The sequence below is a fragment of the Capsicum annuum genome, chromosome 1 (genome assembly GCF_002878395.1).
Source record: "Capsicum annuum cultivar UCD-10X-F1 chromosome 1, UCD10Xv1.1, whole genome shotgun sequence".
Taxonomy (NCBI): Eukaryota; Viridiplantae; Streptophyta; class Magnoliopsida; order Solanales; family Solanaceae; genus Capsicum; species Capsicum annuum.
In genome coordinates, this window is record NC_061111.1 from 196,399,428 (window position 1) to 196,538,642 (window position 139,215).

Here is a 139,215-nt window from a genome sequence, read left to right on the forward strand (position 1 = left end):
GGTAACATGTTCCTTGAAACAAGCATCTTGAATATCCCATAAGCTGATGGGTATTCGTAAAAAGATCGGGATCTCCAATATCCCACAAAAAATCATGGGATATTCATAAAAAGATCATCCTATATTTGAGAATAAGCCACTAACGGCCCTCGAATTACGGAGAAAATCAAGAGAGAAAAATCAAGGGAGGAACAGATTTGTAACCACAATCGTTTATCAATAAAATATTCTTGTTTCTTCATATTTTTGTTTGTGGTTAAAATTTATTTTCCATGAATTTAAATTATGTTGCATTCAGACGTATATGAAAATTAATTTTTTTTCGTTAGAATTTTGTTGTCACTGACAATCTTGATTAGTTTCTCTAATCTATTAGTATATTCCAAACAATTTCTTCCTTTATACTTCTTATTCGTTATTATAAAAGTGATTTATCTTCCTCTACCCTTCAAAATATTGTGTTTGTAGGTGGTTTGACTTGGGAGACTCATAGGAAACCTAAAAGCTTGGGCAAAAATATTACTAAAAATAATTTTAGCGAAATCATACGAGGTTACTATTGCTCATGTTAAGAGTAAAACGATTTATTTCTATCTTTATGGGATAACATCAATAAGGTAGCAGTATATAATTCATTCATCTGTACTTATTTATTATAGCTATAAAGCTAAGCATTGTTAGATTTCTCAAAGATGGTATATAGTTATTTAATAATTTTTTCTTTTAATTAGATAGTGATTTTGTAAATTATATAATTAAACAACGAAAGTGAGCAAAGGGATGGTTCATCACGATTCATGTGCTTCATGCATAAAATTAAGGTAGTTTTAAATTATATAATTTTTGTTCTTGTCTTTTATCATATTTCTGTGGGTATATATATTTCAAAGTTGCATGGTAGGTAACTAATTCTATGGTTTTACAAAAATTAGCCTATTGTCGCTAATTAACTGAAAAAATTTTGCAAAACAGGTTCATTATTAGGCTGATAGTACTGCTCACTGATATTGTAAACGTTTTTTGATTCATCGAATGAGACTTAGAAACGTAAAACCTTTAACTTTCTCCTCTTTTTTAAAAAGAATTTAAAGTTATGAAACGTGATATTTATCATGATTAATATGGATAATTCAAAATAATTAACATTTAAAAAGAAAAAGTAAGCTTATTTGAGGTAGGAAGAATTCAGAGACAAACATTAAGGAATAAAAAGTTAAGAAGAAAAAAGGAACAATAGTAAGAAAAAAAAATATAAGGAAAGGAAATAAATTAGATAACAAAAATATAATTGAATGGACAAATGTTACCTCTTGCGTTGCTATTTAGTTAAAATATTTATGCATGAAATTTACACTGAGATAAAATATTTACTGATAAGTCACACATACACAAACACATGTAAATATTTATATTTGTAAGTTAACAATTTATGTAATAATTGATTATTATAATCATATTCATGAAATTTTTCTGTTATTTTATCTTTATTAAATTTATAATAATTTAATTTTCTGTTAAACTTATTTATAACCGCGCGAAGAGCGGACTACTTCATTAGTCAACAACAACAACAACAACAAACCCAGTGTATTCCCACCTAGTGGGGTCTGGGGGGGTAAGATGTACGCAGTCCATACCTCTACCTCTGATGAAGTAGAAAGGCTGTTTCCGATAGAACCCCGGCTCAATGCAAGGACTACTTCATTAGTATTTTAATAAAATTCATTAGTATAAGAAATCCACAACACTAATAATTAGCTATTTTTCAAGTCATAAAGATGAAACTGTTTTTATAAAAAAAAAAAAAAAAGTTTGGAGCAAATTTTGAAAATGATAAATTTTCTAAAAGTAAAAGGAGAATTAGAAAATTGGGTTAGAGTTGTTTCTCAAATTCTAAAATCTAACTCTAAATTGAATTTGAAAATAATTTAATTAATAAATAATGATTTCAAAAAAAAGTATTCAATAAAAATGTAAATAAGTCTTTAGTTGTTGAGCTATCACTAGCATAACTTTTGTACAAGTTACATATATCTAAATAATTTTTGGAGCTAATTATTCTTTATCTCAATTTTTTTTAAAATTAAAAATTTCTAATTTAGTTTATACGGATACATCATAGTCTTCTGGATACGTCATTTCATTTTACATGGATATATCACATTCTTTCTGATACATCACTTAATTTTATGTGGATATATCACATTCTTCCAAATATATCACTTAATTTTAAAGGATACATCACATTTTTTCGAATACATCACTTAATTTTATACGGATACATCATATTCTTTAGTGATATATCTGAGCTTTTAAATAACAGCAGAGATTTATAGAATTATTTAAAAGTATTGAAATTTTAAATAGTTGTGGTAAGTTAAGTTGTGGTAAGATGTAATTTTTTCATTTCTCACTTTTTGTTAAATTTAGCACTCATTTAATAATTCTCTTAGTAGGAGTTTGGACATATGATTTCTTGTTTGAGATATGAAATCATGAAATAAAACTAGCATTTGGTCATGGCATATTATCTCATGATTTTATATCATGACATAAAATTTCAAATCCTCCAAAAGAATATGATTTGAAAATATCAAATCATGATTTGAGGTTTTCAAATACAAAAATTAACCCACAAGTTTATATTTTATAAAAGAAACTCCACCATTTGTATTTACCGACCATTTATTTCATGTGTAAATAAAATTTATAATAAATGTTAATACTTTTACCGATCGTTAAATCATTATATCTCATTTAATCATTACACTCACTAACATATAGCGTGTTTGGTCATGAGTAATATTTTTTTTTTTGTATAATCTTTTCATTTTATTAAAAAATAACGTTTGCCATAAAAACTCCAAATACAACTTGAAGTTCTATTTGAAAAAGTGACTTCTTTTCACTTTTTTCTAATTTCAACTTCATCATTATAGTTTAAAAAAAACTCCAAAAAGATGTGACCAAACACAACTCCGGCTCCAACTCCAACTATTTTTTTTTAATTTTCATGGTCAAACGCCTACAAAATTTATTATTACTTCAAATCAACTCCTACTTTATCATTTATTATTGATCAAATTTTGTTAGGATTTTTTTCTTGGTTTTTTTTTTATCAAAAATGAGTTTTAATTTTCTATTGAAGGAAAGTTCTTACTATCATAATTGCTTTAACTTTTCTTGAAAGGAAAATATAATTCTTTTTCATATTTGGCTAACCTCTTTTTTGAAGGAAAGATTGAGTACTATATAAATTGAGTATCCTTCTTCTTATTCTACAACACAATAACATTCATAATGCAGTCGTTTAAGAGTCTTGTTTAGGAGAATATTTTTTCTCAATTGATTTATTTTTTCTTTAATGTTAGTTTTCATATGTAGGACAACTGATCAAATCATATCAATAATATTATATTTTAGTATACTTTCATTGTCATCTGAATTATCGTCGTCTTGTTTTGCAAATTTTAAACTTCTATATGAGACCCTCTCAATTTCAAAATTCAATTAGTGGTATCACAGTCTACAGTTCAATGATTCAATGGTTGAACAAGGTCGAAGACATGTTTAAGGCAGTTCAAATCAATTTGCAACAAATTTGATGATAATGAAGATTTTTATCCAATTGCATGTGGAGAAGAAGCTTCAATCGTATTTTCAACAGTAATGTTGTTGCATCTTTAAGAATAAAAATTAAATATTATTTTTAATTTATTTTTAATCATAATATTTTAAATCTTATTTTTAACCATGCCAAGCATCAGTGATGGAGATTATGTGAAGAAGGAAGATTATACACGTGAAGAAGGTGGATCAAATTATGTAAAGAAAAGCAAGCCAAAAAGGAAGATTTGTTAGTGATTTTGCCTAATTTTCTTACTAAAATTGAGTTTTAATTTTCTATTGAAGGAAAATCAAAGACTACCATAATTTTTTTTACTTTTCGTAATAGAAAAATATAATTCTCTTTTATATTTGACTAACCTCTTTTTTGGAGAAATTTTTTTGTACTTTAATAAACTGTATCCCGAACCATGATGGCCCGAGAGACCCCTTAGCATGAAATCATAAGCATAACTCATATGAAATAAAGTGTGGAAGATAGACTGAAAACATGGTAGTCCCAAAACTAAAATTAAAACTTCATAACATCAAGCCATAAGAAAATCCAAATCCAATCTAAAACAATCTACGAAGCCTCTACTGAACTGAACATACTAGTCTGTCTAAACCGGTACAAGGCCTCCGGCCGAACCGTAAAATTAAAAATGGAACAACACATGGGAAAGATGCCTTCCTATGTGAGGGAGTCCCACCAACTCTGAATATCTAAAAATAATCTACTGATTTGCGAAATCATGAAACTGTGCCTTAGAACCTGAAATATAGGGGGTCAATACTCGAAAGTAATGGTATATAGAACAATCCAAAAATAACATGTACTTCATGTAAAGTAAGTGAGAGCATTGTGAAAATACTGTATTATAATATATATATATATACACACACACACATACACACGCATATATAAACACATGGACATAATTCAAGATCTTCAAAACGTTCTTGTAAATCATGAACTCAACTCTTTGCTGTACTTCTGAGCTAGATGGTACACTCTACAATTCTGATTATCCACAGGCTATATGGGTCAGCTCTTGACTCGGCAGTCAATCCCCCAATTCGAGTTTGCCGCAAGGATTGTAGTACGTAATAAGCACAAAGTATGTCTCCTTGCTGACATACGGTGTCATGAAAAAGAATATGCCTCCTTATTGACATATGTTTTTATAATAAGTCCACATCGGCAAAATACGGTTTTGGGCTATGAGTTATCTGAACTCATGCCTTCTTCGGATAACCATCTAACTCTTTTAAAGCCCAATTTTAGCCTTTTAAAACATGCATCTTACTGAAATCATGATTTGAAATCTGAAAAGTCTGTAGTCTGTTCTGTTCTGAGTCTGTCATGGCATTAATCTTATTTGGTATCATCATACCAAGACTTGCAAGTCATATAAGCCATATCATATTATGTCTTAGTTTTTTCTTTCAAAAACAGGTTATTGGACCACTAAACATATAATCAATATAAGAGAGTTCTTATTTCAAAACACGTAAATCTCATTTAAAATACTCCTTTTTTAGTACCTTAACATATTGTGGTCATCTTTTTCATCAAACACATGCAATTTCTCCATTAGGACACAAAAGCATTTATAACATAATAAAACACCCTCTCATTGGGTTATAATGCAATTCAAATCCACAATTGATAGTGAAACATTTAAACTCAAGCTTTTAACCATTCGTATAAACAACCACAACACGTTAAGACAATGAATTTCATAACAAGAGAGAAAATTTCATAAATCATGCTCTCATATAACTTCTCAAAACTCATAACATTTATACACTTTAACATAATTCAAGTTTAGGAAAAAACCCCATAGTTTAAACAAGATTTCATCATAAAACGGGATTTCCAATGCATGTTCTTTAATAATTTCAAAACTCATAATACGTATATACATATATACTCTAAGGGGTCGTTTGGTGTGTAGTATTAAAACATATAGTCCCGAGATAAAATAATAGTCCTGGGATAATTTTTTTGATGCTATGTTTGGTTGTCAAATTCGGGATAACTTATCCCGGGATTAACAAATAGTACTGAAATAAGTTATCCCCACCTAGGGGGTGTATAAATAATCCCATCATATTTTAACTTGGGATAAAGTCATAAAATGCAAAATTAACCTCCAAATTCTTTAATTATCACTTTTCATATATATATATATATATATATATATATATATATATATATATATATAAGTGTGAAGACCCTTAAAAAAAGTGATTTGAACTTTTTGTCCTTCATTAAAAAACTCTCTTTTAGACAAAATTATCTTTTCACTATTTTCTTCAATTTATTATTTAATTATTTTTATCATATTAACTAGACTCCTAAAATATATGAAACTCCTAAAATATATTGAAGGAGAATCAATTAATATTTTTCTTTTTACTGATCAATTAGAAAAATACTCATAAAATAGAACTCTATTGAGAAAATACTTCTATAAATATATCAAAAACTAAAATAATAAATTATAAAAAATTCTTTATTTTAGGAAAAGTCATTTCTTTCTTAACGAAAACTAAAAACATTACTAAATAATAATGACAACCTACTTTTATTAAGTGAGCCAACTCCTTTTTTGAGGAAAACAAACGAAAAAATAAAAAACATTACCATAAATAAAAATTTAAAAAGAGCGTACCTCTATTAATTCTAGTTCTGTTATGAAATGTAAAGTAAAAAACAACAAGAACAAATAGCGAGAGAAGAGGGAAACTTCTTTATTTCTCTTGATGGATGAGAGATCATAAGATTGAGAATACAATGAATAAAATCACTCTATTTAAAGGGAAAATTTACTCCTAGTCTGAGTAAAAGACACATGCTTCAAATCCTAATAGATATCAAAGTAGATTTTGATAGATATTGATAGACATTCACTATAATGTAAATACATTTATAACACTCCCCCTTGAATGTCTAATTAGTAGATAATGTGCCTCGTTAAAACTTTACTAGAAAAAATCCAGTGGAAAAAAAATCTAGTGAAGGAAAAAGAGTACACATCTTTAACAATACGCATATAGGCTGCCTCATTAAAAACCCAGTAGGACAAAACCTCATAAGGAAAAAAGAGTACAACGCGTATTAAATCCCTCTAATGAGATCATCCTTGAACCTTTGCATCCCGATCTTGTGCACCATCTTCTTGAAGTTGTAATTGGAGAAGACTTGGTGAATAAATTATCCACATTGTCACTTGAACGAATTTGTTGCTCGTTAATATCACCATTCTTTTGTAGCTCATATATGTAGAAAAACTTTGATGAAGTGTGCTTCGTTCCATCTCCTTTTATGAATCCTCCATTATGGTGTGCTATGCATGCTGCATTATCTCTGTATAAAACTGTGGGTACATTGTCACATTTTAAACCATATTTTTCTCGAATGAGATGTATCATGGACCTCAACTATACACATTCTCGGCTTGCTTCATGAATAGCTATTATCTCAGAATAGTTCGATGAAGTGGCTACGATAGACTGCTTTGTATATCTTCAAGATATGACAGTATCCCCACATGTGAACACATATCTTATTTGAGATCGAGCTTTATACGGGTCAGATAAGTACCCAGTATCAGCATAACCAACAAGATTAAGATTGCAGGATTTTGAATAAAATCATGTGTTTGATCTCATTTCGATGTCTCCTAATATGAGCAGAACTATATCTTGCTAACAAATTAACTGAAAAGGCTATATCAGGCCTTGTAGTATTTGCAAGAAACGTTAGTACACCAATTGGACTAAGATATGGTACTTCAGGACCAATCCAATTCGGTATGTTTCGCATTTCAGCAAATAATCTTATTGCTTTTGAAAACTCTCCAAGAGTTTTAATGATTTTCAAGCTATAAGCTTATACAATATAATGATTCTAAATAAGTTTCCTAGAAACTTTTATATGCTTCAAACATTTTGAATCCTTGGAAAGTTTCATATGAATTTTGTCAAGTGACAATATTCAACATGTCATATGTGACATCTTCAAGTGTCTGGACTGCAAATCAAATAAGTTTTACACTTACCAAGATGCATCCTTTCATGTCACTTGATAAATATTTCTACGTCAGCATGCTTAAATTAATGTAGAATTAAGATCCGCGTAATTTTTTACAATATTGTCAATATTGTATCAAAGATATTGATGATATATCATTTTGTATCGGTTCACAAAGTGACATAACATTTTGAGATCTCATCACTTCATTATTTTCAGGTACCTGAACCTCTCAAAAGGTTTTATGAAGTGTTATTTCGTAGACATTGCCTTCCAATTATGATTATTTGCTCCTTATCCTTTTCAAGGATTATTTTATTTGGAACCGATTGGTCTACCACGTTTCACGCATGCATAGACTTTGTCCTTCATGTACACAAAATAGGAGCACTTGTAGCTTAAATATGAAATGCTTTCGGCATTTGACTTGAATTATCTTTTGAATGAGGATCTGGTGATAATTCTAACATATTTCATAGCTTTTTCATAATCCCCCCTTTATGTTAGGAAAACTAACATACATCTTCTATCTTCTTTGAGGAATCTATCTTTGTGCATCATGGTATATTCATTAATCGTATACCGCACATCAAAACTATTAGATGGAATAGTTGGTTCATGACCTTGAACCAATTGAGGGGGAAAAAATAATCATAATTTATTAGTCTAATGCATACAAGTGTTATTGTATGCAACATATCATATTTCAGACCAACACATGAAGCTTTGTTCTCATTAGCAATGGTTTAGCTATTTATCGAAGGCATTCAATGCTAAACCATCATCATCAAGATAACTTTCTTGATTGCACATTCTGAAAATTATGTTTTTAACTCAATTTTATTGAGCAATCACCTTTATGAATGTCAAACTGCAGGTTGACAATGAATGTACATGTGATCATCTTATTGATGCATCTTTTCAACATATCACATGATAGGTGAACGATCCATATTCACCTTTTATATTTTCTAGATTTAAAGAATTCAATCCCAACATTAGTTGGTCCAACCAACTTATCATGAGAACAAGCGACATAAACAATTCTCGAAGAATCTTCTAGTTTTTCAATACATGTCTAATATTCAATATGCACATCTTTGAGATGTCACAATCGTTCATATCAATTTATGAACTTTTATTATAGTAAACTCCAAGTTTACCATGACATGTACTTTTTTCTTTAGTAAATTTCAGATTTACTATTACATGAATAAATTTCAGATTTACTACTTTAGAAGTAGATTTCGAAATAACTCTTCTCAGTTATTCTGCCTCATTCAGAGGTGAGTTGTGATACCACACAATTAAGTGCACGTTTGCATTAAAAGGCTTCTCATTCCTCAGGAATAAAATATAATCATGTCTTAAGCGTATCAAATTATGATAGCTACTATAAAAGTAAATTGAGGCATACATATGATTTATTGCTACCACATTCAATTCAGGGAATAGAGCAGATCAATGGGATATATTTCATGACTTTTCATCAAATACCTATTATTTTGTCTTAGCCATCAGAATATCATCAATACATGCATTGAGATCTAATCTCAACGTCTTATCCATATAAAGGCATCTTAGGCATAAATTGATGGGACTTGAACCCAACATATTATCATCTCTTTTGATAATATTGTTCTTGAGGATTTAAAGCACAAATGGTTTCAAACCAATTATTTTTCCTCAAGTCCAACAATACTTATATTATTAGTAGCAAAAGATAAATAACATAAGAAATTACTAACCTTGAAATCCTTAAGATTTATAATCTCACCTTGTTTGGCATAATCTCACCTTGTTTGATAGAGTCTCATGCTGATAACGTGTTATGAAATATAAAGTAAAGAACAACAAGAACAAATAAAGAGAGAACAGGGAGACTTCTTTATTTCTCTTGATGGATGAGAGATCATAAGATTGAGAATATAATGAACAAAAATCCTTTATTTAAAGGAGAAATTTACTCCTAGTTTAAGTAAAAGACAAATGCTTCAAATCCTAATAGATATCAAAGTAGATCTCAGTAGATATTCACTATAATGTAAATACATTTATAACAACTTCTGATTTCTTACCATATATTTTAAAAGTGTATATTAATTGTAATACCTCTTTCAATATATTTTAGGCCTTCTTAATCTTTTTTAATTATTAAATATTAAATAATAAGTTATTTAAGAAAAATAATAAAATGATCACACAGCACTAACCTAAAAAATAAAATATTTGCTTTGTAAAAGTCCACCTACCCTTTTGTATTAAAAAATAAGTACAATTTAGGAGTTTTAACCAATTTTATGTAAAATAATTCCACATTTTTTACAAAATATTTAGAACTTTGTGAAAAAATATGATTGATGCTCATCTTACTTGATTCAGTTGCATGTATAGATTGATGGATGCTTAATTTTCTAATCGTCAACTTCTTCACTATTTTTGTCAATATAATAGAATCCAACGCGTGTGTGTATATATATCTTCTTTGTTTTCATTTAAGTCGTTCTTTAGTGTCAAAATTTTCGCTAAGAGAAAAATTATTTTCATCAAAACTGAAGCTTTGTGATCACTATTATATTATTTTGTTGTAGTTTATAGGTCGTACATGAATTTACAGGTGGTAGATGAATATTGGTCAGCTTTGAGGAATTTTTTTAGTTAAATGTTAGGTTTAATTGTATTATTTTTATATCTCTATTTTGAGAATTATTTTTTAATGTAGAGGTAAAGTTTAGTTGTATTATTTTGATACCTCTATTATCGTATTATTTTGTTAAAGTTTACAGGTGGTAGATGAGTGTCAGGCGGCTTTGAGAAAATTTTTGTGTAAAGGTTAGATTTAATTATATTGTTTTGATGTTTTTATCATCGTATTATTTTGTTGCAGTTTACAGGTGGTAGATAAATGTCGATCGACTTTGAAATTTTTTTTTGGTGAAGGTTAGGTTTAATTAAATAAATTCTCCAAAAGATGTTGAATTTAATTAGTTTCTTCATCTTTATTATTTAAACAAATATCCTATTTACTATAACGTTTGAACTCAATAAAGTGAGGTACACGATCGAGGCGCGTACACCTAATCTAGTATATATATATAAAACTTTACTACTATATATAAGAGAGAAAGCGGATTTCGATAGTCCTTACATTAATTTTTTTTGACAATTTTATCCCTAATTTATATTTTATTACTCTACAAATTTTCGCTCATTTTGATAAATTTGAACAATTATATGGGCTATATAAACACACACACACACACACACACACACACACACACACACACATATATATATATATATATATATATTACTTTACTACTATATATAAGAGAGAATACGGGATTTCGATAGTCTTTACATTATTTTTTTTTGATAATTTTATTCCTAATTTAAATTTTAATTACTCTACAAATTTTCGTTCATTTTGGTAAATTTGAATAATTATATGGACTTAACTATTTATACAATCAAATTCAAAATTGATCCAAGGGTTTATTGTCTTTGTATTTTGTAATTATTAATCTTACTTCAAATTTTTATTTTTTCTAATAAATTTATCTTGGACAAGTAATTGAAGTATCTTTACATTCCCTTTCTAACTTAGTACATTCTTAATTATTTAATAAAAAATTATTTTTTATATATAGTTAAACATGTTTGAAAATTTATTTTTTTGAAAAAATACAATTCAATTTTCCAAATATTAATAACACTAAATAATGTAAGTTGAGTGTAATTCTTTTTCACATTTTTTGATGTCGTCATCTTTTTTTTTTTTTAAATGGGATTATTAACATTTTATAGAATTTAGGACAAAATAAGTAATTTAACATGAAATATTAAGCTAAATAAGGCGAAGGGTATTTTTGTAAACAAACTATCTATTATTAGAAAGGATGTAATGCCTATCATTTTTAGTACCACAAACCAAACAATCACTAAAAATAATACCATGATAACTTATCTCAGGATAATTAATCCCAGCATAACTTGTTTCCCAACTAGCCAACAAAACGATCCCTAAGGCTTGTAAAAACGTTAAATCTTACGCCCATGAGATTTAGAATAGTCCCACATACCTTGATGATGATGAAAATGTAGAGTAACTTGACCCTTAGGGCTTAATATCCTCAACTCTAGATAGTTCCTCTTCTCTTGCTCAAGGAAAGATGATTTGGGGATTTTAGAGAGGTAAAATAATCGATGTTATGTCGTGAAATGAATAGAAATAGGTTAATATAGTGTTTAGGGGTTGTTCATAAGTGAAAAGACTTCAATACCTTCCTCACAAGTCAACAAACCCAAAAATTGACGAATTTCGAGCATCAATGCGTCGTGGAGGGTAAACTCTGCGATAAGCTTCGCATCGCTCCTATATCGCGGACCCTTATTGTCTCTTCACGAAAATGCCCATAAATTTTCACTCGGATATCAGATTGAGGCGAATCAGATGCGTTGGAAAGAGGAAATATTTATCTATAATTTTGTGGGTCTTGAGCCCTAAAATTCCACATATTCCATAAGTTATACACGTTCAAAGTTGACCCTGGTAGAATTGAATTTCAAAATTTGATCGATAATGAAAGTTCTTGACTCCACTATAATCTAAGTATTTACTACGAACTTTCTTCCCATCAAAGGCACTTTTCACACTAGGATGATGATCATGACAGTTATATTTATATAGAAAATAATTGGATTCAAGCTTACACATGTAAAAACAACGGTTTGAATTCTAGCCCAAAAATGCGGGGTGTTACATAGAGCTTATGAGTTTACATATACAAGCTACAAGCAATATATACACACACACGTCAAGTGTACATGCCTTGCACGTGTATATTGTGTTAATCAATAAAAATGAATATAAAAAATCAATTATTATGCGTACATAATTATTGTCTGAGCAATTTATTAATTGTTAAATTATTCATTATCTACTTTTTATCTGAGTTGTGATCATAAAAGATATTATTTATTTAATTACAAAAATATTACTTAACAAAATGATACATTAATTTTTGAATGCTAAGTGTAAAGGAAAAGATTGAAGTTGAATAAGCAGGAGTTGAATAGTTAATTGGTTATTGTTTACTAATAGGTGGAATATACACATAGGCCCCTGAATTTATTGGATTTTTTCATATTGACACCTTATTAGTTCATGTTCCTATTAAACTCTTGAATTTCATAAAAATGTTCTATTATAAACACACTCAGTGGAAGACCTTACTCTATTTCATTTATAATCTTTTTGTTTCTTATCTTTTTCAAGATCTATTGACAACCATCATCTCCGGCTCTTTCACCATCACCGACAACTTCAACAAGAAAATAATTTTTCACTAAAACGTATTTGTTTTTTCTCTTTTTTTTAAAAAATAAAAAATTCCACAACTAATACTCCTCCTCGCCATTGTCAAATTAATGTAAGTAGGAAGACTGTCGTAGCAACACCATCGTCACATCACAATTGTCAGTAACTTACCCATTATTTTTATCGCCGTAAACTTTCTTGCCAAAATTCAATCCCACTCCCACCGATTTGACTCAAATAACATTTTAGACATATGTTGGTGGAGTAATTCTTTAATCGTCTAATTATTGTGAACTTTGTAATATGTAATTCTTTAAACACATCAATCATATTTTTGAACTTTGAGAAACTTGTTGTTTATTTAAGAATAAGAATTTAAAGAAAAAGAACTAAGCATAATTGCTAATTCTCATCGTCGCTGTATTCTTTCAAATCAATTTATATAATTTATAAATCTCTTAATTTTGAAATTACATTCTCAGACAATCGGGCTTCTCATATTTCACAACAAAATAATGGCAAACCACAATATAACATATGTAATATTATTAGAGAGAAAAAAAAGGGGAGAATAAGTACAATTATAAACATAGCTCAAAGAATATTTATCCCCACACAATATAACCTAATTATGGTAGAAATAAGAAATGATAATTGCAGATATAATATCTAGGTGCATCAACTACAATACATTTAATTCAATCACTAAAAGTTTAAATAAGATAAGAAAAAAACTTACGGATAGAAGGACACTGAACAAAAAGAAAACACGGATATGCTCAGTTGATGGTACTCCTCTTTCGAGCAACATAGGTGTCTAATTTAGATATGAATGTAGTCATGTTTTAAATTGGTTGAGTTTTATATATTCACAGAAGATGCAAATTTACCTTAACTACCACAATTCTGACGTTAGTGTTGGTGACATGTTGATCCGTTGAATCTTTCTTCTAGTACCATTCTATTCTCATTAATTTGCCCTCAGCCGGCGACAATATAAAACTCAACTGCATTGAATTTTTTTATTTTTTTTTAATTCTTCAAAATCAAATGTCTACATTTTACATAGGGTTGCAAACCCACAAACAAAAAGAAAGCACAAAAACATAAATACATTTATGTATAAATTAAAGAGCCCTAGGGCCCGTTATGATCAATTGTTAATGAAGATAAAATGAATATCCAATTTGAGCATAAAAGTGGTTTAATGAAGATAGCGAAACTCCTAGTCCTATTCCTTACCTCCATAGGCAATTGTTGAGTCATGTATAAGAGTACGTGGTTTATTGTCTTTTTTTTTACGTACCATCAATTGATCTCATCCTTTGAGTATATATATATATATATATATATATATATATATATAAAAAGAGAGATTGAGAGATCAATAGATTGAGAGAGAGAGAAGAGAGGGTTTCGACATGCCTGCTTCAGTAGGCTGCTTGCTCCGTAATTTTACTGTATCACCCCTAATTAATTATTATAAGTTATTTATATATTATAAAATTAATAATATTTAATTAAAAAAAGAAAATAGACATTTCTGAAATGTTTGCTTCATCTGCTTCAACCGTAATTTTACTATATGTCTCTTAATTATTTATTATAAGTTATTTACGTATTGAAAATTTAATAATATCTAATCCGTTATTTTATTATATCACCCTAATTAATTATTACAATTCATTTATGTATTAAAAAATAAATAATATTTAATTTAAAAAATATAATAAACATTTATGACACATCTGCTTCAGCTGCTTCAACCGTGATTTTACCATATCACCCCTAATTAATTATTATCAGTCATTTATATATTAGAAAATTAATAATATTTAATAAAATAAAAAAATTAGATATTTATGACATGTCTGTTTCAGCTGCTTCAACAGTAATTTTGCTATATCACTCCTAATTAATTATTATAAGTCATCTAAGTATTAAAAAATTAATAATATTTAATAAAAAAGATAAAATATACATAAGATGATAAATTAACTTTTGATGTTTTAAATTAACTTGACGTCTTATATGAGACTCACTTTAAAAAATTTCTCAAATATTTTTTATATATTTTGTTATATCACTTCTAATTAGTTGTTGTAAGTCATTTGTATCTGATTCGTTGCTTCAACTGTGAATTTATAATATCACACTCTAATTAATTTTTATGGTCTTGTAAGCATTGTGCCACTTAAATAGACATTTGTGATTGATTACCTCACTTATAAAGGATGAGAATTAGGCATCAGATCGACATGTTTGTTTGTGTTGCCTACTTATATATTTTTTTTATATTTATTTATTCTAATTTACTTTTTAATTTGCTATATATTTAAGAATTACATAAAAGTATTATAAATCATAACAATTAACAACTTAAAATAATTAAAAAGACATAAAAAAAATTAATTGGCTCTCTAAATTTTATTACTGTTACATAAATTGGAACAGAAGAAAAAGTACTATAAATTATAATAATTATAGTTAATAATTTAAAATATTTAGCTAACTCTTAAAATTGTATCAATACCACATAAACTGAGACAAAAGGTGTAACATATATTATTTAAAAACTACATAAAAATAGGAAAAATTAACCGGATTAGCCACTATTGGGTTTTTATTACCACTTAAAGCCTAATTTGTAACTAATTATAATTCATAGCCCCCTCTTGCCTATTAATTATTCCTAATTACAATTAATATCCTTTCTCATGTATTTTCTCTCTTTTTTTATTTTCTAAATTCTCTTTTTTTTTTTTCAATTTTTTTCATCCGCTTTTTTTTTGTTACTTTCTCTTTATTTTTTATTTTTCTTTTTTATTCATTTTTTTTTTCTTTTTTTCCTTTTCATTTTTCTCCTTTTTTTTGTATTTTTTTCTCCTTTATTTTTTCTCCTTCCCTTTCTCTCATTTTTCTCCTTTTTTTTCTTTTCAATTTCTCTCCTTCTTTTCATTTGTACGAACTAATAAACACAAATACAAATGCCAACTATAAAATACAAATGCGAACTATAACATACAAATATAAGTGCGAACTATAAAATACAAATTTAAATGCGAACTATAACATATAAATACAAGTGTGAACTATAAAATACAAATACAAATGCGAACTATAACATATAAATACAAGTGTGAACTATCATTTGTATTTTTTAATTATTGAAAAGGAACACTGATTTTCTTTCTACGAATACTTGTTTGTATTTATTGATACTAGTTGTATTTATTTATACAAATAAATACAACTCAAATTTTTATACAAATACATATTGTATTTGTATTTATAAAATCATTTATTTCATTTGTTTGTCATTGTATTTCTATCAAGTGATATTTCTTTATTTACAAATATGAATGATAATTTTGATATACAAATACAAAATGGTACATTTGTATCAAATGATACATAATATATATTTTGGAATCACGAAAATACAATTAATGCACCTACTTGTTTGTATACAAATAGAAATGATAAATTGTACATAGTCACGACTAAATACAATATGCAATCAACTTACAAATACAAATACAAACTAATTTCTTAAAAATAAAAAGGTAATGAAGAAAATAGAATACAAATACAAGGATAATCCAAATATAATCTAAATAAACAAACACAATAAAAACATAATATAAATAGTCCAATATAATATGCAATCAATTATAAAATACAAATACAAAATAGTTCTTTAAAATACAAGTGTGAATTATATAAAATATAAATGATGGCACAAACTAACAAACACAAATACAAGTGTGAACTATTAAATACAAATATAAATGCGAACTATAAAATATAAATACAAGTGCGAACTTTAAAATACAAATACAAATACAGTTGTATCAATAAATACAAAAATATAAATGACGGTGTGACTACAAATACGATAAATAATTATTGATTTTACGTTATCATCCATGACTTGCGCTCGACTAGTCATATTTTTCGAAAATACAAAAAATATAAAATAGAACAAAAAAATAATAAAGAAAATAGGTACAAAAAATAAAAAAATATCAAAGAAGAAAGAGAAATATAAGTTAGAGATTAAAGAGAGCAAAAAAAACAAAAGGAAAGAAACGAAAAAAATAAAAGTAGAAAAAATAGAAAAAAGAAGAAAAAAAATGGGAAAAACACAAAAGATAAAATATATATATATAAAAAAGATAATGGTAGTGTTAGGAAAGAAAATATTCAGTTCAATGAGATAAGCGTGATTAAGATTTTTTTCTTTTTAAAAATATTGAATTCCATTTTGACGTGACTAAATAGGGACTGTATCCATATTTTATATGAATACATACTATCTGTAAAACCGAATACAATGGACATAAATCGAATACAACGGCTATAAATGGTAATTATGTAAAATGTGGCTATGAAAGGTGGGTTTTATGGCAAAATGCTGCTATTTTTGAAAGATTCCCAAAAAAATATTACAAATCACAATAATTAACCTAAAAATATTTTTCATGTTGGGCCCGTGCTAGCATGAGCTCTATTACCTCTAGTGATTATGATAGGAGCTAGTTTGTTGTTCGAAAAAATTCCTTACCCTTAATAAAATAAAATAAATATCCATTCACGCATTTTTATTCTTCATCATTGATGTTTGAGTTGAATAAAAATTGTCATTAGTTTCTTAATGTCAAGGATCCTTGTGATTGGAATAAAAGGTAACTTAATTTATTTGTTGAATCATTTTACAAATTATTGTTTTAAATATTTCGGCACATTAAAATGGGATACACTTGCAATATCATTTTAATTATCATAAAATTATCTCTCGTTTTATTTTTTTAACTTTGATTTTCAAGAAGTGGTGTGTCATAAATATTTGACCCTGCTTATTAAGTGTTCTTTAAAATATTCAATATATTTAACTTGTTTTTAAGACTTTTGCTCAACACTAATCAAATTTCCATCTAATTTATTTTTACAAATAAAATTAAATCTAACCTTTATCTAAAAAAAATTCTTAAAGCTAACAACATTAATCTATTTCCTGTAAACTGCAACAAAATAATACGATAAAGAGATATCAAAACAATACAATTAAACTTAAATTTTACACACAAAATTCCTCAAAGCCAATCGACATTCATCAACTACCTGTAAACTAGCACAAAAAAATAAACTAATAAAGATACTAAGACAATACAATTAAACCTAACCTTTACCTAAAGAAATTCCTAAAAGCCAACTGACATTTATCTACCATTTGTAGATTAAAATAAAACAATAAGATAATAAAGGTATCAAAACAATACAATTAAACCTAACCTTTACACAAGAAATCCATTAATGCCAATTGACATTCATCTGCACCTGTAAACTACGATAAAACAATACAATAATGATTACAAAACTTCGATTTTGATGAAAATAATTCTTGTTTGGGCGAAAACTTTAACCCTACAGAATGACTTGAATAAAAACAAATAAGACATATATATACACAGTTACACACATGTTGAATTCTATCTTGACAAAAACAGTGAAGAAGTTGATGGTTGAAATAAATACAACTTTAAGTTCAAATTCAAATTAAATTAAGCTTTACGAGTTGAGATAAAACTAAAACTCTATAACCATAAAGGAAGTTATAATCAAATTAAATTAAAAATTATTGAGGCTCGAATGTGTTATTAGTTGTTGTAAAATAGTATCACGTGTAAACAAAATATCTTATCAAAGGGAAGACCCCAAAATGTTTTTTTTTTTTTAATTATTATTATTATTATTATTATTATTATTATTATTATTATTATTATTATTATTATTATTATAGTTGAGAGAAAGATAAAGAGTTGGAATAATAAAATCTTAAATTCAAATTCAAATTAAATTATGATAAGCACTATGAGTTGAGATAAAACTAAAACTCTATAACCACGATCATTTCTTTGGACTAAGAAAGTATGCTTTCTCATGACTTCACTCTTGAATTCTCTCCTAAGGGATGGACATAATACTTGATTCCTCATTATAGTTGGTCATTTAAAGTTGGTTTTTGTGAGCTTATTGGGGTGATTAATACTTGTTGGAATAATTAGATTGTCATGGGTGCCTTGTTTCACTAGTTTGATTCATGATACTCTCTTAAATGAAGCTAGTGCACCATGTACTTGATAAATGTCCATTAAAAATTTTCTTGCTTATTTTGTGTGGTGGGTGGTCAATATAATAGTATGAACACCTTGAATATGTTTGGAGATGATGTGATGAGATGAGCTTTCTCTCTTGTGCTCTTATTCTCTTTTTCCAAGTTCTTGGTTGGTATGCCCACTAGTGTTTGTTGAAATGACAATAAGAGAGGAATGTGTTGTATGCTTGTAATGGTCAATGTGACTTTCCTTAGGGCATGGTGTGGTCATTTTTTATGCATCATTTTGAGTCCAATTGAACCTAATAATGAAATAGTTGGTAGTCATTGGTTGAGAGAGAAATACGACATCCATGGTTCTTGTTGGTCACTAAGCCTAACCGGGAAACATGAATGTTTGGCCTTGCCCTATGATAGATTGGATGACATCATTCTTAAGGGTATTGATCATTCTTGTTTCCATTGAAGTTCAAAGATGCCCTATGAGCTAGTTTTGACAAATGTGAAAAATGTGAGACAATGTCGTGCCTAAATGATTAAGTATTGTAATAAATGAAACCCATGGACTCTAGTGATGAGTTACCTTGCATCCTATTTTCTTTTCTTGTCTTTATTTTCTTTCTTAACTTGCAAAATTCCAAAAACATGTTTTACCTTTTGTCTTTTGTTTTGGTTTAATTTTGTTTCTTTCACATAGGTATGTCTCCAAGGAAAAACTTGCCACGAGAAGCTAGAAAGGGTAATGCCTCGAATAAAGGCAAGGCAAAAGCTATGTTCGGAAGGGGTAAAGCACCGGTAATAATATATCCACCAATGTAGACATGCAACTGAATCAAGTTAGATGAGCATCAATCATATTCTTACAATAGGCAAACTGATTTATTCCTCCCAAGAAGACTCTTCAAGAATTCTTGTTGCTTATTCTTATAATAAGTTGGTTGGACCAACTAATGTTGGGATTAGATTGTAACGACTCATTTCATCATTACTAAATTTTTCGTAACAAATTCATTCCTCAATATTAACTTGTGTTCAAAATAATCAATATTTTATTTATTAGGTCACCTCAAACTTTCCAACGAAGATTTTAGCCTTCGAATGTGTCTAGATAGACTCAAGTCCGAAGAATTTAATTATTCATAAGTGATAATATCAATACCTTAGTTTGAAATTTCTTTAGGTGTGAATTAAGGTCGTACAATATCCCTAACACAAATTTAAGTATAAAACTTTCTTTTCGATATAGTTTCGATATGGGTTTCTATTAGGGCTAACTTTAATCGATCATATCTCTTAGAATATATGGATTTATGAAACCCAACACCTATCAAATCAAAAATCTCTGAGTCGCCTTTCCAACTCAACAAACCATTCCTCAATCCGAATTCGGAGTAAAAAGTTATGAATGTTTTACTGAGCACTGTCCGGGCTAAAACAGGATTTCGCTGTAGCGAAAATTCTGATGATATTTAAATCAGCTTCAGTAGTATTTTAGGTCTAAAAATTCTAAATTTCATTTCCTAACCCTAGAGAGGTGATTTCCTAAAGCTTAAGGTGAAATTTCTTCGTTGAGATAAGTTTTTTTCATTATTTTCTTTGTGTTTTAATCCTTTAACATCTTAGAATCCTTAGAAGACCTTTAATGGTGAAATTCTTTTTGAAAATACTCATGGGTGTTTTTACTATGACCTATAGCTGATTCTAAACTATAAATTAAAGATTCCTAACATGAATTTCATAAACTAGATTATGAATTTGATGGTTAGGAACCTTGAATTCCGTAAAGATGAGACATTTAGCATAAAAACTCCATTGATGGAGATGAGTTAAGCTTGAAAGAGCTAATTAATGGCTAACTGACATTGGGGAATGATATAAACCTTGAATTAAGGGTAAAATTAGTGGGTTTGAATCCCCAAGATATTTGTTTAAAGAGTAAATATTTAATTACTCTTATAATTGCTTGATTTTTAGATGATTGATTGTTCCAAGGCATGAAAGAAAGGAAAGAACATCCTTGTTGCAGCTTACTTCTTCCAAAAGCTTAGCGTCTAGGTAGACTAGGTTTAATGAGTAGAAGATTGTGTTATTTTATATTTCCATAATTTAGAATTGATGGGAGAAAGCATGTCTAGTCCTGCGGGCATGGAGTTGAGATGGATAAAGACACGAGTACTTAACTTTAATTTCAAAAATTATATTATTGATTGATTAATTTTTTATATTATGTGTTATGTGCCCGAAAGGAGATTGTTGTAAATGTAGTATATGAACATGATTTTTTTAGTTGTTCTAGTGATGAACCTAGTTGAGTTGTAATGGTATTAGATTGTATGTATTGTGCAAAAATATGATGAGGAGAATTATGCTAAGATCGAATATTGATGAGCATAGTAATATCTAAAGTATAGATGACTTAAATTAGTGTGACAATTGTATTATGTGGAAAGCGGTAGAGGATAATGATACGCATGAATGTGCTAGTTATAGGTGGTGATGTTAGAACCCAAGTTGCGGTATTTAAGAAGATAATGATATTTTTAATAATTAATGAGTAATTAAGGCCCCAATAGTGACTTGTATGTGTAACAATTAAATTGTGATTTATTTTATGATATTCTTATTTTGATATTGATAAAAATGCTATATCTATTGGATGCCCATGAGAGGCTAAATTGGCGATAATGATGACTTATTGAATTGTGCCTATGAGTGGCTTGTTTGGTAATGGTAACTCCTTAAATTAATGCTACGAATAGTTGTTGATTGGTATTCTCACATGCTTGAAATTATTGATTCTTGGATTGTTGATGTGTGTATAAATGATTATTAAATATTTACTTGATGGAATTGTCTTATGACTTTAAGTGTACTTGTAAGCTCGGTACATCGTTGTATGCTGTGAGGTTATGTAAATTTGATATTGATAATACTTGTTTATGTTGGATCGGGTACCACGCCGGTATGGATATGTATATGTTGGATCGGGTACCATGCCGGTACGGCTATGTATATGTTGGATCAGGTACCACATCGGTACAGCTATGTATATGTTGGATCGGGTACCACGCCGGTACGGATATGTATATGTTGGATCAGGCACCACGCCAGTACGGATATATATATATTGGATCGGGTACCACACCGGTACGAATATGTATATATTGGATCGGGTACCACGCCGATACGAATATGTATATGTTGAATCGGGTACCACGCTGGTACGGGTATGTATATGTTGGATCGGGTACCACACCGGTACGGATATGTATATGTTGGATCGGGTACCACACCGATACGGTACATGAACATAGATTGTTCCCTGCAGGTCATGACTATTTGGGCAAAAATAAGTCCCATAACATGCGTTTACATATTTGTGTTGAGTCTGTGGATGTTTACAGTATGGTTGTTACTCTTGATGGTTATGTGGCTTGTTTGTGAGCACTGTTTGATTTGTTATTGTTGTATTTTTAATTAATTGGGTATTTAATTGTGTGATATCTATTTGAAAAAGTGAAACTTGTGCTTACTTATATGTTGGTTGAGTTGCTTCATTTATACGTGTTTTAATGGTAGCTTACCCGAATGACTAGTTATCATTTTTTGTATATTATAATAGAGCATTTGGTTGTTAGCTCGAGAATTTAGTGTGTGTTGTCTATAATTACGAATTTGTTCATGTGAATATGAGTAATGAAAAAGCTAAGGTGAATAAAGAGGAATAGTGTTGTATTAGCGTTGGATTGTAGTTGAATGTGTGAATTAATGAGGCTAGAGTATGTTAGTAGAGAATATAATATTGATGGAGTTGGAAGATTAGTGGTATGTTGTAACTTATATAGGTAAAGTAATAATATTATTAAAACCTTAGTTGAATCATATTTCATTCAGGATGTCATGATTAATTTTCCTTAATTCTATTTTATGATTATATGGACTAATACGGTCGGCCGATAATGTCTACCAGTACGTGTGGTTGTACTGACCCTGCTCTTCTACATTTCTTCTTGGAGTGTAGACTGGATGCAGGTTAGTTGCAGTTACTAGATGGATGATGATATTCCGCACCAACTTCTGCACTTTCTTACTGGAAGATGTTAGAGTCTTTGTATAATTTATTTTATTGTCGGTCTATGTTGTAGTAGATAGTTCTTGTACATGTCTGACCAAGTCTTGGGATAGTAAAGGACATTTGTAAGAAGTTTTTGAAAAAGTTTACTTATTAATATTTAATTTACGTTATTATATTTAATCTAGTATTTTCTTAAAAACAAAAGTCTTCTGCATATTTTAGTTGGGTCATAAGGGTTCTCCTAACTACTTAGAATAGTGTAGGTGCCCGCACGGTCCATTAGTCTGGGTCGTGACATAGATCTCCTAAATTTGGAAAGTATAAAAGGTGAATATGAGCTAGTTTACCTATCCTGTGATATGGTAAAAGATGCATCAATAAGATGATCACATGTACATTTATTGTCAACCTATAGTTTGACATTTATAAAGTTGCTTGCTCAATAAAATTAAGTTAAGAGCATAATTTTCAGATCGTGCAATTACGACAATTCATCTTGATAATGCTAGTTTGACATTGAATGTTTGATATAGCCTTTTCGGTCAATTTGTTAGCAAAGTATAGTTCTGCTCCTACTAGAAGACATTGGAATGAGATTAAACACATACTACGGTACCTAAAAGGGACTACCGATATGTACTTATTTTATTCTAAAGATTGCAATTCCAATCTTGTTGGTTATGCTGATGAGGATATTTATCTGACCCACATAAAGCTCGATCTCAAACAGGCTATGTGTTCATATGTGGGGTTACTACCATATCTTGGAGATCTACAAAGCATTCTATCTTAGCGACTTCATCGACCCATGCTGAGATAATAGCTATTCATGAAGCTAGCCGAGAGTGTGTGTGGTTGAGGTCCATGATACATCTCATTAGAGAAAAAAATGTGGTTTGAAATGTGACAAAGTACTCATAATTTTATATGAAGATAATGCAACATGCATAGCACAACTTAAGGGAGAATTCATAAAAGGAGATAGAACAACGCATATTTTGCCAAAACTTTTTTATACACATGAGCTCCAAATGAATGGTGATATTAGCGTGCAAAAGATTTGTTCAAGTGAGAATGTGGTTGATTTATTCACCAAATCTCTTTTAAGAAGATGATGCACAAGATCGGAATGCAAAGGTTCAAGGATGTTCTCATTAGGGGAGTTAATACGTATTGTACTCTTTTTCCTTACAAAGTTTTGTCCCACTGAATTTTCCTTGTAAGATTTTTAATGAGGCGACCTATATATGTATTATTAGAAATGTGTACTCTTTTTTCTTCACTAGATATTTTTTTTCATTGAATTTTTTTCTAGTAAGATTTTAACGATGCATATTATCAACCAATTAGATATTCACGGGGGAGTTATAAATGTATGATCATATATAGTGAATGTCTATTTATAGAAAAGTTAGAAACTCTAATTTTGGGGACAAAGTTAGCTATATCCTATAAATGAACCTCAAGAATTCCTCATGGAAAATAAACAAGTGTCCTCTCTTCTCTCTCCATTTTGCTTCTTCTCTACTTTATATTTCATAACAGTTAAACTATTTTAAAATATTAAAAAATAAAAAAATAAAATAAACAATTTTCATAAATACCGATAGTTTGAACCATAATTACAAAATTTTTTGACATTTATCATATTTACAGAAAATTTCTTCTTTTATACTCACCTAATAATACATAAATGTGTAAGGATACATTTGCTAAAGATACATTTTTCTCGAAAAAAAAAGATTTTAAAATCGCCAAGTAACTAAATTAGTACTATTTAAGGAGCTATTAACGAAATAATGATTGAAATACGACTGTTTCATCCTTAAAAACAAAAACGGAATTCAGAATTCAAATTTCTTATACATAATCAAGTTAATTCTTGCGAATTCTTTCAAAATTTACCATCTCTATTTTTTCACTTTTTTGAATTTTATAGCTTAATCACAATGAACATTTCATACCCTGTAAACATTAAAAATTGTAACAAAAAAAATTATAGATGTAATTATTAACTGGATGTTCATAACATTGAAAATTGTAACACGTAATGTATAACACAGTGTAACATAGGATATGTATCCTTGAAAAAAAAGATACATAAATGTTATGTATCTTTTCTTTATGTATGTATCTGAAAATTATTTGATGTGACCTGATATATAAATGATATATATCTTTTCAATATTTATATATCTGAGACGACAACGATGAGATTTGATACTTAAATAAAATATATCTTTTTCTCATGCAAATTAATTCATATGGTTATGGTGTGATCTGATACATAAATGTCATGTATCATAATGAACAAATCAACCATTGATCCATAATTAATTAAGAAATTTGGAATACAATCTGTCATTTCAAATTATCAAAAGCACAATAGAACTGATGATACTTTTTGACATACCTTTAGTAGAGGCCCTCATGATGTATCCTCTTTAGATTTTGTTTTTGAAGATGACGCCATCAATTCGTTTTCTCTCTCAATTCTCCTCACTGTCTTTCATGGTGTGAGTGCATCCCCCTTTTTTTTTTTCACTGTTTTGCCTCTGTTTCCCTCTTCTCCTCCCGTTTTCTCTTTTCTCTGTCTGTTTTCTCCTACTCTTTCTCCGTGTATCTCCTGTCTGTGTATATGTGTGTATTTCTATAGCTGGATCTATGTATTCTCTATATTTGTGCATTGAATATGTGAGTATATAGCTATAGAATCTTGTAATTGTAGATTAAAAATAAGATGACTTCGGTTCAAAAAATTTTAAAACTGTTGTAATTCAGCCTATTTTTTAGCTCAGTATTATCTCTAAAAATCATATTTGGTGGGTTGTGCATTATTATAGCCGATTATTGTGTGTTGTGGTATGTATCGAAAAAGAAGAGAGAAAAATTGCTTTAAGAGATTTTTTGTAATTATTTTGGAAGGGAGGGAATTTGTATACATAAGATAAGCAAAGTTGTGTATTTATATTATGTTGGTGAAATTGCAATAAAATTACAACTGAAAATTACAAGTGAAGAAAAAAGGAAAGAATGTATTCTTCTTTTTTGGCTGAGGCGCATATCTCGCTCTCTTTAAGAAGATTCAAGTCCACTGTAGCAAAATATTTCACCGGTTCAACAGTAATCTTCAAGCCCACTGTAGCAAAATATTTCACCGGTTCAACAGTAATCTTCTTGACTTGTCCCCTCCAAGATACAATAGCCTTCTCACAAAGAATAACTCAACAACTCTGGACAAGAGTTGAGTTCAAAGCTCCACAAAAAGAACACCTCCCTTCAACTAATAAACTCTCTTTTTTTACTAACTTTTTAGTGAACTCTATATTGTCTTGTGTATTTTCAAAACCATGTAAGACCGCCTCTATTTATAGTAGAGGAAGTCTTCCATGCAATGAATAGGAAGAAGTAAATGGGATAATAAAGATGAAATATCAACGGCTTAGAGATTTCAAGAGTTACAAGAGTTACACGAGTTACACCTCATGAAGAATAGAATAATGAAGGAATAAAGAGTGGAAGTTACATAAAATTTTTATCCATATTCTACCATCACTAATTATTACGTTTAATGGATCATAAATCACCAATGAAAAGGGAGTTGTGGAAGCTGAAAATGCAGCCATGTACCGTGTGAAAAAATGCTAAATAATGACATTAAAATGAAGATAACAACCATGAAAGTGTAACAGCAACACTAATGCACTATAATGCTGCATTGCTTTCAAGAATCATGCATTATAATAATATTAAATAATAATATTAAAATACAACATCATATTATTTTTTCAAAAATTTAACTCTCAAGTAATATGGCGTAATTTTTTAAACTGAAGATCCAGTCGATGCACGTTAGTTAACAGATCAGAATGCATGGTGAAGCTATGGTTTTAGATCTAAGTAGCTATTATATTTAAACAGTATAGTTGTGTTTAATTAATAAAGTTGATTTTTTCATAATTTCAGTGACTTCCCCCTACTTTCTTTTAAGAGTAAATTGTACTTTGCCCCTATCTTTTGGCTTTGGAGATAATACCCTTTTTACATTTGATTATTAAGAATGACGTGTATTAAAATAAATGCTCTCACAAAATATGAGATTTTGATTTCTATATAATTCTATTGCTTAAACTTTTTTAAAAAATATTATTACAAAAATGCATGCTATAATTCATACTAACTGAGGTCATTTTTGATATTTTAAATAAAATCGCAGGGATTTATTATCCCATTCAAAAGATGACGGGATGTTGTTTCCTACACCCAAAAGACTGAGGGAGTTTATGAGAATTTATTCTTCTAACTAAACATGAAAATTAGTAAAGGAGCACAGGAAGAGGAAGAAGAGCATGATAAAAAGGCTTGTGTTAGGATTGAGATGAACTCAGTACTCGCTCTAGTTCATACTTTCTCCATCTCATATTACTTGATATATTTATTAAAAAAAATATTTTAAAATAGGTGACATATTTAAAAAAATCAAGAGATAATTGAACATTTTTTTTTTAACTTTATCCATAGTAATATTTAGTGGAAGTAATTAACTCCAATAGGTAATGATAATATTTAATGTGAATTTAATTGGGTTATATTAGTCAATTTGCACCTCTTTTTAATTTCTCTTTAAGAATTGTGTAAAAGGCAAACATGTCAAGTAATATGAGACGGAGAGAGTAATAATTTCATAATAATTTAATTTGTGTGTCATTTTTTAATGTTCAAAATAATTTAATTGTTCAATCTTCAAGAAAGTTGTTGAAAATTTCTTCCATTTTTGTCTTTCATTTATAAGTATTTTGTAGTTGATAAATTCAAGAAACTTAATTGCTCATATTTATAATTTTAGTTTAACTTTAAAAGAGTAAAGTAATGTTCAATTTATGTCCTAATTTCTTTTTCTTAATGAGTGTGTTGCCTCGTTAATGTGGAATAAAAAGAGTAGTGTGTAAGCCACTTTTAATACTACTTATTCTAGTTGTTAATCTAGGTTAAATAAAAAATCTACTTCCTCCGTTTCATTTTATTCGTCCTAAATTTTCTAATTTGGTGTCCCATTTTATTTGTCTTTTTTTAATTATCAAGACAAGACAATTTTTTTCCTATTATACCCTTAGTGTAATTGCTTACTCATTGTTATTAGCATTCTTAAAAAATGTTGCAAAGAGGAGTATCATTAAGAGTACACCATTAAGAATATAAATGGTGCTTATTGAAACTAACAACAAGACACAATTAAGAGGGGCAAAATGGTAACGTTACATTACCAATCATTATTTTCTTAATAGCTGTGTCATCCTAATTTGGAACGGGTAATAATTGGGGGAATCTCTACTAATTAATTAAAGAGGTGCTCATCATCTAGACTTAATCCTACTCGTTTTCTTGAATAAAATTGATTCAACTTGGTAAAATTAGCTTAATTAAAGACAAGTTGTTAATTAGATGGGGAGAAATATGGGGAAAAGAGAGGCCTATAAATTCACGGGCCTTCACGAAGTAAAAAATCATCATTGCAATAATAACACATTGTACTGTTGTCATGGCTAATTATGCTTTCTATTTCACTCTGGTGCTTTTGGTGATGTCTGGTAAATGATCTTTTTCTGTACGACACACTCTTTTTGTATATATATATCCTTTGTTTTAGTTCATGTATTTTACCTTTTCTTTTAATCTACAGCAAAAATAATTAGATATGAGTGTAATCTCAAAAGTGAAGTCTAAATCTTCTTTTATATAGTCTATTTAGACCCTTTTTAATCTATTTAAAGAAAATATTACTTTTTAATAGTTTTTAAATTTCAATGTTTTCGCATGACATGTTTAAAATCACAAGATTTAAAGAAAAGTTTAATACGCACAATATACATATTTTTAGTTTAAAACCAGAAGATTCAAAGACCCCCTTGATTTTTTAAACTCTGTGTCAGTCAACTCTAAAGCACATAAAATCAAATAGATAAATCATATCTCTATATGTAGGTTTATATTGTATAGACAGATATATATGTGATATCTTTTACAACATTCTAATAATATAAGTATAACATATTGATTCTGACACTATTTTTTGTTTTTATGAATTATAGTTTATTTGGCTAGTTCTCCAAACGTGAAAGTACTTGCTATGAGAGACTTGGCAGAACTCAAATCAAACTTAATTGGCAAAAGCTTGAAGAGTGGTTGTGGTGGATATTGTCGACAGAACAGTGACTGCTATAATATATACTGCAAATATTGTTACTATGATGTCATTCGTCATACCTACGGCTGCGGCTAAAGATATATATCCTGGCCAACACAATATGATCAATTATGTCTGTTTTTCTTTTCCAATTTCAGCTTTCTTTTCTTTTAATTGAAAAATAAAATGGCTAGTTCTACTTCTAACTAGCTAGATCGATCAGGATCACATTATCGAATGTAACATCAAAATAGTTATGGAATCTTAATAGCTTAGTTGATTAGTTACGTGAACTCCCACCTTATTGGTGAGGGTTCAATTCCCCACATTATTATAATCCCCTCCCCCAGTTTTTTTTTTTTTAAAATAAAATAAAAAAAACATCAAAATGGTTTGTGTTGTTGGCTTACAAATGCTTTTGCAGTATTTGTACTTTCAAAGTTAAATGTAACTTCATCACTTTGCTTATCAAGATCTTGGCTTCCTCCTAATTACTATCCTTCCATCTTAATTTATGTGACAATGTTTGATCATGCATGAAGTATAAGAATACTTTGTTATGGTTTTCAAATTGCGCTCCTTATGAAAGTCACTTTTATGCACTTTTAGTTGACTTTTTTTCACTATAAAATGTTAAATGAGATTCAAAAAAATAAAATAGAAATGATACTATTAAATAATTATTAAATATAAAAATATGAAATTAAATAATTACAAAAGAATAGAGCATCACGTCAAGAGCGGATCTAACATTCGGGATTGAGGTTTTAGGAAATCCTATAGCAAGGTTGTTGGTTGGCCCAAAAGGGCCTTTACACGTGATGTTGACTTGGGATATCCAGATTTGACTCCTCCTGAGTGGCCCTTTTTAACTTTTTGTTTTAGTAACTAATTTAGATGTACGCTCCTCGTGTACTTCACTTTAATGAATTCAAAAGTTTCATTAAAATAGGATATTTATTTAATTAATAAAGATTAATATAATAATTAAATTCAATATCTTTTGGATATGTAAAGATGAAGAATTTATTTAATTAAATTTAATTTTTACCAAAAATATTTCTTAAAGTCGATCGACATTCATCTTCCATCTTTAAAAATAAAACAATAAGATAATAAAAATATCAAAATAATACAATTAAACCTGACCTTTACACTAAAATTTCTTCAAAACCAACCGACATTCATCTATAATCTGTAAACTACAGTAAAACAATACAATAATAATCACAAAACTTCGATTTTGATGAAAATAATTCTTGTCTGAGCAAAAATTTTGATCCTAAAGAATGACTTAAATGAATAAACTACCACAAAATAATAAATTAATAGAGATATTAAGACAATATAATTAAAGCTAACTTTTACCTAAAAAAAACCTGACAAACATTCACCTACTATCTGTAAATTAAAATAAAACAATAAGATAATAAAGATATCAAAACAATACAATTAAACCTGACTTTTACACAAAAAAATTCTTCAAAACCAACTTACATTCATCTACAATTTGTAAATTACAACAAAACAGTAATACTATGATCACAAAACTTCGATTTTGATGAAAATAATTCTTCTCTGAACAAAAATTTTTACCCTAAAGAATGACTTTAATGAAAACAAAAAACACGTTGATCACAAACACACGTTGAATTCTATTATGTTGACAAAAAACAATAAAGAAGTTAAGGGTTAGAAAATCAAGCATCCACCAATCTAGACATACAACCGAATCAAGTTAGATGAACATCAATCTTCTCCCAATAGGTAAATCGATTTCTCTAATTTAACGTGCATTTCAATATTTATAGAAGTATTTTCTTAATATAGTCCTATTTTAGGAGTATTTTTCTAATTAACCAGTATAAAAAAATTATTAATAGATTCTCCTTCCATACATTTTAGGAATTCCATATATTTTTGGAGTTTAGTTAATATAAATAAAAAATAATTAAATAATAAATTGAAAAAAATAGTGAAAAAATAATTTTATTAGTTTTTTAATAAAGTACAAAAAGTTCAAATAACTTTTCTAAAGATCTTCGCACTTGTAATATATATATATATATATATATATACTAGTCTAACCTCACATGTCTTCGCACGTGTAACATTTGATTATTTAAAATTAAAATTAAAAAAAATAGTGAAAATTTTTTTTTATTAGTTTTTTTAATAAAAGACAAAAAGTTCAAATAACTTCTCAAAAGATATTCGCACTTGTAATATATACTAGTTTAACCTCACATGCCTTCGCATATATAATATTTGATTATTTAAAATTAAATAATTTTGTTTATTGCAAAAATTTTAAATAAAATATAAAAGTTCAAATCACTTTTCAAAAATCTTTCACAGTTTAATATGTTGCTGAAGTATTCACACGAGGGAAAAACAGTGCATCTAATCCTAACCAAACTGGACCACAAAGGGCATAGACAATGAATTTCATTAGAAACCAGAAAAGCAAAATGATCAGTCTTTCTTCTGAACTTACAACAATATACAATTCACCATGTTGCTGCAATCCTTGGCATTGCCATCACGAAATCAATAACAATTTAGCTTGGTCTTATATATTAACAATCATCCTTATCTCCAAATTGCCTGAACTTTGTTACCTTGCTTAAATTGTGTTTTTTCATGTCCAGTAAAACTGAACATATGGATTATCCCTGCAACTTAGGAAGCCGCACAACTCTTAAGTAGGATGACCCTTTGTGATAAAATCACTAATTCAGGAAATTCAGTCACAGACAGGAGAGCTCTACATGGATCAGAAGAAACCTTAAAGTAGGAAACCTCTTGATGCCCTCCTCATCCATCCAAAATCCTCATAGAATGGCACTAATCACGTCTGCAAAAGAGAGCACCTAACATCTTTGGAATCTAGTAATTGCCCTTTACCTATACAACAAATAGTCTAGCCGTGACTCTACTAACCTCATACCTATGAAGTGCTGGCACCTTCCTTCGGATGTGCCTCAGATAATTCAGACTGAGAAGCCCAAGTCCTCAAAAAATCTTCAGCTATCTGTCTATCAATCAAAATATACAAAATCCAATGCAGATTATCAGCCTGTCGTGCAATCTGATTTACATCCATCATGTCTGCATCTGCTGCCCGTAAAAAATAGTGGCGGAGCAATTGCAGACATGCATTCAAGCTGAATACAGTGACTCCTTCCTCAAGTCATTATGAGATGAATTCTCATGCAACATTTTCAATACTAAGCCTTTCATCTCTCGCCTTGCCTTCTCATCCTTCCCTTCAAGAACCACATGCAGTAGCTTAAGAAGCACTTCCTCATTTCCATTTCCACTCTTTGTTCCAGATGTAACATCAAAAGATACTCTCCTTAAAACTTCCCCAACACCTACCCCTTCAAGACGAAGCTCAGACAATTGATCTATTGAGCTACAGACAAAAGAAACTATCATGAAAAGAATTAATTGAGCTAGCAACAGGCACCCCCTACAAGGCTAAAATTAAAACTATCAGGAAACACACCAGAATTAAAAAGGCAGCAACGACTATAATTTGACATAAAACAGAGAGGGTCTACGTACTGGTAGGTGTAAACACCTCTAGTTGTACACGACAACATTAACATAGCATGTTTATACTAAATGACAAAAATATTTACAGTCAACATAATAAGCCATCTAACACAACCAGCAACCACAAGCTATGCTCATACTCTCCAAAGTTGTAACAAAAATGTTATGCACATGAAATGAGATAGCCACTTTTGACGGATTGATTTTGTTTTGTCAATACAACTCAAGAAGTTATCAAAAGGAAGATACTATTTTTTTCAAAGAACCACTCTGCTATAGCAAAGGATACTGAACACAACAACCCAGAAAACAACACAAGAAAAACTTCCAATATGATCAAGAAAAGTTGCAGCACACCAACTCAAAAACAACATAAAATTAGAGAAAATTTTCACAACCGATCCAACTAAAAAAAAGTAAAGAGAACTTTACTTACTGCCGTGGGAGAAGCCATTGAAGGAGAATCAAAGAGCCCCACAAATTATTTCAGTATCGTTCCTTTTTTCATTATCATATACGCCTTCAAAGCACTCATTATTTGATTGTGAGAATTCATTATTTGAGCCAAGTTTTCTCGACATTGGAACGAACAAGAACCTCCACTACTTGAAGCACTTGTACCACCAAAATGAGGTCTATCTTATTTAAACACTCTACTAGGAACAACTCCTAATCCCAAGCATCTCACCCATCTAGAGTGGTCTGGCCCTAGCACCTTACTAATGACATCATTTGAAAAAACTTGAGACTCATCTATGGTGCTTTGACTCAAAGTTGACTCAATTTTTTCCTACATATGGAAAATTTATTGTCAAAATAAATTAATAATAGAAATTCATTTGGCATACCGCGGTTGATTGCTCGATAAGAGTCTATGGCACATAAGTATAACTCACACATATTTCTTTTGCCGCTTCATTAACATATACTCCATCTTGACTCTTATGAGTAGTAATGTACATTTGTGCTCGTCCAGGCCATTGTCCAGTTTCGTCCATCTATAAATTTAAAAACATAATAAAAATAATTTACTACTTAGGAATAATTACATTCTATGTTAATTCATTCACTATTTCAGCCCTTCTTGTAGCATTGGCTTTGGAGCCAACAGTGTGTGGAATTGTCTGTTTATTTCGATTTATCGGTTCCTTTGACGCGTTTTCATATAAAAATATATTTAAACCTCAATTAGAAAAAATAATTATACAACTATAAAGAAATTCATTTACATAAATACCTTTGTTAATTCTTTAAAATTGTATTCAATAAAAGAAATCTATTGATCTGGTGGGATCCCATCCGGCACCTTATCCATAATCTGAGATTTACTTTTAAGTGGATCATCAACTTCATTTCACATGTTAATCTTATTTGCAGCCCATTTTTTTCCAATAGATAAAGAAACATGTCATCGAGCAACTGATTCGACTATGTCAAAGAAGAATTTGGGCTTCAAAATAAAAATATTGCTTAGCTTTTCTACTACATGTAAATATAAAATTCAAATACAAAATTAACCAGTGGTATAGTCATCAAAATTTAGAGCTTATACCTTTATAGTATGTTCGAAGATGCGGTTGAAGTATGTCATAGGTAAAATCGACCATTTCTCAAAGTTGATTTGAAATAAAGAGCAATCACACGCTAAAATTTCACAAAAACGCGAAAGTAGGCTACGTGCTTCCCCAAATGGTTCTTCATAAACTTCAAAATTAACCACGATACGTTCTTCACCTGTTAAATTCAGTACTTCCTTAGCTTTCACTTTGAATTTCTTGACATTATTTCTTGAATCTGCTATAAGAAAAGAGATTGGGTGAGGCTATGAGAGATATTACAATGGCCTAGAAAGGTCTGTTGAATATGTATTGATAGTTAAAGTATTTACCTATTTCAACTACATCCCAATGCGTATTTGATTCATATCTAGAATATTTTCGGGGTGCGCCCTGATTTGTTAGAGATGGTTATGATGAGTCCTAATTTGTTGGAGTCGAATGTGATGTAGAATGAACTGATCGAGATGGCTGTGATAAGTCCTAATTTGTCAGACGCATATATGATGTAGAGTGAACTAATCGAGATGACTGTGGTGAGTCTCGACCAATCGAATATCGATGTGGTGAGTCCCGACCAATAGAACATGGCTGTGATGAGTCCCGACCAAGACATAGCTGTGATGAGTCCTGACCAACAGAAGATGGTTGTGATGAGTCCCGACAACAAGCAATGGCTGTGATGAGTCCTGACCAACAAGATGGTTGTGATGAGTCCCGACCAACATGCGATGGTTGTGATGACTCCCGACTAACAAGAGATGGTTGTGATGAATCCTGACCAACCGGAGATGGATGCGATGTCAAGTGAACTGACAGAGATAGTTGTGATCCAGGGAAAACTGTCAGACCTGATGTGGAGTGTCCTGATCTATAGGAGCTAGATGAGATGCTAAATAAACTAGATGCTAAATAAACTAGTTGAGATAGTTGTGGTGCATGCTGAATTAGCGGAGACAGATTTTTTTTGTCCAGAAAAGAAGGTGCTGATTTAGTACCTTGTGATGTAGATACCGACGGACTTAGTTTTTGCTTTTTCTGCAACCGCTTGAACCTTGGCATATCTACAGTAAACAATGTAGTGTTTAGTAATATGACATCTGGGAAGTTACACCTCACATTAGTAACACTATAACACAACTACAATAGACTTCACTAAAGCACATTAATCAAATGATTATAAGCAACAGTTACAATATTTGGCTTTTGACTACAATTATATCTGGTCTGTGACACCATAAAGAAGTTTTATTGCCACTCACATATTTCAATTCCCTCAAGCTCTTGGCCCTCAAGGAACTAACCACTGCCATCTTTCAGAATTCAGGAACAATTCGTGAACTATAAGCTTTGGAAGTTATAAAAGTTTCTCTATTTCGCAAAACTTTAGAAACATGAAATACAAAAGAAAATTGTGAAATGAAAGATAAAATATAAATTAGATAAAGATTCCAATAAGATAAAATAATTTTTGCTCCACAGATAACCAGTTTCCAATGTTTATATTTTGTTTCACACAAATCTGAACTCTTTTGACATAATTGTTTCCTTAGGGTAATGAGAATGTGGCACGGCACGTGCATTTATTGAACTCCACCCTATCTGTTGTATACTTGAGAACTACCGGAGGGAGGATGGAGTTGAGATTCCTAAAGTTCTAAGGCCATACATGGGTGGAAAGACATTCATGCCTATCTAGGTCCCTCCAGCAACAGAAGCTAAAGGAAAGAAGGCATGCTAATCTTTCCAATCTTGTACACTTAAAATTTACATTGTGAAAAGAACTGAGCATGTATGCTCTTAATTATAAAAAACCTGAGGAGGAACAAGGGAAAAGAAGATAGGAAAGCTAATTTTGAATTCTTGAAGTGTAACAATCGAATTAGAAAAATAGTTTATTTTAGTGGGGTCATTGACATAGAAAAGCAGATTGCTATCTCCCACTTGAAGTCATTTTTTACAAGATTTTACTTAGGATGCAGTTATAACTCAAAAACTTGATGAATAATTACCAATGCACTTGGTAATTTCGAGTGCATTACATAAAACAACTCAACTATTCAATAATATCTATGCATTACATCCTTATGCATTGGCAGCAAGACAATAACATCAAGCATTATATCCTTATGCACTGGCAGCATGACCAACTATTGATTTTCCTTTAAATCTGCTCCCACAGGTAATTTCATTTTGTACATTAGCACATTGGAAATTACCTGTGGGAGAATATTTGAAGGAAAATCAGTAGTCGGTCATAGTTTGAAATACTAATGCTTGTACTGTCGCAAATCTCTTTAGGAACCAAGAAAAAGAATGGCTCCTGCACAAGCATTGCAGGGAAAACTAAAGAGAAGAAGATAGAGAAGGAAAACTAACTAGCGAGATGATTACTTGTGCTTGGTTCCATTGAAGACCAAAGAGCATCAAATTGACTACCACAGATATGCAGCAGCCATATAATCAAGGAACCTAATACTTCCTCTCTCAATGGTTAACCCATAAAAACACATGCATCGACTTTAATTATAAGAACTATTTTGCAACCCACCCATCATAGAATAAAAGAGCATAACATATTTTGTGAACAGTACAATCAAGACCCCCAATCGAGAAATCCACTTTGTTACCTGGATCCCAAAGAAGTTTCTGTGAACAGTGCAATCAAGACCTCCAATCAATTCCTGTCCTCCAGTTTTTTGTCCTAGATAAGAAATCATATAACATACCAAAACATCCTTTGATTAAACACTAAGAATGGAGAAACTAAACAAATGTATCTGCCTAATCAAAACGAGAAAACCTCTCTGTTACCTGGCTCCCAAAGAAGTTTCCGTGAACAGTACAATCAAGATCCCCAATCAGTTCCTGTCCTCCAATTTTTTGCCCTAAGCTAAGAAACCACATAACATATCAGAAGATCCTTTCATGATTAAACACTAAGAATGGAGAAACAAAACAAATTTATCAAGAATTATATAAAGAACAAAGATAACTTTCTTAGCCAAAAAATAGAAAGTCTTGAAAAAAAAACACTAATCAAGTGAGAAAAACAAAGTGCCAAAGGAAACTAAAAAATAATGATATATCTATTCAGTCATATGCTCCTCTATTGCAATTTGGACATTCTCATAATTAACATAAAAAATTATCTAAATTCTTGTTGTTGGTATGGCTCATTCTCATATATTTCCTCTTCATCAACCTCTCTCATGTCAAACAAATCTCTTGGTTTTAGATGTACAACTACACTTCATTCTTTATTATTTTTATCATCAACATAGTAGACCATATTTGCTTGTGATGCTTCGATATATCGGTCATCATCCACAGGATCACCGATATGAATCAATTTAGAAAAGTTGACACAATTAAACTTTCAAGTATCTATTTTGAATCCTCTCTTTCGAGTAGTGTCAGCCCATTGAAATTTAAAAAGAATAATCCTAAATTGACCATAATAATTAAGCTCAATAATATCTTTCAACTTTCTAGAATATGGCAGGTTTATTTGTGTTGCATGTCTATCTGCACTAGATGCGACACAAGAAGTGTTAGAGACAAGAAAAACTCCACTATCTTGAGTTTTTAATCCTTGTTCTCTATATAAAATTCAAAATTTGAAGCGCTAAATCTTCTTGCATCTCGGGCTGGACCTTGTGCTAAGAACTTCATCTCATCAAAGATAGTATCTGCTATATTCGGATTCATAATCTAAATATATAAAACTCTTATATCAGAAATTATAAATTGATATAATAAAGTTATATGAAAAAAATTCTAATATCATTCATTCACTCGCTTAGGAAACCAATAAGGGAACTCTTTACTAACTCTTCTCTCTGCCTCTGTTGCTGAAACTCTTCGGCCTCTTATACTTCTTTTGATGTAATCTCTAAATTCACTATAAAGGCACTATAATTAGCAATTTTAATCCAATTGCTCAAAAATTATCTTACAAATCAAATAAATATAGATTTCTTACTCAATAAATAGCTTCACGACTGCACAATTATGTAACACATATCGATGAGCTTGTGTTTTCTCCAAATGAGTCAGTGATTCTGTTATGAAGACTACAACATGCGTACCATGTTGCGGGAACATACTTGACTTTTCAGAAGCCTCATTTTGGCTTGGTTCATCATTTACACGCTTAGGTCGATTTAACCTTGACTCAATTTCCTCAAAATAAAGAGAATAAAGAGTAAGAGCCTCTTCAACTATGTAACCTTCAGCTATGGAACCTTCTGCTTGTGATTTTTTCCCTACAAGGGACTTGAAAAGGCCCAAAAATCTATATCTAAAAATATTAATGTGTAAGATGAAGCATTTATGTTGAAATACTACTGCAAAATCAACTAAAATGATTTTGAATAATGAATATTTTACCTTTCAACAGAATACATCCAGCGAGTGATTCCAAGCTAGCACACAAATTATCTGAAAGAGTTATGACAATGAGTGATTCCAATTTTCTGAAAATAAAGCCCCCTTTTTCAGAAGTGTTCTGAACAGAAAGTAAAGTCTCATTTTTCAGGAAGGTCCTGAGCAGAAAACAATGTCCCATTTTCCAGGAGGGTCCTGAATATAAAGTAAATTTCCATTTTCCAGGAGGGTCCTGACCATAAAGTAAATTTTCATTTTCTAAGAGGCTGCTGAACGTAAAGTAAATTCCCCATTTTCTAGGATGGTCCTGAACATAAAGTAAATTTCTATTTTTCAGGAGGTTCCTGAACATAAAGTAAATTCCCATTTTTCGGGAGATTCCTGAACTTAAGTCAATTCCCATTTTTCATGAGGGCCCTGAACTGAAGTAAATTCTCATTTTTCAGGAGGGTCCTAAACATAAAGTAAATTTCCATTTTCCAGAAAGGTCCTGAACTGAAGTAAATTCCCCATTTTTCAGGAGGGTCGTGAACATAAAATAAATTTCCATTTTCCAGGAGAGTCCTAAACTGAAGTAAACTCTCATTTTTTAGGAGGGTCCTGAACATAAAGTAAATTCCCATTTTCCAGGAGGGTCCTGAACTGAAGTAAATTTTCATTTTTCAGGATGGTCCTGAATATAAAGTTAATTCCCATTTTCCAGGAGGGTCATGAACATAAAGTAAATTCCTATTTTCCAGAAGGGTCCTGAACATAAATTAAATTCTCATTCTCTGGGAGGGTCTTAAACGTAAAGTAAATTTCCATTCTCTGGGAGGGTCCTGAACATAAAGTAATGTCCCAAATAATAGGTTAAATTTTATTTTGCACCAGTTTATCATCAAAACCTTTTACGGGTGTCAAACCCAATCACAACCACTTGCAACAATGTACAATGCAAAGATGAATCAAGATTCTGATCAACAAATGCACCTCTTGAGGGTAAAATGGAAGGATTGAGACCAAACCGTCTATCTCGTTAGAGTGAAAGTGCAAGATCCTTGCTAAAAGTACATATTTTAGGATTAACAACTCAAATTAGGAAGTGCACCTCCTAGTCATGAGACATAATGACCCAAATTAGAGAATGCGTCTTTTAGGGGTACAAAATGATAAGTTTTACCATAATTGTGAGACCAAACGTGTACAACAATACTGCTCTTGCATTTGCAGAAATAATGAATTACACCTTTGGATATTTCCGTTTTGAAGCCTTTGATTTGAAGGTAACAACTGTTCCTATTTCATACAAAGAAAACTTGCGAGTTTAAAACAGGGAGGTTGGCTTGCGGCTTTGGATTTTGAGGTGATTTGTCTTGAACTTGTTCCGTTAATTTTGCTTTCAACTAATGTCATATCACTATCTTGCTGCACCATTGACCCAAACTTAGACCATTTAAAGTGACTCAGAATTAAGCACAGTAGCTCTATTTTGCTATGTCTCTCCGATAAATCTTTCGAACCTTGGATTTCCTTGATTCTACAAACTTCTTTTTGACAAAACTTTATGCTTGTCTTTTTTTTTACTTATAATCATGTTTCTTTCATGTTCTGACCTTTTGTCTTGCTTTGTGCAATTGAAGAAGTTGGTAGCAAGTTTTGAAATCTTTTCTCACTTGTTTTGACATGGACTTGACTCAATGATACAAGAAAAATGACTTTCAATTTGAATAACTGACACAAGGAAAAAAAATAAAAATATAAAGAAGAAAAAACAGACAATGAATGTCCCCATTAAAACAGAAAAAAATAAAATTTATCTGAAAGTGATAGTCAACTCTAATGATTATGACATGCATTTTAGATTTAGCTGTCTAATCTTTCAATTCAATTTTACCAGTTGTTGTTGAGTTAATGACCCTGAAATTAAGTTACTTTCTTAGGACGATTCACATTCAGAGACCTCATTCAGCTAGTGACGCCTTGAAGGGTTTTCGCCAACAAGCCTGTCTCATTTTCTTTCTCTTATCTCACCATTGCACTATATTTTCCGTAAGGGTTTTCACCAATGAGACTTTCATATTTTTATTTCTCTCAACTCGTAGTCATCTTATGGTGCCTGTAAGGGTTTTCACTGATAAGACTCTCATTTTTATCTCTCTTAACTTACTATCGTCTTACGCTGTTCATGAGATTTTTCACCAATAAGACTCTCTTATTTTTATTTCTCTCTTGATTCATTATGCTGAAGAAGACAAGTAGTTCCCAAAATACATTATTATATGGATTGCATGCTTAGCCTTATCATTCTCAAAGTTGATCTGAAAATCTTTCTTTGGTTGTAACTTGGCTTTTGGATAAGGTTAGAAAGAAAGAATGACATAAGGCCCAAATGACACTTGAAGTAGGGTGTGACTTACAACTTTTGTAATCGACTCAAATAATGAAGCTTAAATTATGTCCCAATTTCTATTGACTGGGCAACTCTAAATTATTTATTTGGTTGGACTGAGCCCAGAGTAGGGCAGCCTACGTATCTCACTCCCGAGAGAGGAGAATCAGGTTACACATAGTCATGAAAACTTGTTCTTTTGCTTAATTATGATTTCTCTTTTTTTTTCATTGACTCTTTTCTCTTGTCGACTTTTCTGATTTTATTTTGCTTGACATTCTTTTTTTTTTCTCTTTTTTTCTTTCTTTTTTTTGAAACTTTTCAGACTTTATTCTTTTGCTCAAAATTTTCTTTTGAGTTTTGTTGACTCTATCTTGATTCCAAAAGAGAGGTATGAAACAAAATAACACTAAAGCTCAAATGAGGTAAATAAAGGATGACACAATATTTGAATAGCAGAATGAAATGCCTTCGTCATGTCAATCCTTGAAAATGCAAGTATACATCATGCAATATAAAGTAAAAGATGAAGATCATTTGTGACACTCTAACAACACTAACTTTAACTGAGCATGTGTGCCACTTCTTGTTCTACACTTGTCAAACATACAACTCTACCTTTGGTGTACATCCCTTACCTAGAATGACCCATGTTTTCATAGAGCTGATTGTCTTCCTGTTTCTCTTGATATAGGGATCATGCATTCACTATTTGACCTAATTGAGCTATGCTTTTCAATTGATGACCAAGTTATTCTTATGATTCTTGCTATAATTTTTAAAGGAGGCTTCAAGTTGGTCACCAAATGTATCACACTCTACCTATTTTATCTGATGCTCTTTTCTATATGAAACATTCTGATCCAAAGTTCATGCTTAAATTAAATTTTAAGATCTAGCTGAAATTCAGCCAGCATGTCATATCACTAGAACCAACATAAAATATATTGTGTGAAGAAGACAAACAAACGACTTAAAATAAGATAAAATGACAAGGGACACCACATCTCATTGAAAAAAAAATTGAAGAGTTTAAATAAATACTACAGAGAAACAAAACAAGATAGATTTCGAACTACAACCCTAAAATAATTCAAAAAATAGAAAAGAACACAAAACAAATTACCAAAAATCCTTTCAAGTAAGGAGATGAGTGACTTCCCAATTGTTGAGCATGACATCTTGGCCATTAATTTTCACATCATCATGACTAGATCTTTCACCACTATCAGACACATTCCGTATAAAATTATCCTTTGATTTCCTTCTTTTTACAAACTTCGAACTCGGTTGAAACTTGGACTTAGAAGTTTCTTGCTAGATATATGGGGGCAGAGGACGATGTTGAGGAACCGGTGCATGCCATTGTGGATAAGAATATGAATGAGTATATCACTGTGCATTATTCAAAGGATATTGAGGAAGTGGAATGAAATATCTTGGATTTTGCAAAGAGGAATCTTGTTGCAGGTGATTATATGGATCTAATGTATAGGCTCGGGGTCGAGGCTCATGGTATGACCATCTCAAGCCCCGTTGTGTCCCCGACATAACAATCAATATGGTAAATTTACACTGAAGAGCTAGAGAGTGAGTGATGAAAGCATTGGGATACTTTTGGCTTATAGTGAATTCTGTGGCATGTTGTGGTGCATCAACAACAGTAGGAAACTGACTTTGCAATTGTGATGGAAATCTTAAGGTATTTGCAGGGTCAATAGTGGGAAATGGAGGAGGAGGTAGCTCATTGGCCCAAGCTCGATACATTTCCATCATTTGTTGCCTTAATCTCACAATCTCTTGCTTTAAATTCTCATTTTTCTGACTCTTTATTTGATCCATGATGTCACTCACTATATCCTTGTTGGACACAACTTACCCTTCCTTAGATTTGGTGTGATATGGAAGACCAACCAGAATGTCACAAACCAACCATCTTAAACTAACTGAATAAGAAATAACAAAGGCGTTAGAATGTAATACTTATCCAAAACTTTTTCTCTTTTTCTTGAAAAGATCACCGAACCCAAGAAGGGCGTCTACGTATCTCACTACCGAGAGAAGAGAATCAAGTGTGCGTAGTTCGTAAAGTTTTGGCACAACACGGCCAATCAAAGTCTCTTTCTTTTTTTTTCTTGAAACTTTAAGAAGAAAAGAAAACAACAAATTGTCAAAAGAATTGATGAAATATTTTTTTGAATTTTTCAGCTTTAAAATCCTATACAAAATGAAACCAATAATTACCAAAGGAAATCTTTTTGAGTTTTCGATTTTGAATTTCATACGAAGATGAAACTTGAACCTATTAAAGAAAAATCTTTTTTTTTGTAGTTTTCTTTTACAGATATATATGAGACACCTACTCCAAATGAAGAGTGAAGAAAAATTCTTTTTTGAATTTTTTAAATAAGATAACCGAACCCACGAAGGACTGCCTACATATCTCACTCCCGAATGAGGAGAATCAGGTGTGCGTAGTTCATCCAGATAGGTTAATTAAGGATAAAATAACAAACTGAACCTTAACTTGAGGTGCACGGCCAAAGATGGATGATGAAAAACATAAATAAAATCTCTTTTGAGTTTTCAATCTGACACTTCACATAAAAATGACACTAACAACTATGAAAGAAAAATATTTTTGATATTTTCATTATATGAAATGTACAAACCTTCTACCATATTTTTTGAATTTTTCCTTTATAAAAGCTCCTATTGAAAAAAAATCTTTTTGACAATTTTGAATTAAGAATGCTTGCTAAAGGAAACCAAAGTAAAATCTTTTTTGTGCTTTTGATTTTTTGGAAAATGAATGCAAAATGTAAAAAAATCTTTTTGAATTTTTGATTGTGGAAAACAAACGCCATAAAGAACTCCTACGAACTATGAACTCTTTTCTTCAACTCAATTTTTCTTTTCTTCTTTTTTCTTTTTTTCACACTTTTCTTTGCTTACACACTTTCCTTTAATTCTACCACATGTTTTCCCCAAATCAGTCCGTTAAATGATCCTGTTACCCTAAAAGATGCAACAATTTGCACGTAGGGATGCTATAGGGGTGAGTCTCCCACAAAGGACAAAGTGGGTCCTGCTAGGTCTCAACATAATGCAGATAAGCATGACCTAAAGGCTGACCTAGGCTGGGGTCCACTAACAAGGTTGTTCGAAGGTGTATATGGTCGATAGTGGCTACGACTGCTTTCCACCTACTCCATACATCTAATGGTTTCCCATCCTAAAATAAGAGTGACTCAACTAGAGTTCGTTTACACAACTTGTACTCCGGGACTTGTTGGGAAAGAATTAACTCAGGTTAATGCATATGATGCCAAATAGAAAGCGGTAACATATAAAGAAAGATTGTAAACAAAGAGCACGTAGGCATCCAACAATGATAAAAATAATAACAAAAATAATAACACAAACAAAATGTTTATACACCCATTGTGTCACACTAAGTCGATACAACTCAAAAAAATAAGCTCGAATTTTGAAAAAATCTCCAGCAGAGTCGCCAGAGATGTCACACTCCCTTTATACCAAAAAGAATATTGATTTTATGTTTGAAAGGGTTTTTATTGTTAAGTGACAAAAGATGAAAAATTTATTTCGAAAAGAATTTTTTATAATTATACTTAGAGTTACCACTTGGAATAAATCGGGAGTACCAAGTCACCTTTGGAAAAGTTTTTTCAAAATGATTTGACTTTCAGAACTAGTTCACGAATAGAGATTCCGGTTAAGGAATTCCGTTGACCGAGGGAAAGGAGTTAGGCACCCCTTGGTCTCGTGGTTCGACCGTGGTCGCTTCATGGAGTATATTGGCTAGTATGGTCTTATGAAGAGTATAAACCAACAAAACAAACAAACAAAACCAAACAGAAATTCAAAACAAAATAATGTACAGTCTGAATTATACAATCCAAAAATAGAAAAATGCCAAAAATGTAAATTTAATTCTAAACTAGCCCTAGACTAAGCTCCACCCGATGTTCCAAGTCTTGATCGCGAACATCCTTCGCGTACATAATACCTCGAGACATTCCCCCGTGAATAAATACAATTTCCTTGGAGCATTCCCCGGTGAAAATGAATACAATTTCAATATTTTGCAACAAAATCATTCAACAAACATTCAATCGCCCAACAATATTGATTCCTAAAGTTTGCATACCCAACTAAGATTTTCCTATTTATTTCGGACTAAAACATGATACTATCGGGTTTGACAAACATCAATACTCATTCCAATTCAAACTTTCAATAATAAATCAAATATATTCACATTCACGTTTCAAGATCCATACCTCCCCGAATTCTATTCTTAATCAATGATTAACTAATTTTGATGTAAAATCAAGAAATTAAGCCATAATAATTATAAAAGCTCAAATACACTTCAAACACACCACTAATCACATCATCAACCACATTGAAATAATAAAAGAATAAGTAGAGTTGAGAATTGGACCTCACAAGATCGAATTTTCATTGATAATAGTGCGATAATAAAACCCAACCTCGAAAAAACAACGAACTAGACCAACTTGATATCTAAAAAGACACAACCGAACAGATTTGAATGCAAATCCACAAAGAAAAATGAATCCCGAGACAACGATCCAAAATTCAAGCGAAATACAATCACCATCCCAAATCTAGATAAATTTTGGGAAGAAAACGGTACTGGTGAGCCGTCTGCCGGCAGGTCTTGCCGAAACGGCTATGGACGGCGACGACAGTGTTTACCAATGGTGAATCTGGCACATTTACAGCAAGAAACTTGCTGACAACCGTCAAATTCGTTCGTTTCTCTCTCTCTGTGCACTCCCTTCCTTTTTTTACTTCTCTCTCGATCTCTCCTCTCTCCGTCACATCCCTCCTTTCTCTCTATTTTTCCTTCACCGGTTTTTCTATCTCTCTTCGTTCATCTCTCTTTCCTCTCTCTCATTTCTCATTTGTGTGTGAATGTATTTTTTTGTCAATCAAAGTGGAGGATTATTGGGATAAGAAAATGGAAACCCGTGTGTGTTTCTCCGTAGGTGAGTGTGTGCAGAGAATTATGTGTGTGTAGTGTATTATTTAAAAGGTAATGTAGTGTGTTAGGTCAGTGTTATATGTATATGTTATGTGTGTACAGTGAGTCTATGGGATCGGGGTAGGGGTAAGAACATGGGTATGGTGTGTAGGGGTAGTTTGGTGGAGTGGTTAGGATTAGGTTGTTATTTTTTATTTTGTGGAAAAATTATCAACTAAAAGGGGTGCATGGTAAGGTAGGGTAAATGGGTAAATTTAGCTTTTGGGAGGGATAAAATTACGTGTCTACACCATGTTCTAAAAGTTGTCTTTGGTATGTCCTCCAATCTAATTTTCAACTGATAATAACCCGACCATAAATTACTTTTTGAGAACACAAATGCACCCTATAACTGGTCAAACAAATCATTTATGAGAGGCAAAGGGTATTTATTTCTGATAGTGACCTTATTCAATTGTCTATAATCAATGCATATCCTCAAACTACCATCCTTCTCTTTTTTAAAAAAAAAAGGACTAGAGCACCCCAAGGTAAAGTACTTGGACGAACAAAACCCTTCACAAATAGCTCCTACAATTGAGTTTTGAGCTCTCTCAACTCTCCAAATCCATTCTATAGGGAGGAATAGATGTAGGGAGCATACCCGACTCTAAGTCAATACCAAAATCAATATCTCTATCTATAGGCATACTCATTAAGACTAAAGGAAACACATCCTTAAATTCGTAAACTACCAAAACTGACTCTATTGAAAGGGACCCCACACTCACATCTTGGAGATGACCTAAAAATGATGAGAACCCTTTACCTACTAACCTTATGGCCTAGGAAAATGATATAATTTTCGTCAATCTAGTCTTATACACTCCTTTCCACTCTTGAATTAACTAATCTCTCTTTAATATTCAATAAGAAAGTATTGCACCAATTTAGTTGAAGGGAAATTATCGTGCATAATGAAGGTGTGCTCTGCATTGAACATTCACTTAGTAAAACAATAAATTTTACTCCAGAGTCAGTTGTGGTGTCAGACTTGAACTATGACTGCTTAAGGAAAATATAGTATCACTGCTGACACAAGCTTTAATAGTCAGCACATTATCGCCATGTGCCATCCCGACTTTTCACAAGTGTTTTTGAGACTAAGCTCGATTCTCATAGGAAACGGCCTACTTCCATACTCACATAGGTGAAATTTGTTAAGGTTGGTCCAGTAATTTTGATACCTCACTCATACGAGATACAAAATTTCATTGAGAGTTCTAGACTAACCTTCACAAATCATTATAGGAACAAAATGCACTCACACCATAGGGAGGGATAAAATGATAGTGCATTACACAACAAGTCATCATATGATACGTTTTTCTCATTGAACTTGGTTATAGGATCTCTAATCTCCAGGTTAGGTTTCCTCATTTGTGACTCAGATTTTTTAGCTTCAATTCCTTCCCCCTCGACATGTCTCAGACCCTTTATCTTTCTAAGGCCATGTATAGTTCATCTACAAGATAATCACATAATTTGGCATAATCAATGTTAGTGGTACCACTTGTCAAATATAATATTACAATATTATTTTATTCTCCCGAGTCTAAATTTACTGTTATAGTAACAGCTTCAAACTGTATCAATAATATTGGTGCTATCATAATAACTCAAACTAGAGAAATTAATTTCTCGAAATAAAGTGATTGATTAATTCACTTTTTCATTAGTTGAACCTAAAATAATTTATTCAATATCCCCGATAGAATAAGCAAATAATAATTTGCTTTTTCGATTCAACAAATAGTTCCAATTTTTTTTTTTCATTTTGCATCAAAAACACTTTTAAGTACAACAAAATTTATTTTAATAAAATAAGCCACAACTTTTTTTTAAGTAAATATACTTGATTTTCTTGTATAACCTGTTTAAGTACTTTTACTCAATTTCAGGCCAAGTGCAATTAGTCACATATCTCATATTTTATTAGGCTAGCAAACTTTTTTCTTATTTGTCACATCACTTTCACATATTTGTATAAAAGGAGTTGAATGACTCTTACAATCAACAAAATTGTATTTCACAATTTTTCTCACCATAATTTGACATATCAAAGAAAAGTTCATCACATGATTTAGGTATTTTTTCTTTCTACAATAAAATTTATCTCACCTAAATATTTAATGTTAAATAACTATTCAACATTTCTTATCCTTTCTTTGATAACATGTTAGAACCAAATTTAAAGACTTCAAGACATATGCAAATTAATAATGACTTGTGATTTATTCCAACAATAATTATGTACTTGTAACACTTTTTAACTCATTCTCAAAAGTGTACATGTCACAGTTTATGATGATTTTTCTCATTTCATTAGCCCCCACTATTTCAAAAATTCAATAATTATTTTTTATTTTATACAACAAGTGTCAAGTCTTATGTATTAATTCTAATATCATATTTTATACTTAATGTAGCAAATCTCAGTCATATGATTAAAGATCTAAACTTTAAAATGTATTGAATTTTTTTTATTTATATGAATAAGTTATACATAATTATCTTGCAAGATAATTTGGCTCCTTGAAAAATATTATCAAGTAGTTAATATATTTGGTGTATTAATTTTTTATAATTCATAATTCGAATAAATATCAATCTACTTACTATACATAATTAAAATATATTAATATTGGGCCCATGCTGACACGGGCCATAATCCTCCTCTAGTAGTACATAGATGTGAAGAAAGAACAGAGAGGAGAGAGAGATTTGAAATAAGTTTTACAAAATCAAATAAATTAATGTAGGAGTAGGAGAAGTCTTTATTTGCCTAAAATAACTCCCTAAAAATAGGCCAATATCATCCATCAGGAAATTTTAACCGGTAAGAAAAATTATTTATATGTAAATTATAATATTTTGTAAATAAAAATTAGGTTTTATAAATATAAAATAGTACTAGTTTAGGTGTACGCACCTCGTGCGTGTGCCTCACTTTATTGAGTTCAAACGTTACACTAAATAGGATCTTTGTTTAAATAATAAAAATGAATACTTTAATTAAATTCAAAATCTTTTAGAGAATTAATTAGATGAGCATCAATCATATTTTCCAATAAATAAAACAGTTTCTTCTCCAGTTTAACGTGTATTTCAATATTTATAAAAGTATTTCCTTAACAGAGTTCTATTTTAGAAGTATTTTTTTTATCATTTTTTAGGAGTATTTTTCTAACTGATCTGTACAAAGAAAAATATTAATTGATTCTCCTTCTATATATTTTAGGAATCTATATATTTTAGGAGTTTAGTTAATATAATAACAATAATTAAATAATAAATTAAATAAAATAGTGAAAAGACAATTTTTTCTAAAGGAGAGTCTCTTAATGAAGGACAAAAAGTTCAAATCACTACTCTAAGGGTCTTCACACATTTAATATATTATAGATAGATATAGATATAGATATAGATTATAAATATAGATATTTATGTCTTGTAATATAAGATCTTAAATAGTATATATATGTGATTTTTCCTATAAAAAAAGACAAAATAAATAATCTTAGTAGTTGAAGTAATTATCTTGTTATATTATAAAAAGGATTATCTAAATTTTCATCTTGTTGGTGAAAGTTCAATTTTCTATCCTCCCTTATTTTTTCTTCCCTACACCAAAATTTAGTAAAATGAAAGATTTGGTGTCAATAATAAAGTCATACCTATTGTGTCTTCAAAGAATTGAATGAATTCAAAAATAAAATATTTGGAATTAAATATAAATACCCGAAAGACAAAAATAATATAATTGTGCTAGAAACAGTGAATTATTCAACCTCCACAAACTCATTTTTGAGACTTTTTACTTTTAAAATAATATTACTTTAACTGCACGTGTAATCTTTGATTATTTAAAATTAAATTTAATAATATTACTACATTGATGAGCATAATAACATAACACAACTACTTGCATGTAACACTCCGTACTTAATTACGTGCATTAGCCATTGTTATATGTGTTGGAGTATATGTATTGATCCTAAGTTAGGTATATATGAGTTTAAGTATGAGTATTGATTATTTTGAGATGGTTTCAAGTGTATAGTTTGATTATATGTGTATAGGAATCGACTTTATTTATACCGAAATTTGCCCGTCGATGGTTCCATACGAAGGTTATTTAATAAGCTTTCCAACGATATAAAGATTTCACAAAATGGATAAGTTTCGGATATAATCGAGCACGTTCGAAACTATAAAACGGTGGCCGGGATGTTGTGAACAGTAAATGTGCAGGAAAATTTCCTGCACACAAACTACTGAGGCCTACCAGTTTTTTGGGTCAACTTTGAACGATCATAACTCCCTCAATATAATGAACTGGGAGAGCTACCACCTATCAAAAGAAAGATCTTTGAGTCTTCTTTCCAATGCAATTGGTTTCATCCAAATCCAACATCTAAGTAAGGAGTTATACTCAGTTTACTTCAGCCTCTCAAAACAGTTTTTTAGGGTCAACTTCAAACGATCATAACTCCTTGTACAGGAATAACTGGGTGGCCTACTTTATATTAAATGAAAGCCCTTTGAATTATCTTTCCAACGATATCAATTTCACCCAAAATCCGATATCGGAGCAAAGAGTTATGGCCGATTTACTTTAGCCTATCAAAACAGTCCACCATGGATAAATTCGGATTTACTTAAATTTTTAAGGGCAATATGATCATTTTCCATCACCTCATGGACGAAAATTGGTCATTATATACATATAATTAGTCTCATATCCATCAATTATCATCAAATTATTGAAAATAAGAAACCCTAGCCTAATTTCAACTCCAATTATCTTGTGATTCAACCGTAGAAAATCCAAATTGATTCCGTAGTTGTGTTCACCGTCTCGAGGGCTTTGAGAAGCACCCCTTATTTGTGCCAACAGGACTTCGAAATCAAAAGGGCCATTTTATGGTAAGGATGTAAATTATGTTGGTGTTATTTATATGGATATGTATGTATATATATATATATATATGCATGTGAGCATAAGAAGTATGTTATTTGATTGTTGTTGAAAGATGATTGGAAAATGATGTTGGATTATGTTGAATTGTGAAGGAATTTGGTGTGATGATGTGGTATTGATGATGTGGTATTGAAATGATGATTATATATATATATACACACATAAACCTATTGTTCAAGTTGGTTTTTGGAATGTTTTGCAAATATTGGTAGTATGAAATTATGGAAGAGAATTGTGGTGTTGGGTTGCTAATACTAGATGCCAAACATTTCATTGTAAATAAGTGATTTGTAAAGGCGGAAAGTTGTGTTGAATTGGTATCCGAATCTACAACGAGGTATGTAAAGCATACTCTAACAATGTTCTTTGGCATGAAAACACCAATGTTCCATCAAGTAAGATTCCGAGGTTGTCCAAAAACATGTATTGTTCTACGTTGCCAACGAAGTTGTTTCCATTCTATAAAGTGTCAAAATGTTTCATTGATATACCAAAAGGCTCCTATTTCATTGTTGTGATATTGATGATTCTGAAACACATTGTTGATGTACCAATGAGTCTTTATTACATCATTATTGTATTGAAGGTCTATTACTTGGTTCCTATTGATGTATCATTGTTTCAAAGTATCAAAAATGTGGTGGCGACCGAAATAACAATCTCAAAGATTAATTGAACTAAGTGATGGGAGTTCTCTCTTATCGGGTGGTATCCCAGGGGCATAAGCCTAGCATGGGTCGATCCCTATTTATGTGTTTATGGGTGGTATCCCAGGGGCATAAGCCTAGCATGGGTCGATCCCAGTTGATATGTATTGGAGGCAGCCTAATGGTCACAGTACAGTACAGTAATGATTACAAAGACGATAAGAACGAAGGTAAAGTGATTGAATAAATACAATGTACAGGTTGTCACAAGTTCTAGTAAGTGTAGTCCACTCCTATTACGACTTATTCACTTGTTTCTGATTTCTATTGAGCTCCTATATCTTATGTGATTATCTACAGCTTTACATACTCAGTACATATTTCGTACTGACGTCCCCCACGGGGACCTGCATTTCATGCTGCAGGCACAGGTGCTTCAGCTCATTCACAGCATAGATAGGAGTCAGGTCATACAGCTGTTGTTGGTGAGCTCCAGTTTGCTTCGGAGCTTTCCGAGTCGGTCCCGTATGTTTTGTTATTGTACAGGAGTCATGTGTGGGCGGGGGTTTGTCCCGACCCTAGTTATGTCATGTATATCCTAGAGGCTTTGTAGACATAAGGAAGGGTAAAGTCATGAAAGTTTATATAGTGATGTTATATTTGTATATGTGGTGGTCCCGACGGCTACGTAATATATATATATATATTTGTGCGTGTTGTGCTGATACAGGTAATTAGACCCTTCTATATGCAACGAAGTGCTGTCCAAATTTTTGGTGACATATAAGTGAAAGTACAGGTTTTTGAACGGGTTCTCCCGGGCCTTCTCGACTTCGGGTGCCAGTCCGGCCCGATGAGATTTTGGGGCGTGACATTGCAACAAATTAAAAATAGCACAAAGAATTATAGTAAGTAAAAGATGACAACCTGAGCACCAAGATTTTTAAGTTAATGAATTTTAACAGATAGATAACAAATTTTTGACTAAAAGAAGAGATAATTATTTCAAGAAAAAAAAAATACCTAATAAAATATTTATTTATCTTAATCTCCGTTATATGTCTGACACAAAAACTCTTGTTATATTTGGCGTTGAGTCTATGAACTATTGGAAAACTCATAAATAGCAAATTAATCGACATAAAGTGTGGTGTGATGATTATTGAAGTTTCTCCATCCTTAATAAGATATCTCAAATTCTCCAACTTTAATGTATGAAAAGAATTTTTTTGTTGCTTAATACTTAGAATTAATTAGAAAAAAGAAGACCTTGATATGTGTGTAGTCATGATAAAAAAATTACATTCTAAGGTTTCTATAGGACAAACAACCAAACGAAAATCAATATCATGATTCACCTCTGTCACTTTTTTTTTGGCAACACACACAAAAATACTTGTACAAAGTTTATGTTGAAGTACATGCAAAATTGCACAGATGTTTGTCCCTTGCAAAAAGGTCATGAAGAAAAAAGTTGCCAAAGTAAAACACCAAACCAATCAATCACAAACCAACGTGAACATAATTTTTTTTGAATATCAAGTTTTATCAACTTTAAATTTTAAATACTAAACATTATGATTTCTTGTATAATTCAAATAATGTTATCTTCTTATCGTATATTTTAATACTTCTTAATAATTCATTTTCTTAATACGGAAAAAAAACATACCAACATCAATTTACCATAGATTTTACTTTTGTCATATATTTTAGGACTCTTTAATTTTTCAATAATTAATCAATAATTGAAGAAAAATAAGTAAAAATACAATTTATCTATTGCGAATTCTTTTAGTGAAGGGTAAAAAGCTCAAACAATATTTTTAAGGTACTTCACACTTTTAATATAGTACTAGTTTAACCGCACGTGCCTAGCATGTGCAATCTTTGATTTTTTAAATTAGACGATTTTATCTATTGCGAAGATTTTTAATAAAGTGCAAAAAGTTCAAATCACTTCTCAAAGATCCTTCACACTTTAATATAACTAGTTTAGGTGTACGCGACTTGCGCGTGTACCTCACTTTAATGAGTTTAAACATTACACTAAATAAGATATTTATTTAAATAATAAAGATAAATATAATAATTAAATTTAATATGTTTTGAGTATGTAAAGATGGAGAATTTATTTATTAAACCTAACCTTTACCAAAAATATTTTTAAAAGTCGATCGACATTCATCTTCCATTTGTAAATTGCAACAAAACAATACAATGATAGAGACATCAAAATAATACAATTAAATCTAATTTTTACACACAAAATTTTTCTCAAAGTCATTCGACACTCATCTACCACCTGTAAACAATAACAAAATAATACGATAATAGAGATATCAAAATAATACAACTAAACCTAACCTTTACATAAAAAAATTCCTCAAAGCCCAACAACATCTATCTATCACTTGTAAACTGCAACAAAATAATACGATAAAAGTGATATCAAAACAATACAATTAAACTTAAATTTTACGCATAAAAATTTATCAAAGCTGATCAAGATTCATCTACGAACTGTAAGCTATCACAAAATAACAAACTAATAGAAATATTACGATAATACAACTAAACCTAACCTTTACTTAATAAAAGTTTTCAAAACCGACCCACATTCATCTAGCATCTGTAAATTAAAATAAAATAATAAGATAATAAAGATATCAAAACAGTACAATTAAACTTAACCTTTACACAAGAAATTCTTCAAAGACAACTGACATTTATCTACGACCTGTAAACTATATAAAAATGATATAATAGTGATCCCAAAGCTTCGATTTTGATCCAACTTAATTCTTATCTGAGCGAAAATTTTGACCATAAAGAATGATTTTGAATGAAAACAAAGAAGATATATATATACATATGTTGAATTCTTTTATGCTAACAAAAACAGTGAAGAAGTTGAGGGTTAGAAAATCAAGCATCCACCAATCTAGACATGCAATCGAATCAAGTTAGATGAACATCAATCATATTCTCCCAATAGACAAACCGGTTTGTTCTCTAGTTTAACGCACATCTCAATATTCATAGAAGTATTTCCTTAATAAAGTCCTATTTTAGAAATATTTTTTTAATTGAACAGTAGAAAGGAAGATATTAATTAATTCTCCTACCATATATTTTAAGAGTCTCATATATTTTAGGAAGTCAAATAGAAAGGAAAATATTAATTAATTCTCCCACCATATATTTTAGGAGTCCCATATATTTTAGAAAAGTCTAATAAAAAGAAAAATATTAATTAATTCTCCTACCATATATTTTAGGAGTCCTATATATTTTAGAAAGTCTAGTTAATATAATAAAAAATAATTGAATAGTAAATTAAAAAAATATAGTGAAAAAATAATTTTGTCTAAAGAAAAATCTTTTAATGAAGAATAAATCACTTTTCTAAGGGTCTTCACACTTTTAATATATTATATAAATATAGATAATGTAAACATAACATATATTTTATTGTAAGCACATATATATTTACCATTAGAAGTTTCAAGTGGTTAATGGATCGTTACTTTTGCATTTGTCATACAGTACCTCTTTTCCTTGCCGTCAGAGGCTAAGAGAGACATATCGATTTGAACCATATTTGTAGTAAGATTATTATTATTTATATTTTTTATATTAAAATATTTTTTATTTTAAAATTAAATGTTTAGAAAATCTTTGATTACTTACTTAAATTTTTTACAAATTTTGTACTTCGTATATTTTTCTTATTCTCATACTTTCATCTTTATTTCTAGAATTTTTAAATCTTCTTAAAATCAATTTTAGTTGATTAAAATTCTTAAACAAATGAAAAAGCTATTAGTTGTTATTAATTTTGATGACTTTTAATTAAAAAAAATTACTATAAATGTTTAATTAATTTTCAACTCTTAAATATTAGAAAAATAGTGAAAAAATAATTTTGTGTAAAATAGAATTTCAAACAATATTTTTAAGATCATTCACACTTTTAATATAATATTAGTTTAACTGCATGTGTCTCGCACGTGCAACGTTTGATCATTTAAAATTAAATAATTTTATTTATTGCGGAGATTTTATGAAGTGTAAAAGTTTAAATCACTTTTCAAAGACTCTTCACAATTTAATATAATAACGTAAACATGTCACGACCCAATTTCTCAAGTCGTGATGCCGCCTACTTTAACCCACCAGTAGGCAAGCCAAGCCATAGTCCGGAATGATAGGTAACGGGCTAACAGGCAGAGACCAAATAAAAGATAACGTATAATCATAACAACCACAATAATAAGTGAAAAATAAGAAGGGAACATATATATTATATCAAAATGAGAGGAGGAAAAAGGACCAATTATACAAATGAATCCCTTCAAGTCCTGATAAGGTCAGTACTAAAGTCACTACTAACAGGTACCCAGAGTACTAGACAAAAATCTAAAATGTACACAATGTACACAAACAGTCTCGAGTGCAAAAGACTAACTAGAGTAGATAGAGGAGGATCAACCTCGAACGACAGTAAGCTCACCCTGCTCTGAATGAGTACTGGAAGGTAGAAACTACGTTAACGCTGACTGCTAGTACCCGAATCTGCATCAAAAAAAGATGCAGAAGTGTAGTATGAGTACCAAAACAACGGGTACTCAGTAGGCATCATCGGCCGACTGAGCTCAATACAGAAAAGGTATAACTACAATGCAAGGGCGTAATCTGAGTCATCAGTAAATAGGGATGGAAAGGTAAACAACTACCAAGCTACGTAACGGCTGTAAAGGAATAAACTTAAGCAATACAGAAAAATAAATAATGCAGTAATAACATACAAATCAAACATAACCTAACTGGGCCCCCATAAGACTGCTAGGCACACTGAAGAAGACAATTAACCCAACCATACCCCCATAAGCCGGTGGGACACACAAGTAATAAAAATAAACATAAATAAACTGTAACTGCGCTGATCCCAATAAATAATGATAGTCATCTAGATGTGCACCGGACTCGAACCGATACCAATGGGTAGTAAGGAGAGTCTAGACACCGGACTCGAACTGGTAGTAATGGATAATAACAAAAGGACACGTGCCGGATTCGAATCGGACATACACTACAAAAAAAATCGCGTTTAGAAAAAGACCGATAACGTTGCTAATCAACAGAAATCCATCGCTAAATTTATTTAGAAATGGATCAGCGACAAAATATTATTCGTTGCTATATTGCGCGTTGCTAACCATTTAGCAATGGAAAAATAAAATCCGTTGCTAGATTTGAAACGGTATAGAGACGTCCTATATCCGTTGCTATATTTTAGCAACAAATATATTCGTTGTTATATTTATAAGTGTCGTTACTAATTTCATGTTGTATTTCATCATTTTGATCATTTCCTGACCAAATATTTCATTGCTAGTCTGTCGCTAAAAATTCCCAATTTTTGTGACAAAAAATATTTTCCTCAATCCGTTGCAAATGTTTTAGTTTGGCAATGAGTAATTTTGTCGCTAAATCTGTCGTCATTACTTTTCTTTCAATATCTTTTTATTTGTATTTTAAATATTAATAGAATATTATAAAATTCTTATAATACCCAATATTTATATAAAAAAAGCCACATATATATAGATAGCAAAATCTTCTTATAATATCCAACATGCATATAAAAGAACCCATATATATAGATAGAAAAAGTCTAAACATCCTCAATACCAAACATAGCAGCATCTAAACACCTAAGTATGTCCAAAACATCCTCAATACCTACATCCATCAAGTGTAATTTTTTGTTGCACAGTTTTAAACGTTTCAACAAAATAGACCATCAAAAACCAACAAAATAGACTATCAAAAATCAATGCACTGATCATCAAAAGTATCACAACTGATCAAGATCATTGCAATCATCATTTAAGGAATCAAGATCGTCCAAAGAAGTAGCCGGAGGTGTGACAAATGATCATGAAGAAACCCACTTCTGTACCTCTTCAATGACAATAGAAAAAAATTAATTGTTAAGTACGGGAATCAATCGCTTCACAAACTCATCCAAATCCGAATCTACAGCTGGTACCGATTCATGTGAAGCTGAAGATGAAGTCTTTTCACAAGAAATACATAGAGTTTGGCCGTAGTAGCCTTTGGCTTCAGATCCAAGACCAAATACTCTTCGCTTTTTTTCTCCTCCGGCAGCTTGGTAATATGCTTCAATTTGATCAATAACAGATTCTAATAATGTTTTTTCTCATAATATTTCTTTAAATCTTTTCTGTACTAGTGGAATTCAAATTATAACGGATTGTACTTACAAATGATTAGATACCAAAAAGTACTTTAAACTAAAAAATGAGAATTAAGTAAACTACTACATTAAGATTTAATTTTACATGGACGATTCGGGAATGTTCATCAACGCAAAATTTTTCATCATGACCATGTGTGTGAACATGCAAATGTAACTCACTTGGTGTCGGATCTCAACCCATTTCAGCAGCCTGTAAAAAAGAAGTGTTGAGCATTGTACTAGAACAAAACTGCTGGAACATTTCAGGTAAGCCAGAAATGTTTGTAAAGTCATAATTCAAGTGGAACGTAGTTGTTCATCAGGTAAATATTATTAGTTGCGTGGTCAGAACTATGTTATCCAATTTACATTGTTCTTACTAAGCAATGACTGGAAAGAGATAGCTGAATTTCTGTAACACCCCGTATTCAAGTACATATATTAGCGTATTCAAGTACGTGTATTGGTCTTATTTATATGGAATTAGTTTAATTTTATTTTATTTATACCGAAATTTGCCCGTCGATAGTTCCATACGAAGGTTATTGAATAAGCTTTCCAACAATATAAAGATTTTCAAAAACGGATAGGTTTCGGATATAATCGAGCATGTTCGAAACTATAAAATGGTGACCGGGATATTGGGAATAGTAAATGTGCAGGAAAATTTCCTGCACACAAACTACTGAGGTCAACCATTTTCTTGTGCATAGTTGGATTATGTTGAATTGTGAAGGAATTTGGTGTGATGGTGTGGTATTGAAATGATGATTATATATATATATATATACACATAAACCGATTGTTCAAGTTGGTTTTTGGAATGCTTTGCAAATATTAGTTGTATGGAATTATGGAAGAGAATTGTGGTGTTGGGTTGCTAATACTAGATGCCAAACATTTCATTGTAGATAAGTGATTTGTAAAGACGGGAAGTTATGTTGAATTGGTGTCCTAATCTACAACGAGGTATGTAAAGCATACTCTAACGATGTTCTTTGGCATGAAAACACCAATGTTCCATCAAGTAAGATTCCGAGGTTGTCCAAAAACATGTATTGTTCTACATTACCAACGAAGTTGTTTCCATTCTATAAAGTGTCAAAATGTTTCATTGATATACCGAAAGGCTCCTATTTCATTGTTGTGATATTGATGATTCCGAAACACATTGTTGATGTACCAATGAGTCTTTATTACATCGTTATTGTATAGAAAGTCTATTACTTGGTTCCTATTGATGTATCATTATTCCAAAGGTACTATATTGGCATGAACACTAATGTAATAATCTCAAAAGCTTTTGAACAAAGTTATTGGAAAGATCTCTTATGTGTGTTACTTGATATACGTGTGGGTGGTAGCTCAGGGGCTTAAGCCTAGCATGGCCGATCCCGATATTTGATATGATTATAGTTGATATGTACTAGGGGCAGCCTAATGGTCACAGTACGGTACAGTATTGATTATTGTTAGGTGGTTGGAGGTTCGGGAGGAGGAGGTAATGGCGAATGATAATTGTAAAGAATAAAATGAACGAATGTATACCGTTCCACAAATGTGTTTGAATTCAAGAACCCAATTCAGATTAATGAGAATGTACATGATCCTAAAAGTGTTTATGAAGTATGGTTCACTTCTATTATGATTTATTCACTTGCGTCTGATTTTCTTGATCCCCCATATCACATATGATTATTTACAGCTTTACATACTCAGTACATATTTCGTACTGACGTCCCTCACGGGGGACCTGCATTTCATGTTGCAGGCACAGGTGCTTCAGCTCATTCACAGCATAGATAGGAGCCAGGTCATACAGCTATTGTTGGTGAGCTCCAGTTTGTTTCGGAGCTTTCCGAGTCGGTCCCTTATGTTTTGTTATTGTACAGGAGTCATGTGTGGGCAGGGGTTTGTCCCAACCCTAGTTATGTCATGTATATCCTAGAGGCTTTGTAGACATAAGGAAGGGTAAAGTCATGAAAGTTTATATAGTGATGTTATATTTGTATATGTGGTGGCCCCGACGGCCAAGTATTATATATATATATATTTGTGCGTGTTGTGCTGATACAGGTAATTAGATCCTTCTATATGCAACGAAGTGCTGTCCAAATTTTTGGTGACATGTAAGTGAAAGTACAGGTATTTGAACGGGTTCTCCCGGGCCTTCTCGGCTTCGGGTGCCAGTCCGGCCCGATGGGATTTTGGGGCGTGACAATTTCATTGCATCAAAATTACTGAGAACATTTGCTAATAATGAACATTTGAAAATTTCCAGTCAGATTCCAGTATGAAGGTTATATAAGATGAAAACCAATCACATAAAATGGACAAGTAATTTCCAGAATCATAAGGTCTTGATTCTACCTAATACATCTCGAAGAACATGTAAATATACAAATCCTCAGTAATATACCACTCTGCGACATATAAGCACAGTTTACATTACAATTTTTTTGGTTACAAGACAACAACAGAACATAACATACTAAATACAACACAAGAGACAAAAATAGTGAGAAGTGATCAACATTTGAGATAAACAGTAAACAGAAACGCAACAATAGCATAAAGTTGAACTAAGTTTAGACTGTCTCACAATAAATTACAGTTTAATACTTGAAATATATACTTATAAGTCTCTTTCGGTACTCTCCAATTGAGATAGATCCTCCCGTGTGAGATCCAGTAGCGACTTCTTTGCCTCCACGATGATTCTGTGCATTTATTTTAGACTTTTCAACACACTTTGGATCTTCCCAAAGTCGCTGCCAGCTTTCCCAGACATCTTCATGTATAAAATTTTGCCTAATCCCTTTCTCTTTGATTTTAGCAATGAAATTTCTATACACAGTTGCTGCTTTACTCTGCCAGTGTTTCTTTACTACAGCATCAGTAATGGAAGAATCTCAATAGAAGTGTTTCTGAAATAAATTTCCAAGATAACACATTAATATAGTATTTATAAAAATGAGTACACTTTACAAAATCAATTATGATGAAGATGTATACCTTGAATTCCCCAAAATAGCCATATTTTATGTCACATGAGACACATTTTCAATTGACTCTATTGTGATCAAGTTCACTTTTGAAAGACTCGTGTATCCTATTGGAGCATGCTTTAGAAGGTTGCAATTTGTATCAATGTGAAGACATTTTTTTAGAGGTTACTATAAATAAAAAATAATATATAATAATAATAGACAAGAAATGGACTAACCCTGCAGAAGTTATAGTAACAAGGGTCCGCACATGGCTCCGACTGGAATTACTTTCTCCATTTGTGTTGCTACGAGATATGTCCTCACCTACTTGGTTGGTTTGTGAAAACGTACCTACAGTTATTGGGTTGATCTGATTTGGAGTAGTAGGAAATATACTACCATGATTAGAAGTTGGAGCACCTATGCCACCAGCTGTTTGTGGCGCAACTGTAGGAGTGGCAATAGTAGGTATGTTTGCAGTACGAACAGGCATATTAGTCCTAGCTGCTGACTTACCCGCACACCCTATGATTCCTCGACTTGTACCTCTTCCTCGATGCATATCTATTAAAAAAATTATACTTGTTAAAGTGGAAAGAAGATGCAAATTTTGCACAAAAAGTCACAACATCATATAATATTCTAATTTTGAAATCCTATCCAACAAAATACCTAACAGCAACATACCTCACTGACATTCTGGAATCCCATGTAACATTGGAATACTCACAACAAGAACCAAGAACAGATCAAGAACCACCAACATAATAAGAACCACCAAAATACTCAAAACAAGAACCACCAACAGATCAAGAATCACCAACAGAACCACCAAAATACAACAAAATACTCCCATTATAATTCTTCCCATAAGAACTCCTCCCAAATGAAGAACCAACAATAGAACAAAAACCACCAACAGAATCACCAAAATACTCATAACAAGAACCACCAACAGATCATGAACTACCAACAGAACCACCAAAATGCTACAGAATACTCACATTGTAATTCTGTCCACAAGAACTCTCAAATGAAGAACCAACAACAGATTATCAACCAAAAAAATATATATATATATATATATGTGTGTAGACAGAAAGCAGACCAGAAGTTGATTATGTTCAGCCATTTTCAAGGATGAAGTCGATTGGTTAAGATGCTCACCTATTTAGTTCCTTAGAGTAGATGTACCTTCTCTTGTTCTGTTGATCTGATTTAGAGCATTCAGAGATAATTCAGGAGTTGTATGGTTGCTACCATCACCAGAAGTTTGAACCATTGATCTAATTTGAGGAATCAATGGTTGAACTTGATTTGTATTATTTTGACCAGCTATGACACAGCTTGAGAAGTAACAATAGCAGGAGTGGGAACAGTAGGTACGTTTGCAGTAACATCATTATTACTCCTAACTGCAGACTTTCCTCTACGCCTTATGCTTCTGCGACCTCGACCTCTAGCCATATCTATAAAAAACAGTATTAGTTAAAGTGGAAATAATATGCAAACTTAATAATACCAAGAGAAGCAAACAACAATATATAGATAAGGTATTAGAAAATGTAAAAGCATAGTTGTAGCCTAAAAAAATGAATGAGAAATGAAAGAGTCAAAAATTGAGAAGTAGAGCATAAAACCAGTTGAAGCAACAAGTTTTGTGTAAACAACAAGACAAAGAAAATGATACTAGTTCGACAAAATGGCTGCTCACAAAATAAAAATAAGATACAATAGCATATTTTTTATCAAGCACTAATTGCTATCTGTGTCTTCTTCCAAATCTTTCTCTTCATCTTCCTCAGTTTCCTCAGTTTCATACTCTTCTTCTGTAGCATCCTCTTGGTTGTCATGATGTTCTTGTAATAAACCATCATCAGTGACTTCATCCATTTCAATTAAGCCAACATTTGCATCATGTAAGTGTATGCTTTCATCTGTGGCAACATTCATGTCTATCTCGTAGACTTGAACTTCTTCAACTTGAAATGAAATATTTAGTTCTGTAGCTGTCTCAATTTCCTCATCGGGTAATTCAACAACATTTCGAGGTTTGATCTTCAATACAGCTACCCAATCATCCTTGTCCTTTTTCTTGCTAGGATAAGACACATAATACACTTGATATGCTTGTATTGCCAGAATAAAAGGTTCATATTTTTTATATCGGCGATGATGGTTAATATCAACCAATTTATACTGATTATGCACCAACATCCATAGTTGGGTCAAACCATTCACATTTGAATAGTACAGTTTGTTTAAAGGTGTTTTGCGGTATTCCACTTCTATAATCTCTTTTATCCGCCCGTAGAAATTACCAAAAGTTGGATCTGAAATACAAACTCCACTGTTCATTATTGATCTTGCGCTACCATGAAAATTCGTATGAAACTTGTATCCATTAACAAAATACACCGAATGACATGTAGCGCCTATCAATGGTCCACGAGCAAGACTACATAGAAATTCATTCTCAATATGATTGAGCCGGACCTATTTAGAAGATTATAAAATTTAGTTCAATTTCATAAGTTAATTTAAGTGCATAATTGTATAAAAGATCTTAATTTTTGAAGCCTTACATATTTCTTGAACCATATAGAGAAATTTTCTTCAAGGCTCTCATTTATTTGATCCTGAGAGATATTTGGAAATTCTTCTTGCAAACGTTTCACAAACATACTTCATTTAAAGAAAAAAGATTTTAATTTCAAGTCATGATTTATGAATATGCTTATAAAATTAAGTTGATACAACTAACTTTGTTACCTCACATATGGCTCAACCTCTTCACAGTTTAGAAAAATGTAAGTTTGGGCAGTGTTGATTTACTAAAGAGTTAGATTTCACTTTTTTTATTCTCCCCATAATCGTCCGGGATGGGTGAATATTGATAAATTTTCTTCAACTTCTTCCACAATACCACCATCATCATTTCGATCCACATTATGATTGCGTGTCATGACATATGATTCAAAATAATGATAAAATAATAGTGTTGACTCTGTCATCAAGTAAGCTTCACATATAGAATCCTCAACACTTGCTTTATTCCCAATCATTCTTTTAAGACTTCCAAGATACCTAAATAGAAAAATGGATAAACCATCATATTTGAAAAGTATATAACAACATTATTCTCACAAGTTAAACTTGAATTTTTGCATTACTTTTCAAAAGGATACATCCATCGATATTGTACAAGTCCAGAAATCTTTACTTCATATGGAAGGTGCACAGACAGATGTTCTATTGAGTCAAAGAACCCAGGAGGAAAAATACATTCTAACTTGCACAAGATTTGTGAAATATCTCCCTGTAATCTCTCCATTTCATCTACTCGGGGAGTAGTCGATGTAAGATCTTTAAAGAATAAGCTCAATTCTGTAAGTGCCTGCCATACATTATTTGAAAGTAGTTCACGAAAAGCAATAGGCATCAATCGTTGCATGAACATATGACAATCATGACTCTTCGTGCCAAATAACCTTTTCGCAGATGTGTCTGGGCATCTACCCAAATTTGAAACATACCCATCTGGAAATTTTAAACCTTTCACCCAATTAAACAAGATTGTGTTTGCTTCCTTGTCTATTGTATATACAGCTTTGGGATATTTTCCAGAAGCATCCTTTGCCAATTGAGGTCGATCACAGTAATTGACCATATCTAGACGAGCTTATGGATTGTCTTTGGTTTTTTTTATCAATATTGAGGACCGTATTAAATACATTATCAAAGAAGTTTTTCTCAATATGCATGACATCGAGGTTATGTCGAATCATGTTAGAACTCCAATAAGGTAAATCCCAAAAGATGCTTCGCTTTTTTCATTCACTAGAACTACATATTCGTTGATTAACTTCTTCTGTATCTAACTCTGTTACTTTTCTTATCTCCAAATCACAAATTTGATTCAATAACTCTTCTCCGGTTCTGTAGGGTGGTGGTGATCTTTTGACAGTTCGACCTTTATGAAAAATTTTACGATCTCTCCTAAATGGATGATATTGGTCAAGAAACATTCTATGACAGTCAAACTATGATGTTTTCCGATCATGTTGTAATCTAAAGGATTGTGTTTCCTCCATACAATAAGGACAAACAAACTTACCTGCAGTACTCCATCCTGATAACATAGAATGTGCTGGAAAGTCACTGATTGTCCACATCAAAGCTGCCCTTAATTGAAAATTTTATTTTTTTGGAGATATCAAATTCTTCTACACCTGTCTCCCACAACAAAGTCAATTCCTTTATTAGAGGCTGCAGATAAACATCAACTTTATGTTAGGGATTATTTGGCCTAGGAACAATGACAGTTAAGAACATATAAACCTCTTTCATGCACATCCCTGGAGGTAAATTGTATGGAGTGACAATTACTGGTCATGATGAATATTTTCTCCCAGACTGACTGAATGGTTGGAAACCATCAGTACATAACCGCAACCTAACATTTTTTGGTTCATCGGCAAAAAAAGGATAGACTTTCATTGAAGTTCTTCCAAGCTTCAGAGTCTGATGGATGACGCATTACTCCATCCTCTTTTATATGTTCATGATACCATGTCATGTCAGCTGCTGTAGTATGGGATGCATATAATCTCTTCAATCTAGGAATCAAAGAAAAATAATAGATCCTTTTGTAAGGGACTAATTTCTTTTTACGAGAGCCAACTCGACGCTTATACCTCTCTTTGCCACAAAATTTACAAGAGGTAAGATGTTCATAGTCTTCCCAATACAATATACAACCCGATTCACAACAATCAATCTTTTCAACCGGTAAACCTAAGCTACGCACTACCTTCTTAGTCTGATAATAACTATCAACTAATAGGTTATCTTCCGGTAAAGACTCTTTAAACAATTGCATCATTTGGTTAAAACCCCTCTGTGACATTATTTTCCATCTTAATATTTAATATTCGAGAGATTACTGCAAGTTAAGAGAGGGAAGAACCGGGATATAATTTTGCATCAGCAGAGTGCAACAATTCATAAAATTTTTGTTACTCTAAATTAGGCTCCTCCTCCATCGAAGCTTCATGTTCCTCCTTAATTGAAGGTTCATACAGATGAGATGGTCCGGATTCAATATTGTTGTAACCATGGTTAAAGTTGGGACCAGCAGCATCCAAAATCATTTGTCGATATGGATTATCATATCCCAATTAAAGTTGAGCACCATTGATCAAATCGTTACCGAAAAAAATCTCACCTATCAGATCTGCTTCCCCTTGATGTTTCCAAACAAAATAGTCCTTAACAAATCCACCATGAAGAAGGTGATATCTAACCGTTTCAACATCCTTGCATTTAATGTTGCGACATTTTTTACATGGACATCTAATGTTGTTACGACTCATGCAATTTTGTTGAGAACATGCAAAGAGGATAAAGTTATTCACACCAGTGATGAATCTAGAGTTTATAGCCCCTCGGCCATCCAACCTATCATACTTCCATCCACTCTCTAGATTATTCATATTCCTATTAATGTCGACATAAACAACGTAGTTAGAGTTTTATATTTTAGTAATGCATACATCTAGGATTACCACTAAAGTGAAGAAATAATTAAATATCTTAATAAACTGGAATATATCTTTCAATTTTTACAAGAAAATAGAATATATCAGTCATTTTTCTTCTAAATAAACAAGAAATCACAAACACAACATATCATTCATTGTCCTTCTTAATAAGTGTTAGCGAAAAAGTTTAATTACATACAAAACTGAAACTTCTGTCATTACAATCATAAGGCGTGAGGCAAAGCTCCCGACAACAAGATTAAAACATCAAATTTCAGCAAAGTACATACCTAAAATCTGAACATTAAACAAAGCCTAAAAATAAGTTGCAACTTTGTTAGCAAAAATAAACAAATAAAGTCTACAACTTTAACACAAAGTTACATCACAAAAGTTAATCGGATTTAAAGCAAATCCTCAATCGGTAAGTAAAAGAAAATAGAGACAGTTTCACGAATAATGAAGAACACAAACGGTAATAGAGAAACATATGAAAAACTAATCAAAAATCATTTAAAAGGGAAAATGTTATTGTGCCAGATATATGCTAGCTCACTTTCTGGCACTTGCTGGTATCCTTAGTGGATCTCTCTGAAAACCCAAAATATAACATCACAATCAGATTAAGAAAAAACAACAACATATTCCAAATGTGATCCCACAAATGAAATATTTGGAAGGATAAAGGCTAAACAGTCAACACAACAAAACAGAAAATGATTATGACAATTACACAATTTCAAAGGAACATGAAACATACTACATTTTATTGTTTACAGAAATCAGAACAACGGTAAGAAAAAGTGACTCAAACTGCTTTATGTTTTCTAATTTTTTCAACATGCAACACACTAAGTACAACCTTACATAAACCTGTACATAAAAAAGATAAAACTAAACCACACAAATGAAAAATTTGTTGAAGAAATCAGAGATTAATGAACCTGAAACAGAAGATACAAAAAAAAACATAAATAGAAGTTAAGAGGAAAAATATTATTCTCATTTCGATTAAATAACCACTAACACAACGTTTTAACACAACAATCGAACAAAGAAAATTGAAAAAGCTCAACAAAATCATAAATAGAACTTCAAATAAAAAATCAAAAACCCTAAAATAATCAGTGTATGCAAAACACTGAAAATTAAACCACAACCAGAAATTTTGTTGAAGAAATTTCAGATTCATAGACATGCAACATTGGAATATCAAAAACCCCATAAAAAATAATTCTGAGAAAGAAAATACGGTTTCCATTTCGAGTAAATAATCATTTATCGAATTTTTTAACACAATAATCGAAGAACCCTAACTGAAATAGCTCAAAAAATCCTAAACATATCATTAACACCTCACTTCTAACATAGAAATTAAGAAATTAAAAGAGGAGAAACAACTAAAATTACGAGATATAAAATCTAACCTCTAATTTAGATTCAAAATTCGCCGATTAACACTCTTTTCGACTGATATTGAGCGATTAGGGAGAGAAAAGAACAAGGGGACTGTTTTGGAGAGAGAGGCGGATGATGTTATGTTTTGGGAACAAAGTGATATAAAAGACATAGCCCTAATATTATGTTGGTAGGGTGACGGATTTAGCAACAGATATATAATCCATTGCTAATCAATAATTAAATATATACCTAATATATTATTAAAAATGGTAAAATACTTCCAACGACAGTATTTTTGTTTCTATTGCCGTCTCCACCATGTCAAAAAAAAATTTCTCATTTTTGTCGCTAATTTTGTCACCAAAATAAAGGCGTCAATATTTACCACCAAAAATTAGCAATCAATTTTATATTCCGTTGCCATTCCGTCACTAATTAGGCTATTAATTTTAATTTCATTTATTTAATGATAAAATTTTTATTTCGTTGCAATTCCGTCGTTAATTAGCGACGAAAAAGCCTTTGTTGCTATAATCCGTTGCTAAACGCAGTTTTTTTTTTGTAGTGATAGTGGGTAATAACGATAGGCCACATATGTAGAACTCAAAATCAGATGTCGGACTCAAACCAGAACTCAGAGGAACCACAACCATAATCAGATGTCGGAATCAAACTGGAACTCATAGTAACAATAATAATCAACTGCCGGACTCAAATCAGAACTCATAGTAACAATAACAATCAACTGCCGGACTCGAACCGGAACTCATAGTAACAATAATAACCAACTGTCGGACTCGAATCGAAACCCATAGTAACAACAATAATCAACTGCCGGACTCGAATTGAAACTCATAGCAACCATACCCAATGGTAATATTAAAATTCATTCCATATCATAACAATGTCAACGTCTAAATAACCATCCGCCAATCTTAATTAAAAAGGGATAAATTCAAGACTTTGCAATTTAGTTTCACGTCCTAAAGTAATAGATGATATATTATATTAAAAGATAATATTTCAATAATTACTAGAAAAGGGTTCTAATCCGGATAAATAAGACAGTTTATATAAATCAAATAAATACGCATCAACAAGAACTTATCCAAAGCTAGTATAATAGTTTACAATTTCAGTAAATAAACTCAATCTAAAGGTAGAATAAGTCTAGCCTACCTGAACGCCAAAGCTATAATATCTTTCCGCAAAGCCTTCAAATAATATTCCGCTAGAATTCAAATTTGAATAATATCAAAAAAATTATTTTCTACAACACCTCTTAACTTATATGTAGTTTTATAAGACTAACCAAGAACTTTAATCAATTTTCTAAAGAAAAAGAAACAGTCCGAGGAGGTTTAAACATGGGAAAACATAAATATGGATGTGTATATATATACACACTTACTGCAAGCTCTCTCTCTTTTGTTTTTTTTTTTTTTAATTCACTTAAAAGTCAAATTGTATAATTAACAAAGTTAGGCCACAAGTTTGTATGTAAGTGGCAGCCAACAAAAGTGGTCCATCCATATATTTCCACATGTGTGGTGGTGGCCACATTAATTAATTTTCTATACTATATATATATATATTCGGGTATTGCATAAATTCATACTAAAATCATTACAATATTTTAAATATATCATAATTAATAAAAAATTATTTCTAACAAAACCTCTATTATATAATAATAAATCATAAAAATTTATTAAAAAGTGATATAAATATACTATTACTTAAAGAATTTCAACAATATCAAAAATATTCTAGAAGAGTATTTCTACCAAATGCCAAATTAAATTAAACAATCCACGATACATTTAGATAGTACTAAAATTATATGAAAATACAGGAAAATGACCGTAAGGGTCATTACAAAACATAAACATATATTTTAGTGTAAGCACATATATATTTTACCACAGGAAGTTAAGTAGTTGATGGATCATCATTTTTGCGTTTGTCATGCATTACCTCTTTCCCTTGCTGATGCATCAATTTAAACAATATTTGTGGTACAACTATTTTTTTCTATATTTAAAATCTTTTCTTGTTTTTAAAGTCAAGATCCAATTATTTTTCTTTTTTTTTTTCTATACTTATATTTTTACTTTTTTTCAAAAAATTATTTCACTTTAGTGAAAATTCTAGAGTTTGGCCATAAGAATTCTAAATACAATTTAAAATTGTATTTGAAAAAGTCTCACAAAAAGTCAAAAACAACTCTAATTTATATTCATAGCAAAACACAACTCCAAACTCTAACTCCAATTTCAACTCAAAAAAAAAAATTGATTTTCATACTAAACCTTGGTGTTAAGGCTTATGGTCTCTTCCTTTTCCCTGATCCTTCATGTAATTTAAAATTTTATTAAAATATATTCAAGATGTGATGGACAAAATATGATTTTATCGTTAGACTTTTACTCAATTCTTTTTAACAATTAAGATAATTTGATTATATAGTGAGTTCTCAGAATAATGTGCTACATGTACTTGAGTAATGATTTTGATTTTCGAACTAATCAAAACGCTAAAAAGAAATAATTGATTTTTTTACAACTATAAATATAGGAAGTCAATTCCTCATATTGTCACTTAACTTAGGAAAATGTCCTAATAAAGTCACTTATTTTTTTTTATTCCAATAATATCATTCAACTTTGTACATTTTCCTCTCAAACTAAGAATTGTTAAAATAGTCCTTATTCTTTGTGGGAAAAATGAGCAAAATAGTCCCTTAAGTTAAACCGTGAATTTAAATAGTCTTTACTCTTTTACTTCAATATTAATATGCCTCCAACTATATTTCACATTTTTACTTCATTACATACTCCCTCTATCCCTCTTCAGTTGGGCACTCCATTTTACACGGTGATTAAGAAATAAAAAGTTGAATGAAGTTTTATTATTTTACCCTTTAGCAATATTAATGATATGGGCAATGAATATTGAAATTGAAATTGTTCATATTGTAATGTATACTATGAATTGTAGGGGTATCAAAAAAAAAAATAATTGATTCTATTTTGATCTAATAAGTGATCAACAAACATGAGTCATTTATTTTTAGTAGGACGACCAACTAAAATGGGACGGAGGGAGTAATGAAACTTAAAAAGACACATCACAATATTATAAAGCAAAAAATAAAATAAAATAAAATTGAGAGATGTATTTAGTTTTTAAAGTCAATTTGAAGAGGTAATATAGTTTTTTTCCAAATAATACTACAAGATTGACAAAAATAATATTTAAAAATTTTAACATTTTTAATTACACAATGGTTATATGAATTTTTCTAATTTTATTTGATGTTGATTGATATATGATATTATCATGATGTCCTGCGACAATATTTTAATTTATTATAGAAATTCTTTAAAATATTTATATATGATTGTTTTTCTACTAGCTAGAGAGTCGTAAGGTTAAAGAAATTCACCATCTTCTATATGATTTGTGATTTTTCTGACATTTATTTTTAGAAGAAACTAACAATTAAATTTGAACTATTATAAAAATTAATCATAAAATAAATAAATATAAAATATTATTTTAGCACTGAACTACTAAGTACCAATCACATTTTTTGGTGGACTACATATTTTAATATTACAACTAGAAGTTGAATTAAAATTACACACACTATTTTTTATAGTTAAAAAGTTATTAGTATTTCATATTGTTAAAGAACATGGATCATTTCAATTCAAAAATTAACTTAAGAGACTATTTTGGTTATTTTCTACTAAAGAACAAGGACTACTTTAACAATTATTAATTTGTAAGGAAAATATACAAAATTGAATGACATTATTGGAATAGAAAAAAGATAAATAACTTTAGTGAGATATTTTCCTAAGTTAAGTGACAATATAAAGAATTGAATCTAAATATAGGTTATAACATACTGCTATAGCTTATTAATGTAGCTTACCAGAATGCCCTTGTCTTTTTTATCACGATTTATTGATTTCTTCTTCTATTGGCGTCCGTAAAGATTTAGCTTTTATGCAGCTTCATCTCCAATGGTAATAGTAATTTGATTATTGATATTGATTTGAGGCTTATTTTATTGATTCATTCATTATTCTACAGTGAAGTGGTGATGATATGTTGATCTTTTAAATTTTTTTTGCATAAGTTTCTTTTGGAAAATTGTTGTTTCGGAGGTTGAAATTCGTTATGATTGTCATAGTTCAGGTGCAAAAAGTTGTCTCTAATGGTGTATGGGTGCATTAGTTATCACTAATTTTGACTATTTCTAATAAGGAAAGGGTTTATCATAAATATATTTAACTAATTTTTTATTTTTAATATTTAAAAAATAGTGAAAAAATAAATTTATCTAAAGTAAATACTTTTAATCGGGGCAAAAAGTTCAAACGACATTTTTAAGGTCCTTCACGTTGTTGGGGGTTGAACCCCTCTTTGGGGTAGCCTCAGCAGTGATCCTTCTATCACTGGGCCAAGTGGCTATCTCTTTCAGTGGGTTTGCATTATATATTTATATACGTACCAGATTAGCGGCTAGTATAAGAATATACCTAGAGCGTCTCACTTTGTTACGAAACAGGAAGACATGTTAATCCATATAAATTGAGTTATGATCATATCTCTGCTCAAATTTGTAGTTGTATGGTTAATTTAGGTAGACGATTAGAGGCTTAGGAGACCATAATCATATTATCGATCCGGTAAATCAATAATTAGATATACAACTTAGCTGACGAAGGTGAAGTGTTATACTTGACTGCTAGTAATATTGTAATCCTGAAATATGTCTCCTCTGTTGATTTCAACCTTTAAGTACTCTTTTGCTTTTATTAGTAGTTATAGAATTGCAAAAAAACAACTTATTTGGTTACATGTATACTTGCTTAATATCACATTAATAATTGGATTAGGCATATTGCAAAGTTACAAGTCTCTATGGATTTGACAACCGACTTCAAAGATCCATTATATTACTTTAGCGACAGCATACACTTGCATGTACATTTAGATGCAACACAAAGTTGCAATTTTAATATACTCCCTCCGTTTAAAAACAGAATGATTTACTTTGATTTGACATAAAGTTTAAGAAAATAAAGAAGACTTTTAAATCTTTTGATGTTAAATTAAAGTCGTGTTAAATGTATCAAAATGTCCTTTAATCTTGTGGTCCTAAACATGTCATGTGGAAAATTGAAATTAAAGTATTGCGAATAAAGGAAATGAGTCATTCTTTTTTAAACGGACTAAAAAGAAAAGTAGGTCATTCGTTTTTAAACGGAGGGAGTAATATTTAGAGAAGCCTATTATTTTCTTATATAGTCATAACACTCGGAGTGTTGTAAATCTTATTTTCAATTTTTTAACTTTTAAGTTAAAGATGGTAACTTTATTTAACATTTTAGAACTTTTAGGTAAACTGTTTAAACTTATTATTTATAAATAAGACTTTTGAGAACATAAACTAATTTATTATTTAGCAACAAATGGATAAAATTTTATTAACTTCAAAATGTACATCTAAGTGTTATATACCAATTCAATAAAGAACAATCCTATATGTACATAGCTAATTTCTTAATAATTACACATACGTATTTAACAAAATGTAGTCTTTAACTAGTAATTTATTTTAGTGATTAGTAAATATTTAGAATTCAACAAAATGCATTTTATAACTAGTAATTCGTCTAAGTGTTTACTAAGTATTTAGTAGTGTGCAATCTTCAACGAGCTAACCATCTGCTTCAACTGGATAACCATCTGCTTGTTGAACTGGGGATTAGGGCCTGGTGGAGCTCTGGCTTCTTGTTGTTGAACTGGGGATTGAGGCCTGGTGGAGCTCTGACTTGATGTTGTTGAACTTCTAATATATATGAAAAGAATATAAAATAAATATGAAAATTTTACTTAAATCAACTAAAAGTTTATCTATCAAATTTTCCTTTTATTATGAACTAAAACTCAAACATTCCTTATAAAACCATTTCGTACACAAAGTAAAAATAAAGAGACAAAATATATGCAAGGATCCGTCAACTGCACTTCGTTGTTGTATTTCTCCTTTTTACTAAGAATTCTTCTTCTTATTTTTATTTGATTATTTTCAATTATTTAGCATTAGAAATTCTCATATTACGATTTAATTAATGAATTATATTTTCTTTTTTAGTGTATAATGCTTATTTTCAATTGTTTAGTATTAAAAATTCTCATATTACGATTTAATTAATGAATTATATTTTCTTTTACTGTATAATCTATAATATATTATTAATGTACGTGCTTTGCACATGTGAGTCACATCGATCACTAAAGTCCAAAAATATATTCATAAGAAGAACACACTATTAAAAAGTAGCAATTAATGTTAAAATACATGTTATATGTACTTAAACAATATAAAAAAAAAATTGAATCTCAAAATTTTAATTATACCATGCAAATTGAGACAAAGGAAATAATTTAAAAAATTATAAATTTCTAAACAATTTTTCCCCAAAAGCTTATATCTTTTTGCATTAAGGTCAGGAAACACAATAATATCAACATTGAATATATCTCTATTGCTCACTGTGAGTTTTGATAAGTTAAGCCATGATGAACTTTGATATTGCTAGAAATTATTACACGGTTGATTATAGAATTGACTGAAAAAATTGAAATCATCACAAAGATTTAGCACATAACCTAATAAAGATGAAAAATAGGATATCAGGATGAATAAAAAACATACTATGTTCCATGGCTGACCTCGGGGAGAAGAAATTAGCTAGTCCTACGTATTAGATTTATGTTTAAGTCTGCAATTTATAAAGAAGGAAAGGTGTTTTAGTTGATGTAAAAAAGAAAAAAAAAACATGGAGGTTTAGAACTGAAATATTATTGAAAACCTATTCAAGTTTTATTTCAATTATTATTATTTTTTTAAGAGAAAATACATAAAGACCCCCCTGATCTTGTCCGAGTTTTTCAAAAAGACATTTAAACTTTACTTTTGACCTATTACCCCACGATTCTTTCTTAATTCATTGTAAATACACCATTTTTCGCTGAATTCCAGTCACGGAAAAGAAAGTGAATGCACGCACTAATCAAATGTTGTCATGTGTTAAATAATTTAATTTTATATTTTATTTATATTTTTCAATAAATTTTTTCTTTTTATTTTAATTATCACCCACCCCACCCACCTCTCCCCCACCCCCACTCCATCCAACATCTTCTTCCGCATTTCCGTCCAGCAGCTTTCCTCCACCCCCACCCCCATCTAGTTGGTGATTTCTCCATTCTTCTTTGGTTCTAATTTAGTGTTTATGTTAAATTTGTATTGCTTCCTAATTTTGTATTGATTTATGTGTTTGTTGATTGTGTAATAATGAAATCAAAACTCCATTAAAATGGAGCTTTATAGTTCTTCTAAGAGGATATATATTGAGTTTTATAAATTTGTTCAAAATGTAAAAAAAAAAAACTAAAATAAGAATTTGAAATTGAAGAAAGTAAACATGGTGATGGTAGAGTTATTGATACAAGACAAACAAGGGAAATCACAAAACATACCCCAAACAGTCCATAAATTCAAGAAAAAACTTGGACCAAAAGGGGACCTCACTCGGATTCGATAAGTATAACAAGAATACAAGAAACAAGGGTGTATTTGATACCCAAAAACAGCCAAAAACACAACAATAACGATATGAACAAGATGACAACAAGAATAACCAGATTTGAATTCCACAACAACAAGATATAACGTTACAAGATTACAAAAGACAAAGGGATAGATAGTGAGACATAAACTACTATAATGACTAAGAACCTAAGTATAGATGACACACAAAGACCCTTAATAATGATAATAGGATCGCCTACACTCTTCAAAGAGACACAAGAGAGGACCTCAATCCTTCAAGCACCCCAAGTTCCAAGCAAACAAACAACAAAAGAGATTCCACCCGAAATTGTAACCTAGTTTCGGCCAAGCCTCACAAGAAAGAGAACTTGAGGGTTTCAAGTGTGTTCTACGATTTTCAACATTCAAAAACTAAGTGAATAAACCCTAACATGTTCCTTATATATTACAAAACAAATAGAAGTTAAAATGATCAAAAAGGCCCCTCAAGAATGGCCTGCCCCTCTAGTGTATGGAGTGGGCTGTTTTGGTGTGTATTTGGGCCTTTAATTATACTTCTCTTGCACATACAGTTGGGTGCTTTCAATGCACACCCACATAAGTCTATTTCCGTGATTATTCTCGTATCAGTTATGGTGAGTAGAGTTATGGTGATGATTGAGAGGATTGAGGAGAAAGAGAGTTATGGTGATGATGATGTTGTTGTTTTTGCTAAAATTGATGTTGTTGTTGAGTTATGGTGATGGAGAAGAATGTGTCAATGGGGAATAAGACAATGAGGGGTGGAGGGTGTTGCGGGGAGGGGGGTATGGGATGATTTTAAAATGTAAATAAATATTATTTTAAATATATATATATAGATAGATATATATATATATATATATATATATATATATATATATATCAATTTATTTACACGTGTCAGCTTTTAATTGGTCAGTAAAAGTCTATTTTGAGACTTTCACGCACAACAGGCGTGTGTATACACACAGAGGGTCAAAATGATGTATTTGCAACGATTCGAAAGTAAAGTTTGGGTATCTTTTTGACAAAGTCAGCCAACATCGGGGGGGGAGGGGGGGGGGGTCTTTATGTATTTTATCTTTTATATATATATATATATATATAGGTGTACACGTCTCATGCTTGTACCTCAGTTTATCATGTTCAAACGTTGCACTAAATAGGATATTTGTTTAAATAATAAAGATGAATACAATAATTAAATTCAACATCTTTTAGAGATTTAATTAATTAAACCTAACCTTTACAAAAAAAATTGTCAAAACTGATCGACATTCATCTACCACCTATAAACTGTAACAAAATAATGCGATGATAGAGACATCAAAATAATATAATTAAATTTAACTTTTACACAAAAAAAAAATTTAAAGTCATCTGACACTCATCTACTACCTGTGAACTATAATAAAATAATACAATTATAAAGATATCAAAATAATACAACTAAACTTAATCTTTACACCAAAAATTTCTCAAAACAGAGATATAAATACAATATAATTAAACCTAACATTTATCTAAAAAATTTCTCAAAGACGATCGGCATTCATCTACCACACGTAAATTCATCTACCACATTTAATTCATCTACCACTAGTAAATTCATCTACGACGTATAAACTATAAATATATCTTGATTAATAAATAAACATGCCTATTATACTATAAATATATAGTCATTGGATTAAAATTCTACTTTCACTTTTTTTAATCTTATTTTTGAAAAAAATTATTTGATATCATTAGAATTCAATTCAGTTTGTATTTTTCTAAAAGCTAGATTGTTAATTTAATTAAATCTCCTAATGTCTCACGTGGATAAAAGAAAAAAAAATTCGTATACAATTAGAGTAGCTAACCAATTTCTTATGACGAAATATAATTCAAAGAATTTGGTAAAAGTTATAAATAAGTCAATTTCAAATTACTTATTACATATAAGTCACTATAAAAAAATCACAAAAAACTTCTCAGCTATCAATTACCTATTCATAATAGATGATAATTTATCATTTCAACTTCAAGAACATACGAAAATCATTAAAGAGAACTTCTCAATTAGTAGAAGTCTAACAAAAATGCATGATAATTTATTTTTATTACATAAAAAATATACTAAAATTTTAGAAAACTTACCTCAAATCACAAGAAAAATTGTCTCTTCAATCATAAATACTGTTAATATTTCACTAAAAACTTCTCAATTAGCAATTGTCTATCACGAATACATGATGTTTTGTTATAAACTTCAAGAACATACTAATTAAAATTTCAGAAAACTACCTCAAATCACATGCAAATTTATTTCTTTAATCATAGATATTATCAAGATTGTAAACATCAAAAACAAAAATTTTAGAAAACATACCTTAAATCACAATCAAATTTATGAACAACGATAATAAAGAAAAAAATTATTTGAGAACTATATTATCGACGTATTATTGTAAAAAGGAAGAATTCTTAATGTATAAGAAATTTGAGGTTTAGTTTACTTTCCTTCTTTGTCAATTGAATTTGTATTTATTTAATGTAATAAATTAGCCTTTGTGATTTTTTTGGCTTCCATGTTCTATTTGATTTTTCTTTTTTCTTTCTTCTATTTTTTTCCTTTTTTCTTCCACACGTTTTCTTTCTTTCTTTTTAATTCAATTTAGTTTTCTTTCCATTTATGTATTTTCCTTCTTTTTTTTTGGCTTTAGACGTTTTTTTCCTTATTCCTTTCAATTCAAATGAAAATTATTTTTTATTTATTTAATTTATTAATAAATTACATATAAGGTAAGCTTTTAATTGATTTAGAACTTTCTTTCCCAACTCAATAAAGATTTTAATTAATTTTAAAGTTCTAATATTAATAATAACTAAATAATAATTTGAGAAAAATAGTGAAAAGACAATTTTGTCTAAAGATGAGACTTTTAATGAAGGGCAAAAAGTTCAAATCACTTTTCTAAGGGTCTTCACACTTTTAATATATTATAGATATAGATATAGATATAGATATAGTCATTGACAGTCACTTAAAGTTGTCCCGAAAATTCACTTAGACCCCTCAACTAAGGTCTGTACCTATCAGGCCCCTAACCCACCCGAATTTTGATCCAATCAGGCCTTTTTTTGTCAATCAGGTAAAAGATAAAGTGTGTGTTGCGCACACACACTGATGTGGCAAAAATGATGAATTCAAAGGTGACACTTGGCATTGAGGACCCAAATTATTAAAAAATAATTATAAAATTATTTAAAAAATAAAAATAAAAAATTTAATTTTAAAAAGTAATTATAAAAAAATTTTAAAAATGAAAATAAAAAACTACTCTCCCCACCTTCACCCCGCCCCCCACACACCACGTTCATCTTTTTCTCCATTTTTAGGTCCCCCCAGCTCCCTCCCCCCAAACGTTCATCTTCTTCTCCATTTTCAGGTCATTTTTATTCTTTTTTTTTTAATTTTTTTCGATGATCAGATTAAGACAATAAATTAAAAACTAAATTATCTTCTCCATTGTCAAATAATACTGAGATTTCAAGAAGTGTTATTTTAGCCACTATATTAATAATCCAAAAAACTTTAACAAGATTTCATCTTCTCCCGGCCATCCTTCTTTTCTTTAATTGATAATATTTTAGCTTCCCATTTTCAATTAGAAACAATGTTATCCTAACATTAAGAAGGGTAAGCAACCAATATAGTAACCCCGATAGCAAATCAATAAATCACTTTTAAGTCCGGTGACACCTTTCTTGAAGTGGCAATCGTATTGCTCTATGCTCCATTTATAAGTGACGTCACAGAAGTTAGCGCTGCCTGGGCTGGGGGTTGAGGGGTGGGGGTGGGGTGGGAGTGGTTGGTTGACGATGAACTTGGGGGTAGGGGTGAGGAGATGATGAGAGGGATGGGCTTTTTTTTAAAATTAAGTTATAATAATTAAAAATTATATTAATAAAATAATTTAAATATAAATTTTTTAATTAAAAAATAAAATATTATTTATTCTATTATTCACGCGCCCAAGGAAAGTGTACACTCTTCTTGCCAAATCAGCATTTTGTACCTGATAGTTACCAATTTTAGCACTTGAGGTGCCTGACAGGTACAAATCTTAGTTGAGGGGGCCAAGTGAATTTTCGGAATAACTTTAAGTGTCTGTCGATGACTTAAGCCAAATTATATCATAATCAACAAACCAAGGATTCATGTTAATTAAATTCCTGAAAATTATTGGATAATGAAAAACATACATGCTAGTACTATATATATTTCTCAACTTCCACGTGAACAACTAATGTCTATCTATGGATTATTATTTATTTTCATAGTTAAGCACTTTAAAATAAAACACAAAAAAAAAAAAAAAAAAAAAAAAAAAGCAAACTTGCTTAGACCCAATATAGCAAATGAAGGGGATCAAAAAATTTAAATTATCAAAATATAAATCGTCTCAGATAGTTTCCTCATTGTGAATTGTTGTTATTGTTAGGATTTATTTATATATTTCAACTCAATAATACGAAGCGCTGAATTCTTTTCCAATCTTAACGTAAATATTGCACCTTAAAGTTACATATATAAATTCAATTCGATATTATTCGCTATAATTCCTTTAGATAAACTAACGATAAAATCATGATAGTTAAATAGAGAAGTTTATTAAACACATATTTTTCTTACTTATTTTACTTTTATGAGTTAAAAAATAAATAGTAAAATATACCTCAATAATTATATTTTATACTCCTTATGTATGCTCCTATCGGAACAAAAAAAAAGCAAAGCAAACCTACTACAAATTCATACCAGAGTTTCACATCAAAAACTAGTATCGACTAATAAAATTATGGCTAACGTAGACATGCCAATATTTGTTATACGCATTATATTATTTGTCGATATTTCGTTTTCATCATTATCAACATTCAATAATGTCAAAAATGGGTCTCGAAGGAGTCCAGGAGCATCTGATCTTACCCTAAGCTAAAACATACACTTCTTAGTCAAGTCCTTGACATTAATCAAATTTTTAGGAGATTAAAAGTGTTATTTCTCTTTTCAAAAAAAGTGTTTATTTTAGAAAAGTAGAGCATTTGATCAAATTTTAGGAAAAAAATAAGTATGTCTACAAAGTAGTACAAACTATCTTTAGAATTTAAAAGAAATAATTCTTCTCCAAAATTTCTTTATGAAGATTATACTAATACTTATTAAAATTGTGATCTCTATGAATATCAAAAGGTTTATATATGTGCAAATAATCCAACACCTTGAGAATTTTTTTTTGAACCACTTCTTTTACTTTTATTGAAACATGTTTTTGTTTATTTTTCTACTCTCTGAAATTATTAATGTAATATATTATTCTTATTCTTCCGCGTCTTTAAATTCATGACTTTTAATCTTCTCTTCATAAGATTCACCTCTTACCTAGTGATGTAGTTTACACATAATACAATAAGTACTAATTTGGGAAAATAGAAAAAAAGAAGGTTAAATATCATAGAGACATACTTCAGTTACAAGTTTGTAAAAACTTTGATAAAATTAAATATGAATTGAAGTACTCTGTTTCAGTTCACTATTTTAATAACTACATAATTTACACAAACTCACCACAAGATATTGTATAAACTCAACACAAGATATTATTTTTGATAGACCTTCAATTCAAGATAAAAATATTATAATAAAAATATAAAAACCTGTAGACAATAACAAACCAACAAAATTATCTCAAAAATTAGAAGTGAAGAAGGAAATAATGGTACACATCTCTGACAAAAAAAGTATCAAATTCATTCAAACTTTTTTCTTAGTGGTGTCACCCCTTATGCCAACAAGACAACAAATCACTGTTACTACATCAAAACAAAGGGTGTCGTTAGTATTGGGTTAACATTTAAAACTTACATCTTCAGTCATTAATATAGAATAACGTATAACATTTGTCATAGGTTATAACTTATTATTGTTAAATTCAAGAACATACTAAAATTTTAGAAAACTTATCTTAATTTATAAATAAATTTATTTATTTTTAAATCATAGACACCATTAAAATTTAAATTAGTAAGAAAATTTATATTTAAACCTGTTTTACACTAAAAATTTAGTTATCTATTAAGAATAGATGATAATTTATTATTCTAAACTTCAAGAATATGTTAAAATTAGGGGTGGACGTTCGGTATTCGATTTGGTATTTTCAAAGTTCGGGTTCGGTAAACGATATTTGAACATAGAAATCACATATCATACTTATAAACATCGGTTCAGTAGTTCAGTAATCAGTAAATTAAACTTCGGTTCGGTACAGTATTTGATAATAGCATATTAAAGTTGAAGATGTGCAAATGTACGTTTAAACTTCAAAGAGTATATTTAACAGAAACCCTATTTAGTATTCTTTTTGTTGCTTTTTACGAATATATTACCAAGGTTTAAGAGATTTTTTGGGATGACTAGTACTATTGTCTATTGGGTTGGGTTGGGTTGGGTTAGACATATATATATATATATAGATAGATAGATAGATATAGAATATAGATATAGATATTCGATATTCGGTAAATACCGAATACCAAATGATATTAATATCTTGTACAAACCCAATTCCGAATACCCAAATATTGAAATTTTACTCCCAAATATCATATCAAATACCGAATTATCGAATACCAATTACCAAATTTTTTGATTTGGTTCGGTAATTTAATTTTTGATATTTTATGCCAAGCCCTAGTTAAAGTAACACAAATAACCTTCGCAATCAACAATAATCTATCAAGAATATATGATAATTTACTATTATAAAAATCAAGAATATACGAAAATTTTTAAAATTTACCTCAAACTACAAGCATAGTTATCTCGTCAATCACAAATATTATTAAGATTTCACCAAAAAACACGTCTCAATTGGCAATTGTTTCTCAAGAAGGCATGATAATTTATCGTTGTAAATTCAAGAACATAGTAAAATTTTATTGTCATTATTGTAAATTTCAAGAAAATACAAAAATCACAAGAAAAAAATTCTCAATCAACAATTGTTTATCAAGAACAAATAAAATTTGTTATTATAAACATTAAGAATACACTAAAAATATTTCTAAAACAAACTTACCTCAAATCACAAGTAAATTATCTCTTCAATCAAAAATATTATTGATTTCACAAGTAAATTTTTGTACATTTTTTTCTTTCCTACAGTTCTGAGTATCCTAAAATATAAATATTTTTGTGAACTCCTAAATATAGTCAAGCTCCAAAATATATAATAAATTTTTCCTACTTCAACACGTTTTTCTTTCTTTTTTTTCCTCCCTACAACTCTGACGTGTTTTTTTCTTTTATCACCAACAAAATTCAAAAATATAAATATTTTTGAGAACTCCTAAATATATGGAAATACAAAATCCTAATTATAAGGTAGGTTTTTCCTATTACGTACCCATTTCTACAAGGTTTTTTTCTTTCTACAAAATCCTAAATATATGGTAGGTTTTTCTATTACCCTTTTCTACAAGTTCTTTTTTTTTTTCTAGAAATTTTGACATTGTAATTTTTGTACCAAAAACGTTTTTTTAATACCATTCATGCATATCTTTTGCGTATTTTATAAATAAAAAGTTATAATCCAAGTCTAATCCTTTTTCTAATATTATTTTTCATATATTTCTTACCATATATTACTAAGTTTCATCCAATACATTTTAGGAGTCCTTATATTTAATTAAATAATAATTTTAAAAAATAGTGAAAAGATCATTTTGTCTAAAGCAGAGACTTTTAATAAAGGACAAAATGTTCAAATAACATTTCTAAGGCCCTTCACACTTTTAATATATTATTATTATTATATTATTATTATTATTATATTATTATTATTATTATTATTGTTGTTGTTGTTGTTGTTGTTGTTGTTATATAGATATAGATTATAGATATGAATATAGATATAGATATAGATAGATATAGATTATAAATTATAGAACCCCAGTAGGGTACTATAGCTCTATCCCTAGTCTTTCACAGGCAAAAAAACCCAAATCTATGCCATAATGTGAAAAGTTCACACGCTAGTTCTGATCAAAAGGGCGCTAATAAGCCTATCTAAGAGCATGTGTTCCCGCTTTGACATTAGGCTCGAGGATAATTGGAGATAGATCAACGCTAGACTCACTTCTCACTGTTGTTCGCGGGTCATTATGAGAATGACTCCGTTTGTAACGTGATTTATTCCTGGGCCAGGGAAAGGTCTTGCAAGCTACCTAATCATGGAGCGAGTTTGGTTCCATAATCAATGGGAGTAAAATCATTTACTCATCATTTGTGTTGAAGTTAGTTAGTGATGGCAGTTAGTTAGTGGAGGTAGTTAGATGGAGTTTGTTAGCACTAGTAGAAGTGTCATCTGTAGTGCCAGCTGTACACACCTAAGTTAACTGTATTTTATGATTTATTTACTAGCTTAGTTAGCAAGCTTGTTCCATTACTAGTCTAAGAGAGTAGTCTATAAATAGAGTTGTACATCTACTGTTTCATTGATGAAAAAAGAAGGAAATATCATAAAAGCAAATTTCTCTCAAATTCTCTACTATTTCATCCCATCTTCTTCTTTTAGCTTTTCTCATATGCATGAATTTTAATGCTTAACATGGTATCAGAGACAGGTTTTTTTTCACCTTCCGCCTTGCCCGATCTCAGCGGTCGACTGTAGAGCTGGTGTATTTTTTGTGTTCTGATTCAATTTGTCTAAATACTCCATAGATCGTTAGCTTTGAATCTCTATAGGTAGCTTTCATGGCAACCGAGATTGGTGATACCTTCAACAATGGTGCGGCAACTATCCCGACTATTGATCAACATCATCCTCTGTTTTTGCATCCATCTGATACTCCAGGTAGCTCGTTAATTTCAGCAAAGATAACTAGACCTGAGTATTATACTTTGTGGAGTAGCACTATACATATCAGTCTGTTAGGGAAAGACAAATTAAGGTTTGTTAATGGTAGATATCCTAAGGATAAATTCCCTCCTTCTCTCCATGAACTATGGGAAAAGTGTAATGCCATTATTCTATCATGGATAATCTGTGAGTGCTGAATTATTGTCTGGTATGGTCTATGCTTCTAATTCTCACAAAGTGTGGATAGATCTACAAGAGAGATTTGATAAAGTAAATGAATCTCAAATTCTATTTCTTCATAAGGAGATAGCTACATTAGCCCAGGGAATCTCTTCTGTATCTACTTATTTCTCGAAGCTAAAGAGTTTTGGACAGAGTTTGATGCTCTCATGCCCTGTCCTGGTTGTAACTTTGCTGAATCCAGGAAATATGCAGAACACTTTGAATATCAGAGGCTACTGCAGTTTTTAATGGGACTAAATGAGTCTCATTCTCAATCAAGTAATCAGATTCTAAACATGATTCTTATTCCCTCTGCTAACAAACCTTACTCAATGATCATTTCTGAAGAAAGTAAAAGAGGCATATCACATTCTCATGCATCTGATTTAAATGACAACACAACGTTGTTGTCTAGCAATAAAAGCAAAGAAATGTTTACTCCCCATTACACCTCTAATGGAACATCTAGTTTTCGCATAAGAATTGGGTCTCAGATCAATGAGAGTAACTTTGCAGGAGGATTTACTGGAGGAATTAATTACAGAGGTATTGGTAATTCTGGAAAAGGTGTTGGTAATTCTGGAAATCAAAATGGATCTACTAACTATGGTTCCAATTACAGGCTCAAGACGACCCCATTATATTGTGACTACTGTCATTTTAAAGGCATAACAAGTCCAATTGCTATTAGTTGCATGTTTATCCTAATGAATATAAACAAAAGAAAAGGTTTTGTTCAACTAACGTGTCCAGTAATGCAGCTTACTACTCACAAGATAATTCTAGTGGTATAGGTAGAAGTCCAGTCGGTGTTGCTAACTCTGCAGGCTCCTCTCAGCTGAACAATGAGCCTTATATGTCCCAGGAATCTCATGGCCTAGTTCATTATATTCCTCAGTTTACATAAGAGCAATACAACCGACTACTTCAATTACTTGGAAAGGGAGCAGACAATAATGACTCATCTATGACAACAGGTATGACCTCTTGTATTGTAGCTTGTGGAGTATTTGATACTGAGAAAAAGTGGATAATTGACTCTGGAGCCTTTAGCAATATAATTGGTTATATCAACCTCTTAAAAGATCCTAAAAGATTTGATAATACTAGAGGAGGTACAGTTATTTACCAATAGGAAATGTAGCCTATGTGAAACATATAGGGTCAGCCTATATCTTTCAAGACAATAAAATAACCAATGTTATGCACATACCTGAGTTAAAATATAATCTCTTGTCTGTATCTAAGTTGACAAAGGAGCTGAGATGGGCTGTGATGTTCTACCCGGACTTCTGTATCTTTTAGAATCTCTTAAGTGGTGAGGAAAAGAGGATTGGTAGAAAACATGATGACTTGTATGTGATCAGTTCAAAGTACAAGAATGAATTCCAAGTTGTGGCCGCAAGTATTAAAAGAACCAATCAAGCTTCAATTCCTTCAACTATTTTTTATAATGAGAATAATAAACTACCTGATGCAGTCCTTTGGCATAGAAGGCTAGGACGAGTACCACTAGGTACCTTGCAGAAAATAAGCAGTCTGCAACATGATGTACTGTGTGATAGTAGAGTAAAAGAATGTATTGTGTGTCCTTCGGCAAAACAAACTAGGTTGTCATTTCCTTTGAGTACTTCTGTCGCACATTCTTGTTTTCACACTATTAATGAAGATGTACGGGGGCCCTACAGAGTTTCAACTCATGATGACAAGAAATATTTTCTTACTTTAGTTGATGATCATTCCAGATATACACGGTTGTACCTTTTACCTACTAAATCTGATGCCATTGCTACTATAAAAAACTTTTTTACCATGGTACATAATGTATACTCTTGCACAGTAAAGTACTTTAGAACTGACAATGGTTGTGAGTTTTTCAACTCTCAAATGACTACACTACTTCAGTCCCTAGGCATCATATATCAATGCTCTTGTGTTTACACTCCTCAGCAGAATGACATAGCTGAGAAAGGACACAGGTACATTCTTAAAGTTTTAAGATCTCTCAGATTTCAAGCTAAAGTTTCCCTCAAATTTTGGGAAGAGTGTGTCACAACTGCTGTCTATGTGATAAATAGACTTCCTTTTTCGGTACTTCAAGGTAAGTCCCCATTTGAAAAGTTATTTGGGCATGCTCTAAGTTTTTCACACATGAGAGTCTTTGGTTGTCTTAGTTATGTTACTTGTGTAAAAAAGACAGATAAATTTGCTCCAAGAGTAATTCCTGCAGTATTTCTTGGCTATTCTCATACTCGAAAAGTTTAGAAAATGTTCAGTATCTTTTCTAATAAATTAACTGTCAGTAGAGATATGGTCTTCAAAGAGGATATCTTTTCCTTCATACAGTTGCCTATCTCTAATGCTTCTTCTTTGTTCCCTATTCTGGACATGTCCCCCCTCATACAATCAGAACACTTTATCATTTCTTCACAACCATCTAATAACTCAATCATAAATAATCCTGTCACTCAACCTGAATATCCTTCATCATCTACTATAGATATGGAGTCTTTCACTACTCTTTCTTCTACTTCTCATGGACTTTTTACTTCCATATGAGCATCTCTTACCACTGATATTTCAGTTCTACCCTTGCTAAAAATCCACTAGAGCTACTAGACCTCCACTTTGGTTGCAAGACTTTATTACTAAAGGGAAAGGTAGTTCTACCTGCAACTATCCCCTTTCTTACTCTGTCAGCTATGCTAATGTATCACCTTTTTTTAGTACTATCTTGACATCTTATTCTAGTATTGTGGAGCCCCAATCTTTCACTAAAGTTGCTACTGATATCAAGTGGATTGAAACCATGAATCAAGAAATTGCTGCTTTTGAAGAAAAACACACTTGGAGCATTGTTGATTCACCTTCTGGTACGGTCCCTATAGGATGTAAATGGGTATTTAAGGTCAAGTACACTTCTTCAGGGGCTGTGGAAAGATACAAAGCTAGATTAGTTGCCAATGGCTACTGTCAGCAGGAAGGGTTGGATTATACTGACACTTTTTCTCCAGTTTCTAAGATAGTTACAGTAAGATCTGTGTTGGCCATTGCTGCATCCAAGGGGTGGTGTATGTATCAGATGGATGTGCATAATGCCTTTTTTACAAGGTAATCTTTTGGATGAGGTATACATTGATATTCCTTAAGGTTTTTCTAATCATCAGAATGGTAAGTCCAATAGTCATAATACTGTTGTCAAGGTGTGTAAATTACACAAGTCTTTAAATGGTCTCAAACAGGCTCCTAGGCAGTGGAACAAGAAGCTTACGAATGTTTTATTACAACTAGGTTTCACACAAAGTCACTTTGACTATTCCTTGTTCACCAAGATGATACAATCTCATTTGATAGTGGTTCTAATATATGTAGATGATTTGTTAGTCACAGGTAGAAACTCAGACTTTATCCTACAGACCAGAAATGACTTGCAACTAAAGTTCAAGATGAAAGACTTTGGAGAACTTAATTTTTTTTTTAGGGATAGAGTTTGCTATATCTTCTAAAGGGATTGTGATGTCTCAAAGGAAATATGCTCTTGAGTTAATTGTCGAGATGGGACTTGTAGCTGCAAAACCAACTGGTACACCTCTTGAATCAAACTTGAAGCTGACTTCTACAAAATTTGACAATTTAATAGCTTCAGATAAACACCCTGTTGATTATAAAGAACTAGTTGACACTGGACAGTATCAAAGATTGATTGGCAGGTTGTTATATCTTACTATGACTAGGATTGACATTGTATATGCAGTTCAAATCCTAATTCAATTCATGCACAAGCCCAAGCAATCATATATATATGGATGCAGTATTACGAGTAGTGAGATATATCAAGGGTGCACCTGGTCTTGGTTTGTTACTACCTTCCATAAACTCTGAGAAGTTGGAAGCCTATTGTGATTCTGATTGGGGAGGGTGTCTTCAGACTAGAAGATCTATTACTGGATACCTGATTATGTATGGTGGAGCCTTGATCTCATGGAAATAAAAGAAACAGGCCACAGTTGCTAGAAGCTCAGCTAAAGCTAAGTTCAGGGGTATGGCCTCTGCAGTGGTGGAACTCACTTGGTTGAAGGGTCTATTTCTGGAACTTGGTGTTAAGCTAAGCCTACCTATTCATTTGTTCTGTGATAGAAAAGTTGCTATTCAAATTACAGCAAATCCTATATTTCATGAGCATACCAAACACATTGACATTGACTGTCATTTCGCCAGAAAAAAGATTCTGCAGGGGTTGATTAAAACTTTTTATGTGTCTACCAAGGAGCAGTTAGCTGATCTTTTAACAAAGAGCCTTGGCAAACAATCTCATGATTATCTACTCTCCAAGCTGCTGGTAAAAGATCTTTTTTTTACCATCATCTTGAGGAGGGGTGTTGAAGTTAGTTAGTGATGGTAGTAAGTTAGTGGAGGTAGTAAGATGGAGATTGTTAGCACTAGTAGAAGTGCCAGTTGTGCACAACTAAGTTACCTATATTTTGTGATTTGTTTACTAGCTTAGTTAGCAAGCTTGATTCATTACTAGTCTAAGAGAGTAGTCTATAAATAGAACTGTACATTTACTTTTTCATTGATGAAAAAATGAAGAAATATCAGAATAGCAAATTTCTCTCAAATTCTCTACTATTTCATTCCCATCTTCTACTTTTAGCTTTTCTCCTATGCATGAATTTTAATGCTTAACAGTTTGTCTTACAATTTTGATAAGAATTGAATTCAAGTATTGATATGATTGAAAAAGTTATCTTCATGTGATCAGGAGGTCATGAATTTAAACTGTGAAATTATTTTCTTTTAAAAATATATGATAAATAAATTACATATAATATTCTCTTTTGGCCTGACTCTTCTTTGAATCATGCATTTAGCGAGAACTTAATGTTCGAATGACCCTTTAAATTGAATGGTATGTTGATAAGCATCCGGTAGTGATTCAATCTAGTACGGGACCAAGGCCAGACGGCCAGTTGGCAAAGCTCGTGTGTTATTTTCTATTAACAAAATAGTAGGAATATTCTAATATATAAGCCTCTTCTCAATTGTTATAACTGTATTGTACTTCTCTGCCAAACTAACCATTATTTTTCTTGACCTTTAGGTTCAGCTAAGGTCAAGGCTGCTTATAAATCCTTTGATCTATTATTCTACATATGTGGGTTTTTTTTTTTCTTTTTTTTTTTTGAGATTTATAATTTGGACGGTAGCATGATGCCTTTCCAGTGACGGTACTACCCGGCGCTTCTTTATTACTAATTTGACTTGTATTGAAATATAATATCTGAATGTTCCCTAAAGTGAACACCACATATCTAAATAAAATGGGGTGGGCAAATCCAGCCAAAACTTCTATTTCAAAGAGTAGTAGTACGTGGTACTAAGATATACTTCAACATTACATATTATAAGCAGCTCATTAATTAACAGATTAACCTAACTTAAAAATGAGTTAGATTGATTATCATCTATTAATTATACACCCCTTCTCCCTGAGTCAGACTTGGTCAACGATCTAAGTCTAACTAAGAATTTTACATTTGATCCTTCTTTCTTCTTCTTTTTCTCTGGTGAACCTTCCGGCCAATTCTCCGGTGACTCCATTAGCCTCCGGCCTATACGCTCCGGTGTCATTGCCATGTCATCATACTCGTGTCCACCCTCTATTGCATCCACGTCAGCACCCAAAATCTTCCCTTGCATGGCGGTCAACACGGTCTTCACCGCCATGTCAGCATCCCTCCTGTTCCTCAACAAGATCTCTCCTATATGAGCTGGCGTGAGGGTCCCACCTGATCTTATACAGCTCTCCACCACGTCGAACAGCACGTGCGAGTCTAACCCTAGGTAATTCTTCACCAAGACCTTGAAGGCATGCATCCCACACGTGCCAAGGCTAACGTGCATGTCCATTCTCCCAGATCTAACCAACGCTGGGTCTACATTGTCTTTATGATTTGTAGTGAAAACTATCACCTTCTCTTCTCCACAACACGACCATAGACCGTCGGTGAAGTTCAACAGGCCTGATAATGTCACACGTCCATTGTCTTCTGCATTATCACTAATGACACTTCGATTCTTCTTGTGCATTGAATGGTTATTAATCCTTGTTTTAGCCATCCTATCTCCCGTTAGGTTGATAGAACAATCGATGTCCTCAATCACGATGATGGATCGATTTGTTGTTTGTATAAGTAAAGCTCTGAGCTCAGAGTTGTCAGAGACTTTGCTGAGCTCGAGATCATACACGTCGTAGCAAAGGAAGTTTGCCATGGCGGCAATGAGGCTCGATTTTCCTGATCCTGGAGGTCCATATAACAAGTAGCCACGCTTCCATGCACGACCGATTTTATGGTAGAACTCTTTCCCTTCAGAAAATGCAGTTAGGTCATCCATGAGTTGCGTCTTCAGCTCCGGCTCGAGGGCAAGCGTCTCGAATGTGGAAGGGTGGCGAAAGGGGACAGAAGACCAGCCAGATTCATACGAACCATGACCGTTGTTCGTGAACAGTCTCCTTTCACGAGAAACCCTCTCGAACTCCTCAGCTCGAGCAGTTAACTGCTCGAGGTAAGGGGTGAGGAGTTCGAGGCGATAACGTTTAGGAAGTTTGAGAGTGAAGCTACGCTTCTCCTCAACAGAGTCCTGAACGTTATCGATCTGATGCGTCCAAGAAAGGTGGTGACCTCGAAAAACATCGTGGACAGTCTGATTAGGCGCCACGGTGTATGAAATGCGGTTGGAAGATTTGGAGCGAGAGACGGTAAGACGACGGCAAGTTGAAGAAGAATTAATGGAGTTCAAATAAAGATTTACGTGTCGATAAAGATCGTTAACGTCAACGCCACAATATCCATTAAATTCAGGGATTTCGAAGTAGGAATAAGGGCTGAAGAAATCTTGAATAGATTCATAGGAAGAGTGAAGCAATGATATGAGCTGAGTGGGCAAAACGTTTTGGAGAACTGTTAGAAGGCCTAAGAAGGACCAGATTTGTGACAATATCTCCATGTTTGACAATTGGATGTTGGAAATTAGTGGAATATATTGGAAAAAGAGAATAGAGAAAATGGAGATGAAGTTTGTGGATTTATGTTAGGGGAATTTTATTTAAATAAAAAGGAAAACAAAGTGACTGTTTGTGAGCTGAAAAGAGAGTGTATAGATAAACAAAAGTAAAAGCAAAAGATAGGCATGAAGCCGACACTGTTCTTACTTTTACTTTTGTCTTTCCGTGCAGGGATGAATAATGAATGCATCACAATTGGAGTAAATATTTGATTTTTTTTCTTAAAATTGAAATTACGTTTGAGAAAATATTTACTCCAAGTACCCCATATTTTGAGTGAATTTGTCATCACATTTAACCCATATTTGTGTATAAACAGCTAATCACCTTTCATATATAATACTCGTTTAGGTGTACGCATCTTGTGCGTGTACCTCACTTTAATGAGTTCAAACATTATACTAAATAGATTATTTGTTTAAATAATAAAGATGAATATAATAATTAAATTTAATATCTTTTGAGAATTTATTTATTAAACCTAACCTTTACAAAAAATATTTTTAAAAGTCGATCAACATTCATCTACAATCTGTAAATTGCAACAAAACAATACAATGATAGAGACGTCAAAATAATATAATTAACTCTAATCTTTACACATAAAATTTTCTCAAAGTCGTTCGACACTCATCTATCACCTGTAAACAAGAACAAAATAATACGATAATAGAGATATCAAAATAATACAGCTAAACCTAACCTTTACATAAAAAAATTCCTCAAAGCTGACCAACATTTATCTATAACCTGTAAACTGCAATAAAATAATGCGATAAAAGTGATATAAAAAAATACAATTAAACTTAAATTTTACACACAAAAATTTCTCAAAGTCAATCAAGATTCATCTACGAACTGTAAACTACCACAAAATAACAAACTAATAGAGATATTACGATAATACATTTAAACCTAATATTTACCTAAAAAATATTTTCAAAGTCGACCTACATTCATCTAGTATCTGTAAATTAAAATAAAACAATAAGATAATAAAGATATCAAAACAATACAATTAACCTAACCTTTACACAAGAAATTCTTCAAAGTCAACCAGCATTCATTTATGACCTGTAAACTATAAGAAAACAATATAATAGTGATTACAAAACTTCGATTTTGATCCAACTAATTCTTGCCTAAGCGAAAGTTTTAATCCTAAAGAATGATTTTGAACGAAAACAGAGAAGATATTTATATGTTGAATTCTATTATGCTAAAAAAAATAGTAAAGAAGTTGAGGGTTAGAAAATCAAGCATCCACCAATCTAGACATGCAATCGAATCAAGTTAGATGAGCATCAATCATATTCTCTCAATAGGCAAACCGGTTTGTTCTCTAGTTTAACGTACATCTCAATATTTATAGAAATTTTTCCTTAATTAATAGAGTCCTATTTTAGGAATATTTTTCTAATGAAATAGTAGAAAGAAATATTAAGTAATTCTCATTCCATATATTTTAGGAGTCCCATATATTTTAGAAGTCTAGTAGAAAGAAAAATATTAATTAATTCTCTTACCATATATTTTAGGAAGTCTAGTTATTATAATAAAAAATAACTAAATAATAAATTTTTAAAAAAATAGTGGAAAGACAGTTTTGTCTAAAGAAAGGTCTTTTAATGAAGGGCAAAAAGTTCAAATCACTTTTCTAAGGATTTCCACACTTTTAATATATTATAGATTATAGATTGTAGATTATGTTTAGAAGATTGATATGTATAATGCCTTTCCCCAAATATAATATTGTATAATGTTAGAATTTTGCCCTCATTTTCTTACCAAGTTTAAGTTTTACTTTTTGTTGGAAGTAAAATAAAGGAATACCATAATTACTTTATCTTTCCTAAGAAAAATATAAAATGCTTCCATATTTGGCAAACCTCAATGTAGTCATCAAAGAGTTTTCTTTAGGGGAGATTTCTTGTTTTATATTTTTCAATATTAGTTTTCCATATATATGTCGTTTGACCAAATCATATTAATAATATGTGTTTTATTATAGTTTTTTTTGTCATCTGAATTATAGTTTTCTACGATTTGCAAAACTATAAGCTTCCGCATGACGCCCTCTCGATTTCAAACCCAACATATAATATGATATAGAGTTATATATGTGACTAATATTTTCTTGCAAGACAAATAATCAATGTAATTCATTCCGGATAAGTAAAACAGTATCTGAGTAATATAATTATAGTGAGACATATACATCCTCGAAAAGTAAAAAATAAGTATATGCGTTAAATTTTGAAGAAGAAAAATCAAACTATATATCATGCCATTTAAATAATATCTAAACATACACCTTCTCAAAACGTGAGATTTATTTTCTTGAAAATCCGACTAGCATATAGCTTAAACTCAATTAATTAGTACTTAGTACTAATATTTAAGTGATATATATTCTCCATATGAAGAATTGTTTATACAATCATATTATTCAAAAGAATATTTCACATTAATATTTTTAAAATATGAAACTTACGATCTTACATAAAGTATATATATAGGTTACTATATGTAATAGGTAAGTGAAGATGACTTGATACTGTAAATATCCGTTGATACTCTATATCCATACTCTTCTTTTAACTCCATTTTATGACTAGTGATGTATATTGTATACTAATTTTGGCCTTCGTCACATTAAGTTAATGGCATAATTATTGTCTAATTTTCAAGCTCTTATTATTTGCCTATCACATTTACTTTAAATTGGTACTCATCGATTCTGTCAGCCTGTTTTATATTTTTAGAAGACATAATCGTCATTTATTATGTATTTAAATCAAGTTGTCAATCTTAACAAAAACAAGATATATTTCCTCCATTTTATATTAGTTGTCGACATTATTAAGAGTAATTGTCTCAAATTATTTGTCAATTTACAAAATCAAAATAAAATTAATTACATTTTTCTATATTCTCCTTAGTTTTAGTTTTTTTTTTTTTTTTTTGAAAGTATATAACAAACTTGTAAATTCATTTCAAAAAAAGTTTCTAAAGAGGTAAATTAATAAACTTACTTTTTGATTTATGATTTTTTTTAAGGGAGGTACATAATGGAGAAAGTAGAGAAATAATATGAGACGGAGGGAGTAACAATTTTATGGAGGGGATAATGGCACACACAGAGATTTTGGAATGTGAAGAAGATGAGGGCCCTTTTGGTTTAAGCAATGTCTTTAAATTTTTTCACACTTTAATGTGCAGCTTTAGCTTTAAGTTTCACTAGAATTGGGTCTTTTTATGTATGAGAATGTTCTTTGGTATACTCCTATAATTTACACATCAAGTAGTTCATCACGAGACAAACCAACAATTTCTGACTCATCAATACTACTCATATTTTTATTTTCATATTCTTGCTCTTTCTCCATGTCCACAAATTAAACAGGTAATCATTGTAAGATTGATGATTATTTCAGATTTTAATTAGAGTTTGATCTTTAATTCCTTCATTTTGGTAAGAAAATTATTTTTTAATTTTCTCATGTCCGATTAGTAAAAATTTTGAAAAATGTCTTCTTTAAGAAAACAGGTTCCTTATAAATGAGCAAATAACTTCCCTACTTAAAAAAAGTAAAGAAAACAATTTGTCTAACATTCCACATTGATTTATACCCTAGGGCTCGTTTGGTACAAAGTATAAAGGATAACTAATTAATCTCAAAATTAATTTTATGATGAGTTTTTATTTCATGTTTGATTGTGATAAAATGCATGGGATAACTTATCCTGAGATTAGTTATCACGAGTTTCGTCCATGTGTCCTTATCCTAAAGAAATGTTTTGCGACCGCATTGGTGTTGGCTCCCCAAGAAATAGGCGAGGACAAAATTCACTTCTAACTTCGGTTGTTGAACATTTCACCGGTAGGTAAGGAGATAAATTAGTAAGGGAAAATGGATTAATTTCTCTCGGATGTGGACATGTGGCGTGCATCGTCTAACTGAAGAGTTTATACGTACTATTTTCACTAGTTCAGGAGTATATACATACTCAGAGTTAGACATCTAGCAAGGATATAAATAACCCAAAAGCGCGTAGTGAAAGCTATTTACATATTATTTTCAGTAGTTCGAGTTCGAGATACACCTTTTTCCGTTGTTTTATTTACCGGGAGAAGAAATTAGTTGTCCATTACCAACTGAAATATACTAATTTCTTGATTTCAATTCAAGTTCAATCTCTTTTAACTGGCCGAACATAATCCAAGTTGGCTCCAAAATAAAACAATCTTTTAAACAAAGTTTCTTTGAGATAAATGTATTTTTGGAGCTTGAACAAAGGCAAATATATTTGAGGTTTCTTTTTTTAACTTTTTTGGATGTGAGCATGTAATAAAAAAAGTGGCATTTTGCTTTGCATTTTCCGCATTTTTCTACCACTCCAATGTTTTCCCCTACATAAAAATTAAAATTTACTTGAAAATCTAATACTCTTTCCCCTTAAAAAACTTACTTTCCTTTTTAATATGTTTCAAAAAAAAAAAAGACCATTTCCTTTTTTGACAACACTTTAATTTCAACTTTCACATGATATGTTAAAAATCATAAGATTAAAGAATATTTTGATACATTTAGCGTAAATTTAGTTTAGCACAAAGATTTAAAAATATTTTTTATTTTCTTAAATTTCGTATCAAGTTAAATTAGGTTTTTTTCTTTTTAAACGGAGGAAATAGCAAAATATATTTTTTAAAATATATCTTGTAAATGTGTGAGAAAAGGATTCTTCAATTACCACCTTATTCTAACATGCTCGAGCCTTTTTTCTTTTTCCTTTTTTTTTTGGTGTGTATTTTACTTTTACAAAAGAGAAAAAGAACCAAGGGAATAGGTTGACAACAAAAGGCAAAATTTCAAGCATTTTTTAGTATTAGAATATTAGTGGAGGTCAGCCTTGTTGAAAGTGCTAAAGAATAAATCCAAAAAAGCGATTTGCTACATGTTCAAAGATTAACACATAAATTGTCTTTTGTACCATAACTTGTCTTTTGTGACTTTTGATGAATACTTATCCATCATACATAAAAGTTGTGGAAAATAAAAAAGAAAAGACCTCACTAAAAAAGTTGTACACATCTAAAACTAGCTAATCCGCTCAATACTAATGGCTCTAATTTTGGATATATTTTCTAGGTCATTTTAGCATATACTTGATCCCTACATATATGACTTGTAATAATATTAATAATTGAATGAAATGGAATGCTGAGCAATGATGCATAGTAATATAGTATACAATGAAACTCAAGAGATAAAAAAGAATCATTTGGCCACTAAAATTACGCAAATACTGGAGATAATTATGAGCCTTATACTAGGCAAATTGGAATATATCTGTCAGTAGATTTTACTCTTTTAGATATATACATTATAATACAATATGGTTATACTATTTGATTTACTTCTTTTTTTTTTTTTCAGAATAAGATTAATTTAATTTAATCATGAGCACAGGCGCACATACAGCTAACAGCCAAGTGGGCAGGAGTCTTCTTGTCCACGTTAATTGGTTTTAGATGCCAAAAAGAAAGTAAATGAATGGGGGAATAAATTTATTTTTGGACCTAGAGCTTTATGTAAATGGAGATGGATATAAAAGAAAAAGCTTTATAGGCAAAAGACATTACAAAGTCCAGCACCCAAAAAATGCTTTAATTTGGACCCCTTTAGCAGGTTATACCAAAATTAAGGTGCTCAATAACAATAAGAATATAAATATATTTTCTGTTTTATTTTTGTATAATGATGTTTGACTTGATTGAGTTCGCGGATAATTGTGGTATCTCGCTTTATTTTTTTTGTTTAATGCTACAATTTGTAGATAACATCAACTCACAAGTTATTGATACATGAAATTGTAAATACATTATGTAAACTTCAACTATTAGTAGATCCTAATTTTCATATTCAAAGCTTGTTTTTCATATGAACAAACTCGATTAATGTTAAAGATCACTCTACTATTTATATACTATTATACTATGATACCATAAAGTTTTCGAGGAGAATATATAGATGGCAAAATGGCAAAGAGAGCTAGGGGCCCTTTATAGCTTTAAAAAATGGCTTTGTTTCAAAACTTTAATTTACAGCTTTAGCTTTATGTTTCAGTAGAATTGGGTCTTTATATGTGAGAGAATGTTTTTTGGAATAATTTAGTAATTATGATTCATGAAGATATAATGATTAAAACCAACTATATAATGTCCTGACTTGCTCCAGTATTAATTATGATCAATTATATTTTTTTGGTCATATTTAAGTCTTACTGTTTTTTCATATCCAAAACATGTTAGCCTAGTAAGATGTCTATAACTCCATAAAATGGTTAAGAACTTGTTTTGTTTTCATTTAGAGAGAGAACTAGTTATTAGCAAAATTTGAAATTTCTTTCTAATTTTCTTTAAATCTTCTTTCTTCCTTTCTAAATACCTTTTGTTTTTTCTTTGCATTTTCCCCATCTTTCTATAAGTTGTGCTTTTTGTAAGAGTTTGTGATCTTTTTAATTTCCTTTACTTGAATTCATTGCAAATAAAAATTTATTTGAAATGTAAGAAGTTAATTAAAAGATTCCTGAATTACCTTGACATGCTAGAGCCTTTTGGCGGCCTTTTACTTTAACAAATAGTTAAAGTAAATTAAAAGACAAAAAGAAACAAAAGATATATGTAGCTAGGTTGAAAATAAATGTTAATTAAAATTTCAAGAATTCTAATTTGAGTTGGCATTTGGAAAAGAGAGTGGAGGTCACTGGTCAGCCCTTATTGAGATGTAGAGTAATAAAGTGGTTGTCCTATGAACAAAATATTTGGCTTTTGACTGATATTTACCTAATTAAAATTAAACTTATTAAAGCAATTGCAAATACAACCAACTGTTGAACAATTCTAAAAATGGTTAAACCGGTGAAGAGTAATGTAGCTTCAGTTCGATTCGAAATCAGTAGTCCAACTTATCTTCAGTAGGGGACAGTTGACATTTGAATTCGATATGATTTTAATCATTATTTTCATGTTCATAGTATGTCTCATTGGACATTCTTAGGTGACTTTATATATAGCTGGTCTGCTTTAATGTACATATATCAGACAAATATTAATCGTAATTATATGAAACAACGAGCAAATTTAAAATGCATTACCCATGAAATAATTCGAGATGGGACAAAATGTTGCGAATGAAATTATTCCATGTCACGTGCGTATAGTTTCTTTAAAATATTTGGTGATTAATGGTTTGATGGAGATTATTTAGAAACCTACATATGTTATCCAGATAAATGCTTCTTTTGTTTTAATTTATGTGTCATTTTTTGGTTTTATTAGTTAATTTGACTAATTTGTTAAGTTAAATAAGATTAGATATACAATATCTTAAAACCTATGTTCAAAAATTATACTATAATAATACTATCATGTCGTCAAATGAATAGTTAATATATGTATAAGATGGTCCGTATACTGTCGCTCCAAAACAAAAAGAAAAGAAATCAAATAAATATAGTCAAGTGGGGAGGAGTTTTATTGGTCAAGTAAGTTGCTGTAAATGTCAACAAAGAAGAAATGAGGTGAATGAAAGGAAGGGGAATCATTTTTGTTCTTAGCAAAAGCTTTATGTAGATGTAGATATGTGGAGAAAATTAAAGCAAAAGCCTTAGACAAAAGACAATTGCAAAGGCCAACCCAAAAAAAAAAAACGAAGCCTTGGATTCTCTTTTAGGCATAACAAAATTAAGTTTTTCTATAGGAAAAGTACTACTCTCTTTGTTTCGAATTAGTTGACCCTTTTTCTAAAATAATTTATCCGGCCTGGCCCGGATAAATTTAAAAAAAAAATGAGATTTTGGCTTTTGGGCCAAACTAGCCGTTGGCCCAACGGCTATATAGCCCTTTTTGGGTCCAAACGGCTAGTTTGGGCCCATTTATTAAAAAAAAAACAAAAAACTTTAAAAAATATTTTTTAATCCAAAAAAAAAATCTATAAATACCCTACAACTTCAAATCATTTTTCACACAATTTTTCACTCTCTCAAATCTCAATTCTCAATTCTCAAATATTCAATATATTTAATTTCTTAAAGTGTTCACTTTAATTTTTTAATTTTTCGTTTACAAAGTACAAGCGGAAGTTTCTAAAGTCGCAATCTTCGAATACTTCCAAAATTTGGTATTGTTGTTCCATCTGTTACGTTTAATTTTTATTTATTGTATTAATTGTTTAATATTTAATTTTATTATATTTGTGTATTTTGAATATTTTTAGTTTAATTTAATTTATATTATGGATAAATTAAGAAATCTCGCTACTAAAGGTGTTAAAATTTTTTGTCCCGGAAGCGGTAGTGGTAGTAAAAAGTGAATTACTAGCGGTAGAAGTAGTTCAAGTAGTAGATACACCCGTATGCCTTCGCCTTCGGTACCGCTTGGTACACTTTTTGAGGAAGAAATAGGTGTAGATGCTCACGATATGGATTATGTAGAAGCTTAGGAAAATTACGGTATAGAAGAAGAAAATGAAGTAGATGCGGTTAATTTAGACGAAGATAATGAAAATATTGCTGAGACACCCGCAGTAGGAGATGCTAACGTTAGATCTGAATCAGTTAATCTCCCTTTCCGTCCTCACAGTGCCCCAAAACCTCGTAAAAGAACTAGTATTGCATGGCAATTTTTTGAACGTATATCAGATGTTGAGGTGCAATGCAATATTTGTCAACAAATATATAAGCGTAGAAGTAGAGGCAAGCAAGGGGGTACGGGTACGTTAATGAGACATGTAGCTGAAGATCACAAAAGAGAGTTAAATATTGCAAAAGGTGGTGGGGATGTTGGTGGGTCAACGCAAACTAGAATGGACCCAGCAACCGGTCACGTAGCGAAGAAGTATAATAAATTGAGGGACTGGGAAGAAATAGCTAAAATGGTAGTTGTGGGTTGTTTGCCTTTTAATTTTCCTTCTTCTGATGCCTTTATTTGTTATATACAAGCAATTTATAATCCTATGTTTAACGGTATTCCTAGAACTACTTGTCGATCTGATATTTTTAGACTTCATTTACAATATTATTTTTATTTATCAACATTGTTAAAAAATATTCAATGTAGATTGTCCCTAACTTCTGATCTTGGTCGTGCTGCAAATAAAAATGATTATTTAACCGTTACTTGTCATTGGATGGATAGTAATTTCGTGATGCAAAAACGTATTCTTGCTTTTTTATATGATGAAGATCGTAAACATACTGGACAATTTATTGTTGATTCTATTGTTAAAATTACCGGATATTATGGTATCAAAAATAAAATTTTATGTATTGCTTTTGATAATGCTTCTAACGACAACACTGCTATAAAAAAATTAAAATCTATGCTATCTCTGCCCTTGCCTGAATTTTTTCATATTAAGTGTGCATGTCATATATATAATTTAATTGTAAAATATGATCTTGAGTTTTTTGAGTTTTATATTGAAAAAATTCACCTTGTTGTTGGTTTTATTCAAGGAAATAATCGTAGATCGAGAATTAGAGAATTTAAAGTTAAATGTCAAGAAAATGGAGTTATATCGATTTTGATGCCTGAGGAAATTGATACTAGATTGAATTCTACGTATGAATTTTTAAAAACTTGTTATAAATATAGAATTCCTATTACACTAGCTTTTAACCAACATTGCGGTTCATTTGCTGATTCTGCTGATTGCATGCTACATAATTCTGATTGGGTTGTAATTAATGATCATGTTAAGTTTTTAGAAAAATTTTATGTAGCTACAGTTGAATTTTTCGATGCTTATTATCCTACTGTTTGTAATATTTTGGCATATATAGCCGATATTTCTGGTTTGCTCAAAGAATATAAAAATAAAGAAGGTTATAAAGAAGCTGTTGGCGCCATGTTTACGAAATTTAAAAAATATTTTTTTCCGATTCCCCCTATTTACTTGGTTGGTGCTATGCTAAATCCGTGCAAGAAATATAATAATATGTGTCACTTTAGTACTCTTATTTATACTAACTTAGAAATAAATACTAACCATGATTCTGAACAAGTACAACCTGATTTATGGACGGCTACGGCTGATGCAAAGGATTACATAGAAAAATTATATAATCACTATGCTGATTTATTTGATTTAGCCGTACCTACAAATATCACTCCAACTGTCGCTCCTCATCCTCCCGAGGAGCCATCATCGTCTAAAAGGCCAGCACATAGTAGTTTTTCTGATTCATGATTTAAATTATCGGAACAGTGTGGATGAGAGAACTTACACATCAACTTATCGAGAAAAGCTGAAATATTATCTTCGGACGGCACCAGAGGATCGCAGACGACGGATCAACACGTTGGATTGGTAGAGGAGTAATGAAACACAATATCCTGTGCTTTCAAGATTAGCTAGAGATATCTTGAATGTTCCAATGTCAAACCTTGCATCAGAGAGCGCCTTTAGTCAGGGACGACGGCAGCTTGGAGACAACCGACACTCATTGGGAAGCAATGCAATGAATGTTCTAGTTTGCCTCAGAGATTGGATTAGAGCGAAAAGAAGAAACCAAAGAATGGAACCGGAGCCGAGCGACGAGCTGAAACTTGAAGAAATTATGACTTCACGAGAGAACTCAGCAGAATCAAGTCCAATGCATGGTTTTGCCCCCGTTGACTTCGACTATCCTATGCAAGTTCCCATTAATATTAACATGAATGAGTTGGAAAAAATGATGCATAATTTATAGATTTTTCATTCATGTAAATTATAAATTTTGGATCATTTTGCAATCAATAAAATTTCCCAAATTCATTCACTCCTTAGTCCTTGCTTTTTATTTTTTTCATTTAACGATTTTAAATTTTAAATTGAATTTCTAGTTTTCTACTTTAAATTAAAAACTTACTTCTAATATATTATTAATTTACTACCAAATATTATTAATTTATTATATTAAGTAGCATATGTTTTGTATATTTGTGCATATATCTTCTATAGAAGTGTATATTTAACGTATACATGTGTATATGTTTTATAAATTAGTATATAAGTATATCTATATATATTGTAATGTATATATAATGTAGTATATTTTATAAGTAGTAGTATATATACATTGAATGGTGTGTATACATAGAATAGAGTGTATACATGTGAATAGATCTTCTATAGACGTGTATATTTAACGTATACATGTTTACATGTTTTATAAATTAGTATATAACTATACAAATATATATTGTAATGTATATATATTATAGTATATTTCATTTAAAGTATTACATATACATAGATTAGAGTGTATATATGTGAATAGATCTTCTATAGACGTGTATATTTAACGTATACTTGTGTGTATATATATATATATATATATATATATATATATATATATATATATATATATATATATTGTAGTATATTTTATTTAAACTTTAAAGTTTAAAGTAGCACATATATATTTGGATGGTGCGTATATATGTGTAATTGTGTATATGTGTATATATTTTTTAAATTCTAATGTAGTATATACTATATATATAGTGTATATATATTGTTTAACGTATTTATAATGTATATAGATGGGTATATATAATGTATATTGAAAAAAAGTTTTTTTTTTATATTTTTGACCGGTTTTTTAATCGGGTTTGACCGGGTTTAGGTGGGTTTGACCGGGTTGGGTTAAGTGGGTCGGGTTAGGATGGTTTTTGATTTTTTTAGTGTTGGGCTCGGCCCGGCTCGGCCCACTTAGACCCCAAGCCGGACCCAGACCGGCCCTCAACCCGGTTAAATAACACGGGCCGATTCTGGGTTGGCCCGGCCCGACCCACTTGACAGCCATATACGCAGAGAAACAACAACAAAATGAACACAAAGAAAAATGACACGAGTTTCGGAATTGTGTGGAAAACTAAAGTGTCACGTCTAACATTGATATATTATAAGTTACTACCATACGTAACCCTGCAATGCGCGAAGAATATTAAAGTATTATTTTTAATCATTTTATATTAAAATATTTTGATCGAGCATGTTAAATTATATTATTTTTAAAAAAGTTCAACTATCACATTATTTTCAATAAAATGAGGGAAAAAAATAATTCTAATCTCCACCCACCTCATCTCCCCACCTCCTCAAGTAATATATTTTTAGAGAATAAAAAAAATCTATCTCCTCCCACACCTGTAACTAAATATACATAAAAAAAAAAAAACAATCATATATATTTCTATGTATTATTCACTATTTAAAAATATTAGATTATTAATATTCTCCCCTCCTCCGCCTCCCCCGCAAAAATAAATATTATCCCCACTTCTAACTAAATATATGTGAAAAGAATAATTACATATATTTTTATATATATTAGGGAGAATACTCACGAAAATACTTGAACTTTGACCGGATTACCAGTTGAGCATACTGAACTTTGCGGGGGTCCGATTATCCCCCCAAACCTTTTTTTCGTATTTTAATGGCATATATCTTCCCACTTGGACCATTGCGTGTAAGTCACGCGCATTGAGCGCGTGAAAGTGTTAAAAAAACGTTATAAAGATTTTTTTTTTTGCCAAACAACCCCTTAATTTTCTAATTTTTAAAAGTTTTTATATTTTTTATTTATTTTTTCATTCTTTCTCGTCTCTCTTCTCTCTTCTCTTCTCTTCAACAATGGAGTCTTCAACTATGGTTGCTTCATTGTTGAATTGAAATTGAACACAATTTCATCACAAATGGGTCATCTTCAACACACCCAATTCAATTTCAACACACATACACCAAATTGATCATCTTTAATTCCATCAAAATAACAAAATTTAACCCACCATTGCCACCACCAACCAACCACCATTGCTGCCGGCAACCACTACCACCTCAGCCACCAGCTAAGAGGAAAAAAATCCACCAAGCGAGGGAAAAAAGTTATTCGTCGAAACTGGAAACAAATTTGAATAATTCTTGAAGAAAGTTTTCAATTTGAAACTTTGAATAATTTCAAATTCAAATTCAATTTCATACTTGAACTCAAATTTGAATTTTCAGTTTTTTGGAGTTCAATTTTTTGGAGTTCAAGTTCAAATTTTTAGTTTTCAGTATGAATAAATTTGAATAATACTTGAAGAAAGTTTTCAATTTGAATTTGAAATTTGAGTTGGAATAATGGACTTGGATTTTGAAACTCAATGGAAGATTTCATTGAGTTGGCGTAATTGAAACTGGAAATTGAATTTGAAAACTTTTGGAGTGAATTGAATGAAGAAAATTAATGGAAGATTTCATTCAATTGTTTGAAAACTGAAAATCTTTCTTCAAGTATGAAGAAACTTTCTTCATAAAATCAATGAAATTCAAAGTTTGAAACTGGAAATTAAATTTGAAAACTTTTGGAGTGATGAGAATGGACTTAAAATTTAAAATTGGTTCAATGAAATCATTTGGAATTTGATTTGTAGGAGGAATTTGAGTCGTAGAATCTTTTATATGTTCATAATAGTGAAAAATTGTTGAAAAGTGATTAAATTGAGAAGAAAGAGCGTGTGTACTACACTTCCGACCGTCAAAACTGGGTATAACATTTTGGGAAAAATTAATTCCACTTTAAAAAAGTTTTTTTTCGGGGGGGGGGGGGGGGGGGGATAATTCCACTTAAAAAAGTTTGGGGGGTAATAGGACCCCCGCAAAGTTCAGTATGCTCAACTGGTAATTCGGTTAAACTGCAGGTATTTTTGTGAGTATTCTCCCTATATATTACTTACAATTTAAAGATATTAGATTATTAATATCCCCTTCCGCTCCCTCCCCCCCCCCCCCCCCCCCCCCCAAAGCTCTTTCGTTTAAATTTTATAAATAATAATATTTGTATTATATTACTTCATTATATTCTCAAAATTAATTCAAATCCCTCCTCTCACCTCCAATCATTGATGCACACTTTTTTATTATACTTTAATAACTTAAATTTTGAAAATATTTTTTCAATCACATTAAATTAATAAGTTATCAACTAATACAAATTTAGGAGTTCAAATCTAACTGTTGAAACACAGTTGTTGGAGCAGAGAATTTTAAGACCAACGTATCTTGTCGACTTAATGACAAATCTATTATTCATTAACCTATCATATTTCTTCTAGAAGTTCATGTTTAATAACTTCGATATTATTTACAGAAGAAGATCAAGACATATCAAATCACATATCTCTCAAAATAGCTTATGACTATTTATTTGAAACTTCAAGATAATTTACAAAGGAGTAATATTGGGAAAGAAAATAAAAAATTTTATACAATATATCATTACTACCTTGAATCAAATTTGAATTAAGTAATGATAAGTACTAAATGGTAGGGTAACACTAACATTCTAAAATCATGAAGGAAGTTGTAATCAAATAAAAAATCAAAAATCATCAAATGGCTAGAATGCTAATTTGGATTCAAAATCAAATTAAAAACACATCAAATTAATTATTGCATCAAGACAAACTAATTTTAGAGTTTACATCATCTTGTGATGAGTTTGAGTGACTTCATTTAAATATGAAAATGAGAAGAGAGAGATCATGATTGTATTTTTAAATTTGAATTATATGTTATACTATATCCAATTTAAATCTAAAGTTATAAGTATCTTTTAACTTAAAACGGTCTTTTTTTGAATCACTTAAACTTTATCACGTTATTAATTTTTTAATTGTACCTGATTTATTTCTCGTTTGTTCTCCATCTCTTTAGATTTTTCTCTATGTGTCGAATAACTTCAACATCCTGTCTTCTTCGATTCCTGAATTACACTTTTAAATTCAATAAAAGTCCTTGCAGTTCTTCTAAATTTTAATAGAAAAACAAAAAAATATTAAGAATTTTAAATTTTTATAAGATTGTGATATAAACAGATACAAAGAAATTTTTATGTAAACGTGAAAATAAAGATGATAACTAATAACTCATCAATCTTTTGAATGATAGAACCCATTTGTAAAGTAGTCATCATAATCACAATGTTCATACTGTAAAACATAGATTTTGCAAAATTTAACAATTTATTATAGAAAGAAATCAAGGACAAAAAAAAGTATAAATAACATAAATACCAATCCTTTTGGAAGTAATTACACTCTCTCCCACCTTTTAAATTACTTTACTCTCTCTCCCAATTAATATGCATAACATAGCCGACATATACATAGTATTTTGTGTATATGTTGGGATTTTTGAAATATGTTTAGGGAGTTGGGATTTTTTGTAATATTGAAAACATAAGTTGTGTATTTGTATAAGTTTTGAAAAAAAAAAAAAATTATGAGTACTTACTGTAGTACTTTTTTGTTTTCTTTACATTGTTTTATATAATTCCTCCAACTAAATCGTTCAAAATTTTAATAAAGAATCTGCAAAAGAAGAATAGAATTAATTCACATTAGATGTTTTCATTCTTAATAGAGAAAGCAAAAGATAATACACATTTAAAAATGCTATACAATACAATACAATACAAACAAACATTGATAAATTTTATGTAAACATGAAGCGTTAGACGATGAAGGACAACCAATTTAGGTCTCAGATGTGAGGACTCATCTCTGGTCAAATACAAAGTTACTATCCTCTCAATTTATATAACATATAAAGATAAATTCAAAGGACTTTCTCTTTTAATTGGTTAAGTAGTAAAGATCAATTCAAATTTCAAAATCATTTTATTTGTTATACTGATAATTTATCAAAATTGCAGTGAGAAATTATAATTATTTTCAAACTAAAAAGCACCACTTGATTAGGATATAGACATAAATTAATAAAAATAATAATGTGGGTTTCAAGATAAAATTATTTTTCGAAAATTAAGAGATAATGTAAGTTTATTTTTCATTTCAAAATTTTGTTAATTTCAAATTCAAATATTTGCTTGAATTGTGGCTAGATAGTTATCATATTTAACTAATTCAATTTTTTTTATTTTTTTTAATCGTGCGATAACTCCCAAAAAAAGTCCTAGTTGCCTTGGACTATGAATTGATTGTTAGCTCTCCCTAGTCACCGCATCTAGTTAAATGCTTCATTCATAAGTTTTATTTTATTCTTTAAAAAGTTAGTTAGCTGGATAAATTCAAAATCAAATTGATCAATTTTTCAAAATTTAATTTACTTATACATTGTAGAGTTCATTTACTATGTGCATGTTTTTTTTTTCTTTTTTAATTAAAATTTATAATTATTACTATTATTATTATTTAAATATATTTTATAACATTTTAAAGAGATAAATTTATGAAACAATAAAAGTTCTTTAGAATTCTATGGAGTAGATTTTTATTTTTAAGCTAATGAATTTTTTCTTTTTAAAAGGATAATGTATTTTCAAATTCAAAATTTTTTAATATGTTAACTCAAAAATTTTATTACAATACCATTAAATTTTGTCCCAAAAACTGTCTCATGACCTCTCAATAGCTTGCCACTTGGCTTTGTGATGCTTTTAATTTTGATAATAATATATATAGAGATAGATTATTATTATTACTATTATTATTATTACTATCATTATTGTCATTTATTAAATATTTAAAAAAATTTATAATATATATAAAATATTATTATTATTATTATTATTATTATTATTATTATTATTATTATTATTATTCCCACCACTAAAATTACCATTATTAAAACTACTATTACGTTTTTTCAAAAAAATTTGAAAGTGTTGCTACTATGTTTTTTATAAAAAGATATTATTATTATTAGTAGTAGTGTCTTTTATTTAATATTTAAATATATTTATGACATTAAAAAGGATAATTTTATCAATAGTAAGATAATTTTAGGTTCCTTTATTAGTAGTAGTAGTAGATCTTTTATTTAATATTTAAATATATTTATGACATTAAAAAGGATAATTTTATCAATAGTAAGATAATTTTAGGTTTCTAGTTTTAAGCTAATGAAAATTCTTTTTTATAAAAGCCTAGTATTTTCAATTTAAATATTTCTAATCTTTTGATTCAAATATTTAATATTTTTTAATTTAAATTTTTTATTACAACACTATTAAGTATTGTCCTAAAAATTGCCACATGGCTATTTTAATATGTTGCCATTTGACATCTTGTCTTGTTTTAGTTTTGCGCTTATATATATATATATATATATATCGGATAATCTAAGTTCCAATTATTCTATACTACTTCTTATACAGAATTCAATTTTTATATACCATGGCATCACTTAAAAATTACAATATAACTATGATTAGTCTTATGATTGGAGTTGCTTAAGGAAAAATAGAAAACTTGTTATAAGAGGTTAGTTAAATATCTAAATAATACAAAATTTTATTAACGGAAAAGGATTTAAAATATTCTTTAATTATGTGAAATAATGTAAAAATATCCTTCGTCTATCTAATGGGCTTAAAATGTCCTTCATGTCTTCCTATTGAGACTAAAATACTCTTTCTGTCTACCATTGAGGCTATTTTGCCCTTTTATTTAGATAAATTATATGAAAAAATATTTTTATATATTATATCAAAATTTATGTTTTCATTTTTATTGTTTGCTTTCACGATGCCTTCATAAAAATATATGAAATATTTATACGATAAAAATTCATGGTATATTTATATATTATATAAATTCTATTTCTATCATAAAAATACATAGAAATATTTATACCATACTAATTATATTTATATCATATTAATTATATTTATACCATAAACATAAATGGTATATTTTAGATATAAAAAAGTTTATACTACGTAATACTAGAAATATATATTTATATTTAATAAATAATTTTTTAACAAGAAAAGTACTTCCAACATAATGAGATATACCATGAAGATGTATTTCATAAATTATATATAAAATATAATAATAATCTTACTTTAACATAAATTATATTTATACAATAAAAATACATGATATATATGTACTTCCAACATAATGATTTTATTCCATAAATATTTATCCATAAATAATTATGACTAACCCATTACATTAGAATTAAAAATATATGATAATGAAATAATACTAGATGATTAACATATATGAAAATAAAACGAAACATACACGAGCAAATAAAGAAATACTGAATTTATTTAAAAATATTTGAATTTTGAATATAAGTGAAAAAGATTTGAAAGCAGGAATTGTCTTTTCCATTTTTAATTTGAAGATTGAAAATATATCTCTTAAACTAATGTGAATTGACCATGAGTTATAACATTAAATTAAGAATTATAATTATCTTTTTTATTTTTTTTAAATGGCTATATATGTAAAAAAAAAATATTTTATAATATTGAAAAAATATTATTATTTATATAATTAAATTTTAAGGATGATCTTTCCCTGTAATTTGTTTAAATAAAAGGGCAAAATAGACCCAATAGGTAAGCAGAAAAGATATTTTAGGTCCAATAGGTAGGTGATTAGGGCATCTTTGATCCAATAGATAGACGGATATTTTGGACCCAATAGATCAACGGAGGATATTTTTACACTATTTTGCATAATTAAAAGATATTTTATGCCCTTTTTCGTTTCATTAAAGTACATCAATTAAATTGCCACATGCACGTATTGACATAGATTATAAACGTAAAAAAAAGGGATACCTAATCTGATTTTCTTATTTCTATGTCGTCTTTTTCGTTTATACCACCAAGACCACTATTATTTGTTCACTAAGAAAGAAAGTGTGAAGAACAATCTTAGTAGATCAGTAAATCATGTATTGGAATTTTTATTTTGTTAGTGATGATTTAATTTTTTTTCACCATACAATCTTTTATTTCTATTGTTGGACAGTAAAATTTTGAGTCGAAAAAAATAAATAATTCGAGACAAGAAAAATATATATTACAACAATCAATTTATTGATTTCAATGCGAGTGTTACAATCTCTATGAATTCTCTGATTCGTCTTTTCAAATATAAATTCAAGGGCTTAAAGTTTGATCTTGAATTTGAACTTGATTTGTTGATTTGAGGGACTTGATCTTGACTTGTGCTTGAATTCAAGGGCTTTTGAGCTTATTCTTGAATATTGCGGTCTTGATCTTGAATCTTGATGAACTTGATTTGAATGCTTAAGCTTTTTAGAGAAATTGTGGCGTTTGATCTACGAACTTTCTCTTGCTACTTGTTAGAGTTCTTGGGGGCTCTTTTCTGAATTATGAGACCCCTATTTATAGTTGTAGGAAAGAAAAAGTCATGATGAATATGGACTTCCTTTGACCAATCAGATTTAAGTGATGTGACACCTTTTTATGGGCTTTTATTTCATGGGTCTGCTACATCATTTTGACATGTGACATGGTCCTATTGGCTCCTTGACTTGACTTGGCATGCCACGTCATTTGACACGTGGCGCTTATTTGGGCCTCTAGAATATGACAATATCTTGGGCTTAGCAAAGTGGGCTCCTCATTTTGTAGCCCAAATCAATGGGCTACCCCAATAAAAATTGAACTTTAATTAAACTCATATATGTTTGGACTTAAATAATTAATCTAATTATATTAATCCGCAATATTTATCTGGGACTAATATGTTTTGAATTTAATTTAATTCAAATTTCGTACGGATTTAAATTTAATAAAATTGCATCGCCCACAAATACCCCCTACTTCAAGACTTGTCTAGACATTTAATATTTTGGAGACTAGCCTTGAAGTATGATTATTTAAACATGTTTCCTTCGTGCTTCAACAATCTTCATGCATATGAATACCTCATTCAAAAATTTAAAGCCGAACCATATTGATATTGCCTCTCAAAACTCTCTTATTTTTTCACGAATCTCTACACTTACGATCCATTGGTGAGGCATAATATCCAATTTCAAATAGATTTTGAAAAGTTTTTTCATCGCCTTACTTAATCAGGAATAAAACTCTTCCGATTTGAACTTAGATTGGAGAAGGAAAGAACCTCAATTTGAATTTGTATGGGAAAAGGAAACAATCTCCAATTTGAATTTGTATGAGAGAAGAAAATCAACCTCCAATTTGAATTTGTTTTGAAGAAGGAAATAACCTTCAATTTGAATTTGTATGTGAGAAGAAAACAATCTCCAATTTGAATTTGTATGGGAGAAAAAAATAACCTCCAATTTGAATTTATATGGGAGAAGGAAAGGGAAAAGGAATCATTTCCACCCCATACTATACAAAAAAAATCTAATCCATACCTAAATTATATAAGTGACCTATTACACACCTTAACTATATAAAAGTGATATTATTACCTCCTCGCGACCCCCATTCTAAGGCGCGTGTGTTACACTTATTTTAGGCGCGTCCAGCCTATTAAATAACAAAAGTAAACGGCTAAAAATATTAAGGGAAAAGACATCGTTTCCACCCCAAACTATAGTCGAAAAGTTGAATCCACACCTAAACTATATAAGTGACCTATTATACACCTTAACTATAAAAAAATGATACTTTTTACTAACGTGGTGCTGACGTGGCAGCGCGTGTAAAACATTACACCACATGCAAGTGGTGGTAGCTTGACAGGGTGTAAATAGTTTCACTTTTTTATAGTTTAGGTGTGTAATAGGTCACTAGTATAGTTTAGGTGTGGCTTCGACTTTTCGGGTATAGTTTGGGATGAAAACGATGCCTTTTCTCGAGAAGGAAACAATCTCCAATTTGAATTTGAAGATGGAAGCTATTCCAATCTGAATTTATATTGGAGAGGGAAATAATCTCCAATTTGAATTTGGAGATGGAAGTTATTCCAATTTGAATTTATATTGGAGAAGAAAACATTCATCCTACAATTCTACAAAAGGAGGAAGTTTCTCCACTTTTTCAATATCAATTTTGGAGTTTTCAAGCCTGAACAATATTGAGGTAATTTCTTTGCCTCCTATTTTTCTCTTATTTTCGTCACTTTTTTTTCAGCACAGCATGTTAGTGGTAGAAAATTTATATCTAATTGTAGGAATACCAAAATCATGAACTGTTTGATATTCCAGAAACTAGACTTCGAGATCTATAATATATCCAAAATTCAGCTTTAAATTCCTTCAATATAATTCTCGATAATTTTTTTGAAGTTAGCCCTGAATTTTATCATGCTAAAAATTTCAGATCTGCACGTCTTTACTAAAACTTTCATATCTTGAATTTGGAAGGAAGAAATCACAAGCCACTTGATTGTTGTAAAACTAGACACAAAGATCTATAATATATTCAAAATATATAATTTAATACAATCGATATATTTTCAGATGTTATCCCGAAATCTACATTGAGTTTTGATGCATCAACAATTTCAGATTTACGCGACATCACCAAAAAATTATATCTCAATGTGAGAGTATATAAATGATAATACTCTTGATCCTATTGATGCCGAAAACATGCATGTATAACATATCCAAAATTTGGATTTTAAAACTTCTTAGATTGATCTGGATGATTTTTTGAAGGCGATCTTATATGTTGTCTCGCAGAGGATTTCAGATTTACATCGCCTCACCAAATAATTTATTTCTTGTTTTGGGACTATCATAACCAAAGAGAGTTTTGATTTCTTTATTCTTGTCAAGGCTTCTTGTCTCAATCCAAGTTAGTGATATACAACTTTTAAGATCACAATGCTCTGACAGGCAACATCCTTTCTATTTGCATTTTTACTTTCTTTCTTGTTTCCTTCTTTCTCTTTTTTATTTTTGTTTTTATTTTTGGAGAATTGAAACATATATCAACATGCAACAATTGGCCGGCTTAAGGTGCGAGAGTTTAACTTCGCCTCCGTCACCTTAAGACCGAAAGATAATAATTGGCCAGCTTAAGGTGCGAGAGTTTAACTTCACTTCCATCACCTTAAAATCAAAATACTTTGCTTGAAGACGGTGGACACCGGCTTAAGGTGCGAGAGTTTAACTTCTCCTCCATCACCTTAAGACTGAAAGACAACAATTGGCTAGCTTAAGGTGCGAGAGTTTAACTTCGCCTATGTTACCTTAATACTGATAGACTTTGCTTGAAAATGCAATGATTTTCTTTAAGTATGGGTTCTTTCATCGATGCACTTATGCAATGGTATTCTTTAAGTATGGGCCCTTTCATTGATGAACTCATGCAATAGTCTTCTTTAAGTATGAGCCCTTTTATTGATGCATTTATGCAATGGTATTCTTTAAGTATGAGCTCTTTTATTGATGCACTTATGCAATGGCCTTCTTTAAGTATGGACCCTTTTATTGATGCACTTATGCAATGGTATTCTTTAAGTATGAGCCCTTTCATTGATGTACTCATGCAATGATCTTCTTTAAGTATGAGTCCTTTTATTGATGCATTTATGGAATGGTCTTCTTTAAGTATGGACCCTTTTATTGATGCACTTATGCAATGGTCTTTTTTAAGTATGGGCCCTTTTTAATGGTCAGCTTAAGGTGCAAAGGGACAAATCTTGTCCACCTTAAGGCATGAAAATTTTGATATCCTTTTAAGGATAAACTCGTGAGAGGCTAGCTTAAGGTGCAAAAGGACAAATCTTGTCCACCTTAAGGCATAAAAATTTTGATACCCTTTAAGGATAAACTCGTTAGAGGCCAGCTTAAGGTGCAAAGGGATAAGTTTTTTCCACTTTAAGGCACAGACATTTCGATATCCTTTAAGAATAAACCCATTAGAGGCTAGCTTAAGGTGCAAAGGGAAAAATCTTGTCCAGCTTAAGGCATGAAAATTTTGATATCCTTTTAAAGATAAACCCGTGAGAGGCCATCTTAAGGTACAAAAGAATAAATCTTGTCCACCTTAAGGCATGAAAATTTCGATATACTTTAACGATAAACTCGTTAGAGGCCAACTTAAGGTGCAAAGGGACAAATCTTGTCTACCTTAAGGCATGAAAAATTTGAGATCCTTTTAGCTGTAGGCTTGGAGAACTTTAACATTCCAAATCCCATTGAAGGAACTCTTTTTCTTTTCAACTGGTTGCCCCAATTGAATCACAAATATTTGGAGAAGTCCAAAATTTAATTATAATAGTTCCATACTTGACATTCGTATGGCGGATACTGTAGGAACATATTTTTTTTGACACTCATGCGACTGAACTCAGAGTGAAATTCCAAGCGCCTACGTACCTCAGTAAAGAGGATCAAGTCACAACGTAGTTCTTGGTGAGTATTTTTTTTTTGCATCCTAACTTTTGCCTAGGCTGCCTTTTTCTAGGTTTTCAACCTAGCGGACTTCTTTATTTTTTTTTACCCGTACATAGTTTATACTCTTGCGGGCCAGGAGTGTACATGTAGTTTATACTCGTGCCTTAAGGAGTGTCATCTTCCTTCAAGGATAGTACTTCTTTAAGAACTTGGCGTTGATAGGACCAATTTTTACACTGTCTGCATCGCAAGCTTGTAAGCACCATTTGAATATGCCTCTTGTACGAAATATGGTCCATCCTACTTTAGGGTGAATTTTCCCCCAGACTTATTAGAAATGATAATGTGTCTTCTTACTATAAGGACTTGATCTCCAACTTGGAAGTACCTCAAGTGAACCCTTTTGTTGAAAGAACGAGATTGCCGGACTTGATAGTATTCAATATTTTGTTGAGCCTCCAGCCTCTTATCATCAAGAGCTTCTAACTCCGCAAGACGTAACTTAGCATTTTCTTCATTGGTGAGCCCTTATTGAATAACCATTCTCAAAGAGGGTATTTGACGCTCAAGTGACAGAACTGCTTTAACTCCAAAAGCAAGTGAGTATGGGGTTGCTTGCGTCGGTGTACGATAAGTTGTCCTATACGCCCATAACGTTTATTCCATTCGCTCATGCCAGTCTCATTTGGATTTGGAGATGACTTTCTTCAACAAGTTGCATAAAGTCTTATTAAAGGCTTCAACTAGACCATTGGCGACAGCATGATACATTGAAGACTTGCGCTACTTGAAGCCAAAGAGATCACAGATCTTGTTCATCAACTTAATATCAAATGGCTTACCGTTGTCGGTTATTATGTACTGAGGAATTCCAAAGTGGTAGATGATATTCATTCGGATGAAGTTTGCAATATTTTCTTTCTTTACGTCCTTGAGAGCAACAACTTCGGCCCATTTTGAGAAGTAATCTGTTGCGGACAAGATGTATAAGTGTCCACCAGAAGACTTTGATAGTAGACCAACAACATCCATCCCCCAAGTATTAAATGGCCAAGATGATACAGTTGGATGCAGTACCTCTGGAGGTTGATGTATGAAATTTGCATGGAATTGAATAGCTTTGCATCTTCTATCATAGTCCAAGCAATCTTTCACCATCGTTGTCTAATAATATCCCTTTCTTTTAATGTGAAAATGGAGCTTCGATCCAGACTGATGTGATCCACAAACTCCCGAGTGCGCTTCTTGCAAAGCTTTAATTGCTTCTTCCTCTCCCAAACACCGTAAGAGTACTCCTTCAAATGATCTTCTGTACAATGTGTCCTTATAGTAAAGGAAGCGAGCTGCACGACGACGGATATCAGTCCTTCTTCTTGGATCTTCTGGAAGTATCCCATAACATAAATAGTCAACGATAGGTTGTATCCAATCTTTCTTTGCCACTTCAGACACAACAATGAGGTATTAAAGTTTATTTTCTACATCTCCAACCTCATTCAACGACGGTACTACCCATTCTTGGTAGATAGTAACTTGTGTCTGATTTGGAAGAGCTAGGGTTGAGGACAAAGCAGTTAAGGCATCAACTTACTTATTTTCTCTCCTTCGCACATGCTGGAGGGTTACCTTTCAAAGCTACCCCATCAACTTCTGTGCATAATCATGATATGGTCGTAACTCAGGTTTTCTGACTTCATAGCTTCCAAAAAGCTGCTTAATCACCAGTTGAGATTCGTTAAAGACTTGTAATTGTAGTTATTTCATGTCAACTGCCATCTCAAGTCTAAATATTAAAGGTTGATATTCAGCAACATTATTAGAGCAACGATTTGTTAGGGTAAAAGAGTATGGGATGACCTCTTCTTGTGGAGTGACGAACACCACACCGGAACCAGCTCCATCTCGACGTGCGACACCATCAAAGTACATCTTTCATGGCGGTATAGCTTTAATAACCATTGCATCTTCACCAGGAAGTTCATCGCTCAGTTCCCAATCATCAGGTATTAGGTGGTCTACCAAGAAGTCAGCCAATGTTTATCCTTTTACAACCTTTTGGGGAACGTACACAATCTCAAACTGCTGAAATTGAAGGTACCATCTTACAAGTCGATCACTAAGGACTGGCTTCGATATTACAAACTTGATGGGATATTCCCTAGACACAAGACGGACAACATGAGCTTAAAAGTAGTGTTTCATCTTTTGAATTGACAAGACCAATTCCAAACATAACTTTTCAATTAGAAAATACTTTAGCTCATTCGGCGTCATCATTTTGATCAAATAGTAAAGAGAGTTTTCTTTGCCTTCACTATTTTCTTGAGTCAGTAGTTCTCCAACTGACCTCTTTTGTGTCGCGATGTAGAGTATCAATGGTTTCCCAGGTATGGGTGTTGTAAGAACTGGTGGCTTCATTAAGTATGATTTGATACTCTCAAAGGCATTACTACAAGCTTGGTCTCATTCGAAGGGAGTGTCTTTCTTCATGAGAGGACTAAATAGTTGATATTTTTTGGCTAGGTTTGAGATGAACCTCCTTAAATATGCTAGCCTTCCTTGAAGGCTTTTTAACTCATGAATATTTCAAGGACCGGGCATCTTCAAAATTGCGTTGACCTTGGCTTGATTAATTTCAATTCCTTGGTGTTGCACAATAAAGTCAAAAAACTTTCCGAAAGTAACTCCAAAGGCATACTTCAATGGATTCATCCTAAGTTGATATCTTCGAGGTAACTCGAATACCTTTCTTAGGTATTTTAAGTGGTCGTCTCTCTTTCTTAACTTCACCACTAGATCATTCATGTAACATTCAACATTTTTATGGAGTAGGCCGTCAAAGATGTTCTTCATAGCCCTTTGATAAGTGGTGCCAACATTCTTCAAACCAAAAGGCATCACCTTGTAGCAATAAATACCTTTAGGCGTACAAAATATAGTGAGTTCTTTATCCTTTGACGCCATACAAATTTGATTGTAGACGGATAAACCATCCATGAAGGACATTGCCTCATAACCAGTGGTGGCATTAATCATCAACTCTGGTATGGGGATTGGAAAGCTATCCTTAGGGCACGCGTTGTTGAGATCCTGAAAGTCGACACAGACTTAAATTTGGCCATTCTTCTTCCGTACTAGAACAATACTTGAAATCCATGTGGTATATTTGACTTCACAAATAAAGCCATCTTCAATGAGTTTATTAACTTCATTTTCAATTAAAGGAACCAACTCCGGCCTAAAGCGTCTTTAGGCTTGCTTAACAGGACAGGCACCATTCTTGACCGCCAACTGATGGACCGCTACTTTTGGATCTAAGCCAGGCATTTTCTTATAGCTCCAGGTGAATAAATCCATATAGTCTTTGAGTATGTCCATATAAGCGATTTTCTTCTCCACTTTTAGAAACGCACTCAGGTAAGTTGGTCTTCGGTCTTCATCGATTCTAAGATTAACTTCCTTTAAGGGATCTATTGTGGCCTTTACTTCTTCTTCAAGTTGTGATGGAGCATCTCCTGTATTTTTCCCTCTTGAGGATCATCATCAATGATGGATATATGATAACACCAAAAAATATCTTCTATCTCTTCATCAACCTTCATTTGCGATAAGACATTTTCTTATTCTGGGTCATAACATGATATGAGGAGCTAACACTCTCTTTATCTTTTTCATGTTGCTTGGTATAAACCACAGTATGAGCCTTTGCTTTTAGCACCTCGTTGCATGAAACTACCAGTTTCATTTGCTGTCTCATTCTAGAAGGAATCAGACTTTTAAAATCCTTCTGGATCTTAGCTGAAGAGTGTATTGTTGTACTTTGATGACTTCTCCGACGCTTCTTACTTCTTCTTATTTAAAGGACCCAGCCTCTCAAATACAGAAGTTATTGTGGTTGATTCTCCAAGTCGTTCAAGACATAAGGCCTTTTGTTGGATGCGGTAAGCTCGTCTTCTACAGTGTTGTAGTTACTAACCACCTTTCTTATGGAGATGCGAATTGGAGGTGGCTGTGTGTATCCTAGGCCTTTACATGCCTGCCTTGTTGTACCTTCCGACAGAAGTTTACCCAACCTTGATGGCTCATTAGGATTATACCCAACCATTACAAATAACTTGTATGCATTTGGATCAAAGCCCTCTTTTGTACGCTTCGTAGGGAGTGTCATATTTTATGGCGGATTTTGAGGTATAGCTTCTCCAAGTATCCTTGAGGATGGATTTATCGCGTCAATCTTCCTAATAGGCAAAGTTAGTCCCTTTAGCACATTATCTTGGGTATTAGATGGGTGATTTTTTTTCTTTCTTTACCTTTGGTACGTAGCGAAGAACAGGAGTTGCCTTTTTTTTGTAGGTGCGACGCTTTCTTTATTCGGAATGAAGAGGGGCTTCTTGGTAGCAACTTTTTTGACAGTCACTGCGACCTTCTTAGATGAAAGATCATCACACTTGGTCTTGGTGACATCTTAAACCCTTTTCTCATTCACAACGTAATTCTTTAAGTAGAATTTTGCATCGGCAAAGTGTGACTCAGCTTCAGTGAATGGTTTGTCATCGACAACTATCTTTCTTTCCACTCCGCCTTCAAGGTACTTCAAGCACTGATAGTAAGAGGATGAGATAATTTTGTTCCCATGTACCCAAGGCCTACCAAGTAATATATTGGATAAAGTTTTGACATCAATCACGTGCATCAATGCGTTTGATTGAAAATCACCAATGCAAATCCCCAACTTAATAGATCCCATGGCCCTCTGGCCCTCTTGGTTGAAGCCTTGAATCATTATACGGCTTTCGTCCAGTTCGTCAGTAGTGATGCAAAGTTCTTTTATCATGCAGATAGGTAGGATGTTCACTCTGGATCTCTCATCAATTAAGATTCTATTTATCCCTTTTCATAGAACTTGACCTACCATATACAAGGGACGATTGTGTAGGGCTCCTTCAAGCAGAAGATCATCATTTGTAAATGTGATTTTTGTATCACATACATGTGCCTCTTCGCCAAGAGTTTCAGCAAGCTTTTCGGAAGATGAAGGAACTTTCATGGGTAGATTCTCACCCTTTGCCCCCTCTTTGGCAGTATTAAAGTAAGACGCCTCAAGGTTGACTCAAGCAGTTTTCGCACGAAACCAACTTGGTAAGAATTCCTCCAATGTTATTGGACACCATGGTTTTTAAAGGTGAAGATCTGTGATGGTCGTCCTTTTTGGAAGTTTAACCAACTACTGTTTCCTTGGTTTCTTCACCATTCTCCTTCTGGTTGGCTGCTCGATGACTCCTTTCATAGACTCATCCTTCTACATCTGCGCCTGGTCACCAAAATCCAACCTTTATCATCGCCTTCGTCAACTGAAGACCTGTCAGGATCTAATATTTTCTCATTATGCTCTTCGACATATATTTGGACTGGATCGAGCGAGCCAAATGTGATGAAGATTTGATGAAAACTGACCATCTTATCATCGAAGATCTTCTTCTCTTTTGCCAGTTGCATGACTTTATCTTTAAAGAGAAAACACTTTTCAATAGGGTGACTTACGAGCCTATGATATTTTCAATAATTAGGATCATTGGTCCTTCTAGTTTTATTGGGATACTTCATCTCTGGGAGTTCAATGAGCTTATGCTCAAGGAGTTCATCAAAAATCTCAACAACATCAGAATCAAGGAAGGGATATTCCTTTTCTTTCATCTCCTTTAAAGTTTTCTGATTTGGATGTGCTCCAGAAGTCGTCTTCACACTTTGCTTCTTGCTTACCTTTGTGGTGACCTTCACAGGAAACGCATTAACCTTCATGGACTCCTTCTTGTCATTTTTAGAGATAAATTTGTCCCATCTTTTGGGTTTCTACTTATTTTTTTCCCTTCGAGGGTCATGGATAGGCGTTGATTTCTTTCCAGTAGAAGACATGATCAACTCTATATCGTGAGCACGGGTAGCTAGCTCTTCAAAAGATTTAGGCTTAATGCCTTGCAAGATACAAAGAAGCTCCCAGTGTATTCCTTGGACGCACATCTCTATTGCAGAAGCTTCGCTGAGTTTTTCTTTGCAGTTTAGGCTAGCATTTCTGCATTGATTGATGAAGTCAATGTATGGTTCATCCTTTCTTTGCCGAGTATTCGTGAGCTCTACCATGCTCACTGTACGCCTTGTTTTATAAAAGCAATTTAAGAACTTGTGCTCCAATTGCTCCCAGTTATCGATGGAATTAGGTTCAAGGTCCGTATACCAATCAAAGACGTTTCTCTTTAGGGAACGAATAAACTGTTTGACAAGATAGTCATCGTAAGTTCCAGCATTGTTACATGTCTCAACAAAAAGTGTGCGACATGCTGTTTTGGATTTCCTTTGCCCTCAAATTGTTGAAATTTAGGGGGTTGATAGCCGGCAGGCATTTTAAGGCTATCTATCCTCGTAGTGTAGGGCTTGGCATATAGAAGGAAAGGTTTGGTGACAACACCATACTTGTCTTTGAGGGTACCTTCAATGAATTCCCTCAATTGCCTGACCGGGATCATTCTCTCAGAAGAAACTTGTACCTCTTTAATCGGTGGTGTTTGTTTCACAGGATTTTATATTTCATGAACCTCTGGAGATTTTCCAGGTGCATGGCTATACTCTTCGTCTATCAGACCTTCCACCCTATCCACTATCTTATTAATTCGAGCATCTTGATTCTGAACATATTTGGTCAGTCCCTCAATTGCCTTTCCCAGATTCGTAAGCTGTTCCTCCATAGATGAGGCATTAGTCACCATCGCTTGTATAACCACTGGAGCTGTTGAAGAGTAACACGGATTATCGCATAAGTTGATCTTTGAAGTTCTCAACTTATGCGGTGTAGTCAGAGATGTGAGTTGCTTGAACAACTATCGCTCTTTATGCCAAAATATTTGGAACCAGAATGCTCAAGTAGAGATAGAGTCTTCTTAAGAGATTCCTCCACATTGCTTCCTCCTTCCAAAGCACTTGCATTAGACTTCTTTCATTTTAGGGTTGAAGATCTAAAAATTGGAGTTGGTGTGAACGACACTGGATGTGTTTATTGTCGTAGCAAGCCTACCTTGCTCTTTGTGACAGCTTCTAAGCTTCCGAAAGTAACACTAAGGATGCTTTTCACTTCAGCAGAGAACTTTGAATCAGCAATCTTGGAAGCAATTGATTGAGAGTTGACCTACTTGGAAGTCATTTTGGTGTTCTTAAACTTTAAAGTATGAAAAGTTGAGATGAGAGGTAGAGATTATCCCACTGGGCATGCAAGAATTTGTTGGACAATAAAATTTTGAGTCAAAAAAAATAAATAATTTGAGACAAGAATAATAGATATTGCAATAGTCAATTTATTGATTTCAATGCGAGTGTTACAATCTCTATGAATCCTCTTATTCGCCTTTTCAAATATAAATTCAAGGGCTTAAAGCTTGATCTTGAATTTGAACTTGATTTGTTGATTTGAGGGACTTGATCTTGACATGTGCTTGAATTCAAGGGCTTTTGAGCTTGTTCTTGAATATTGCGGTTTTCATCTTGAATCTTGATGAACTTGATTTGAATGCTTGAGATTTTAAGAGAAATTGTGGCATTTGATCCACGAGCTTTCACTTGCTACTTGTTAGAGTTTCGGGGGGCTCTTTTCTGAATTATGAACCCCTATTTATAGTTGTAGGAAAGGAAGAGTCATGATGAATATGAACTTCCTTTGATCAATCAGATTTAAGTGATGTCGCATTTTTTATGGGCTTTTATTCATGGGTCTCTTGCATTATTTTGACATGTGAGATGGTCCTATTGGCTCCTTGACTTGACTTGGCATGCCACATCATTTGACACGTGATGCTTATTTGGGCCTCTAGAATATGATAGTATCTTGGACTTAGCAAAGTGAGCTCCTCATTTTGTAGCCCAAATTAATGGGTCAGCCCCAAAAAAATTAGACTTTAACTAAACTCATATATGTTTGGACTTAAATAATTAATCCAATTATATTGATTCACAATATTTATTTGGGACTAATATTTTAAATTTAATATAATCCAAATTTTGTACGAATTTTAATTTAATAAAATTGCATCGCCCAACCTATCCTTGATTTTTAAAAAAGAAAGAAAAAAAATGTGAAGAAAATTTTAATTATTTAGTTGATTGGCTATATATGTTTTCACTTGTATAGGACAAAAATAGTTTGAACACATGGATAAATCAAATCATGAAATGTGGAAGAATGATAGATACAACTCAAAGAATAATCGGACAAAATTCAGTGACAGGTCATGCATCAACTTGTTAAGGTGGCCAAACGCGTTGACATGTCGATTTTCAGTTACGTTACATCGAATAAATTATCACATTGGATCAAAAAGGCGAGACGTGGAATAAAAAATTAACAAGCCTTCATTAGCCGTTAACAGTCGGGCATTGCCTCTTTATTATACTATTTAACTAGTATAATTACCCGCGCGATGCGCAAAAATTACAATAAAAAATTATACATATTATTATCTTAGTCTTTAGACCATATTTAAATTTTTATTAGTTTATTAATTATACAGTATACCATTTATTCACAATCATTTATTCATTGTTTAATACTAAAAAGATGGAATGTTATACTTTTTACATGAACATTAAAAGTTTAATAAAAATCTAATAGGTGCAAATTTTTTATTAAATATGATATTGATTTCTCTTGAGACAATTCAAAGTAAAATAGCAAAGGACAATAATAATATATGTACATGAACTATGTGTTTATTAAAAAATTTATTCAAAAAATATTCTTTTGGTTCATTGTTAATGCATTAGAAACATTTAGTATGACATATAGTATCTATTATTTCATTATATATTCATTTACTTCAAACATTATATATTACTTATATTTAAGGAGTGAATAATTGAGTAAAATCATACGACTTTAACAATTATTGTAAATGTATTAGAAGAAAGTAAAAGTTTGACAAACATATTGTTTCCTCATAACGTAATTAAACATAAGGTGTATTTCTGTGCACGCATATAATCTTCATCGCCATTCGTGAAATTAAATGACACATTTTTCTTTTTACTAAATTCCAAATAAACAACTCATTTATTTAAAAATTATTAGTATAAAATGTCAATTTGACTCTTAATGAGATGATTTATAATCACAAATATATAATTTAATTTTGATCACAAATTTTGAAACTTTTTTTAATATATTTTGAATTGCGTATCCATCTAAAATATATTATACTTTCTTTATTCAATATTAGTTGGTCATTTTAGAAAAAATATTGGCTCATATTAGTTGTCCACCTTATTAAATCAAGAAGGCATTAATTAAATATTTTCTATATTATCCTGTAAGTTATTTCTTTTTAAAATTATTCACAATTGTTTGTAAAATTTCTAAATTTGTAAGAGGTTAATTAGTACCTTTTTTAACAATTTCTTAAAATGCCTAAAAAGATCAGCTTGGCAAATATAAAATGACCCAAAATGAAGGAGAGTTTAAAAATGGCCCAAACCCGAAAAGGCCCAAGAAAAAAGAAAAAAAAGAAGACAAAACTCAATTAGGAAAATAGAGAAGCTATTTTATACTTTTCATTTTGTTTCTAGAAAGAACTTCTTTGTTTTGTCCATCGATGTCCATTCCTCCATTGCAAGTTTACTGTAAAAATAAAGCTTAATTTGCTTCTTTATTTCTTTTCAAAGCTTCATTGTTGTTTCAAGCTTCATATATAGAGATGCCTTTGTGATTTTGTTTCTGGATTACTGTTAAGAGGATGAGCTATTTTTAGCTCTTTTATTGAGGTGGAAAATTATTTCATTTTGGGTTTATAATCTTGAAACTCCTGATGAAGTTCTACATCTACTCTCCAAAGGCCTTGTGTCTTGATTGTCCAGATCCAAGGTGAGTTTTTTCGTATCATCCATTATCTGTTTCAATTAATTGAGAAATGGAATTAATTTTTGATATATAGCTCTATTATCTATTTTATGAGACTTATTTTGTGGTTGTGTTCACAGATTTAAGCTAGATATGGTTACCCTTCTTTTCTAAGATGCATGCATGAGTCTCAGATGTGTAGATCTTTAGTAAATATTAAATAGAACTTGTTTGTTGATCGATGTACTTTCTATCTTATAAAATCTTGTTCCTTATACACTATGATTGCGGAGTAGTAGTGTAAAATTGCAGAGATGAATGCAGCTTCCACTGGTGAAGCAGCAAAACTTAGAGCAATACTGGTGATGCTTATTGTAGACTGAAAACCTATAAAATATAAATTTCAGTTCTCTAACTCATGCAATTTAATTATTTGATTATCGAAGCCTAGATAGAATGAAAACTTAGGTTTAACAGGATGGTTCAATTTATTTTTCCAACAAATAGTGTGCATAATTACTTAAAATTCTTTGCATGGCTTAAAAATTGCTATCGTTGAAGGGGACGTAGTAGGAGGAACATATGTAAATAGGAGTTGTGTTCCTTCCAAAGCCCTTCTAGCTGTGAGTGGTCGCATACGGGAGCTTCAGAATGAACACTAAATGAAGTCTTTTGGTCTACATGTATTTTTTACTCTCGCTCGTAGAAACCTAACAAACACCACATGAAGTCTTTTGATCTATAGGTGTTCTTTTCTTGCTCCTGTAAACCTAACATGTTTAGGTTTTAACATAGGTACTGATATAGCATATTTCGGTCAACATAGTTGTTTGATCATTTAAGTAATTTGTTGCATAATCACTACTCTTAAGACTTCATGAGGTGATGCAACATGGAATAGTTTAGGAGTTAAAGTATGAATAATAAAACTAACTTTCAAACTTCATATTGGCACTCTAATTGCTATTATTATTTTGGGAGTATCCTTGTTTTGGAGATGATACCCAGAACGTGCATTGAGATGGAGTCAACCTAGATATTTTTCAGTTGAATGTAATTTTAAACAACAATATGGTTTTTGGAACTTAGTTTGAAATATTTAAGCTATTGGTCCTGACCCTCCTTTAATACAATTATCGAGCAAGTTATCTAGTGTTAGTACTATATATATCGATATCTATTGTATATTTGATGAGTGTTATATTAAAGAAATTTAGTTTCCTTTATCTGTTTTCCAAGGTATCATTCGGTACTATACAACTGTTTCTGTTTTATAGTTTCTTTGTCAACAATTATATTAAGGTTGACCTGGATATAGATGTTTTGATGGTGATAAAGTGAATTTAACATTAATGTTTGTGATGCAACTGACTGTCTTTGATTGATGTAAGCTTTCTTTGATAAAGAAAGGATTACTTAGAGTTTCCATACAAACTTCATCCTCTTACTTTTATTACTGAAAGAAAACATAATATGTAGGCATTATGTTGAGGCTTGGTAATGTGCGGCTTTTTATTGCTGATCTTTTTTATCAACTTACTCTTTCTAGGTTTTCACCTGTGGTTCAGTACCCTTTGAAAACTTATCTTCCTGATGGGGACATTGATTTAATTGCCTTATGTAATAACCAAACTTTGAAAGATACATGGGCTATCAAGTCCAGGATATGTTGGGGGAGGAGGAGAAAAATGAAAATGCTGAATTTCGTGTTAAGGAGGTTCAATATTTCAAGTTGAAGTATGTCTTCTACACAACCCCAATTTAATTTAGAATTTTCATTCAATTTGTCTTAGTTTTATTGCCGAGAGTCTATCGGAAAAAGCCTCTCTACCTTCACAAGGTGGGGGTAAGGCTGTATATGCACCACCCTCTCCAGACCCCACTTGTCGGATTAAACTTGGTATGTTATTGTTGTTGTTGTGCTCTTAGTTTTGTTACAACAGTGCATAGTAGGAAAAAATAGGTGATATGTGGTTTTCTTTTCTGTGGTGATTGGAATTATACCCTGCTAATAGAGTTAGAGTATATTGGAGCATCTTGCTCCATTTAAAGAGCTCTGTTCAGGTTTCATCCAATTTTGACAACTATAGATGGGTGAAAGTAGTTTCTTCGTTGTTTATTTTGGACCTGAATTGTATATGCATTCTTTGGGCCTTAAAGGAAAACCATAAAGAAAATGAAGGACTGATTATCTTTGGTCCTTGGTCCTTGGTCCTTTTTACATAACACTCTCGGCTGCCCAGGAGGACTGATTATCTTTCTTTTTATGTGCAATTTCTTTTAAGGCAAAGAGAAATATCTACCTTGACAACAAACACGACATTAACTGATGGTTTCATTGCATTGTATGCCATACTCAGTTGTTAGTATGTGTTACTAAATATCATGACTTCTCACTTTCCTAACTAAATAGAGGAAGTTGGAATTCTGACCTGCTTCTAAATTCAAAATGTCTAGTCGGATCTTCCTGACTGGTATGTTTGTAGTGGTTTAGTTTAGCGAGGAATTGAAGTTTGCTGTACAATTGGGGTATGTTGTGCTCCCAATAAAAGTGTACCTCTTTAAGAAGGGTTCATCCTAGAAGTTTTTCCTAATACCATTCATCAACGCATATTTCAGTGGTCAAATGTCTTGTCTGTTACTCTTTTTGGATCTCATATGTTAAGAGTTGTATATTTGATGAAACATTTTTCTCTTGCATTTATTTGAGACTCATCTTTATTGCCTGCTTGCTAATTAGCATGTCATATTTTTCTCTTAGTTCGGTTTTCAGAATCAAAAGTAGGAAGTTAAAAACTTATATTTCTTCATAGGCTTAGCCCATTGCTTTTAGAATGATGAGAGCTTCATGATAAAAAATAGTATATTGAAAGATTTCAGTTGAAATGTTGTTATTTATCTAAGCGCTGGTGTAAGGGCGTCTTCTTTTTCCCCTTGTTCTGTTTGTTAGTATGTCCGTCTGTCTAAATCTATCAATGGGATCCTCTTGAACTTGTTGGAGGGGTTCTGTATCCTGCAGTTATTGTATCCTATTGGTGAAGATCTTTCCAATTGTATCTTTAAATGTAATCTTGTTCTTTTGTGATGTAAGCTTCATACTTTTTCAATTAGTTTGATTTGCACTATAGTATGCACTTGCATTCACTACAGTAACATTCCATTACGTACGTTTGCCTTGTATGAATAGTGTATGAGCATTGTTCCTTGATATTTTACTCCATCTAACTTCCTTTAGCTTAGGCTAGGTGTTTCTTCTAGTTATAGATCTTCACAAATTTTCTAGTGTTAATCTTTGCAAACTGGGGCACGTCTCCACGTTGTATTGATTTTGCAATACAATCTACTATGATCTTTCTCAGCCTTTTGAAAGTATAGCTTCTCTTCACTATAATCTACTCCCTTTAAACTTGGCACCAAAATAACCGAGTAAGAGGCATACTTGCAATAAGCAGTGTGTATATACTTTAGCTCATTTTTATACTCACATTATGTTTTCGAATTACAAACCTCCACAAAGTTATGAAAGAATTTGGTTGATCAACTTAACAGTTCCAGTCTGTTTCCCCACTCACAATTATGAAGTTCAAAGATGCATGTTAATTGGAAAAAGGTGCTTTCCACTTCATCATATCTATACGGTATTAGTTCTGTCTGATACTGCCGTCTCAGGTACTTTCTTTTCATTAGAAAAAGTATCCACTGAAGGATTAAAGGTTGTAAAAAATAACTTGACCTTTGCTAGAGATCTATTCAACATAATGAACGAACTGAATGTGTAGTCTATCCATGGAGGTCTCTATATGAAGTATGTTTCCAATGGCTGAACTACAAGATGAGTATTTCAACATAAGCTGACCACTTGACCTCTCAATCAAATAATTAGAGGCACTGTTGTTTATGCTTGGTTATATTCCATACATATTATGCACACACTTGTACTGCTTTGACATTATCATTGCATGTTGGTAGTTATTCTCTTTGCTGGTTATTATCCCCCAAACCCCAATTGTGGGATTAGATTGGGTAGGTTGTTGTAGTTTATTCTTTTTCGGGGATTGAACTTTGTTAATGAGGTCATTATAGCGTTGAGGAAATGGCTTTTAAATTTGAGTTATTGAAATATCATTTGAATTTGAAGCTAATATTTTAACATGAACAATCAATAATTTATTTATATATTGTTGTCTTATTATTATACTTGGAGAAAGTAATTGCTGCTTAAGTTCTTGGTTGTTATAATTTACATTTTTTCATTTGTATTCTTACCAAGGTCATTCCCTTGGTAAGAATCAACATGTTTATACGATTGAAGTTCCACTACTAATTATCTTTTCAGATAAAGGATGTTGGCATGATGAAAAAAGACAGATTCAGTTGGATATATACAAAGGATTCTATTCATATTTTTCAAGCAAAGGATACAACTCATGAGAGATACCCAGAGATTCAAGCAATGCTGGCCAAGTTAAAGAGAGATGTGAAAGCAGCAGGTTACAATGTTGTTTTACCACTTTATTTATTGCATGAGTTATTATCATGCATGGTCGCAAATTCTTTATAGCTCCAACCTAGTAATGGGGCTTTGTTTCCCCTTTTATAGGTGGGTTGTTGGATAACGGGAAAGATCCATCCAAAGCGGGTTATCTTTAGAAGTTTGGGAGGGCAAGACAATGATTAACGTGTTCTTACTTTTTTCCTGCTTTAGGAGTAGTGCAAAAGGGACTTTTAGTACTATTATTTATCCACTTATAAGCCAGTAACATCTTTCTTCTTAGGGTTCGATGTCCTGGGATTAACGCTGGCGTGATGTGAAACTGGCTATTGCATAGTAGTTTGAAAGCTCCAAGAAGTCATTAAGAGGGTATTGCAATCATGAATCATTTGACCATAGTTATCTAACTACCTCAATGTTTGGTATAAAAACTCGAGCATTTGGTTGTGTGGTTTTACATTAGAGTTACTGGGAATGGAGAAAGTTAGAGGGTGAGAAGATGTGTAGCTTAGAGAAAGAATGTGATACCCATCCTTTTGTGTATTTCTTCCCAGTAAGCAGCATACCAAAAACAATTGTCGTCTTACCATTTTTCTGCAATTTCAGAAAACAAAAATTTGAAAGTTTACTTTGCACACATATAGGTTACGAGTTGAAAAAAAAAGGTTCAATTTTCACACATGATAGTACATCTACTTTCACCTTATATTAGGAACAATTTCCACAATTTTCCTTTGCTTTTCCCATATCTTTGTATGATACTTTTCCCATGTAGCGTGTAAGATATCAATTGAGTTTATCTGTGTGAGTTTTTGTTGTATCTAATAGCGATATTACTTTTTCATTTACTGGGGAGACATGAAGAGACAGACAAGGAATGCACTAAAGCATTAGAACTAAATCCTACATATATTAAGGCTCTGGTTAGAAGAGCTAGAGGCACATGAAAAGCTTGAACACTTTTATTAGGCTATTACTGGTAAATATTGGGTTCTGAATTTGTACCATGTTTATTTGGTACAATGTCATTGTGACTGGTACTTTTAGCTGCATCACTAAATAAGTAGTATCCATGTTGCATCACTAAATAAGTAGTATCCATACTCGCATTTACCGGGCTACTTTGTGGAAATCTTACGTTTTCTAGTCAGGCTCTCCTATGCCTTCTCCTTGTTCCCACTCTCTTACCTGAAAAAAGAATTTAAAAAAAAAGTGCTTGTATGTTACTCATGTGCCTCTCGTAGTAATTCCACACCACTCGAATGGTTCACGTTATTGGTGAATAATTAAATTACTGGAGTTCTACTTTGTATATCGGAAGCAATCTCTCTACCTTGTAGGGGTAAGGTTTGTGTACACACTACCCTCCCAAGACCCAACTTGTGGGATTACACTGGTATGTTTCTGTTGTTTGGAGTTCTACTTCTGCTTTTTTTCTGCTCTTATTCCCTTTGGTTTTTAAAAATCTTGCAGACATGACAAAAATCTTGGAATTGGAACCCTTACATGACCAAGCTAGGAGAAGTGTGACACGTTTAAAGCCATTAGCTGATGAGAAGTGAGAAAAGATGAAAGAAGAGATGATTGGTCAGCTTAAAATCTCCTGTCTTTGCATGGACTAATCATCTATATTTTCTTTTCTAATGTAACTCTGTAAATAGCAGAAATTCTTTCCTATCCAACTGTTAATGTTTTGACATTTTGTCCTCACTTATGTTAGTCAGAAAGAAGAGCATATAGTCCATGTCACTCATATGGTTGTGGACGACTATCTTTTTGTACTCAGAGATTCTGTGTTGCTTCTCCGGCTAGTCGCTTAGGAAAGTTTGAACATGCTGACATATTTTGATATCAAATTAACTTGCCAGCTTTCGGTACATCAGATTACTTAGCATATTTTGTGTAGTCATAGATTTACCTCCAACTGTCTTAATGTGTCCAATAGATTAAAGTACTTTTCTCTTTATTTTTATTCTCTATTTCTATTGATAAGATTGCAAAAGTAAGAATCTTTACTGATTTTGACAACGAATGATTTTCTTGATTTGCTTCAGGGGGAGCAGAGCCAAAACTATTGTCATTCTCTGCGGCTCTCGAAATCACCTTTGGGGTATTTTCGATTCGTGGTATGTTCTGTTAAGCTAAAATTCATAGACTTCGTTGACGTAATTTCGTGACAAAGTAGAAGGTTCTCTTGACTGTAATTTAGTTATTTAATCATGTGTTAAGAAAAGTGGGAGTGTTAATTACAAGGAGATGGAAATAAATAACTGAACAATATAGAATCATTCTCTCTATTTTGCAAACGAACATCATTAAGATTCATTAGTGAGCTTCTGGGTTGTGAAGCTTCATATTTCAGATGATATTCTATATCTCTTCACCAGCATATTGTGTATACCGACTCTCCAAATCAGAGGTAAGCTCCTCTCTTTGCTTTTTCTTTCTTTGTAGGTACGTCTCTCTGAACTTCTGATTTCCTGAGATGTAGCACAAACTTTCTGATGTGTACTTTCCTTCTCTATCTGATGATCTTTGTTTGTGTTTCTGAGTCCACCAGGGAAAGGTCTTTAGGTGATTGTAGGGGCTTTAGGACCTCATAAGTGTTGTTTCTGCATTTCTCTATAAAAGACGTGTAAGTTTTAACAAATAACAGAAATTAAACCCTCATACAGTAAAGCTTAATAACATATTACTTTAAAAGGGAAAGCAAAATGTATCCAAGTAGATTAAATGTAGAAGAAAATAGTTACCTATAAATTAGAGAAGACTTCTTTATACACTATATTTGGAGTTTCATTTGTTATTTTCTCATCTTCATCATAACATAAGATCTTCAGCCCTTTTCTAGATGTTACTTGAGAAAGGGCAACATATAATTGTACATTAGTAAACACAGGCTTCTTCAAAAATAAGTCCACACTACACAATGATTGACCTTGACTTTTATTGATGGTCATGGCAAAAGATACGATCACTGAAAATTTCCTTCGTTGGAATTTAAAAGGAATTCGTGAATCAGATGGAGTAAGTGACATTCTCGGAATAAAAACCTTATTGCCAGATTCTTTTCCTGATAACACTTTCTCTTCAATTACCCGATTTTTGAGTCTTGTGATGATTAATCTTATGCCATAACACAAACCTGCTGATTGTTCTATATTTCTTAACAACATCACAGGAACACCTACCTTCAAAGTGATAGAGTATTTTGGAATACCTGAGTATTTAATACTATTTAGGAATTCAGGAGTATGCATATCTCCTAAAGATGTAAATGAATGATCAGACATGCAAACTGTATCGGAACTTAAGTATAACTTCTTCTGTCCACAGTTGAGAGAAACCATATAATCATTCATCAATTCCACCATTTGAAGAGTAGGTGCAAGAATTGCTCTTTCTTGAAGGTATTTCTTATCAGTAGAATATTCTAAATATTGAAATATGTACTTTCTACAATTCTAGCTATTGGATCATCACAATTATTTATGAGAAGATCTTCGAGTATTTTTACTTTCTCAGTTCTATCCATAGAAAATTCCATCCTTCCATTACCTATTGCCAAAAGTCAATCAAAAAACTGTTTTAACTCAGTCACAACTGTATCAAATCGACTGTCTTGCAATCTCATATTCTTTGTCAGCTTTAGAATATGACAAGGAGTCCATAAATAGGAAGAATTTATTGTTGCATTAACAATATCTTGCCTAGTGCCTTTAGTAACTACCGACAAGATTTATCTAAAATTTCCTCCAAAAACAATCGTCTTTCCTCCCAATGGCCGATCTAATTTGATGGATCTTTAAATCTTAGAATATCTCTTAAAGTTTGATCAAGAGCTTCAAAACAGTATCTATGCATCATTGGTGCCTCATCCCAAATGATAAACTTTACCTTAACCATCAACTTAGCTAATGGACTTCCTTGCTTAATGTTGCATGTTGAATCTTCAATTATATTCAGAGGAATCGCAAATCTCGAATGAGCTATCCGTCCTCCTGGTAACAACAGAGATGCAATACCACTTGATGCAACATTTAGTACTATATCACCTTTAGAGCGTATGCCAGCAGACAATGTTTTCCAGAGAAAAGTTTTAACTGTTCCTCCGTGACCATATAAAAAGAATAATCCCCCTTTGTCTTCGTTCACTGCAGTCATGGTTTTATCATATGCATACTTCTAGTTCTTTTCGACAGTTAGAATAATAATTAATTTCAGATACAAATTTGTAAACACTTCTGGTTCATTAAAAATTATGGATGTGGGATATTTATATTTTGTTTGATAAATATATTTAGGTTAGTTAAATTTGATTTTGATCTCTTAATTATTTTATCTTTTTACTTTTAAAAATAAAAAATAATTAGTGGTTGTGTGGGATACGTGCCCGAAAAATGGGGACGGGAATTGTGACGTGCATTAGAAGTTTTTTTTTATGTTTTTCCTTGTTGAATTTTCTTTAATTTTTTAAAAAATCGATATTTGATTTATTAATATTGCAATCAGAATAAGGAAAAACACACGACTCCTTTCTTTTTACCTTTTTTTTAATGCAGTTCAAAGTGAAAAATTTTAGGATTAAAAATAATTTAATATATAAATTAAATTTGGTAAGATATGTCTCTTAAATATGTTAAGATATAAATTAAATTCAAATATGTTAATTCAATAAAAAATTATTTTTATGTTTAATAGTAGATATACAAATCTATTATTTGTCCTAAAAATTGTCACATGGTATTATCCTATTTATCCACTTGGCATCTATCTAAGCAAGATTTTCTTGCTATTTATAATAAATTATAGAAGATGTGGAAGGTTAATGAAAAATACTTGCATAAAATTATAAAAGGAGACGAAAAAGTATTTGAATATATTAAGTTATTTTTTAAATTTAATGCTCCTAAATATTTGATGTTGCTTTGTGTTGGTGTATGCATTTGATATCCTTTGGTTACAATTATGTATGATATAACTAATTACTGAAATTTTACTGAGATTATTAAAATAGACTGGTAAACATTTTCTTATCATACTTAATGGGAGAGTATTAAAAGGCATGAGCACAAACAAAACTTTTAATTAAAATAATACAAACGTACAATCAAGCTTTGATAACACTTTAACATGATAACTAAATAATAAATTTATATTACATAGATAGTCTTAAATTTACATAACACTAAATATTTTATGGTTGAACATTAAATATTTATTTTCTGTAATCTTTTAAAATGAAAATAACTAATTGAAGAGGGTAAAATTATTTATATGTATTTTTCAGGCAAACATCATTTAAATTCATTGGTGAGCTAATATGTAGCATGTATGTTCACGATGACAGTTCACAGATTTGGAGCGAATCAGACATTGTTCATCAATTTGCTGAAGATGCGAATTTGTTTTCGTAGCATAAATGGGTAACATTGCACCAACTTCTGCTCCCATATCTACAATAATATTTTTAAAAAATTAAATAATTAAAAAATAAAAATATAAATTTGAAGAGAGGATAAGTTGTTGGTAGTTCATTAGATTGAAACATGTAAGTCTTGAATGAACCGTGATTATGATTAAGAACCAATTATAATCTGCATATTTAAAAGGAAATAATACCAATTGTTCACAAAGACACGAATGTGATGTACCCCATAACTTAAAAGTGTTGCAATGACAAACTCATCTATCGGCATCACCATCCCCATAATTACTAATACTAAAGAGTATACTTACATGCCATGTAACCTTTCTCTAATAGAGAAACAGTATGTATACCTTCTCTGGAATCAGTACATAAAACTTCACAAAGATGACATGAGTTGTTTTCTTTCTCAGCACCGGAAGTCCTGTGCTTGGTTTCCTTGAGCAGAGAAGCCTTCCACCACCGTCAGCCCTCTGACTCTACATTCAAGATTATTGGCAAGGAATATGTCACCAACTGACCTAAATTATTAGCAATCTCTTTTACTTCACGAATAAGGATCAAAGAGTTATAGATGATACTAATCATGAAAAATTGCACAATTTCATACATTTCATTGTGTTTTTTTGTCTTCGGGTGCTCAAGTTTGCAGTAAATCGAAGAGGAATTTGAAATGTTAAGGCCTGATATTTTACCACTCTGAGATGTACAACAAAAAGAGTTTATAATGTTGTAAAGTTCAAAATCATGAAACAGCAAAGTATATTTCAATATACCTGTAATTGTACTTTGAAACATGGGAAGTCCTAATCAAGCCAGAGATGGAGAAAGACAGAAATCTATTATATTTTTGAAATTCCTTTTATACAATTTTGACATCTTGATGGAAAAGAAAAAAAAAGAATCCCAAGAAAAAAATAAAATTGAAATATTAGTAAAACTTGAATGCAATAAAACTAAACAAAAATCGAGTTATGAAACATATAGTGTCATGCTTTTTGCTTAAAAAAAAAATTACTAATAGAAGAGTGTGCTGCGGGGGGAAGTTAACGATGTGGGGATGTAATTTTTTTTTTTTTTTGGTTTTACTATAGCTTCCAAGTAGTTGTTGTTTTCTTTGCACAAATTATTTATATTTATTGGTGGACTTTTAAATTTTCAAGTCATTATGCAGTTAAAAGGAATAATTATGGAAAATTAAGTTCGTGTTATGAAACATAAAGAAAGAACAAGAAGAATAAATAGAGAGAAGAGGGAGACTTCTTTATTTATCTTGATGGATGAGAGATCATGAGATTGAGAATACAATGAATAAAATCTCCCTATATAAAGAAGAAATTTACTCCTAATCTGAGTAGAAGACAGATGTTTCAAATCCTAATAGATATCAAAGTAGATTTTGATAGACATTAACTATAATGTAAATACATTTATAACACTCCCCCTTGAATGTCTAATTAGTAGATAATGTGTCTCATTAAAATCATACTAGAAAAAATTCAGTGGGAAAAAAATCTAGTGAAGGAAAAAGAGTACACATCTCTAACAATACACATATAGGTTGCCTCATTAAAAACTTTATAAAGAAAACCCAGTGGAACAAAACCTCGTAAGGGAAAAAGAGTACAACGCGTATTAACTCCCCCAATGAGATCATCCTTGAACCTTTGCATCCCGATCTTGTGCACCATCTTCTTGAAAGTTGCAATAGAAGGAGACTTGGTGAATAAATCAGCCACATTATCACTTGAACAAATCTGTTGCACGTTAATATCACCATTTTTTTGTAGCTCATGTATGTAGAAAACGTTGATGAAGTGTACTTCATTCTATCTCCTTTTATGAATCCTCCATTAAGACGTGCTATGCATGCTGTATTATTTCTGTATAAAACTATGGATACATTGTCACATTTTAAACCACATTTTTCTCGAATAAGATGTATCATGGACTTCAACCATACACATTCTCGTCTTGCTTCATGAATAGCTATTATCTCAGCATGGTTCAATGAATGACTTTATATACAAGGACTAATGATAAACCTAAAAATCATCGAAGACAATTAGTGGATTACATTAAAATTCAAATTTTAAATTTTTACAAACATCAATCCTAAATTATTCAATTTGTTTATTCTAGTGTTTTTTAATTCATTTTCAAGAAAAATATCCTTTTTCCATATTTAGCAATTTTCTTGATCACAACTTTTTCTACGACATATTTAATATCATAAGATCAAATGACATTTTGAAATGTCTAATATATTTTTAATTTAAAATCTCAAAATTTTAAAATTTATTTTACATTTTAAAAACTTTATCAATTTAAAATTGAACAAATAAATTAAAATAGAGAAAACACTTATTAAGTTGAGTAGATGATTACACAAAATATTATTTCCGCTTTCATCAGTGTGTAGAAATGTGCCTTCTAATTTTGGACTTATATCTTCAAATTGATATTAAAATTTTTATCCACTGATGATGTATTTATTTTCTATAATTTGAATAATTTTATTTGTTGAATTAATATTTTAATAATTCAAAATGTAAAACTTATCCTATACATTTGAATTAATTGTATAATAGTGCATGTGTTTTTGTAACAATTAGTGGGAGTAATGGAGGGGTTAGTGCATGTATAATATATGTATTTTTTTTTTTTTGTTTTACTATAGCTTCCAAGTAGTTGTTGTTTTCTTTGCACAAATTATTTATATTTATTGGTGGACTTTTAAATTTCCAAGTCATTATGCAGTTAAAAGGAATAACCATGGAAAACTAAGTATGCAGTTAAAGGAATAATTATTGGTGCACAAATCATATTTTGGATGAATTTTGCTACAAAGGAATAATTATGAAAAATTAATTTAAATATTTAATATAAACAATTTGATAACTTTCTAGAAAAGAAGTATTCTGTTCTTATTAAATTTAATTTTTAAGTTTAGATATATACATTACTTTCACAAAAAGGAGCAATTGATAATGGAATTATGTAAACCGTATACAATTATTTTTCTATAAAATTTAAAAAGGAGAAAATAGATAATCATGTAATAATGGAAAATAATTGCTGACTTTTAAAAAAAAGTACTGTAAAAAAGAAATAACTCAACATTTATTAAAATTTTAAATTAATATAACTACTAACTAATTTAAAACTAATTTTAACTAATTTGTCTTAAAATTAATAAATGGCCTTGCTATAGAATGACACTTGGCAACTTTTAGAGCAAGACTTTCTTGCTATTTAGTATATAGGGAAAAGGCTCAAATATGTCATTGAACTATTAGAAATGACTCATTTATGCCATCCGTTAAAAGTTGGGCTCATTCATGCCATCTCCGTTATAAAACCGGCCCATCCATGCCATTACTTTTTAACAGATGGCTTTTAAAAACAGCCTTGCCACGTGGCAGCTTATTAGAGGGCCACGTCATTTTTATTATTTTTTTTAAATTTAAAAAAAATATAAATTTTTTTTGATCCATTAAAAAGAATCCACGCAACTTTTTGATCTATTGAAAATTAGTTTGACCTATGCTTTTAAAATTTGATTAATTTCATGAATATATTCTTAAAACATTCTCGTTCGATTCATTTTTTTTGTCATTTTTGACATATTAAGATTGTTTACATATTTTACCTTTAATATTAATTATTTTTTTCTTCAAATTAATTTCAAATACAATAGTAAACATCATTTAATAAATATATTACAATAAAATAGCTATTTTAATTGACGGGCGAGTAAATAAAAGGGAACGGAGAGAGTATACACTCCACGCTTTTTATCACTTTTTTTTTTTAAGATTCACTTTAACTAAAGCTTTTGTCATTTTTCAGTTGAAGCTGAAGGGATATATAAACATCAAATATTATTATTATATTATTAATAGTTGGCTTCTCATTTTGCCAACTCTACGTATACTATATATGTCGGCATGTTGTCGCCTTCCTATTTTTTCAATGATAAATGATGATGCATAAAGTGTTACGTACAAATGATGAATGCTGATTAGGGGCGGCTCAACCCTTTATGAGAAAAGGCGGCCGCCTAAGACCCCAAAATTTGAGGGGCCTATTTTTATTTAGTAATAATAAATTATAAATTTTAAGAAATATATTAAATACTATTTATAGAAAAAAGAAAAATTTTATATAAAAAAATAAAATGCAAGACCTCCGTTTGATTTTTGCCTTAGGCTATAAATTTGCTTGAACCGCCCCTGATGCTGATGATGTCATTCTATGCTTAATAAAAAAA

The 139,215-nt window shown here is 31.1% G+C and overlaps 4 protein-coding genes and 2 long non-coding RNA genes across 56 annotated transcripts; 2 read left to right on the plus strand and 4 right to left on the minus strand.

The window, feature by feature from the left end:
• The first annotated feature begins 28,488 nt into the window (after nucleotides 1-28,488).
• LOC124888607 lies at nucleotides 28,489-29,836 on the plus strand. The gene is made up of 2 exons (XR_007047077.1): nucleotides 28,489-28,749; nucleotides 29,251-29,836. It is a non-coding gene; the product is annotated as an uncharacterized LOC124888607 (long non-coding RNA).
• A 1,944-nt stretch (nucleotides 29,837-31,780) lies between these two features.
• Nucleotides 31,781-46,327, minus strand: LOC107843187. 50 transcript variants are annotated; one of them, XR_007047135.1, is made up of 12 exons: nucleotides 45,694-46,319; nucleotides 38,855-38,905; nucleotides 38,448-38,765; nucleotides 37,277-37,355; nucleotides 37,093-37,166; nucleotides 35,461-35,526; nucleotides 34,795-35,274; nucleotides 34,641-34,700; nucleotides 33,803-33,904; nucleotides 33,343-33,696; nucleotides 32,289-32,763; nucleotides 31,781-32,218 (listed from the first exon to the last, which is right to left on the minus strand). XR_007047135.1 is itself a non-coding variant. In XM_047399411.1 (8 exons), the coding sequence occupies exons 4-8, from the start codon at nucleotides 37,033-37,035 to the stop codon at nucleotides 33,547-33,549; spliced, it is 582 nt and encodes a 193-aa protein (XP_047255367.1). In that variant the 5' UTR covers nucleotides 37,036-37,166; nucleotides 37,277-37,350; nucleotides 38,855-38,905; nucleotides 45,694-46,320; the 3' UTR covers nucleotides 31,781-33,546. The 50 variants fall into 50 exon arrangements, 6 of the variants coding, with proteins under 6 accessions (XP_047255367.1, XP_047255363.1, XP_047255375.1 ...); XR_007047118.1 differs by having other exon boundaries at nucleotides 31,781-32,202; nucleotides 34,459-34,700; nucleotides 34,795-35,333; nucleotides 37,277-37,350; nucleotides 45,694-46,318; XR_007047126.1 differs by having other exon boundaries at nucleotides 31,781-32,202; nucleotides 34,459-34,700; nucleotides 34,795-35,239; nucleotides 42,349-46,318.
• Nucleotides 46,328-62,691: 16,364 nt separating this feature from the next.
• On the minus strand, nucleotides 62,692-69,480 carry LOC124888633. Of its 2 annotated transcripts, XM_047399486.1 has the most exons (3): nucleotides 69,312-69,480; nucleotides 65,306-65,420; nucleotides 62,692-64,585 (listed from the first exon to the last, which is right to left on the minus strand). In XM_047399486.1, the coding sequence occupies exon 3, from the start codon at nucleotides 63,544-63,546 to the stop codon at nucleotides 62,944-62,946; it is 603 nt and encodes a 200-aa protein (XP_047255442.1). In that variant the 5' UTR covers nucleotides 63,547-64,585; nucleotides 65,306-65,420; nucleotides 69,312-69,480; the 3' UTR covers nucleotides 62,692-62,943. The 2 variants fall into 2 exon arrangements, with proteins under 2 accessions (XP_047255442.1, XP_047255438.1); XM_047399482.1 differs by having other exon boundaries at nucleotides 62,692-65,420.
• Nucleotides 69,481-90,237: 20,757 nt separating this feature from the next.
• On the minus strand, nucleotides 90,238-92,066 carry LOC107843264 (AAA-ATPase At4g25835-like). The gene has a single exon (XM_016687536.2). It carries the CDS (start codon nucleotides 91,932-91,934, stop codon nucleotides 90,399-90,401), a length of 1,536 nt encoding a protein of 511 aa, XP_016543022.1. The 5' UTR covers nucleotides 91,935-92,066; the 3' UTR covers nucleotides 90,238-90,398.
• Nucleotides 92,067-124,856: 32,790 nt separating this feature from the next.
• Nucleotides 124,857-131,913, plus strand: LOC107857164. The gene is made up of 3 exons (XR_001670791.2): nucleotides 124,857-125,046; nucleotides 129,359-129,512; nucleotides 130,988-131,913. It is a non-coding gene; the product is annotated as an uncharacterized LOC107857164 (long non-coding RNA).
• Nucleotides 131,914-133,303: 1,390 nt separating this feature from the next.
• On the minus strand, nucleotides 133,304-133,678 carry LOC107860121. The gene has a single exon (XM_016705373.1). The coding sequence runs from the start codon at nucleotides 133,676-133,678 to the stop codon at nucleotides 133,304-133,306; it is 375 nt and encodes a 124-aa protein (XP_016560859.1).
• Nucleotides 133,679-139,215: the final 5,537 nt, after the last annotated feature.

Excerpts from the sequence above, each read along its gene's own strand:
- LOC107843187 (XM_047399419.1), bottom strand. The coding sequence starts at position 37,035 with ATGCTCTTTTATTCTATGATGG. Across the intron at positions 34,701-35,460 it reads GTCGGTATCTACATCACAAG|ATTCAAGAAATAATGTCAAG; the intron begins GTACTAAATCAG and ends TTCTTATAGCAG. Across the intron at positions 33,905-34,458 it reads TCTTCGAACATACTATAAAG|ATGGACGAAACTGGACAATG; the intron begins GTATAAGCTCTA and ends TTAAATTTATAG.
- LOC124888633 (XM_047399486.1), bottom strand. The coding sequence starts at position 63,546 with ATGAACAGTGGAGTTTGTATTTCAGATCCAACTTTTGGTAATTTCTAC.
- LOC107843264 (XM_016687536.2), bottom strand. The coding sequence starts at position 91,934 with ATGGAGATATTGTCACAAATCTGGTCCTTCTTAGGCCTTCTAACAGTT.
- LOC107860121 (XM_016705373.1), bottom strand. The coding sequence starts at position 133,678 with ATGACTGCAGTGAACGAAGACAAAGGGGGATTATTCTTTTTATATGGT.